The following is a 144,179-nucleotide window of genomic DNA, read 5'->3' as shown; positions in this document are numbered from 1 at the left end:
GTGTGACCGCTGAAACCCGGAAGTAACCTGTTCTGGTACTTCCGGGTTTCAGCGGTCCGTAACCCGAAGAAACACAACCTGAAGCGTCTGTAACCCGAGGTATAATTGTACATACAAATCAAAACTTACAAACTTGAAAAAGAGAAAAGAAATTAAGAAAGAAAAACAGAAACATAAATAAATATCATACACTGATATAGTTACATCGTAATAAAGAAAAAAGAAATCATAAATAAAATGACATTAAGTCATTCATTATTAATCTAATACTTTACAGATCAAACACATATGTTTTAAACAATTACCTCTTCCATGTCCCTAAGGTGGGTGGCAGGAGAGACAGGGCCAGCAGATCCCAAAGTAGATCTTTATCCCCCTTGTTCCTGATACAGATCTTCACTCACCCCTTCTTCCCTGGTGGGGAGGAGGGTACCGTTTTGTGACTCACCTCAGGTGTGGAAATGTCTTGAGCCAGCCCCAGCTTTCAGAGACCTTGGAGAGTCGTGCTTTCTGTCCAGAAACACAGCTTGGAGTTGACAAATTATAAAGGGGAGGGGGAAGAAGGGAAGGTGATGCTGGAAAGCTATATTGTCCCCGCCCAAGATTGGTGGTTTGTTTGCTTGTTTGCTTTGGCCGGTGTATTCTGCAACACCTCACTGATGCATTATTGTTGGCATCTGTCTGTCTCAGGAGACAATGGAAGAGTGCACCTTCAGGAGCAAAGTCAAAATTTTGGAGAGTTACAACGCCTGCTGGGGCTGCAGAGACTGATATGGGAGAGACATGTTTTATTACAGGTGGGGCAGATGAAGACATCCAGTTTTCCTGCTACAGGTGCGCCATGGTGTTTTTTCTCTCTCTGTTCTTCTCCCAGCATTTGTGGATCTGTAGTGGATTTATACTGGACTGTCCACACATCACTCTGCTTTGTCAGTTGTTCTGCAATGGGTACCCAGCGTTATTGCAAGGTTGCTACATGGAGGGGGGGCACTCTTGCACTATAGTGTATCAAAAGCAGGACATTCCCCTTCCCCCCCGCCCCCGGCTGCACATTAGTGGTATGAAAAGTTGCAGGATTTCAGCAATCTACAAGACATGCACTGGTTAGAAACAAAGCCATATGTCTGCCCCGAACATTTTGCAGTCACAAACAGTATTGAAAGTGGCAGCACATCTAATTGCCCTGATACCAAAAGCACAAATAATCCTGAATGCTTCAATTATTATTATTATTATTATTATTATTATTATTATTATTATTATTTCAGGAGGGGTCTCTTGTCTAGTCCCTTTGCCAAAAAAGACACCCCACACCCATGCTTTTGAAGAGCAGGCAGAAGACACCAGCTTGTTGCTAATGTGTTCATGGGGGGCATCAGGTCTTGCATGTTTTCTTCTTGAGAGTGCATTCCCAGTTTAGATGGGCAGAAGATCCATTCTGCTGACTTCCAAGGTCATTCCAAGGCTTCCACATTTGAAGGGCCATCAATCTGTGTTCTTGTTCTTTGAGGGAAAGCAATGCTTGCTAATACAGTGGTACATTGGGTTACAGATGCTTCAGGTTACAGACTCTGCAAACCCAGAAATAGTACCTTGGGTTAAGAACTTTGCTTCAGGATGAGAACAAAAATCGCGCGGTGGCGGCAGCAGGAGGCCCCATTAGCTAAAGTGGTACCTCAGGTTAAGAACAGTTTCAGGTTAAGAACAGACCTCTAGAATGAATTAAGTTCTTAACCCGAGGTACCCCTGTAATACAGCATGACTTTGTTGCTTGAGGGGCAGATTCACAGCATACCTTCAGAGCACATTCAGTGAACGGTGATAGCACGTAATCTCTGGTCTGGGACCATAACAAATCGGTTCATTCATTATAGAACATGACTTCTTCGAAAGAACCATGGGAACTGTAGTTTTCCTCAACACTGTACTACAATTCCCAGCACCTTTAACAAACTACAGTTCCCAGGATTATTTTGCCGGGAAGCCATCTGCTTTGAATGTGAATTAGATATACTTTAAATGTATGGTGTGGATCTGCCCTCATTACATGGAGCATTATATTCTCTGCCACAGATATCCTGTGTTGATTCCCCTGTACTAGCATTTTTCATTCTCAGTTTACACAACCAATCAGTTGTTGATCTGTATTATAGGCACATCAGAACAACGAGCCAAGCTAAACAAGAGTGGGAAATGCCATTTCCTGATTTCTGTTTTTAGCAAAGCTCAGGAGCAGTGTCAGAAGTCTGTGGATTTCACTGGAGCTGTGAATGTGGTGGCAGTGGTGGACATTTTCCATATTTGCTATTTTCAAATCAAGACCCCAGCTACTTTTCTCCCTTCAAAGAAAGCATAAAGGTAAAGGTAAAGGTACCCCTGCCCGTACGGGCCAGTCTTGACAGACTCTAGGGTTGTGCGCCCATCTCACTTAAGAGGCCGGGGGCCAGCGCTGTCCGGAGACACTTCCGGGTCACGTGGCCAGCGTGACAAGCTGCATCTGGCGAGCCAGCGCAGCACACGGAAACGCCGTTTATCTTCCCGCCAGTAAGCGGTCCCTATTTATCTACTTGCACCCGGGGGTGCTTTCGAACTGCTAGGTTGGCAGGCGCTGGGACCGAGCAACAGGAGCGCACCCCGCCACGGGGATTCGAACCGCCGACCTTTCGATCGGCAAGTCCTAGGCACTGAGGCTTTTACCCACAGCGCCTGCCACCCGCGTCCCTAAAGAAAGCATACAGCAACCCATTTTCTTTTCCCCTTCAGGAGAGAAAGCAGCTGGGGCGGGGGCAGATTTTGATCAGGAAGACCTGGGCAAGAAGTCCAAAAAAAAAAAAAAAAAGGAGCCCACCCTTCTTGTAGCTTGAACTTCAACTTACTTGAGCATCATAAGAAAACGTTTTACGAAGACATACTTTGTCTGCTACAGAACTAAGCACTCTAGATAACTCAAGTAGCAGAGTCAGTTTGCATATAGCAAGAACTGATTGCTTTTGTTTTAATCCCAAACACACCAGCAGCAGCCAATGCATTTTGCAACTTAGGTATGTTATTTTCCTGCTCTGCAAAAATGTGTTTTAAGAAACAAAACTAAGCAAAACAAAACACAAAACAATGTAAAACTTGGGGCTGCCCTGCTAATTTCTCTGAGGATTAAACTGTCTCTCCTTTGCCAAGAGCTTTCTTTCAAGCTGTGTTTACTGAAACCCAATCAATCATAGTTGCCCCACTTTGTTTGATGAGTCAAGCAGAATTACAGAGAGGGTTTATTGCTATTACATGCTGTCACTGTACAGTGTATTATTAGGTACTTAATAAAACTGTGACTATTCCCACCAGCCTATGGAATGTCCTGCAGCCTAAGGGGAAGGCAACTAGGCTGGAGGGCTGACAGCAAAACTAGCAGTGTGTGCGTGCGATAGCACATGAGACACTCTCATATAATTTCGGACCAAATTTTGGCCAGTCATTTCAGAACACAAACACACCACTGGAAAAAAAAGGAAAAGAAACAAAATTACAAGTCCCCCTTTTACCCAGCCTGAAGGCATATTTCAGATGGGAGCAATAGCAGCAAAGTTCATTCAGGACGCATTTTGCAAGCTACAATTGTTTCAGCCTTCAGAGATTTTTGAGATCTAGGCGGCCAAAGAGCTCTGCTAGAGCATGGGTAGGCAAACTAAGGCCCGGGGTCCGGATCCGGCCCAATTGCCTTCTAAATCCGACCCGCAAACAGTCCGGGAATCAGCGTGTTTTTACATGAGTAGAATGTATCCTTTTATTTAAAATGCATCTCTGGGTTATTTGTGGGGCCTGCCTGGTGTTTTTACATGAGTAGAATGTGTGCTTTTATTTAAAATGCATCTCTGGGTTATTTGTGGGGCATAGGAATTCGTTCATTTGTTTTTGTCAAAAGATAGTCCGGCCCCCCACAAGGTCTGAGGGACAGTGGACCGGCCCTCTGCTGAAAAAGTTTGTTGGCCCCTGTGCTAGAGGAACACAAGTTGCGGCTTTCCTCCACTCCTATCTTGGGTGCATAGATGGTTATCAGCAGCTTAAGCTTAGGAGGTGAGTTAAATCACCATCACTGCACAGCAACTGAAGGACCTGGAGCAGCTCCTTGTCCTTGTTGCTCCTTGTTGCTCAGCAGCAAATGAGACAAGGTAATTTAAGGTTGCATCCAGATAGTGAGCAGCACCTAGCACGGGCCAATAATAAGCGGGCAGGGTGTCCTCCTCTGCTGCCATCTCAGGACTAAATCAAGCAGCAAAGTTCACACCATGCGTTCTCAAAGAAGCACTGTCCTGTGTGTATATATATATATGTGTGTGTGTGTGTGTGTGTGTGTGTGTGTGTGTTTTGAAACTACAGCTCTGTGCAGTTCAAAAGCTCATACGCACCACTGTCCTAACAATAATAAAAAGTTTGTCTTTTCTCCTTCTCAAGCCACAACAGCTGAGGATCTCCACTTGTGAGTAAGAAAGTTGTCTTTATTCAGGCAAGTAGCGGTAGCAGCTCAGCAGTATACCTGCCCAAATCTTAAGATCCTCTTCAGAGGCCCTGCTCCCTGTGTCCTCTGCCCAGTGAAGTCAGATGGGTGGCTAATGCAGAGAGGGCCTTCTCAGTGTTGGCACCTTGGCTGTGGAGCAGCCTCCTCCCATTACATGGGCCGCTACTGCTTCTCCCTGAGGCCTTTTCCTCAGAGGAATATAGTACAATATAGTGCTAGCATTTTATAGCTATACAGTGGGAACAGGGTTAATTCTAGAAAGTGGGAGAGTTGGGAGGCTTATTTTCTCTCGGAAAGAATCACAAATCCCTGGTTTATAGTGCGGGGGGGGGGGGGTTTAAAAAAATTCACAGCATTCTCCTGCCCTAGCCTATCCCAGGATGCTTATTGTAAGCTGTTAGGGACTTAGAATTGTAGAGCTGGAAGGCACTATGAGGACCATTTAGTCCAACTCCCTGCAGTGCAGGAATGTTTTGCCCAATGTGGGGCTCAAACCCACGACCCTGCAATTAAGAGTCTCATGCTTTACCAACTGAGCTATCCCTCAGGACTTCACAAGGTTGATTCACATTAATTGATACTTCAGCATTTTGTACATCCTGGGTTTTAAGCATTATTATTATTTGTTTAATTTGCAAATACAGTCATATAGTGGTACCTTAGGTTAAGAACGTAATTAGTTCTGGAGGTCCGTTCTTAACCTGAAACTGTTCTTAACCTGAAGCACCATTTTAGCTAATGGGACCTCCAGCTGCCGCCACACTGCCGGAGCACAATTTCTGTTCTCATCCTGAAGCAAAGTTCTTAACCCGAGGTACTATTTCTGGGTTAGCGAAGTCTGTAACCTGAAGCTTCTGTAACCTGAAGTGTATGTAACCCGAGGTACCACTGTACTTCGGCTTACAGATGCTTTAGGTTGCGTTTTTTCAAGTTACAGACGCGCCAAAATCCAGAAGTACTGGAACAGATTACTTCTGGGTTTTGGTAGTTGCGCATGCACAGAAGCCCTAAATCACACTTTGCACATGTGCAGAAGTGCCGAATCGCAACCTGCGCGTGCGCAGACGCAGCGCTGAGGGTTGTGAACACTGCAGGTTGTGAACGTGCCTCCCGCATGGATCACGTTCTCAACCCGAGCGTCCACTGTACTTCTGTGTTACTAAGTAATCCCCTGCTCCTGTTCATTGTTGTGTTGCAGTTGTTGTAGAGTGATCCTTTTTCACCAACAAACTGATAGATACTTGACTCCCCCGAGTTTGCTGTTGGTAGAACTGATAATACAGATTAACATTCAAAGTGCTCAGAAGAACACATATCTCAGTGATCTTTGCAACAACTCAAGGATCATGATTCTTATATCATAGGTAAAGGTAAATGACCCCTGGACGGTTAAGTCCAGTCAAAGGCAACAATGGGGTGTGGCACTCATCTCACTTCAGGCCTCAAATTATAGCTCATATTGTAGAGTGGATGTTGAGAGATGGTTTATAAGCCAAGTGCTACCTAATGCATTCCTGGACAGAAAGGGATTTGGAACCAGGGATGCTCACGCTTTTAGCCACAACAGCAAGACATCTCTTTAGGATTCTAGTTACCTGGTAAGCAGTGCTGCCCAAGCCCACTCTGCACTGCTGGCCACTACTGGTGGCCAAACAAACCATGGAAGAAAGCTATGTTCTCATGTAAGTGAAAACAAACCCAAACTTTGGCTTCAGACTGTGGTTTGTTGGCAGCAAATAAACCATAGTTAAGCTGTGCTGGGCAGATGTTAAGCCATGACTGAATAAACTATAGCTTAATAAATTATGGCTTAGTGTTGTAGAAACTAGGCCAATGCTGTGCTCATTGGGTTGGTGGCTGGACTTAATAAAAAGAAGCATCACATACTCATATGCTTTCTCCGACTGGCTGATTGAGGCTGCAGGTCTCAGACATTTGCCCAAGCCACTCACACCTCTCCCAGGCCCAGATTTAAAACTTATAACCCTGAATTTGCTTACATTCTTCTACGGTAAGTGTTGAGGAGCCATTATTGATATCTCTGATGCTCTTGGATCAATACTAGGTAGGTCATCGTTCCGATTTCAAGTGAGCTCTTCCAGCCAGTGGAGGTGGCTCTGAAGGCCACGTAGTCACAAACCCGAACAACCATCAGGGTATGGGAATGGAGTCACTCACCATTTCCAGAAGATGATAGTGCAGGGGCAAAAGGCCAGACTGTCGCTCAGCTGGTGGGGTTTTGCCCATGATGAAACGCTCGTTACGTAGGAAGGTGATTCATGCCCTTTCCCATCTGCCCCAGCCTGTCTCCACTTCCTCAAAGTAGATGCCATGGAGCCTCAAGAATGAATGACAAGCCCTTCAAAGGGTAATTCCCACTTTGAGGCAGAAGGGATTGCGACACTCTGAAGCCGTGGATTTCTTTCCTTTGCTTTGGGTGACTTTGAAAACGATAAGTAGAATCCCAGCCTGTTTTGCATGGAGGGAGAGGTCCAGAAGAGTCACCGTATTTATCATTTATTTATTAAGATTACGTTTATCTCACCCTTCAACAGACAATGCCAGGGTAGGCTACAATACAGTAAAGTCCACAATTACGCAAGGGTCACATTCCGGGGATCAGACGTAAAGTCAAAATTGTGCATAGTCAAATTGCATTGGGTTCAATGATGGGTGGGATTGCTGAAGCTTTTTTCCTGGATGCCCGCCCCGTTTCCGCTCCCTTTTCTAATTTTTTTAACATTTTTGCCAAGCGCATAAAACACACAAGTTAAATGTGCGTAAGTTGCGGGCTTATTGTCCAATTAAAAGGCAAAAACAGATCCTATACAATTTTAAAACAGTAGATAGAACACAGCACATCATTAAAATTTCAAAAAGCCCATAAACTCAATTGCATCAGCACCCAACACTAATCTTCTCTGAGGAATTGTGCCTGTTTACTCTCCGGGTGCTTTCAGGTGACCTGTTTATTGTGCCTTCGTCCTGATTTGTTTGCAGGGAGGTTAGACGAAGCTGTCTGTTTATGGAGCATGCCTTCTGATCTTGTTCACGAGGAGTTTAGATGACGTTCCCGTCGAGCAAATGCTATTGCACGCTTTCCTGTGTGTTTCCCCAGCCCTTTTCTTATTGCAAAAGGTCCTATCTTTTTGGGAAGTGGCTTTGTTGCGGTGGACCTCCAACTGTAACTGCATAACCTGAAATGGTTGGTGCATGAGGGAATCCTACCTGAAAATAGCAACCGTCTGAAAGCTCCTTCTGTAAAGACCTTTCAAGGCTGTTCCCCTTCAAACTGTGTGAAGCTGATATTTGTGGAGACACCCTTCTATAAACAACTCCCTCCCTGCATATTGTAAACTAGCACATCAGTGGAAAGGGAATGTGAAAAGTAGAGAGAAGTGGAGCAAGAGCCGCCTGTCACTGTTAGCTAAAGTCAGTTGCTTGGCTGGACAGAACTATGCCTAGTTGATCTCGCCTCCCCTTTCTCCCATTTTTCTTCCACAGCAAACAACTGGGTTGTTGTTGTTTTGATAATAACATTCAGTCTGCACATGAAAATGAGCCTGTCTAGGCCACCTCTGCTCCTGCTGAGCATAGCTTGTCTTTCCCCCCTTTTTTGAAATAATTTGTATTTGATTTTAAAAGTATAAAATTATAACAATACAACCATACACATCCACATTTAAAGATTCCACCTTGCCCTCCATGGGTCCTATTATTAATCCTTTTCTACTGCATCTTTTTCAATTGTCCATATTTTACAGAAGTCCATTATCTCCATAGTACTTGTGAGCGTTATTGCAATCCTGCTAATGTTTTCATCTGCTTACAGTGGTCTTCAAGATAAATTATACATTTCCTCCAATCTTTGTTAAAGTTTCAATCTACTTGGTTCCTGAGCTTTCTGGTCAGTTTTGCCTTCTCGGCATAGTCCAACAGTTTAATTTGCCATTCTTCTCTGGTAGGAACTTTATCTTCTTTCCATCTCTGGACTCATAACATCCATGCGGCTGTCATCACATACAGAAAAAGTCTTTTCTGCTCCTTTGGAATGTCAGCAGCTACAATTCCTAATAGGAAAGCTTCTGGGTTGTTGTTTATTAAAGTTACTTTAAACATTTTTTCCAATTCATTATATATCATTTCCCATAATTTTTTAATTACCTTACACATCCACCACATATGATGAAAGGTGCCTTGTTTTTCTTTACATGTTGTTGTTGTTGTTTAGTCGTTTAGTCGTGTCCGACTCTTCGTGACCCCATGGACCAGAGCACGCCAGGCACCTCTGTCCTCCACTACCTCCCGCAGTTTGGTCAAACTCATGCTGGTAACCTCGAAAACACTATCCAACCATCTCGTCCTCTGTCGCCCCCTTCTCCTTGTGCCCTCCATCTTTCCCAGCATCAGTGTCTTCTCCAGGGAGTCTTCTCTTCTCATGAGGTGGCCAAAGTACTGGAGCCTCAGCTTCACGATCAGTCCTTCCAGTGAGCACTCAGGGCTGATTTCCTTAAGAATGGATGCGTTTGATCTTCTTGCAGTCCATGGGACTCTCAAGAGTCTTCTCCAGCACCATAATTCAAAAGCATCAATTCTTCGGCGATCAGCCTTCTTTATGGTCCATTTCTTTACATAGTTTGTCACTTTCCAGATGGAGATCCACAGTGAGCCCAATAAAGTTGCTATTTCTCCCTCCCTGTCTTCCTGGGGCAGGTGGCATGCATGACATCCACAGGTACTCAGGGTTTGACAATGTCCCACTAAGTTCTCACTAACCGAGAGGTAATCATCACATGCACAGTGAAGCCATATGAGTTAGCAACTGCAGGGAAGCGGTCCAGCACCTGCCTGCCTAGGTGGGCCCCTTATAAACATTGATTGGTGGCTGCCTCACTTTTGACACTGTTCACACCTGCAAAAGTTTTTGGGCTTTTTTTATGTCCTGCTTTCATTGTGCTATAGCTCTTGCGGACAGCAATCATGTGGAAGCATTGTGGAAGCATCACAGACCAAACTAAAGCAAAATAAATCCACCACGAACGCTCTGCTATTGTGTTAGGAACAGAGTGCACTCACGATAAGACAGCAGACTGGAGGGGCCCTTTACGCAAATGTAAATTCCTCCTGATTTCAGACAGAAGCCAGTGCATGACCTCTTACTTGGTTGCAAGTATGAATGTTAGGGCATTGTCCTCGAAACACTCCGCTTGGGATCTCCTGCCAACGGCCCTGCTGTTTCGATTCTATGTCTCAGGGGGAAAGCTGCTGTGTACTCAGTGATGGCTCAGAGATAGCCATCATGGTGCTTGCCAGATGATGTGGACTCCCACCAACCCTGACCCTTAGGCCATGCTGCCTGGGGCTGGTGGGAGTTGGCTATCCCTGTTGTAGTGCATCTGACCTAGTTCTCTTGACCTTCAGCATGGCCCTGAGATGCTGAACGTGACAAGGAATGGGGACATCTAAGGGAGTGGTCCAAACCCAAGATCTACCATGATAAGATCCAGTAGATCTCCAGCTCAGCTGGCAGGTTCCTGGCACAGCCAGGCTATGCTGGTATATGTCTTTTCTTACCATTTGAAGCCATTGGTTCAAGTCCTGTCCTCCAGAGCAGGAGAAAACAAGCTTGTTCCATCTCCCATGAGACAGCCCTTGAGATGTTTGATACTTGTCAATAAAGCTTTAACTATCAGAAGTGTGTCTTCCTTATCTGGGATTGGCTGGCACAGTACATTTCATTAGCTTCATATAGTTAGGATTGCTCTGTAAGTAGGATTTCTACGTAGCAATTTTTTTATCTGCCAGGTTGGGTTATTAACAGCCTGAATGGTATTCCTTGTGTCCACGATCTAGGACAAGAGGAGAAGTCTAACCTTCCACTTTTGAGTGCTCAGATCCCGGCAGGTGCACGAAGAACATTCCATAGTAGGTTGCAACAATCTGAAGGCTAACAGACTAACCCAACTACTATATTATCTTTCCTGGTAAGGCTCCTCTGGCTTCAGCTATTGTCTTCCAAACTGCTGGAGCCTATGGATCTTGGCACCAGACATTGCTAAATTAATAAGCTATTGCTTCACAAGTCTCTGATCCCCAGCCAGTTGCTAACACCCTGTTAGGTAGGCCAGGCACATACATTCCATATAACAGGGAACTCTCCTTGTGTCATTGAGAAGAACCAGAATTCTTAGTGGCCTGCCTGAGCTTGAGTTGACCTAGATTGGGAAGTCTGTACCTTCATTCTGGGGACCCAGGCTCTGCACTGCATTCGCCAGGCACACACCAGAACCACCTCAAGGCCGCAGTAGAAAGCACATCTCTGAATAAGCCTCAGGCCATCTCCAGACCGTACATATTTTATGAGAGGGATTTGAACACATACTGGCAATTGAGGCTTGCACAATTTAAGTGGATTGCAGAGCTCAGTTGCACAACAAATCCACTTTTTCAAAATTGACTTTTTGCAGTTAGGAAAGTGAAGGGGAAATGCAATGAAAAGTGTGAGGATGAATGATTAATGGGGAGATTTGTACACCTTTCATAAGCAGATGAAGATGAGTTTGCCTAGAATGCTTGGTTTCTCTGGTGAAAGACAAGTAAGTGCTTATCTGCTTTGTCACAGTGAAGGCTTCTCTAGATAACATATTTATTGAGCGTTCACCCTGCTTTGCTTGCACAAAGCTTATGTGGAGGTTAGTCAATGCCCAGTCTTTCCTGAACATCTGATTTGTTTGCACAGATATAAGACAATGAACATTCCTCCTGATTTCATCCTGATTGGCGTGCACAATGCTTACACACCTTCTCTCTAGTTATTCACCCATGGCACATTTTCTACTGCGTTTCCTCATCACTTTCCTAACTGCAAAAAGTCAGTCTTTCTTAAGATGGATTCGTTGTGGTAGAGGGATTGAGTATTTTTATCCAGTTTAAGCGATCAAACCTAACTTTGTGGCATGCAGTTGAATCCCTCCTGCAAAACTGTGGCCCATGAAGTCCCTTCCCCACCATTTTCCTCCCTTGAAAAGTCCATAGAGCTGAAGGAGGAAGTGGAAAGAGTGGCGCACTTTCCCACTTCCTCTTCCAACTCTGTGTGCTTTTCAAGGCTCAGATTAATTTTACTGGGTCTGACTTTTACCCAGATCCCTCGGGAAAGCAAAGTACGTCTGTGAGCTTTCACTCTTTCTTTCTTTCTTTCTTTCTTTCTTTCTTTCTTTCTAATAATATTTATTACTTTTCCAATAATTTAAACACTACCAAAAAAAAGAACACAATACAGAGACACTACATAACACTAACACATTAAACTAACAAAACAAAACAAAAACAGTTTAAAACACATCAAACAATTTTAATATCTTATCTTTCATTCACTTATTTCCACGACCTCCTCACACCTCCCTTTTTGTATTCCACTTCTGTTAATTGTTTCAGCAATTCCTTTCCATCTTCCTCTGTTTTCTATCCTGTAATTATCTTAAAACATTCTAACCTTATTTTTTCCTTTAATATTCTATTAATCTATTTATACTTAATTCCTTATAACATTTCTACTAAAGCCATATAACTTCATTCCAACATTCTTCTAACATTCATTAATTTTACAGTATTTCTGTAAATAGTCTTTAAACTTTTTCCAGTCTTCTTCCACCGACTCTTCTCCCTGGTCTCGGATTCTGCCAGTCATTTCCGCCAGTTCCATATAGTCCATCAGCTTCAGAGCTTTCACTCTTTCTGTCTCTCGGCGCTGGGAATGATCCAAGGGAGAGACAAGAGAAATGACCAGCTGGGCGGCACCCATAGCACTTTCTCAATAATCTGTAGGAGCCTATGGGCCAAAAGAGCTTACCAACCAACTTTATACTCCGCTTATTATCGCTGTGTCACATATTAATCATGGCCCATTTCTTAAGCTCCCATTAAGCCATCAGTCCTTTGGGAAATATATATTTGACTACATATACTTTAACCAAACTTCGGGAGGCAGTGGAAGACAGGAGTGCCTGGCATGCTCTGGTCCATGGGATCACGAAGAGTCAGACACGACTAAACGACTAAACAACAACACTTTAATCTGATTATACCATTTGCCATCCTGAGCTCCTTTGGGAGAAAAAAGCGGGATATAAATTTAATAAAAGAAATAAAATAAAAGAAACATGATGCATTTATCCAGATGGGTAGTCATCTTAGTTTGTTGTAAGCAAAAAGAGTCTTGTGACACCTTATAGACTAACAAATTTATTGCGACATAAAGTTTCATGAACTAAACAGAACATAGGAAGACAATTGGTCCATGCAGCTCACTGTTGTCTAAACTGACTAGCCCTGGGACATTCCCAGCCTACCTGGAGGCAGCAGGAATTTAACCTGGGATTTTCTTATTGAAAAGCTGGTGCTCTATGGCCTCCCCCCGTGAAAAATCACAAAAACAGTTTTTGCCCTGGTAAACTAAGAAAGACATACAGCAGAGTAAAAACTTGTTGCCTTGATTCAGGCCACAATTGAGATAGCAGCGGCTGTTCTCAATCCCAACATTTGTGCAAACTGGCTCTCCAGTGCCAGGATGCCTGTGTTATCAGAGCACTGCTTTGTGAAAGGTCCTTGGGACTGTTTTATAGATAGAATTGCTTCAAATGCAATTGCCACATTGCATTTTGTTCCTCTTTGGCAGTTTACACACAAACACACACCCTGCTCTCTCTACATCAATATGGAGGTAAATGTGGGTGTGGGTGTGCATGCACACATGTGTCCACACACACACAGTCTTTAATGAATTAGCCTCTAGCCCTCAAAAGTTAATACTGTAATAAATTATTTTTGTCTTTTATTTTTGTATCAAAACAAGACAGGAGCCTTTGGTTAATTTTCATTGATTCCTATGCCTTGTTTGATTTCATTTTACCTTTGAATCCTGTGGGTTAACTCTATAAGAAGAAGTGGGGAGCACTAGAGCACTATGTAATGTTGCATTATCATTATTTTATACAGCCACGCTATCAGGTGAAGAATTGCAGTTATCACTAGAACAACAGGTGCAATTCAGTGTTACCTGGTCTGAAGCAAGAGATCTGGCCTGTGAATGGTTCCATAACTGGGAAAAGAACATTGGCATCTTGGTCGTCAAACACTTTTGCTTGAAACTTAAGCAAGACTCCATTTCTAAAATAAATTTTAAATCTCTGTGACCAGTCTTTGGGGTCTTAGGGTGAAGAGCAGGAGGGTAGGTAAGACAACAAAAATAAATAGGAGGAGGAGGGTGGGAGAAAAGAAGAAAGCCCTATGAATCCAATCGGACTCATTTAGGAGGTCTTGGTTTTTTATTATTGCCGCTGTAAAGCTGGGGGAGCTGCTGGGTGGTTTTCCTGCCTCAGGTGAGTATTTTTTTATTTTATTTGCTGCCTTTGGGAACAATGCACCATGACTGGAGGCAGCGGGGGAGGGGGTAGTTAGGGGTTGTCATTTGTCGTTTTGCCTCAGGTAGCAAAATGTCTTGGGCCTGCCCCAAAAGTGCCAGCTTAACTGTGGGTTCCTGGGGCTGTGGGTGCCATGCAGCGTGCATGGCCCTGGCACCAAAATTTGCTGGTTCCTTCATAGGGAATTTTGTGGGTGCTCAGGGCCCCAGGGAGTTCACCCCTATGGCCTGCCCTGACCACATCCTAAAAAAGAAAAGACGATTTAATGCCAGGGTGGCGCTGTGGGTTAAACCACAGAGCCTAGGACTTGCGGATCAGAAGGTCGGCGGTTCAAATCCCCGCGACGGGGTGAGCTCCCGTTGCTCGGTCCCTGCTCCTGCCAACCGAGCAGTTCAAAAGCACGTCAAAGTGCAAGTAGATAAATAGGTACCACTCCGGAGGGAAGGTAAACGGCATTTCCATGTGCTGCTCTGGTTCGCCAGAAGCAGCTTAGTCATGCTGGCCACATGACCCAGAAGCTGTATGCCGGCTCCCTTGGCCGATAAAGCGAGATGAGCGCCGCAACCCCAGAGTCAATCACGACTGGACCTAATGGTCAGGGGTCCCTTTACCTTTTAGGAATAGGAACAGGAACTGAACAAAAGACTCAGCCAGCCAGCAGATCCTCGCCCCCTCAGTCCCCTGAGAAGGCTTGGGCACCTTTCTTTATCCCTGCAAGCCTCCTTCTGTTTTATTCCAGCCAAGTAACTGTTTCATCATGTTGCAAAGAAACATTTTTTCCCCATTGCAGCACTGCAACGTTAATTTCACCTCACTGACATATGCATAAATCTGGCTTGTAAAACTCCTGTGGACACAGATCGCTGGCAGTCCAGCGTAGGAGGTGGATAAAATTTATAAACTTTAGCATTGGCTTGCGAGAGTCCTGATCGCTGTTACTGTCATTTGGAGGCCGATTTGACAATCTTCCCCTGATACTAATGAATTGCTGTTGCAATCAGATGACAAACCCAAGGTATTTATAGAAAACAAACAAGTCCCCATGTTTGTTTCGAAGGGGAGGACAACTGTAATTTACAATGTGCTGGTCTTGACAACAGCTGTACTTTCTCAATCCCTTTCTTTGAATCTTCACTCTGATTGGCTCACAACTGTATAGGCCTGGGTTAGGGAACCAATCAGAAAGCAGCTTATTAATTATTATTTTTTAAGTCTCTGTGTGAAAAGTGAATGGAATTTAGGTACGTAGTGAATTTGCAGCAACAATTTTCTGTGCACTGATTCCTCAACATATAAAACTGGCAGGGAGATATACTGTATCCTTAACTGAAGGGGGGGGGGGGAGATCTATGTGAAAGCATGCAAGCTTTTGAGGAAGACAGAACTACTCATGCATTCTTCTACTATATACGTAACTTGAAAGTTTGCACTGTTCTCAAATGTTTTGTTAGTTCCATACTGACCAATTTCTGGCCCAGCTTAACTACAACAGCATAAACCCCACATCCCAACTAAACTGATCCCAGTTTGTGTTAACTCCCTGATTTGGGGTTATTCAGGGCTCCTCCAGCTGAGCTGAATCCAGCGGATCTTACACCAATTTAAGTCCTGAAAAATGGGTGTTCCAGGGGAATGGCAAAGGCAGGATTGAGCAGAGGAGATTCATGCTGGACCCTAACTGTGACCTGGTGACCTGGCAGAACTTACACAAGTAAAAGGTAAAGGTACCCCTGACCGTTAGGTCCAGTCGCGGACGATTCTGGGGTTGCACGTTCATCTCGCTCTATAGGCCGAGGGAGCCAGTGTTTGTCCGCAGACAGCTTCCGGGTCATGTGGCCAGCATGACTAAGCCGCTTCTGGTGAGCCAGAGCAACGCACGGAAACACCGTTTACCTTCTCGCCGGAGCGGTAACTATTTATCTACTTGCACTTGATGTGCTTTCGAACTGCTAGGCCAAACTCTGTTTTAAAGGCTTATTAAAGGCTTAGAACAGGGGTAATTTGCACCAGCTTAATTTAAGCTAGTGTAAATCCTGCTGGCTTCTACTCAGACATGTTTTTCTCTGCCAGGCTTCAGGTGCCAAAATAATTTCGACATGCACTTCAGCTGGTACCCTTGCATGAGGGTATTACCTGAAACGCCACCTCAGGCAGATAAATGTCTTGGGCCAACCTTGTCTACCAGAAAAGGTTTGGGAGTACCTTTAAGGTGGAACAAATCTGTATATTCTTTCATTTATTCTCATATTTTAATCACCAGAGAGATTGTGGCATTTGAATTTGCTGCCTCTGACACCAAAATATCTGAGCTCATTTTTGCATCTTTGCAACAGGGAAGAAAGACTAAACAACCAGAGCTGGTTCCTCCCATTTCTGACTTTGGAAAGGGTACAGGAGCATGAAGTCAGTGGAGAGCTGGCAACTGTACACACTCCCAGCACTTTGGTTATCCACCCACAAGGTTCTCATTCAGGAGAATGTGTGTTCTGTGGCCAATCCCTGCGCCATCTTTCTGGGTTCAAATCTGGATCAAAGGGGAGCGCAATTGGGATCTTAGTCTGGCCGCTGTATGACATCCCAGTTTTCCAAGGATGATCTCCCATGGATCTTGGCAACCATGTTGCACCTAGACATTTCCTGGGGAGTTGCAAGTTCCTTTTCTTGCTTGAGGAGTCCTTGCCAGCAAGAGCAGCAACTTCTGCATATACCTTCATTCAATGCTTGTCAACTCTTGTCTTTATGATTTATGTGGTTTCCCCCTGACTTTAGGGCTTGATCACAGATATGCTAAAACGGAGCTGGCTTGCGATCTGACAGATACTGGATTTGTTTGTATTTTTTTGCAGTTGGATTAACATATATTTTTGTTTCAAAGGTATGGCCATCAGCACTCCGTTCAACATGAACATTGGTCCATTGAAGTCTCACACCCTGGTCCTTGGCCTGCTTGCTCAGCCTGCTGAGTCCAGGGGGACTTACTCCTTAGTAAATGTGTATTGCACTGCAAGCATTGGCTGTAGTCCTAAGCACACATACCTGGAAGTGGGTAGTCTCACTGAAATCAGGACTTATCTTGGGATGCTTAGGATCAGATTGTATCTGCTTGTTCTCAATTCTCAGCACAGAAAACGCCCAACATTTATATAACTTCATGGCCTTACCTGTTCTTTTCAAGGATACCTACCTGATCACCTTGTTCACTTCTGCAGTGGTTCGTTGGCATGTTCTTTCGGCTTCTTGCAAAAGCAACTGGCACTTCTCCCTTGTGACACTGATGACACCTGAGAAGCTATCCCATATTCCTCTGTGTATTACTGACAATGGGGCAAAGCTAACCAGCCGAGGCAGGGTAAAGGGCTCTCTGTTGTGAGACTGCCTGAACTGGCTTTCCAAAGGTGGAAGCAGCATTAGCCAAAGGACATATTGGTGTGCCAGCAATGCTTTAGAATTATTTACGTGCCTATTCAGAACGGGACATGTGTGCCAATTTGCCAGGAGTGTTGAGGCGCTGTGCCTTTGTGCGCGTGCATAGGAGAGGGGAGTTTTTCAAAACAGCTCATCTCATAATGGTTAAGAGGAATATGCCTGAAGGCCTTCTGGAAGAATACATGCCTTATCTTATCCAGGCCACACCTGGGGGTTCTAATCTTCTGACCTCTCTCTCCGAAGCCTGCTTATCCCCTTTGTGCTCCATTGTCATCATTTGAATTCTTGGCCCATTCCCACATATCTTATTCTGTCTGGCCTTCTTGGCCCTGAGCAGAAAATGGGCAAGGAGAGAGGACAGGCAGTCTGATTGCTTCAGCGTCCCAGAGGATATATATATATATATATATATATATGAGTGCAAGGCCATCTCCCCCAGGAACCACCCTCTGCAAATTGTTGCTTCCTTTCGTGTGCTAGCTTCAGGATTTCTCAAAGTCCCCCAAAGTTGGCTGGGTCCCAGTGGCTGACAGATTTATTTATTCAGCTCTAGGGTCTTCTTTTTTCCCTCTTCAACGAAGTGTAATATGCAGGAGGATGGAAAGACTGAGTGCTAAAAGAAGAAGCTTTTGGATAGCCGGCCCATTGTACGTCAGATGAAGGAGAATGTTGAAAACTCGTGTCGTAATAAGGACTTTCTCAACCCCATTTATTTGGGAAACTGAGGAAGTCCCACTAAAACCATCCAAGACTTACTCCCTTGCTGTGGGTGCAATGGCAGCACTTGACCACAATCCAAAACGAGGGTAATTTTTGTGTCCATTGATTTTCATTGGGATTACACAAGCCAGCCCTGCATTTGAGGACAGTCTTTTACTTCTTCCGTTCCAAATATGGGTGTGCACACAAACCAGGCACTTTTTCACATGGATGGAAAAACCACAGCTGTGCCTTAGACCTGTGCTACGCAGAGACAATGAAGAGAGAGGCACCTCCTGCAAGGGGTGTCTGTCTGTGCTACAGTCCTTACCAGGTGGGAGATCGGATTCAGCAGGCTGCATCCGAGAGTTGGAAGGAAGGGGGTTGACTAGGCAACATTCAGTAGATCTGGGAGGAATTTATGCAATGTGACTTAAATGGCCCCTTCCACCTCCCTCTCAGTTCCCAAGACATGGACTGGTCCAATATGAGCTGATGTGGCAGGTGATGTCCCTACACAACAGCTCTCCAAACAAGACTAGCTCTGGTCAAACCTTCCCTGTGGTCTGAGCATCAGCATCACTTATGTGAAGCCCAGTTCTGGCCCTAAACATTGCATGCCTTTGTGAGACACAGAATGCCCTCTTCACATAGCACAGGTCTAAGGCTCAGCTGTGGCATGATGTATGTATGTGATCAGTACCATAGCTGTCAACTTTCAGATTTGAAAATAAGGGATCAGCAGCCTCGAAAATAAGGGATCAGCAGCCTCGAAAATAAGGGATCAGCAGCCTCACCTGTCCCGGGGACAGTCTACAGGATATCTAACAATCCTGGATAGCAGCGGGAAACGGCGCTGGAATAAGGGAATTTCCCGCAAAAAAAGGGAAGGTTGACAGCTATGATCAGTGCAGTTTTGTTTTTATTTTTTTTAAGTATGTCCCAAATTTCCTCCAAGTAGTTCATTCAGTAAGCTTCAGGATTGTGTGGTGGGATTTCAGTCTGGGTCGTCCTCCCCCCCAATCCCAAGCAGTCACCTCACCATACACATGGAAATATCTGCACATGGGCTCTAGGAAATGGGACTGTGATACAACTTGGATGACAATGTAAAAGGGGGGCGGGGGGAGGTCCAACAGTTTGCTTTGCTTGTGCCTAACGATAATCCACATATTTCCAAAGAAATGAATGAATGTACAGTGTAGGCTTAAACATAATCCACCTAGGATTACTGTCTTTAAAAAAAGATTCCTATATATAGGTAGATTTCTAACATTCTCTTGAGTTCTTCTTTTCAAAAGTAAAAAAGCGGGGAGATAAGCGGGGAATAACCCCCCACATTCACAATGATGCAAGAAGAATGCACTTGAGAAAATGATGCAAGATAAATGCACTTGGTTTATTTAAATATTGAGGGTGATATGAAACCGCGGTGGCCTGCTTGCACAATGGTTTGGTGCTCATGCAAACAGGACTGTTGCTTCCCCTCATCTGCTCCTGAAAACTGCCACACCCTGGAAAAAGAAACCTGCTCTGGGGTATTGGGGTATCTAATTCAAAATATGTTTTTCTTTTTAAATAATTATGACTAATTAAGCACTGCTTGAAAAACACAAAGAATGACCTAGCTAGCATGTATACTATATCTCTCATTCGCACACTCGTGTGTGTACACATGCAGTCTTTTTTATGAATCTATTTGCAATAGGGGAACCTGCAAATTCACATCCCTGAGACAGGTTAAGTTAACTGATCTGAAAGCACATTATAGGAAGCTAATCAGTTCTGGTTCTGATCAGACCAAAAAGAAGGTCACCTGAGAATCCATTTGTGCCACATTGAGTTGCATGCTGGGTGAAAGTTTGTTTATAAATGCAAAGAAATGAATAAAGAAATTATTGCTTACATTCTGTTTTAGATTTATGAGACTAGTTACATAATCTTCTTAAACCCATTTGCTAGTAAATATATTTCAACGTAGCATATTGGTAAAATCACATACAGTTTATTTTATCAGTGCACAATTGGATTCGGAAGGATTCCTTAAGCCTATTGTAGCAAAAACTTTTGTGAAGAAGTCCGCTTATCCTACAGAAACTCTGTTAATCTTTAAAGTACAGTACCACTTTCGTAATTTTTGTATGATGTAGTCAGCTGCCTTGGGCTTCTTTTTGGAAAGAAAAATGGGCTACAAATAATCAGAATGGGAAAATCCCAGATTTCTAAATTGATTTTGCTGTGGTAACAGACTAACAATTGTTAATACCATGAAATTGTCATCTAAGTTTGTCTGTTTGTTTTTTTATTATTATTTTAAAAAAAAACATTTTAAAGAATGTATGTGCATTCATATTGCTATTTTGGAACATAGGGAAGCCAACCACAAGCCATTGTTAAATGGAGAGAAATAAGGCGTTAAATTTATTTGGATCCACAAACCTCCAAGAACACAACAAATGTTACTACCGAGTTCAAGATAATATATCATACCTAGTGGTGAGATGAAATTTTTAATTGTTTGAATCAAACCATTTTATATTTAATTTTTAAAAAACAGATAAGGTTTAGGGACTAATTTACACTGAACTTTAAATTAACTAGCAAGTACTGAAATATATATAAAACCACTATTTTAAAACTCAGGAATCTAGCAGTCTAGCTCCAGAGGGAGGGCTAAGCACATACTTAAATCTCTCCCACTTAAGTAAATTAATTTTAAAGTGCCTAACCCTGCCTGGATCACACCTGGAACTGTGAACTTTTCAAACATTCTGGAAATTTGTCTTTAGTTCTGAAATAACTTATCACATAAGTGCTAGGCCAGAAGAGGGATATCAGAAAAGGCAATGGATAATTATTCTCTCTGTTAAGAGCCATTAAAAATTGCCTCACAGAAAGACATACAGGAATCAGCAAGAAAATCTGTCAAAGAACTGTGCTGTTAGCGTCATGGAACAAGAGTTGCTTTGGCCTTTTGTATCTTCAGCAGCAGCCTCACATAGTGCACAGCAAACTATTTTCAAGTTTCAAAAGCGAGTTGTGATATTAGAAGGGCAGCTTGCTATTCAAATAACCCTTCCTCAACAAAAAATCAAACGAGCATAGGAAAACCTTTTAAAAATCTAGGCCTTATTGAGTTTGATGAAGCACAATTGCAACCTTAAAACCACAACTCAAAAAACTACTTTAGGAACCTTTATTCCCACTCGCTCCCCGCAACAGATTTTTTTCCATGAGATCATAAACTGCTTCTGCTATGTGGCATAGGGGACTGCTGTACAAGAAATACAGGTCTTAAAGGCCTCCTGGGCACACAGAGCTTCTTCAGTTCTCGGGATTGTGGCCTGCATTTTGCAACTAAGAAGTTAGCGCTTGCCCCAAGAACCTACCCTTTTACAATGCATTGCACCTGAATACACACTTACTCCAGGCTGTTGCTTTTCCCAGACTAAGGCTGAAATTCCCACTTATTTAGGATTAAGTCCCACAGAGCTCCATGAAACCTACTTCCAAGGAGAAATATACAGGGTTGCACTCTAAGAGACTGATCCTGTGCATAGTTACAAAGATGGATTTAGGGGAGCTCGACCGGTTCAGCCACAATGGGGACACCACAACTATTATTTAGAATGGAGCACGAGAGGCAGGAGGCGTGAAATTTTGGTGTAACACAGGGCGCCGCTGAAATTTGAGACCCCAAGGTCCGCCACCGCCTATTTACTCAGCAGACCAGAAAATTCAATGGCATGTTTTTTCCAAGGAAGCACGCACAGAACAGCAATCTGAGGAGGGCAATAATTTGTGTGAAAACAATATGTTAGATACAAGACTCTACTTCGCAGAGAGGTTGATCAGTTCCAGTTGGGGAACCTGCGGCCTTTCAGCTGCTGATGGACTACAACTCCCATCATCCTTGACCATTGATCATGCTTGGATCTGATGGATCGGAGATGGAGTCCAGCAAGATCTGGAGGGCCACAGGTTCCCCACCACCGGATACTGCCTCCTTTCAGCAAGCCTTTGCCCTTGACGAAGGCCAATGAACGGAAATGGCTCACGCCGATTTTCACATTCCCTTACCTACGCACCATCTGCAAAGCAACATAAAGACATTATACCCTTGTTCTTCTTGGTATGCCTTTGCAAGCCTTTGGGGAGGTCATAATACAGTTTGGCAGACCAAACGATTGAAAGCCTGAACGTAACTGGGCTGTGGACCGCTGTAGGTAAAAACCGAGCTCAACTTTTCCATGAAGCTGCATTCGTTGTTAGCGAAAACCTAAGTTTCATCAGCAAGCAGAGAATTAGGAGCTGCGGCTGCTTTTCCCTGAAGGGGATATCGACAAGAGCAATGTTTAGGTCAACAGCCTCCAAGCAAAGTGAATTCTGCATTTCATCAGTGCAAAGGGCATCAGGGAAGTTTTAAAGCTTTTTTCTTGGATATCAGAATTTAGAACCTAGAAGTACTTTAAAAGGGCCTAAATTCATAGTAAATTGCTAAGACCAGTCCTTTACCCAGCTCTCCTCTACACACACACACACACACACACACACACACACACACACAAAAATTTCACATACTGTTAACATTTTACTAGCAGTATAGACACATGAGCAAAGTATGCAAGGCTAGGAACATTCAGCTTCCTGGTCTTGAGAAATCATAGATTCCATAATCGCTAGCGTGAACTTTTGGATATCTGCCTGTCCAGTGCGCTTCCCCTGTGCAAAAACACTGTTTGCTCTCAGTGCACTGGACAGGCAGAAGTTCTACATGAACATCACTGCTTTTGCCACAGGTTGCCTCGCTAAAGTAACTAAATAAAGTTGGACGGAAGATGCTAGGCTAGGCATGCTCTATAAATAAAGAACACTGGAAATCCGCACGCCAGAGGCGGGGGTTAATTGCCTTATTTTTACCTGCAATTAACACACTTTGCATCTAATTCACTTTAATATGGTAGCTGCTAGGCTTGGGGGACATAGATCTCACTTCTTCTGCAATCCCTTCTTTCTGTTGTTGTTAATTGCCTATGCGAGAATGTTGCTCGAGATTTTCACAAACAAGTTAGTTTGACATTTAAAAGTATGACATCCTTTTTTAAAAAAAAAAAAAGCAATGAGATCCGAAAAGGAATTTGAACGCCTTACTTGGCATCTGTGTTTTGACACTGTCTCGTTCTCAAACTAATCTGTGTCATGAGGCTTAGAAACTTTCCCCGCCCTTAAAACTAAAATCTGGGCATTCACAAAAACGGACTGCAGAGAAGTAGGCTGCCCGCAACTCTTTCAGAAATTCTGGAAAAGTTTTGAAATAGATATGCCTAAAGAATTTATTCCAACCTTTCCTGAGGAATGTATTCTCAGCATAACCAGCTCAAATGTATCCCTATGACACACAAATCTATCTTTTTCTTATCCCCCCCCCCATCCTCTGCAGTTACTTAAACAGATTAGAAATATTGGTTTATCACACCAAGATAATAAAAGAACTGAGAAATAAAGGAAACAAGGCCCATTATGTTTTTGTCATCCCCTTATACGTTACCTGCAGTTCCAGGTCTCCCCAATTTGTAGTAATTCACAAGCCGATCGACAGTTTCAGCAACAAGGCAGTGAACTGGAAGAAGTGACTGCTTTGCTTCCAAGCTGGTTCTCTTGGGAATTTCTGCTGAACGAAGAACTGGAAGAAATCTATATTCTATTTCAGCTGCTGGGACACCACTCAGTTATTTTAATGGTTCTAGATTGCCCCCCTCCCCCCCCCATATAGTGGAGGGTTAGCACCCTGAAGAAAACAAAGCTCTCATTTTCCGTCCTGACAATAAAGTTTTATTAAAATTGTTCATTAATGCTTCATGTGTAGCAAGAATGCATAGATCCCAAAATATACATATGTCTTTTTTTCTCCTTATAGAAATAGACCATTCTTTATAATAAAAAACAACTGTAGGAACATCTTTAACAGATTACTCAATCCATGACTGACAGTTACACGAGGTTGCATCATGTGTAGCCAGCTTTTCCAGCCATGTTTTAAAGATTGCATCACTCTGGCCTCTCTTTCTCTCTACTTTATTCTCTCTCTCTTCTTAAATAACACAAGCATTCAACCCAAAAAGAAAAAAAAGGGAAAAAGGGAGGGGGGGACAACCGCTGCAAAGACATCAGATCGGAAATTAAGTGGCTTGTGTCGGGTTTGCCGTCACCTTTTTTTTTCTTAGAAAAAAACCAGTAACAAGAAAAGTTGGAGGGGGTAAAAAAAACAAATCATGATTCCTCCGTGAGGTTTGCAGAGGTAAATGGAAACCGCCAGGAGACTCCCCGCGCCAGCCGAAGGAGTTGGACAGCACGTAGCTTAGAGCGGAAGGCTTCTCCCACCTCGAGCGCGCGAATTAAAGGTGAAATAATAAAAATAAAAATGATACGCATTCATATATGTAAACCCTCTGGGCTCGCTCTCTCCCTCGACTTCTCCCCCCCGATTCTGCCTCGCCTTGTAAGGAGCGGGGAGACGCGCGTGTACAAACCCACCCCAGATCCCACCGCCCCCAACCTCGCCGATCCTTCCCCCAAACTCCATGCGCCGCCTGCGCCCCCTACTCCCCAGCGCAACCCCCTTCCCCCCTCAGCTCTCGTCGGGGGTCGGCTGGGGGTTAGCAGTGTCCGGAGGTGGCCAAGAGCGGCTCGGGCAGCTGTTTGAACAAGTTCCTGAGCGTGCTGAGCTCCCGGGAGAGCTGGTCCACTTTCTTTTGCAGCCTCTCGTTCTCGGCCGTCAGTTCCAAGACTTTGTGCTGCGTCTCCATGTTGCGCAGCTTGGCTTTGTCGCGGCTCTTGCGCACGGCGATGTTGTTCCTCTCGCGCCGCAGCTTGTACTCCTCGCTGTGCTTGTCCACGCACTTCTTCGACTTGTGCTTGCCGCCGCCACCTCCGCCGCCGCCACTACCGGGGCCTGCCGGGTAAACGCCGCCGCCGCCGCCGCCGCCACTTCCTCCTCCGGCCGAGGCGGACTTCGAGGAATCGGACGGGTTCGGGGTGCCCGGCGGGCTGGAAGACGACGACGTGGAGAGGTTGCCGCTGCTGCCGCTCGGCACCGACTGGTAGCCCAAGTAGGAGCGCACGGTGCTGCCGTAAGGAGAGGACATTCCCCCCAGGCCGGGCCCTGCGCCGCCACCGCCGCCGCCCTCGTCCTTGCGGGGCCCTTTGCAAGAGTCCAAGTGCTCGAAGACCGGCTCCACTTTGGTTTCCACCATGGGCGGGTAGCAGCCCAGCAGCGTGCCGGCCTTGTGGCCTGCTTGCCCGACGCCCGGGTGGTGGTGGTGGCCGTGCCTGGCTAGGCTGATGTACGCGTAATCGGGGTGCTTTTTCCCGCCGCCTTTATAGTCCTGCTCCGAGAAGAGGTCGGAGAGAAAATCTTGGCTGCTGTTCCCGCCGCCGCTGCTGCTGCTGCTGCCTCCGCTGCTGCTGCAAACCGGCTCAAAGTTGCCCCCTGCTGCCGCGGAAGGAGGCGGCTGCTGCTGCTGCTGCGCCTGTTGCTGCTGCTGCTGCTGCGATGCTAAAGGGTCCAGGTAAGGGCTGAAGTCGATGGCTCTCTCGTGGTCTCCGACGGTAAGCTCGGTCATGGAGCGGCCCCCTGGAGCCCGGGGGTGCAGCTTGCTCAGAGCAGCCAGACAGTCCGCCTCGTAATAGAAATTAGCCACTTCCATGGATTTAAAGGCCGGCGGCTGGAGCGGGAGGCATGCCTGGTCCCAGGCCACCAGGCGTTGCATGAAAGCAAAAGGAGAGGCGGGGAGCAGACGGGGAAGGGGGCGAGGGAGAAAGGGGGAGTCCCGGCCCCCCGGAGCTGCTGGGGCGGTCGAGTCGCTGGCTTCAGACGGCGAGCACGATCGGTCGCGCAAAGCCCTCGCGTTCCTTGGAGAGGGCTCCTTTCCCCAGCGCGCCCGCTGACCGTCCGCGCCCGCAATGCTTCAGAGACCCCGAAGCTCCAGGCTCTCCTGGACCCCGGTGCTGGCGCTGGTGCTGCGGCCGCTGGCTGCCGGGCTGTGTGGCTGCGGGTGAAGCTCGCTGCGGACCATCTGGTTGCTCCGGGTGCCGCGCCGTCGCTTAAAAGTCTCCGGACTTGGGAAAGTTCCTTTGCGCGCAGTTATTTATAGGGGCGGCGCGTCCCTTGGCAACGGGACGTCACGCCTAGCTGGCTGGCTGCCACGAGCTCGCGCAGCGCACGAAAGCGCCTCGCCCGCTGGCTGCAGCCTCAAAGGAGCGCGCTCCGAGTGCGTGTGGACCTCCCGGAGCCTGGGCCATTCATAATAACAACAACAAGGCGCGGATCGAGGGGAGGGGAGGAGGGGAGGGGAGGGATGGGTGGATTGGGTTTGGCCCGGGGAGGGGCGTTATTCTCCCCAGCCGGGACAAAGTTTTCATTTCAAGTCGATCGATCTGTCTTAACTCTCTCTGTGTGCGTCTTTCCGTCGCTGCTTGGATCTTTCCAAGGCAAGAACAGGCGATGCGACCTTGCTGCCAAATCCACCGGCTCTTTTGCAGCCTGTTCCTGGGAGACGCACAGTCAAAAAGAGGAACCATTTGTCCAGTGTGTTTCATGTTCAAGATGCACACTCAAGATTGTTTCCTTTTGCGTCCTGGTCCGTAGGGGCTGAGCTGGGCTTACTTACTCTGGAGTAAACGTGCTGAGGATTGGGGGCTCAGCAGGGTGAGGAGGAAGTTCCTCTGAACAGAGTGGAGCTTCTGAGGAAGGAAGGGTTAGGATCAGAGGAGGGCAACATAGAGCGTCTTTGCTTTCAGTGCAGCGGGGGTTTAAAATCTGTTTTAGGGTGCAATCCTAAACACACGACTAGGGACTAGACCCACTGAATACAGCAGGTCTTTTTCTTTCTTTAATACCTGAGCCTTGGTTTGTGCACCTCAGGGATTCTGAGCGCAGGAACAGAGCCAGTTGTGTTTCACGTTGAAGCAAATGAGGAAGAAGTGTCCACAAGTGCAAAACTGAGGCCAGTGAGGCAAAGTGATCTTACGCAAGTTTGGGGGTGTGATCCTGCACGTTCCATTTTAGAACCCTGAGCCTTTTCTCTCTCTCATTCTCTTTCATATGCTTCAGAGATGGCCACCTGTTTGAGGAATGGGAAGAAAGCCATGCCCTAGACTGGATTCAAAGGAGGCTAAAAGGAGGGTTTTAACTGGCCTCTGGAAGTGACTGGAAATGGTCATTGTGTGTCTGTCAGCCTTTAAGGCTTGAGCATGTCTGGGCATCGCACCACTTGCCCAGTAGACCTCCTTAATCCTAGATCTGGTTCTGGAATGATGGGAGGTGGAAAGTCACCCTGCCTGCAATCAGAACTACTTCCTTGCTTCACGCATTCCTGAGTTCTGCCTTGGCACTGAATACTTTCCAAGCCTTGGAAAACAATGGACTTCTAATATTTGAATTGCCCCAGAGAGCTGCACAAGAATTCTGAGATTAACCTGGCTGGGCAATTTCTTCTTGCAAAGGCTGTGGGCCAGATACTAAATTGTCACTATTTGGGTCTAGCAACTTCAGACGTGCCCAGGCAGAAAGCGCTCCTCTTTCCAACATGAGATTCTTCTTTTGTTTTGCAACTGCTGCAGGCCTACGTTTGACCTGGTAGTGACAGGTACCACACTTTAAGAAGCCTTGCTTGGTAGGGCAGTGACAGTATATGGCAAAATACAGCCCTGACGGACTCCTGCAGTCTCCTACCGAGACTGGGGAAGCACAACTGAGCTGGAAGAGCTGCAACAAGCTTGGGGGGGGGGGTACCCTGTTTAATTAAAGACACCCACCTTTGGAGCCAAGCATATATTTCACCCTCTTTCACTCCCACATTTACCTGTTTACAAGATAGTGACTCACTCCCAGAATAAAGGACATCAATTTAAAACAAAACATATAATTAAAGAAAGTAGGAGTGTCCTTTGCAAAGACGACCCAGTGCTGAAGAGAACATGGCATTGCATCTCAGAGTGATGTGAAGCAATTCTGCGGTGTGAGAAGCATTGTAACGTTAAGCCAGAGGAACAGGTATTGCATTATGTGATTCAAACAGTCAACAGTTCACGAGGGCTCAAACCTCAGAGAGATTCAAAAAGAGGAAGAATTCGGAAATCGGGTTGTGCAGACCTGCATTCCCTTCCCTTCTCTCTCTCATCTGTTTTGAAAATGATTTTCTTCATTGGAAATGCAGTAATGACAGAACACCTAGAAGCCTTCAGGGCTGTTGTACTCTTTTGGCTTCGTGGCCTTCTGGGTTGCTTGTTGTTGTTTTTTTTAAAAAAAGTTTTTCCTCCTTAAAAGTAGGTTTCTAGTCCTCATGGTTTCTAGCCCTTTGAAGCATTGCATGTTTCATATGCCAAATGCTGAGAAAAGCTGAGGACATAAGGAGGATATGTGCGTGCTGTGCCTTTAAAGCACATTATTTCCCTCAAAGATTTCTGGGCACTCTTGTTTGTTAAGAGTTGCTAAAATGCACTAAAAAGTGTGTTTCCTGGGGAATGTGGCAGGGCAAATGGAAAGCTGCTCAGACCTGTGCTTTCTAGGCACGGGACAAGCAGAAATGTAGGCAAGCACTGAGGCCCAAATCACACATGTGTTTTCAAGTCCCTCACCATTGGCCGGGCTGGCTGGGTCTGATGGGAGTTGAAGTCCAACATCATCTTGAATGGCCACAGGTTCCCCATCCCTGCTCTGTGCCCACCTTCACACCTGACTGTGAAGGCAAGCATCTTCATCTCTGTGGGTACCATGGCATCTTGTGCAGGTTGCAGGTGGTTGATAAGTTGCTCTGGTTCAAAATTATAGGATGGCCTTTTGTTAAAAAAACCAGAAGCCTTTTTACTGGGTATAGTGGGTGAAGGGATCCCAAGGGAAGATAAAAGACTATGTATGCAACAACTGTGGCAAGAATTCTTTCAGCCCCAAAATGGAAACAACAAGAAGTGCCAACGAAAGAAGAGTTGCAGATGAAGATGATGGACTTTGCAGAACTGGCGACGCTGACAGGAAAAATCCGAAATCAGTACGATCAAGTATTCCAAAAGGATTGGAAGAAATTTATACGATATCTGAAAGATTATTGTAAGCAATTAACATCACTAGCAGGGTTGTCTGAAGACTTGTAATGAGAAACTTTCTATCTTTCTGTATTTATTTAAATTTTGAGCCATTTTGTAATAAGTATAATTAGAATTGGAAAACGTGTAAAATGCAATGATATAAAGGTTAATTTCGAAAGCCATGAGGCGGGAGGGAAGGAAGTCGATGTATAATATTAAATGGAAAATAAAAATTATACACACACACACAGAGAGAGAGAGAGAGAGAGTTATAGTGTGGCATTCAACTAACTTTTACTCGGAGTAAACATTGAAATTAATGGATTAATTTAGGCGTGGACTCTCAGAATTGTAGCGGCCCTGAGGGTCATCTGTCAACCCCCTGCAATGCAGGAATCTAAACTAGATAAAACATGGCAGTTGGCCATCTAACCTCTGCTTTACAGCCTCCAAGGAAGGAGAAATCAACACTTCTCATGGAAGTCTGTTCCACTAACAGCTCTTAGTGTCAGAAAGTTCTTCCTGATGTTTAGTTGGGATCACCTTTCTTGTAACCTGAATCCATTGATTGTGGTCCTAGCTTCCGGATCAGGAGAAAACAAGTTTGCTCCATCTTCGATGTACATTATTTTTTAATGGTTAAATTTGGGTGAATACCACCGATAGCTAGTTCTGTATGCAGTTCTCTTCCTGTTCTGAGCCATTATCCTCTTGAAGAGTGGATTACAGCTGCTGCACCTGCATTTCAAGACAGACACTCCTCTCATCAAAGGCTGAGAAGCCCTTTCCAAAGAGCTAAGAATAGCAGTATTTCTATTGCTGTTTTTTTAAGAAACAAAAAAAGCAAAAAAAACCTGAGTGTGTGGATATATTTTTTGTCGTGTTTTGGAAAGGAGAGGTGCTGCTGCCAAAAGAATGTAGTGTGATTAATCTTTTTGAAAAGGCGAAGGGAGAAGCAACTGATCTTCAATCAAGTCTAGGCTCATGATTTCATGGTCTCCCTAGATTTCACTTGCTCTCCCCAAGATCACATAGTGAAACCTACTTGTTTTCCCTCTGGATGTAGAGTTGCTGCTTTAAATCTGGAATGCGTTTTTCTAATGTTGACGTATAAAAGATTGCAATTTCTAAAGAGAAAAAAACCTTTTTTTTAATACATAATATTTATGGTACTATGGTGTTAATTTCTAGTTTACGGGCACTCCAAAATAAAATGAAATGGCACCATTTTTCTGACATTGGTATTCCATAACAAGGTTCCATAAGAGTCTGGAATTAATTAGTTTGTTAGCTTAATGTGGTTTCCTCGTTGTCCCAGTACTTCACTAGTAATGTTTTAGCAGCAAGAAGGAAGGAAGGAAGGAAGGGCAAAGCTTCACAAGGTACTGAATTTTTTTTGAAATTATAGCAGAAATATATTAATGGCTACATGGAATTAAAACCCATTGGGTCCACTGAACTGCCTAGTAATAAAACAGTAAAAAATGCAATACTACATAGGTCTACTCGGAAGTAAGTCCCATTGGGTTCAGTGGGCTTACTCCCAAGTAAGTGGGAGCCTAAAATACACAGCTTGTTTTTGATTAAGGCCTTCTTCAGAATCACTAAAATAACAAGAAGTGTATGGCTCAATAAATAAACCACGATACATGTTATTATTTATTTATATGAATGCCTGAAGACACCATTGGGCTGTTAGCTGCTTATTATCAATTGCCATGTATTCCCCCCCCCCCCGTGCCGTTTTGAGGCTTTCTGTTGTTGCTTTTTCATGGCTCTCTTGCCTGTCAAACCCCCCACCCCCTTCTTTCTCATTCTCAGTAATATTTTGGCACAAGTAAATGGATTCCCAATAAAGTCTATGTGTTCCTTCATCACATTGTGTTTCAAGGATCCAAAGATAGTTACTAGTAGGACTAACTAGAATTTCATAACCAATCATAGCCTTCATCTTCTCCACCAGTCTTTAGTAACCTGTTCACACCGGTTGAAGTTGGGAAAAAGCGAGAGGGCAGACTCCTTCCTGAAGAACAGCAACAGGTTAATTCCTTCGCTATTATTGGCTTGTGTGACCTACAAGGGTGGCCAGGTCAATGTTGCTGGACTACATTGCCCATCATTCCTTACCATTGGCCATCCTGCCTGGGGCTGATGGGAGTTGGAGTCCTATTGCATTTGGCAGGCCACAGGTTCCCTACCCCTTACCTGTAGCTCCAACAAACAACAGGAACCCACCCTCAGCCTTACCTGGAGATCCCAGGGATTGGACCTCAACCTTTCTACATGCAGAGCTTGTGATCATCCACTTTGAAAGACTAGCACATTTATTATGGCACAAGATTACGATCCACTCCATCAGATGCATGGAGTGTTGTCCTGAGTTAGAGGTATATACACAGGATTGGAATGAGGGTTGTAAACAGCGAGGTCAGAAGAGGGGGAAGTGCAGAAAAGTACATAGCATGGTAATTACTAATAGCGGCCATTCTCACACACAAGAAGTTGCTGTTAATCCAAACGTCCGGGCATTGGTAAGACCATCAACACATGTAGTATGAAACGAAAGCTTTCTTCTGATTCTGCAAGGCTATAATCTGAAGAACGTTCGTTTGGATGCAAGGCTCACCCAAAGTCAATGGGGCTTGCATTCAATAAAACCTGTACAGGGTTGAGGTGCTAGCTATAAATGCCAGTGTCCTTCCTTCCTTCTATTGCTTTTTGTGTATAATATTCACATTACAATGACCTCCAGACTCCACACAAAAAATTAAAGTTGTCCCCCAGTTTTCATTGGTAGTCAGTTTCAAGAGATGGGCTCTGAGTTGGCCACAGTCCTGCTTTTGACACTTGTCAGTACAGTCATACCTCTTCTTGCGAACGCTTCATGTTGCGTTTTTTCGGGTTAAGAACGCAGCAAATCTGGAAGTGTTTACTTCCAGGTTTTGCTGCACGCGCAGAAGCGTTCTGCGTTGTTCGCACATGCGCAGAAGCGCCGCTCTGGTTACAGACTTTTTAGGGTGCAAACAGCACCCCGGAACGGATCATGCCCACAACCAGAGGTACCACTGTACTGCCAGATAAAGAGATGTGATGTCAATTTACTACTCCTAGTGCTCAAAAGCAATATTTCAACTCTACCTAGCCAAGTGATAGGCTCCTTGGACAAATTTTCACACAAAGGTGAGGCCAACACCATTTTGTCTTCAAAGTACATTACATTCCAAATTAGCTGTGAATATAAGTTTTCTCTCTTAATATTGCCCAACATCCGTTGGTTTTAAAAAATCAAGATTGGGAATGCATGAGTCCCTATAACTGTTGTTAATGCCTCACCTGCAGAAGACAACAGTTTTGTCAATGCTAATCTTTTCAGTCACTGGTAATCTGTCTTTACAAATGGTCCAACAATACCAGTGTTTTCAGACACCTAAATGTTTAAACGTTTCTTTGATTGTCCTTGAATCTCTTCGCCACGCTTGCTATCCTCTCCTGCAACACCCTTTGAGAGCCACTGGGCTGATGTGAAGCAAGTGGCTTGATGGCACGCTCTCCACTGTTTGGGGGGAAAGTGCCAAAATGAGTTATGGATGAGCCCACTGAAGAGAAAACGATCCCTGGGTCCAATATTCAAAGCATGCCCTAGGAAAGCGAAGAGGAGTTGTAAGAAAAGATGAGCCTATCTTCCTAGCCCCCACTTCTTCTGGTCTCCACCGTGCTTTCAACTGATCCTGTTCCAGGCTCACCTCTGACCCAGCACTCCCAACCTTTGTAGCACGTGAGGTTGCACAACCTTTCGCTTTATCTGCCCAAGTGATGCTCTTTGCCCTACAGGGTACATGAGAGACGTCACCTGGCCATCGGCAGCTCCTGCCTGTTGCCTGTGGGACAGCATGACCAAAATGCTTTCCTCTACCTCTTGGAAAATTTCCAGTGTATCGGAGAGGTCAAAGTAGCAGCTGCGCTTCTCGTCTTTATGGAGGAAACTGCTGGAAGGGCTAACCCACACTGACGGGGCATTTTCAACAAAGGCAAAATGGAATTTTTGCTTCAGACGTTTTGTCTGACTGAAAGGAGGCCTCTTTGCCTTTTACAAGTACTCAAACATGAAATCAGGCCGCGTATACCTTCATATGTAAAGTCTGAGCTGAATAAATGCCCACTTCCCTGAGCATTTTTGCAGCCAGATCCCATATCTATCCCATGATATCTGCGAGTCTTATTTCCAGGTAAGCAGGCTTACTACTATAGCCTTACAACATAATTACTAATCTCTAGGAAGCGAGCATTGCTGCCTTTCATTCATTCATTGGCTAATTCGTTGCTTGGTCTGCTTATGGCTTAATCACTGCACTCCATAGGAAATGGATACTGAATACAAGACATGAGAAAGCCCTTCCTAAGTTGCAAAGTCCCCATTTGCATCTCTGTTTCTAGGGTAATTCATATAAAATGGCTTTCTCATTCAATGTAAACACAAGAAATTGATTTTCAAACAAAACCAAGCATTGTACACTAATTTGTTATATATACACAGGATAGTGTGTATATTAAGATACACTGCTTTTAATAACAGTACAGTCGTACCTGCAGCCAATCAGAAGCCGCGCTTTGGTTTTTGAATGTTTTGGAAGTCAAACGGACTTCCGGAACAGATTCCGTTCAACTTCCAAGATACGACTACTTGGAATCTGTAGTGCATTCCAAATGCAACAATAGTAAGCTGAGCCAGTATTACCACCTTCATACTACAAATTGAGGGACAGTAACTTGACTAAGACAACCTAACATGTTCACATTGGGATTTGAACTAAGCATTTCACAATGTAACTCTGATCGTATACAATGCCAGATACTTTCAAACAATCGAAATGAACAGTGCACCCAGCGAAAACGTTTCTGTCCAACCAAGCCTTTTGTTGATTAATATTCTATGGCCTTTTAAATGTGTTTGTGGGAAGGCGTGTTATTGTTTTGTTTTTATTCTAACTATTTATTTCTCCTTTTATCCTGTATTTTTATCTTGCGAACTGCCCTGAGATCTTCGAATGAAGGACAGAATAATCAATAAGTAAGTCCAACACACCATACACTCAGGCCTTGCATGGCTGTATCTTACCTTCTCCCCTAGCCACTCCCACAAGAGCGGTTCCCATCATAGTGGGATGCAGCAATGGATTTGTCATTGGAATGCATGGATATCCTCTTCCCCTCCCCCTCCACTCAATCACACACTGACTTACTCTCCAAACAACTACCTAGGTGCAAAATGCTCTTGGAACGATCTCTCCACCTTTGTGCAATAGCAGCTCGCATGTTTTTATAGCTGCCAACACAAACCCATTTAAGACAAGCCCATGCAGCCCAAACAATTACTTTATTCTTCTTTTCCCTATGTTTAATTGCTCTGCTCGCTTACTCCCTGAAGCTATTGACATCATTTCAGTTTATTTCCTCGGTCCAGATTTTGACAGATTGCAATGAGTTTTTGAATGCCAAGATAGATGCACGGGTACATAGTCGGAAAGGGGGGGGTGAAATTTTAGACAGAGACAACAACAATATAACATAATAATGAGAACAATAGCAAAAATTGGCTGCTGATTAGCTACTGGGTGCTGGTTGAAGGTGCTGGTTTTGGAATATAAAGTGGTATAAACATCTCTTCACTCTGGCCTTTGACACATAAGAGGTATATTTTTAGGACGCATCCTATTTTTGTGACTGTAAGCTGTTTTAAACTATTTCCAATGTTGCATTTTAAATGGTTGCACCTTAGGGCAAAGGGCAGACAAAACTGATAGTGTTAGTAGTAGGACTAGTAGTAATAACACGGGTTAGGACCAGGATACCTGAAATATTGTTTCACCTCTTATATACCCTAATTGATCACTTCACTCTGCAGGTGAGGTTCATGCATCGCAGGGGGGTTGGGCTAGATGATCCTCGAGGGTCCCTTCCAACTCTCCAATTCTATGATTCTATGCGGTGCCATCTCATTAGGTGATCGGGTACATACGGTACAGGAATTGGGCCAAAGTGCTGTGGAATGAGCTCTTCTTACCGGAAAAATAAGAAATCAAGATAACAAACTTTTTATAAAAGAATGGAAATGGTTTATTGAATATTTACAAATAAACTATTAACAGATAAGAACATTGGCAGGATTGTTGCAATAGCCTGCAGTTCGATAAGAGTATATATTTAAAGTAGATGAATAAATGAGTAAGTTAAGTTAATTTGGAATATGCAGAAAATATAAAAAATAAATTTAAGGAACCGCAGAAAGAGGAGGAAGGAAGTGGAGTTTTGAAATGTTAAAATGATTGTAAAATTATTGAAATGTATAAAATTGAAAATCATAAATAAAATAATAATAATTAAAAAAGGAATGAGCTCTCCTTGAATATTAGATATGTGTCGTCTCTGTTGTTCCAACAAGCTCTTTAAGTAGATAATCTGTATCTGTAACTGGAATTGGTTTTTAGGACGTTTTTATTTTTTCGCTTTCTGCTCTCTGCCCTGGACAGGTGGGGCAGGAGATATAAACAAACAAATAAATGTTTCATTGTTCTTTGAATGTTCCCCCCTCCCCTGGAAGCATGGAAATGAACACTAAACTTGCCCCATGCGCCACTGTATTTCTGGAACTGACTATTATGCTGTGTGGAAGCTCAAACATAACACAGACATTAACAGTTAGGGGGAAGCTGTGGAAACGGAATAAACCGCTGAGTGCAACAAAGGTCCCCATGCTCTCTGGGTGCTGTCAGACTCCAAAACCCATCAGCCTCAGCCAACATGTTTAAGGGATGATAGGAATTGTAGTCCCAAACATCTGGGGAGCCACCACGTTGGGCAAGGCTGATCAAAATATTTACTGGAACTTCCAAGACATGAGTACAGAGTAAAAAGGTAAAGGTACCCCTGACTGTTAGGTCCAGTCACGGACGACTCTGGGGTTGCTGTGCTCATCTCGCTCTATAGGCCGAGGGAGCTGGCGTTTGTCCGTAGACAGCTTCCGGGTCATGTGGCCAGCATGACTAAGTCACTTCTGGCAAACCAGAGCAGCGCATGGAAACGCCGTTTACCTTCCCGCCGGAGTGGTACCTATTTATCTACTTGCACTTTGACGTGCTTTTGAACTGCTAGGTTGGCAGGAGCAGGGACCGAGCAACGGGAGCTTACCCTGTCGCGGGGATTCGAACCACTGACCTTCTGATCAGCAAGCCGTAGGCTCTGTGGTTTAGACCACAGCACCACCCGTGTCCCTTCCAAGACACGAGTACAGAGTAGCTGCAGCTAAAGCCCAAGGGGAAATGTTTGGGTGATGCCTTCCTGCAGCAAGTGTATCTTTGCTTCCATAGGGGCCAATTCTCAGGGACTGAGGTCCTTTCGTCCCCTGCAATAAAATGTTTGAGGGGGCTGGGGCCCCACAAAGTTGTTGGGCATTGTCATTCAAAAGCTTTGCATGTGCCATGTGATTGATTATGCCAGACGGGGCTTGCCAGCCCTCCACTCAATATTTTATTCAAGTTGGCATCCTTGAAGGCCACTAAAGAGGTAGGAAAGTATTTTTCGCTCATCGGGACAGCGCCTACTGATTTGGACAGTCCTTTCTGCACTACTCTAGACTGACAACATTTTGCATGGGGGACGTCTCCCTGCGGTTTTGGGATGCTGTACCTGTGCAGCTCATTCTGCATGCCTGAAGTCTTAACGCTCTCAAATTCCTTGCCCTTGACTTGAGATTTCTCCCTAGGATTTTTAATGACTTCAAAAGAGTTGGCAGCGAGCTCATGCTGCCATCTAGTGACCTAAGAAAAGAAAAAGAAAAGCATTTCCCTCCAAAACGTGAACGCTTCCATACCTGGTGTTTATTATCATTTTGTTATTTATCAGATTTCTATACTGCCCTTCATCCAAGGAACACGGGGGCTGTTTACAATATACAGTGGTACCTCAGGTTAAGTACTTAATTCGTTCCGGAGGTCTGTTCTTAACCTGAAACTGTTCTTAACCTGAAGCACCACTTTAGCTAATGGGGCCTCCTGCTGCCGCCGCGCCACCAGAGCACGATTTCTGTTCTCATCCTGAAGCAAAGTTCTTAACCTGAAGCACTATTTCTGGGTTAGCGGAGTGTGTAACCTGAAGCGTATGTAACCTGAAGCGTATGTAACTTGAGGTTCCACTGTAAAGCACAGTCATGGCTTCCCTGAAAGAACTGCAGTTTGTTAAGGGTGCTCAGCATTCTCGCTCTGGGAATAACTCCCAGCACTCTTTAACAAACTGCAGTTCCCACAGTTCTTTGGGGGAAGAAGAAAGGTTTGTTATGAAGAAAGGCTGCAGCTTTTGCAACTTTTGAGTTTAGAGAAAAGGCAAGTAAGAGGCAACATAATAGAAGTTTGTAGCATGGCATGGAGAAAGCTTTTCTCCCTCTCTCACTAGAACTCAAGGGCATTCAATGTTGGAAGATTCAGGACAGGCAATTGGAAGTACTTCTTCATGCAGTCACACCCTCCAACATTTTCCCAATGAAAATAGGGACATCTCATTCCCTAATGATAATTTTACTATTTTTACCCCACACATCTTACTGGGTTGCCCCAGCCACTCTGGGCAGCTTCCAACATATATAAAAACATAATGAAATATTAAACTTTTTTTTTTAAATCCCTATACAAGATTGCCTTCAAACGGTTCAGGGGTCAGATAACGCCATACCCTCCATCATTTCTCCAATGAAAGTAGGGACATCCTATGGAAAACTGGGACATTCCAGGATCAAATCAGAAACTGGGATGGCTTCTCTAAATCAGGGATGTCCCTAGAAAATAGGGACACTCGGAGGGTCTGCACAGTGCATGGTTAAACTTTGGAACTCACAAGAAGCAGTGGTGGCCAACAACTTTGATAGTGCATTTGCCTTCACAGCTGCAGGGAGTAATGCTTCTGAATACCAGCTGCTGGGGGCCACCAGAAGGGAGTGTCTGGTCAGTCACTGTGGGAACAGGATGATGGACTAGATGGACCATTGCCCTGATCCAGTAGGCTCTTATGTTCATCTCATTGAGCCTGCCTCCCGTCCTCTGCACAGTTTGAATGCCTGGCAAGGGCTTAAAGGTAAAGGTAAAGGGACCCCTGACCATTAGGTCCAGTCGTGACCGACTCTGGGGTTGCGGTGCTCATCTCGCTTTATTGGCCGAGGGAGGCGGCGTACAGCTCATGTGGCCAGTCATGTGGCCAGCATGACTAAGTCACTTCTGGCGAACCAGAGCAGCGCACGGAAATGCTGTTTACTTTCCCACTGGAGTGGTACCTATTTATCTACTTGCACTTTGATGTGCTTTCGAACTGCTAGGTTGACAGGAGCAGGGACCGAGCAACGGGAGCTCACCCCGTTGTGGGGATTCGAACCGCCGACCTTCTGATCGGCAAGTCCTGGGTTCTGTGGTTTAACTCACAGCGCCACCCACGTCCCTGGCAAGGGCTTAGAAATCGGTTAAGTCTTCAGGGCTCCTATGACAGGAGATCTAGGAGCTACTGTGACCGGCTGAAGAGAGAGAAAACTGTAGAAAAGATAGGCTCCTAATAACAAGTAGTTTGAGGACTGTAATGTCTTGGACAAAAAAAGTGCTTGTGTGGTAAATGAACATTCACTAGCACTGATTTCCAGCTTTCAAATTCAGTTTGGTTAGCAAAATTCTAATCAAGTTTAATCTGTCCATGCATTCTCTTCATAAGGTCATTTACATTTTAGCGTAAAAATTAGCAAATGCTTAAACAAGGGAGGGAAGAGCTGACATGCTTATATTGTTGCAAACATAACCGAGGATCTTAGCCACAAGATGGAGCTGTTGCAGATCTTAATTTATTTTTATACCAGCATTCCCTCTTAGGCGGAAAAGACTTGTCTTTTCTCTTGTACCTTTCATTTTAGGGGAAGGGGGGTGAGAATCAATTTTATCTCACCCATCAACACATTCCCAGTGCAGCTATAACTGCCAAATGTCTCCTTTCTTGCACATTAAACCAAAAAGAGCTTCTCAGCGGTTGCATCCGAGTTGTGAAAAACTCTGAAGAGACTCCTCTGTCTTCCTTTTCATGCTTGGTGAAGTGTGTGTGTGTGTGTGTGTGTGTGTGTGTACATACAGTATATATGCATGCCTCTAAAAGGCTGGAATGTGTGTGCTGTGAGGCTGCTATTGTACTGACTGGCTTTATCGGTGTTTGTCTTTATGCTTCATTTATGATGCAATAATATAATAATAATAATAATAATAATAATAATAATAATAATAATAATAATAATAAATTATTTATACCACGCCTATCTGGCTGGGTTTCCCCATCCACTCTGGGCGGCTTCCAATAAACCACTAAAATACTTATTAAACATTAAAAGCTTCCCTAAACAGGGCTGCCTTTGCATCGCATGTTTAATCTTCAAAATGTAAGCCACTCAAATAATCCTGGTTATAAAGCAGCACAGGGGACGCGGGTGGTGCTGTGGGTTAAACCACAGAGCCTAGGGCTTGCCGATCAGAAGGTCGGCGGTTCAAATCCCCACGACGGGGTGAGCTCCCGTTACTCGGTCCCTGCTCCTGCCAACCTAGCAGTTCAAAAGCATACCAGTGCAAGTAGATAAATAGGTACTGCTCCGGCAGGAAGGTAAACGGCGTTTCCGTGTGCTGCTCTGGTTCGGCAGAAGTGACTTAGTCATGCTGGCTCCCTCGGCCAATAAAGCGAGATGAGCACCGCAACCCCAGAGTTGGCCACGACTGGACCTAATGGTCAGGGGTCCCTTTACCTTTATAAAGCAGCACAGAAGTACAGATCCACCCCCCAATAATCTGTAGCCATATATAGTTGGACCAATGTTCCACCTCACCCAATATTCTCTACTCTGGCTGACAGCAGCTTTTCAAGTATTTGGAGAGACCTGCCTGGATCTAGCTCCACTACTGAGACCCTAAAATATGGTGGTGTGGATTTATTAGTATGGAATGAATTTTGTGTGATTGGTTCAACGGCACGAGACACATCATATGGGGACTTCTGGCGAGGCAAAATGGCGGGCGCCATGGCAGTGGGCAGCTCCAGAGCCATCTGCACTACCAGGCTGATTCCAGGTTGCTGAGACTGCCGCTGCCGCCACCACTGCCAAGGGGGAACTGGGGTCGCCCGGTGCATCAACTGGGGGAACCTCTGACCCACGACCCAAATGGAGCCGGAAGCGAGAGCGCCTGGCCACCCGGCTGACTTTCCAGCAGTGCTCCGGGGCCAAGAAAACCCTGGAGCTGATGCAGGGAGAAGGAGGAGAGGAGGAGGAGAAGGAGAAGAAAGTGAGAGAAAGCGGAAGGAGAAAACAGAGGGGAGCCCTGACCTTGCTGCGCCACTGCTGCCACTGCTGCTGAGGAGAAGAGGTAGGAGAGCACTGTCAGCATCGCCCTTGAGCCAGTGCCACCAACAGTGCCACTCATCCACTTCAGCCCGACTGGGCTAGGCGAGCTGGGTAGCACTTCCAGAGACCACCTTCTGCACAGGAACAGGTCAAAGTGCTATGGACTCACAGCTTAGAGTTGTGAGCACCGAATTCACTTCCACAAGAAGACAGTCGTCGCACAGCAGAGTACAGCAGAGTCTAGCAGAGTAAATAAACAACTCAGAGAGCAGCTCTGTAGAATACCTTCTTTATTTTATAACTACAACTATAATACAACTATATACAGAGCTAAATAGGTCTAAGCATAAATGAATGCTGAACCGCACTGAGTGTCTGCAGCTGCTCTTAGCAGCAACCTTATCTAAACACACAATCTCTCTCTAACACTCTCTCTCTCCGACACACTGACTGACTCTTTGATGTGGTGCTGGAGCAGAATAAGTAGAGAGCAGAACACGCCTCCTCCTCTCTGGAGAATCAGCAGACTCCTCAGGAGATTCTTGGATATGGGAGGGGTGAAATCTCCTCAAGCACCAGGAGGGCAAGGACACGTGCCCGAGCCCAGGCCCGACATGAGCTTACTCCACAGCAGCTAGCGCTCCAAGAGAGAAGGCTGGGGCCCACTGGAAGTGTGTGTGACAGAGGAGACCAGAGAAGAGAAGATATTACTTCTTAATTTTTTATTTTTATTTTTTAAAAGAAATTTTAAAAAAAACAACTCCCCCCCCCCCTCTCTCTTTAAAGTGTCCTTGGATTCTTTGGGGGAAATCTGGCAACCTTACCCTAAAAGGCTGAAATGCAGGGAAATGAAACTGAGACCCCCTGGGAAAATATGAAGAACAGAGGATCTGACGAACGGATTATTAAAAACGCGTGAGGTAAACGGTGGAAGTCTTTTTTTAAAACAACAACAACACAACAACACTTTATTTAAGGTAGATAAGGACAAGATGAAGTTATACAATTGAATAGAAATATAGATGGGAAACGGCTATGTATTGTGAGTACTTACCTACTTTTAAAAATTTTCACCTATGATCTTTTTCTTTTACTTTATTTTTTCTTTGTTCTTTTTTCTGACATCTTATCTTTCATTTCACTCCTTTATTGTGAATAGCATTTTAGAGGTATAAATAACTGTAAATATGAAAAGAGACAAAATATTCTCTCTCTTTTTTACTTCGTTATATGTATCTTCTTTTTCTTTTGTCTTTTTTGTTGTTGTAAACATGTATGTTTTCTAATTTGTACTTAATAAAAATATATTTTTTAAAAAAGAAAAGAAACTGAGAGCCCCTGTCTGTGAAGCAGCCGCTGTCTACTGTGTAACCTCTGTAGACACAATATCTTTCTTGGGATCAGAATTTGGCTAACCCAGAAATTTCTGTGGACCTCAACTGAAGCAAGATACAGAATGGCCCCAGGAATAATCCATCCAAGAATACTCTTTAATCGGGAGATTTTTACCTTTCCCGGTCATCCCTGCTGCTGAAAGGGCCATCAATCAGTGGTAGATTGCATGCAGAAGGTTTTAAGTGTAAACCCTCGCGTTTCCTGGTAGGGAAGGGACAGACCTCTGCTTGAAAACCTGGAAGATGCTGCCAGACCACCATTTTATCTAATTATTTAATTAAATCAGCAGCTCAGAGTAATAAGAGCATACTTAGCAAGGCCACTGTGTGCTAGGAGTCAGTGTTCCCCAACCTTGGGCCTCCAGCTGTTTTTGGACTACAACTCCCATCATCCCTCGCTAGCAAGACCAGTGGTCAAGGATCATGGGAATTGTAGTCCAAAAACAGCTGGAGGCCCAAGGTTGGGGAACACTGCTAGGAGTTCAGGCAGAGCTGAAATGAATTTGTACTTCAACATTCACCCTTGCATTTTGTTCCTCTAGATGTTCTCTGGATGTATGAATATTTGGAGAATATTCTCCAAATGTTTTAGTTTTCAGTATCTAGCACCAAGCAGGGCATAAATATTGTTCAGATTAAAAGGCAGACATGAAGTAAGGTACTTAGGTTGAGTAAAACCAGCTTCTGGGCAACTACCGTATTTTTCGCCCTATAGGACGCACTTTCCCCCCTCCAAAAATGAAGGGGAAATGTGTGTGCGTCCTATGGGGCGAATGCAGGCTTTCGCTGAAGCCTGGAGAGCGAGAGGGGTCGGTGCGCACCGACCCCTCTCGCTCTCCAGGCTTCACGCAGCTCTCCGCAAGCCGGGGGGGGGGACTGCGCGAAGTCGCACAGCTCTCCCACGGCTTGTGGAGAGCTGCCTGTTCTGGGGGCTGGGGTCGGGGGAAGCTCGGGCTTCCCCCGCCCCAGCCCCGCGCCTGGAGGGGAAATAGTTTTTTCTTTATTCCCCCCCCCCAAAAAAAAAACTAGGTGCGTCCTATGGGCCGGTGCGCCCTATGGCCAAAAAATACGGTAGCTTGTTGGGTACCACAAAAAAAAAAAAAAAAGATAAAATTTGAAAGCAACTTGAATTATGGAGATTCACACTGTTAGTTGCTATGGGACTTGCTATGGGACTTGATTAAAGAGACTTTGCCCAGTAAATCCAGGAAAAACAGAGAGAATATTAGCCAACCATTTGCTCAATAGACTCACCTTTCTCTAATTATTCAACTTATCTGTTTTCAGAAATAGGTTAATGATTACAGTCAGGTCAGTCTGATATGCACAGCTGCGTTCAGAGTGTCTGGACGTGAAGCAGGTTTCCATGTGCCCAGAGGAATGAAAAGGTCTCTTGGACTGGGTGCACACCATACCTTTAAAACACATGACTTCCCCCTAAGAATCCTGGGAACTGTAGTTTCTTAAGGGTGCTGGGAATTGTAGTTCTGTGGGAGGTAAACACACACCTCTCAGGGTTCTGTGGGGTAAACAATGTGCTTTAAACGTATGGTGTGTACACAGCCTAGTGTTTTAAGACTACATAAGCAGCAAGATTTCACGTTAATAAAGCAGGCTTTGGAAATGAAGATCCACCCAACTGTTTTCTGCATGTTCAAATATTTGGCAAATACTCCACAGTTGTTTTTAAATTTGTATTTGACACCCAGTGGTCTTTGGTTTCTGCATTTGTTATGCAGCCATTCATTCATTCATTCATTCCTCCGGGTATAGGGCGGTATATAAATTCAAATAATAATAATAATAATAATAATAATAATAATTCATTTAACCATTTTTTAAAAATGAATGCTGCAAAAACGGTATATAGGACTACAGAATTCTCTTTGTAGGGCTGACTAACGGTCCCTTTATAAGTCCCTGACCACACAGCCTGCACCCTAGCTCCCCTCAGAGAGCACAGGCCTTTCTCAAGCAGAAGCAAGTGAAGTGGGGGAGACCTCCTTAGGGTCCCTTCCGGAAACTAGGGTTATGTGCTCCCACTCCTTTTCTACATTCCCAAGCCTAGCACGCTGCAACTTGGAAATTACTCCAGATTGGCTTTTACCTTCTCTATTTAATAATGCATCCCGGCAGAGCTGCTTCTTCAGACGCACTGTTCCGTGGCCTGCACAAAAGAAAGCAACAAGGCAGCCAAAAGAAATTGCTTTGGATGTGCTGCTGTTCTTTTCTGTCTTTTTATTGGGGTCCAGGTACTTTTACTGTCTCATCACAATCTAAAACAACCAAAGATTCTTGCGGCGCTTAAAAAAAAATAGGTACAATATTAATTGGGGCATGTTTTGTTGACTTTGACAGATTGTTCTACCCGGACACTGAGGTCCAGCACCAAGGGCCTTCTGGCGGTTCCCTCACTGCGAGAAGCCAAGTTACAGGGAACCAGGCAGAGGGCCTTCTCGGTAGTGGCACCCGCCCTGTGGATCGCCCTCCCACCAGATGTCAAAGAGAACAACAACTACCAGACTTTTAGAAGACACCTGAAGGCAGCCCTGTTTAGGGAAGCTTTTAATGTTTGATGTATTATAGTATTTTAATATTTTTTTGGAAGCCGCCCAGAGTGGCTGGGGAAGCCCAGCCACATGGGCGGGGTACAAATAATAAATTATTATTATTTTTATTATTATTTGGTAAATTTTGCTGCTAGAGACTAACATGGCTAGCCCTCTAGAAATCACTACAGTCTATGCCAGGGGTGGGGAACCTGTGGCTCTAGAGTTGTTGTTGTTGGACAACAACTCCCATCACCCCCAGCTCTTGTGGCTGATGATCAGGGATTATGGGAGTTGTAGTCCAACAACAGCTGGTCCTCACTCCTGGTCTAGGTGATCATTTTTGTCCAGTTGTCACAAAAGCAGTGCCATTGGCCATACATTCTGATATCACACTGAGGTTGGCTGAGCAACTCTTTTTCACATGCTGTGCTAAAGTTGGCTATTGGGCAAAGAATCCAAAATCCACAGCAGGGTAATAGCAACCAAAATAGTACAAAATCTGGCTCATACTTTTAATTAATATTTTATGCAGTTTCATGTAAGCTGCTTAAAGACTTTTGTCAATTAAGAGGTATATAAATCTTGACAAATAAAAGGAAGATGAAGTTCCCACCAAAGAATGGATAAGCAAGGCGATGGACGATGCAGAATTGGCAAAGTTAGCAGCCAAAACAGAAGAATCTAACAATGAGAGCTTTGTGGAAGAAGCCTTTTTTGGACTATTTAAAGAAATATTATGGTTTGATGAACTCACAAGCAGTGTTTGAAATATAAGCAACAGAAGGAATTAGAGCATACAGTATTGTTGTGTTGATATATGAAATAGAGGGTATTGTGCAGCAAAGGGGGGGGGGGCGGAATTAAAACACCCTGAAAAATGGGACGGGAAGTTGAGAAAATATAAATTTAATATAAAGAAATTATTACCCAAAAATTGTCAAATAAATAAACCAGTAAGATTTCGACTTCTCTGGCACCCACTGGTTATCCAAATCACATTCACATTTGTATGTTCCATCGCTTCCCTCTGGTTGCTTGTGACCTAATGAATGAGCAGTGAGTCATTTGGGCCTAGTCTTGTAAGATACAAATATTGGCAAATAAAGCAAGGCTCTAGGACAGTTGCATCAATGCAACGTCATGCCTATAATACTATGCTAGTGTTGCTAACCAATCCATGACATGGTCATGGCATAACATTATGAGTCGATGCTACTATGGTTACAATGGTTATCATCACTAGATGTGCCATAATAGCGATAGACAAAGGCATTCTTTACGTCCCATGTACACTTATGCTTAGGATCAAACTCAAGTAAGGCACGTTTCCAAGTAAATATGCATAGGACCAGGGTATAAAAAGCAGAGGAACGAATGGATAATAGGGGACATTGTCAAAATAGAATGACGTCAACCCAGCTTTCTTCTCTTTCCAGAACTGGTCTACCAGATGCCTCCAGAAAGACCAGAAGAAGGGCATGAAGACAACAATATTCCTCAATTATTATTATTTTGTCCCCAAAAGTATATTGTGGCTCAGTGGTAGAGCACCTGCTTTTTGTGCAGAAGGCTCTGGGTTCAATCCTCAGCATCTGAAGTCCTGGACAGCTGCTGCCAGTTATTGTTGAAAATACTGAGCTACATCATAGATCAATGGTCCAGCTCCCTATAAGGCAGCTTCCTATGTTCCCATGTCTCTGAACTTGAAGGTTTTCTAACAGCTTTGCTCTCCTAGCACACTTATTTGGGAATCAGTCCAGCTCCCAGGAGCTCAAGAGACCCTGCTTCTTGAGACCATCGCCAGACCTTGCCTCATGGGTGGGCCGGCGCTGCCATTACTTCTGAATGAGGCAACCCAGTCTTCATTTATCTATACATTTTATTTTGTTTTTAAAGACTGCCATTTGAGGGCAAAAGCTGCCTTGATTTATATGTCGCTTTCCCACGGCTGGTGCCAAAGCAACTTCTACAACAGCCATTCAACGATTATTTAAATGCAACCTCACATTTGAAACGCGATGTTCTGGATTTTTCTGACCCATTTGCAATCTCCCTTTCTTTGCAGCAAGTTGTGTGTGTGTTTGAATGTTTGTGCACACCTGTAAGAACGCTTCACGCATCTGGGGAAGTGATCTGTAGCCTACAAAAGCTGACGCCCTAATAAGCTTCCATTACCCTTTTATGATGCCACCAACAAACATTCTGTTTTTGCTGCAACAATCGACACAACACACCCTTCTGAAAAATACCTGAACATTTAATATAAACACCCTATGTTGTTGTTTAGTCGTTTAGTCGTGTCCGACATGTTGTGACCCCATGGACCAGAGCACGCCAGGCACTCCTATCTTCCACTGCCTCCCACAGTTTGGTCAAACTCATGCTGGTAGCTTCAAGAACACTGTCCAACCATCTCATCCTCTGTCGTCCCCTTCTCCTTGTGTCCTCCATCTTTCCCAACATCAGGGTCTTTTCCAGGGAGTCTTCTCTTCTCATGAGGTGGCCCAAATATTGGAGCCTCAGCTTCAGGATCTGTCCTTCCAGTGAGCACTCAGGGCTGATTTCCTTCAGAATGGATAGGTTGGATCTTCTTGCAGTCCATGGGACTCTCAAGCGTCTCTTCCAGCACCATAATTCAAAAGCATCAATTCTTTGGTGATCAGCCTTCTTTATGGTCCAGCTCTCGCTTCCATACATCAAACACCCTATACAGTGGTACCTCGGGTTAAGTACTTAATTCGTTCCGGAGGTCCGTACTTAACCTGAAACTGTTCTTAACCTGAAGCACGACTTTAGTTAATGGGGCCTGCTGCTGCACCGCCGCCAGAGCACGATTTCTGTTCTCATCCTGAAGCAAAGTTCTTAACCTGACGTACTATTTCTGGGTTAGCGGAATCTGTAACCTGAAGCGTATGTAACCTGAAGCGTATGTAACCCGAGGTAGTACCACTGTACTAGCCGCCTATCTGGATTTGATGCTACAGAGGCAGCCGCCGCCCTCCTCCCCCCCCGAAATTTTTTTGCATTGCTCCGTCCTAAAGTCCAAGGCGCAGTTCGGAATTTGCAGGGGGGGCGAGCCCCTTTTCCTTTAGCGCGCGCGCGGCGCCGAGGCTGCCACATGGGTTGCCCCGCCCCCTCCCCCTCCGTAACGCCGCCTGCGGGCGAGGCAGAAAAGAGAGCGAGCGGCGAGGAAAAAGGGGCGTTCCCTCCAGCGTATCCCTCAAGAGGAGTGGGCGGGGACCTGAACCCGCCAGCTCGGGCGCCATTGGCCGGCTGTGGCGCGCGGAGCTCCTCTGATTGGTCGGGCCATCCTCCTCGGAGGGGCGTGGCCCGGGCCTGTGGGCCCGCCCCGTCCCTCCGTGCCCCCTCCCTCCTGCAGGGCAAGAAAGAGGCGGCGAGTCGCGCGCGGCGGCTGGCCTTTGGGCGGGTTGCCTCGCGATGCTGCTGCCGCCGCCGCCCTCGTCGCTTCTGCCGGGAGGCGCCCCGGGCGCTGGAGCGCGAGCCATGGCGGGGCCGGAGCTCCAGGACGAGGCCGGCCTCCGCGAGCAGCAGGACGAAGGCGGGGAGCGAGGCCGCGGCGGGGCCACGGCCGAGTGCGCCCGGGGCCGGGCGGCCGGGGCCAGCAGGGCGGTGTCCGAGGCGGAGGCCGCTGCGTCAGCTGCCCAAGGGGACCCCGACGGCGCCTGTCCCCGCTGGGGAGCCCAGCACGCCGGAGCCCGCGAGCTGGCCGAGCTCTACTCCCCCGGTGAGGCCGGCGTGAGCGGGGGGAGAGGTGTTCTTTCTCTCGCCTCTGGGTTAAAACGTGGCGCGGGTGGGACTCCGGGTCTGACGCAGGTCAAGGGTTCTGTTCACACGTGACGCCCGATATCTGCCTTCGGGCGCGCGCCTGGAACCTCTGAAGCCTTCCCCGCACACGCACGCACACACCTCGCCCCTAGTGGAAAGCGTGGCCTGGTTCGCACCTGCAAGGAACATCTCCTTTACTCGTCTACTCGGGATTGTTGCGCACTTGAGGAATGGCAGCCGGGCGTGTGAAGTGACTCCCCTGGAAAGGGAGATCGTGGGAATATTCTGCTGCTAGAGAAGGGAAATCGGCACCATGCTCTAACCAACTTTTCTTTCTGCAAGTTGTGACTAGATTTTATTGCTTAGCTAATTGGGTAGGTTAGTTGGTTGAAAATAATAATAATTATAATCGGCCTAATCAGTTAATCTCTAATATATTCTACTTGATGACTCCTTGGCTCCCTTTATTAACTAAACAAAAGGATTTATTGAATCAGTCCAACAAATATTGTTCTGGTTGGTCCTTTGACATATGCAGTATGCATGCATACTTGAAATTCAGATTTAGTCGGCAGAATATTGTTAATTAACTATTTCTTTCAATAGATGATTTTTTCAGTGTAGTGATTTTGCAGTAAAAGTAATGGGACTGTGAACTTGTCCTGTAAAGTCAACAAACACGTATGATGCAAGTATCCTTGCCAGCTGTGATTAGCTGCAAATCTCTGTTGAGTGGCAAATGTGTGGTTGTTGCCATGTAATGTGTGAGATGACTTTCTGGAGGCATAGAGCCAGGTATGTTGCAAAAGCTCACACTGGCAAACCTGACCATTTTTTACAGTTGAATAACTACTACAAAGTAGCCATGTCCTTAACATTCTCCACTGGGAGATTATTTCCCAGGAGGTTTGCTAAAAGCCTGAGGCTGTGTATCTTAACAGAAGTGATGTTGGATGTGTTTATTCATAGTGGCTTTGGGTGGTTGGGGCAGGTAATATATTTTGTGGCAAGTTTAGGCTACAAGGCCAAAAAACTATTCTTATCTATCGTTTTACAGTGAGGACAGTGGTGTGATCTTACATATTCACATGTGCTTTAGTATTCCCACTGCATATGAATTTTAAGAAAAATCTGCATTTCATCCTAATAGTTATGATTATTCGTTTTATGAAATAGTGTGTTTGAGTAGTTGCCCATTTTCTGTTTTGGGGATAGGGTGCTATGCTCATATTAGAGTGCTGTCTTCAGGTGGTCTTTTTCTCTCCGTTCTGGCTGCCTCCTTACTTTTTTCCTGATGCTTTTCAAACTTCTTTCTTCTCCAAAAGTAGTGTTACAAAGGCCCCATGGTCATTTCAGTTTTTTCCTGAAATTAGTTACTATGTTGGTGGTAGTATATACTGTATCATATGAAGGAGCTCTTTGAACCCTTTCTGCAGTCCTGTAATGGGGGGGACATGTGGCCCTCCAGATTTCGGACTACAATTCCCATTATCCTGGCAGTTAGACTTGCTGGTAGGGGCTGATGGGAGTGGAAGTCTGGCTGAAGGGTGCCCCTTTCAGCTCTAGCATTAGTTTACTATTTTAGGTGGTGTGAGGGTAAGCTAGCAGGTAATTCTTGTGTTTCCAGCTTTGGGTGTGGTGGGCAGAAAAATGGGCATGCAATAAAGTTTCATTTTTTTATAGTTTCTAAGTTCAGTTTCCCTACCGGGCATCTGGCTGAAACCCTACTTAAAATAATTTACCCAGCCGTGAGGGCAGGCCCTGACTGGTTGGCCTTTCCCTTGAAACCCAGAGACTGATTATTTTGGGCAGACCATTCTGTTGGCCCAGCCAGTGTGATTTGATCAGATACAGTGGTACCTTGGGTTATGTACTTAATTCGTTCCGGAGGTCCATTCTTAACCTGAAACTGTTCTTAACCTGAAGCACCACTTTAGCTAATGGGGCCTCCCACTGCCGCCGCCGTGCGATTTCTGTTCTCATCCTGAAGCAAAGTTCTTAACCCGAGGTACTATTTCTGGGTTAGCGGAGTCTGTAACCTGAAGCATATGTAACCTGAAGCGTATGTAACCTGAGGTACCACTGTATTTGTTATCTCAGCCTCATAGGTAGCTGCTACATGGCTTATAGAACATTTTGAGCTGGGGTGGGCAGCCCTCAGCCCCATTTTGTGAGAGGAGAAAGATGTAGTGAAATAGATGTAGTGACTGAAACCCACTGCAAGTGATTGGTTCAGGACTCTGTCAAGAATGATCTGCCCTTTCCCCAGTTGCCACCTGGGTGGGGAGGGTGAAAGGTCTCTGAAACAGAAATGGGAGTGACAGGGAGAGAGGGTTGGGTGGCCCTGCTTGCTGTTGGTATGCAGCCCTAACAGAGGGCATTAAGGTCAGAGGTCTTGCCAGAAATCCAGTGCATGTTAGTCATTTGAAATCCTTTTTGTGACCCATCATAAATATTGTTTCCTTCTTTAGTAAGTGCCATATGATAAGTGCCAGCTGGCAGTTGGAACAGGAATCTGGAGAAAAGTCAGCGACCTTTGCAGGATTTCCTACTTCCCTTGCCCTTCATAGAACACCATTTAAGAAATAGTAAGCAGCAAGCTTGGAGAACATAAAAGAAAGAGCAAGGCTTACGGATCCTGTAGTCCCAAACATTTGTATATACTTGGGAGTCTTTCGGACATCTCTAGGGCTGGTATCTTTAAAACTCGCTGGTAACTTAGATATCCATGGCGTTCAGAAACTTGGGTCCTCCTCCTTCAGTTCAGCACAAGACATTTTGTCTTGGCCAGCCGAACACTGTGAGAATCTAAGTCCCGCCTTCGTTCAGGAAACAGCACGTACTTCCTTCGGTAACTTTCCTGCCTCATGTGACTAAGGCTTATAAGTGTGTTTTTTAGGTCACTTTCTTGCTGTACTGAAAGACAAAACCCCACCCATCCCAGGCTCCAGTGAATGAAGCCTGCAGATGCCAGACCTTAGTGGATGCAGTTGCAGTGCAAACTGATCTCCTTGATTTAATTCTGTTTTGTCAGCCTGTCATCTTGCCACTGCTGATAGGAGCTGGCATCTCTTCAGTGTATAAGAAAGTGTTTAAGGTTTTTTTTAAAACTATTTGCAGTCTTAATTGCATTTGGAAAGGCTTAGGATTCTGTGTTGGGCTTTTTGAGACAAGCATGCAAATAAGCCTGTGAGTTACTAGTCCACCCCACTTAACCTGTCTGTGTTATTCATGGCACATCAGTGTGCCACAGAAGATCCAACTACTGAAATTTACAAAAGCTTCACTGTCTTAGTCACCAGCAGGTGACTTGGTACTCTGCTTGAGTGAGTGGCTATTTACAAGTCTGCTTTAGAGCAAGCTCCTGTTCGTAGCAGAAACAACTGATTAACCCCACATTTAAGTCTCCTTCATGGGCTATTTCAAACATTTTTAAAGATGTTTGGGGAGTCTGAAATCCAGTTGTCTGAGGACGTGTCTGGCTATATTGATTTTGTTCCAGAAATCTAGCACACGCAAGAGTTGGCAGTGTCCCTATTTTGCAGTTGTTGTAGGAACAGCAAATATGTCTTGTTCAAGGTTACAGCACAAATAGGAACCCTTTGTGTTCCTAAAGGAACACAGAACTTTTTAAGGTTTGGAAGAGGCTTAAAATAGGAATTGGCAGCTTAAAAGCTCTCCACTTTAATCAGGTCCTCCGAGGGGGTACTGCCTGACCCACGTTTTGCCAACCCAGAGGAAAGACGTGTGTATTATGAAGGGGATGGCATCAGTGGTAATAGGACTTACCAGTCCTTCATGCCTTAACCCATTCACAGAACAGATGTCTAAGAAATCTAGTTACTGAACAAGCTTAAAGGGAAGCTGTTGGAAAAGCTTTTCTTATGTTTCTAGATCTGAAGCCCTGCACTTCCATTGTTTCTAACTACCGTTGTTGCCTAAAAAATAAAATGTTGGACTTGGCTCAACGGATTCTCGCTTCAGATTTCTTCTTAGCCATGTGTGACCCAGCACACATCCCAATCTGATATCTGAAACTGGAAGAGTAGCAACCTATTAAAGTGCTTGGATATTAAATACCGCACTACTCATAATGTGCAAATGAAAATAGGCAACTTGTGTGAGTAATGCTGGAAATAGGTTTCTATTCAGAATCTAAGCTGCAATTATGATTTAGTCCATGTGCTTATTAGGGTGTGGTGGAGGGAACTTGAGTCAGTTCATTGTACTCTGGCAGTGGACTGTCTCATTGATACACATTGGATTTCCAGTGGCATTTCTTTTCTTTTTAAGGTGATTTCTGAAGAAGTTAAGAAAAGGCAGGTTCTTTGTTATGTTTGTACATGTGTGGCTTTAAAAGGGTGCAGGGTATCCTATTTTTTTCTAGGAGTCTAATGATTGCTACCCAAGTTCTTGCCAAAATTGAATGCAGTACAAAAAGTTCACTGAATGTAAATCTGTGGATCACTGGTGCTCACCAGAGGATGGTGCAGAAAGTAGCCTAAATTGAGAAAAGAAACCAGAGTTTTTAAAGTTTGATGCAAGCCAAACTGGGTTAACTCTGTTGGTAGAGGATGGACTCTACCCTCTATCTCAGGGTTGTGGATTTGAGTACCACATTGGGCAAAATATTCCTATATTGCAGAGGGTTGGACTAGATGATCCTTGTGGTCCCCTTCCACCTCTCCAGTTCTATGATACTATGATTCTATGAAACAGGAAGCTTACATTCTCCAAGAGGGTGACTTAACTTGTCCCAAGAGCCATGATCACAAGCATGGCTTTGCAGGGGCTGTAAACCACATGTAAAGTGGACTGTATGGACATTATCTCTCTCATAACAATTAAGTTAGATCTATATGTGCTGTCATGGCACTGAGCATTCCACTCCTGCTTCACTCCACTGACAGTTGCTTTGAAAGAAAAATAACTGGGTACAGTGACATTGAATTACACCTGGCTTGAGAGCAGTACATGTGAAAAGGATCTAGGAGTCTTGGTTGACCACAAACTTGACATGAGCCAACAGTGTGACACGGCAGCTAAAAAAGCCAATGCAATTCTGGGCTGCATCAATAGGAGTATAGCATCTAGATCAAGGGAAGTAATAGTGCCACTGTATTCTGCTCTGGTCAGACCTCACCTGGAGTACTGTGTCCAGTTCTGGGCACCACAGTTCAAGAAGGACACTGACAAACTGGAACGTGTCCAGAGGAGGGCAACCAAAATGGTCAAAGGCCTGGAAACGATGCCTTATGAGGAACGGCTAAGGGAGCTGGGCATGTTTAGCCTGGAGAAGAGGAGGTTAAGGGGTGATACGATAGCCATGTTCAAATATATAAAAGGATGTCACATAGAGGAGGGAGAAAGGTTGTTTTCTGCTGCTCCAGAGAAGCGGACACGGAGCAATGGATCCAAACTACAAGAAAGAAGATTCCACCTAAACATTAGGAAGAACTTCCTGACAGTAAGAGCTGTTCGACAGTGGAATTTGCTGTCAAGGAGTGTGGTGGAGTCTCCGTCTTTGGAGGTCTTTAAGCAGAGGCTTGACAACCATATGTCAGGAGTGCTCTGATGGTGTTTCCTGCTTGGCAGGGGGTTGGACTCGATGCCCCTTGTGGTCTATTCCAACTCTATGATTCTATGAATTACATCTGTTTTAAATGTCGCTGGGATTATGTAGGTTGGCAGCAGACATGATTCCGTGTTTCCTTTGTGCAACTTGCAGTTTTACTGTGAGTATATCATTCACTTTGCTCTGACTTACTTCTGTGTGGCTATGTATCAGTGTAAATGACGGCATGGAGAACTTCAGTACATGTATTAGACCATGGCATTTGGATTTAATAGACATTTCTTCTTAGCTACTCTGGGTCTCTTCCACACTTTTTTAGCAACATAGATTTTCATGCTTGGTTTTTAATTTGCAGATGATTTCAAAATGCTCTTAGTGCACCTGCCTGTTCAGAAACTTTGGGTCGTATAAGTTATTCCTACATCTCTGATGAAAGGCACATGTCAGTTTCAGCAATTTTCCCTACATCTCCCTAAAATTTGTTCTATAGGTTTCAAGGACACTTGAAGGTTTGGGAGGGGTGTGTGTGTGTGGATAAGGTGGTATCATTGGAAATTTGCCTCTCTACACATTCTGCTGAGAGATGCCTTCCATCAGAAAAGGGAGACCAGGATACCACCCCTTATGGATGTGGAGTGACAGTTCATTTGCAGTTACACTGTTACAGTAATGGGTAAAATAACTTCTAAATTTCACATGATGGAAAATTTTCTACCGCTGTTGCAGGATAATTGCAGGTGTCTTTGGCACATTGCCAGCAGACTTTTCCCTTCGCTCAACCTAAATCATTGAAGTGAATAAAATGTATTGCAGCATTTAGTAGCTGTGACCATTTTTGCTGCTTTCAACAGAAAAACCCTAAACTGCTTTTGGGCTAAAACACCTTAGCAGGCAGGTTTAAATATAAGAGTGTGCACTATATGTGGATTGTGGATTTTCAGCTCTCCAGTTTCCTGTGCTATTTAGCATTTGTCAGGTGGCCTATGCCAGCTGAACAGTTTACCTGTTTGCCGCTGAGGTTGAAACAGTGAGCAGCTTGTCAACACTTCAAATCTGCCTGTTCCAGTATCTGAGTGTTTATTGTCATCATCATTTTTTAAATCTGTATTTTGTATTTATTAAATTTGTTCAGAGAAGATGCTGTAACGTGGCTATTTGTGGGAAGTGTTTCAGTCCTCAAAGCAGGCACCACTGTCTCTTGTGTGTGAAAATTGGTGAGCAATTTAAGCCCTGTACTTTAAGGGAATCTGCTAATCTTGGTGGATGCAATGTGTGTTCACCAGACTTGCACACTGTATGACCCGCCAAGCAGCCATGAATTGTGGTTTGCCAGGTGCTTGACAAGCCTTTTCTCAGGCAGTTGGCAAAAAAGGGAGTTTTCTCAAGCTGCTGGTGGACTGTAGTTAACTTTGTGGATCCAAAAGCCTGGCATAAATCATGAATGCACTAAATGGATTAAATTCGTTTGCACAGTTAAAAAATCCTGAAGCTCCCCTTCAGGAGTCACAAAGCTGGCAGCTGTACAAATACAAATGATAATCATTGTTATTAAGGCTTGCTACCTGCCCTTCACTCTAAATTCCCAGGATGGGTTACAGTGGCTCAAATAACAGAATTTAAAACCACATAGAACCCAATCACAATTACAACAACAGTCATACATTTATTAGCAATTTCCAGGTAAATCACCAAAATACTTTACAGCTGTCAAAGGCCAGGGTGTGTCTTCAGCATGTGACAAAAGGCAAATAATTATGCTGGATGCACCTCTATAAAGGAGGGATTTGCAGTTTTCAGGCTGCCACAGAGAAAGCTGTCTCCTGGGCCACCAGTTCTTGAAACCTTTACAGTGTGTTGCTATAGATGGTGATTCACTTTAAAATTCGTTGCTGCAATCTAAGTGGCGTTTTGCTATTTGTCACTGAAGGCTCCACAGCGCTATCAACACTTGCTGTCTACCTTAATCTAGGCCCTTTACAGTTAAGTTCATTTTTGGCCATACCGTATGGACAGATTTGGATTCCACGTGGATACATGCATATGGGGTGACTTCTCGGTCCACCAATTCTGCAAAATCCTCAGCTTTGACTTGAAATGGCAGGTTGTCTTCACAAGCAGCTTGCGCATGGTTTCCCTTGGGCGATGCATGAAAGCGCCATGAAGTTTCCCACGTGTTAATTGTTCCTTGTGGATTTGGGCATTTAGCTCTTCTATTTAGGGTGCAGTTGCTCCTCTTCAGAATGTGGGTATTAATTAACTTGGATGCCATAGAGGCTGACTTAGAATAATACCCATGTTGTGATCATACCCATGTCTGAAAACATGCTGTCGGTTTTGTATTCTGTCTTGTTCTACCTGTGACATCTATGGGTTTGTGCAAACTGCACTGACTTCATGCAGTTTCTCTTGTATCACGTAAAGCAGGCATAGGCAAACTTGGCCCTCCAGATGTTTTAGGACTACAACTCCCATCATCCCTAGCTAACAGAACCAGTGGTCAGGGATGATGAGAGTTGTAGTCCCAAAACATCTAGAGGGCTGAGTTTGCCTATGCCTGACCTAAAGCTACATTTCTGGGTTTGCTTGTTTCATTTGAGACACGGCCAATCTTTGTGTGGGTGTGGGCATGCTATGCATACTTCACTTAGGTACATTTCATCCTTCCCTGGTTCATGTGTTTGCTTTGCATAGTGAAGGAGGGAGCTTATCCTCAACATGGCATTGTGAACTGTGTGCTCTATGCAAATTTATGTTCATCCATATCTTTCCCACTGCCTTATAGGTGGACCTTGGTATGTCTGAGCACTGATACAGATCACCTGGTTAATGCTAGATGTCTGATAATAGAAGCATGCCAGTTCCATACCACAATTCAGGGTGTAGATGATGAACTGCAGTTAATTTTTCAATGGGAGTGGAAGCTTCTAATCATATATTTGTGGCCATGCTGGTTGGGGAACATTTTAGCTTGGAGGGAGGGCTAGGCTTGTTCTTGTAATTCTGAGCCATAGTTCGCTTTATATCTGACTGCAGCCTCTAAATCGTGGGCTGTAATGGTTACATTTCAAATGATCTAGATAACCTTTTAGTTTCATTCAGATGACAACACACCCTACGGGATGTAATAGCTTTGCTTCTCAAACTTAGCACAGTATGTATAGTAAGCCAACAGAGACCTCAGAGAATCATTTCTTGTGTTTGTGTTGGGGAGGGGAATAATGCAAGATTGTTGTTTAGTCGTGTCAGACTCTTTGTGACCCCATGGACCAGAGCACGCCAGGCACTCCTGTCTTCCACTGCCTCCTGCAGTTTGGTCAAACTCATATTAGTAGCCTTGAGAACACTGCCCAACCATCTTGTCCTCTGTCGTCCCCTTCTCCTTTCCCAACATCAGGGTCTTTTCCAGGGAGTCTTCTCTTCAATTTGGCACATGAGTCTCTTAATCTCAGGGTCGTGGGTTCGAGCCCCACATTGGGCAAAAGATTCCTGCATTTCAGGGGGTTTCACCACATGGCCCTCGTGGTCCCTCCCAATTCTACAATTCTATGATTTCATGTGTGTCTCTGATGAGATGCAATATTTACTTGTACAAGAAATATTGGGTGGGATTCACCTAATGAGTCTTGTCGTCAGAAGCCCTGTGCAAGGACTTCTGCTTGCACAATGGGGCTTCCCTCCCTCGCCTCTCCCTGTGGCCTCCAAGAATTGGTGGGGAGGGGAGTCAGAAGAGCTACTAGAACAGTGGAGGTGGGGGAAGAGAGGGGGCAATCATTCGATCTGGCAACCTGCAATTATTGGGTAGATGTAACATTTGTAATAGCACAATGTTGAATTGCACCCATTAATTTCTAAGCAATACACTTGCAGCGCTGCCCAGTCCTATACGCAAGGGTAATGCTACCACAAGTAAGACCCTTTGGCAGAGCCATAGCTATGGGGTAGGGGGGCTTGCTGGGGTTTTTTTTGCCCTAGGTGAAGCCTCCAGAGGCACCATTGAGGCTCCCAGCCTGTCTCTGTGTGTGTGTGTGTGTGTGTGTGTGTGTGCGCGCAAATGTGCATGGGATGTGTGTGCCAAACTGGGTCTTTGACCCAGGCGAAATAAAGCCTGGTTTCGCCCCTGCCTTGGAATAATCTAGTGACATTAATTTGTGCAATCTCTTTGCAACTTTCACAAGTGTGCAAAAGCTGATTGCAGCTGAGGAGCACAATTCAGCAATGCAAAATAATGGAGAGAGTATGCTGCGAAAGGAATGTTGCTTATACCATTTTGCTCCTGGTAGTAGCCTATAGCGGATAAGTTTGCTATTTTGCTACTGCCAGTAGCTTCCTCTTACTACTCATAGACTACAATGAACCAGTGTTAGAAACTGAGATATGAAAACTAGGAGCTAAACCTAGACTGTGGGCATAACAACGGAATGTCTAGGCACACTTTTTTTTATAACAAGAATACAAAGCTGAAAATGAAGGAACCGCAGCTAAAATTTTACGTTCAATTTTCACGTGGTCTGTTCCTTCCCCTGTCCACCCCACCCCCCATAATATTCTTAAGAGGGTCTCTGCTCCGGTCTTCAGGGAGTAGCTGGAAGTGCAGAGGCAGAAAAAGGTCTTCCTTCCACTCTGCAGTTTTAATCTGAAATCGTAGGCACAGTACTGCGCCCAGAGCTGAGAAATTGCTTGCACTAATGAACTCCCCTGCCACAAAATGCGCCTAGAACAATGGGAGTTTCGAACACTGCTAGGAACTTGCCCATCCACCTGTCACTGCTTGTGCTAGGCCATTGTGGGAAATGGGATGCTGGACCAGATAGACCTTTGAACTGATCCAGCAGTGTTTTTCTTATGTTCACTATTGTAGAATTTAAAAAATAAGCTGTGTGTGTGTTCACTGTTCAATCTACCTGTTAAATAAAAAAATGCTTTTTTTTTGTTAAACAGGGAAGAGACTGCAGGAATGGATTAGTGTCATCTTATGTTTTTCTCTGATGTCTTTCAACTTCTACCATCTTCTCTTCTGCTTGAGACTGGAACATGCCTTCTCAATTATTTTTGGGATATGTAAGTATGAACTGGTTATATAATACAGTAGGCAAATTGCAGAAGTGCACAGTGGAAACAAAGATGTCATCATAAATGCTTATAGCTTAACCCTTAGCACCCTAATTAAGGGAAGCATGTTATTATCTGCAGCATCTATTCCATTCAGGTGTGCTGTAGAATAGGTGAGGGCTTAAACTGAGTAGAGCAACACACACAAGCCGATGCCTGTTGCCTTCACTTATGATCCTCACACACTGAACACAAAGTCTGAAGTAGGATTCTAAGTGTGTTCAGCTGAGCATGCTTAGAATATTCCCTGTGACTGAGAACCTTGATAATGCAATGTTCCCATTCACACGGAGGTTTCTAAGCTTGTTCAGTCAGGTAAATATAGAATTTTCATCAGAATTTCATGCCAAGTGAGCAGAGGCTCGAAGTTTCTTCCTGTGGGGATGGGAATGTTGGGGACAAGGATAATATGTGTGTTCCTGCCTCCTCTCTATACTCATAAATCTTGGGCTCTTGAAGGTGGCTTATAAGTTGAGAGCAATAATATATGGTGTGGTGGATTTGGCGAAGTAAAATCTGCAAAAGAATTGGTTTTTGTAAACGTCCTCAAGTTTAGTACCCATATCCTTTAGGCTGTCTGGTAGAAGTGCTACCAGTCGGATGCCGTGAGGGCATATATTTTCATTGTATTACCAAACCACATTTGGCTTCTCAGAAACGATGAACCAAGTAGTCATCTGGTATATAGCTGAGCTTCCTGCTTCCTGCATTTTTGCACTTGTTGCTCCTGCTTGCACAAGTCAGCTTGGCAAATAGGAGCTGTGTAATACGCAGCCTACCTTCGGGTTAACTGAGAAATCCGAAACAGAAAATGTTCCCTTAGCCATATTAATGCCACTTCAGTCATTTGGAATGCTGGTTTCATTGGAACCTTCCATTGTGAGAGTGGCTGCTGTGTGCTGACCCCAGCAAAAGAGGATTCAAAGTGACTTCACTGACTTCTATTGAAGATGCTGTGTTTTTTGGGCTAGCAGCATTTAAATTTCTGCCCTGACTTATGCTGTCCAGTAACTTGCTACCATACCAGCACCTGGCCCAAGAAACCCTGAGGTTTGGCTAGCCCTTCCCGAGCATAGGCCTACCCTGTGGAATGCGTTGCCTATAAGCAGTTCAGTAGGAGCCACTATCACTTGCTTTTAGATGTCTTCTAAGAGCTAGGGACACAGGTGGCGCTGTGGGTTAAACCACAGAGCCTAGGGCTTGCCGATAAGAAGGTCGGCGGTTTGAATCTCCGCGATGGGGTGAGCTCCCGTTGCTCGGTCCCTGCTCCTGCCCACCTAGCAGTTCGAAAGCACATCAAAGTGTAAGTAGATAAATAGGTGCCACTCCAGCAGGAAGGTAAACGGCCTTTCCGTGCACTGCTCTGGTTCGCCAGAAGCGGCTTAGTCATGCTGGCCACATGACCTGGAAGCTGTATGCCGGCTCCCTCGGCCAGTAAAGCAAGATGAGCGCCGCAACCCCAGAGTTGGCCACGACTGGACCTAATGGTCAGTGTTCCTTTACCTTTACGAGCTAATACTCACAGGCCTTTCAAACCTGAGATGCTTTGCCAACCAGCTTTACTGATGTGTTCGACGTGTTTACAGCTGTTTTTATTGTAATACTGTGCTGTTAGGTTTTATACTGCCTTGTGATATTTTACATGAAAGTGTGGTTTATAAATACTTAAATGAATACAAAGATATCATTCTGACACCTGATACATTTGCAATAACTTTATTTGACTGGCTCCTCGGCACTTGAGTGTAAATTGTCAATATTTCCTGTTCAGGGAAATGGTTAATGAGTGGTACTTAAGGGCTCCTGTGTAGAGAGATTGAACTGTGGTTCTTAGAAGTTCTGTATCCGAGCTCTGCGTTGCAGGCCAGACAGTTCTTCCACTTTGGCTTAGTTTGGAATATCAGGGATGTATACTTTGGTGTTGTCATTCATAAAATGTATTTATTGACTTTCAGAGAAATATTGCTGCAATTAATGCTGCGTATGGTGGTGTGCTTTATGAGAGTGCTTATGTGAAACCCATTCATCTTAATACAGGTCACCCGGGAGCAGCATTTTGTGGCTTGTTCTCTCTGGCTTTGGGATCTGGTTCTGGTTTGGGATTCTGTTAATGTCCTGTGTCTAAATGCAAATAGCAGCTGTGGGGGAAACTGGAGCAGCCTCAAATGTGGGGAAGCTTCACAAAAACAACCTCTCTGGGGCTCCTACTTGCATCTCAAGGGACGCTTTCACAGAGCAGCTTTAGAGAGTTAAATTTGACAGGGACTATGACAGAGAGAAACTTCTGCTCCATCCACCCACCATCGAGGCTGCTTAAATTTCCTTGCAGCTGCTGTTGCATTCATTTTTTAAAAAATACGTTTATTGCCTTCACATATAAATTGTTCTTTTTTGCATTTTATTACAATTTAACCCAATCATTTGCAATTTTCCCTTCTGGTCATTGTATCTGCTGAAGATAATTTTTTAAAATTCTAATTCATTGGATTTCTTACCTGTCCAGGACAGGTTACAATAATAAAATAGACAATTATAAAACAAATAAAATGATTGCATAAAACAAGAAACTGCTATGACTTTATGCAGCTCATGAAGTGTCCACTGGTCGATGAAAACTCAAGTGATAATAAATTCGTTCTGCTGAAATATATTAAGCAAGGATGGTATTAAATGAAGTTATACTCAGAGTAGATCCATAAAAATTACAGTATTTGCGCGAAGCTAATGCACCATTGAATGTAATGTGCACCTCACTTCCAGGGGTGTCCAAGCTTTTTTCAAAGAGGGCCAGATTTTATGAAGTGAACTTTTTTTTTTTTTTAGATTGAAGTTGTTGAGCTTTTTATTGGATTTTACACCAGGAAATAAACTGCCACAGGGGCTGGATTAAACCAACCAGCGGACCAGATTAGGCCCCCGAAACAGACTTTGGACATGCATGCCTTAAAACCATTTGCTGGCACCATCAAATCTAATACGCACCCTAATTTTTGTGACACGATTTGGCCCCTAAAGGTGTGCATTACATTTGAGTAAATGCGGTAATAAGCACGACCAAGATAGGTCCACTAATTTCAGTGAGTCTTCTCTGAATATAACTTTCTTCAATATCATCCTTGGTTTCAGCAATGCCACTCATGGCTGTTCTTGAGTGGAAGGGTTTTTATAGCTTGTTTGGGGATGAATATGTATCAATGCATTCAGTGGGCATCGAGCTGCTGAGCAAGTGCCACCACCACCACCTCTTTCTTTTCAGGGGAATTCCTCTTTTTTAAAAAAACAAAAAAACTTGGCTCAGTCTTGCTTGTAGAAATATAAATGGAAGATTCACCTGCTGCTTTTAGTTCTCATTCATGTTAATTGATAGCAGGTACTTCTCACATCTATGGTGATAAGATCCCTAATCTGTTGTCAGTTCAGCTACTAATTGATAAGGTTGACAACTTAACTGATAATATTATTTAGATAGTAGTAAATTATTAAAATAGTGGAATTGTGATTCAGTGTAAGCAGAGCTTCTTGGCAGCCACTGGCACTCCTTTTTTTTTTTTTTTAAACGTTATCTGTAGTCTAGATCCAAAAAAGCAGCCAGTTGCTTACACTTGAGGAATTCCTCCAATGTCATGTGACAAGCTGAATTTCTATTTGCCAGGAGCTCTTAAACAGGGCGACTAAACAGTATAGCTGTGTGTTCTGTAGGCTTACATTCATTTACTCAGAGGGCGCTCCATAAACTGTTGAGCGAATTAAAACTGTTTGGCATTACGAGGTTAGTAATTGTTCAGGACTTTAGGCACCCGTTGTTAACTTAAACAGCAATAAAGGGTTTGCTGCTGCTGTTATACTGTGCTGTTGATGGAAGCCCAAGAATACTGGATTCTTGTATGAATCAAACAGGCGTCCTGACTTGTAGGTTCTAGTCCTTAGGACTTGTTCATTCCCTTTCTAGCAACTGATATCTAACCTGCACATCTCAAAACCTCTTCCACTGAGTAGCTGTGATATTGCCACAGAGCTTTGTTGTCTTGCATTAACGAGCTGCAAAGAACTAGATGTGGAATTCTAGCCTGGAGCAGAGAGGCTCGTTGACAAGATTGTGTGCAAGAGCAACGTAATGTTTCTTCCAGTTCTTATTTTGGTATCAAATGGGGAGCGCTTTTAATGCCTGTTTTAAAACTCTGTGGCTTTGACTGGAAAAGAGGAACTTAGTGCAAATGTGTGCACGCTAGATTACACTTAAGTCTTATGATCTAAGGTACTGTATGTACCTTAGCAAGGCAGCTACCCTCCCCCCCTTAGCAAAGATCAAGAACTGGACCCTTGATCCGCGGGTTGTTTTGCAATAACATGCCGGCAATTTTCCAACAAGGCTGAATATGATGGGGTGAAATTTCATGCACTTTAAACTAACATTTGTCCTAATGTCAGAAATGAATTTACAGGAGGATAATAAGCAAGCTGTTCGCTTTTTAGTGAAACATGATTTAGATTTTGAAACAGATGCTTCACAGTGGTGTTGCTCCTATCACAGTTTTGCAGGGGTAGAGCTGTCTTGCTCCTCAGATAAGCTCAGGCACTAGGAATCCTAACATGTACAGGTAGGAGAATGCAAGTGTTCGATTCTCCCCATTTCACTACACTTTGTATCTGGATGAGATGTGGGCGCTGAGAGGCTGTGCACTTGCTCCCCCTTTCTCTTTTAAAAAAGCAGATAGTTTCTTGTCTGTATTTTGCTCATTGGCTAGAGAAACACTTCAGATTCTAGAACTGATTTCACCAAGCTGGCAACCTCCAGATATTTTGAACTAGAACTCCCATCAGCCCCAATTAGCAGAAATGAGTGATTAACTGCAGCTGTTTGTTTATTTTGTAAAATTTATATACCGCTTGATTGTAAAGAAAACCTATTAAGCAGTTTCCAAAAAGAAACGGGGAACTGTAGTTCAAAACATCTGGTGGGCGTCAGGTTTAAAATATAAAACAAAGCCAGTAATTTAAAAGCACATACAGTACACTTGGCTAAAATCACGTGTCAGAATTGCAGTCCCGAAACATCTGCAGGGCACCAGGTTGGCTAACGTTGCCCTAAAACATACAATAAAACTGTAACATTGACAATATTAAGAGGCAGAAGCTAAAAGCATAACACCAACCTATGTCATTATGGAACTTAAGGTGTCTGGGGGAAATGGTAATGTAGGTGCCATGTGTTGGGTTTTCTGTAACCAAGAATCGCCACCACTGAAATAGCTGCCTTTATTGTTGCGTAGTGTGCTTCTGAAGGCACTTGGAGATCTGCTGAAGCTCTTCTCCAAAGACAGGCAGGCTGGTACTCAAGTGGTTCTGTCAATTTGAAAATGCTTTCTTGGGAACTTCAGTGCCAAGCAATGGATGTCAAGTGTTGCGAGTTTCAACTACTTTGAAACACCTGACCCTTGGGCATCTCCCCTCTTCTCAAGCAAGATGTCTTTTGAATTGTTTAATCAAGCATTTTAGAAGAGGACGTACTCCACTCAATATAGCTACCTGGTTTTACCTTTGGTTGAAGCAAATGGTATTAATTCCAACCTGTTACCTCCAACCTGTTACCTCCGAGGATGTGGACAGGCTGCTTGGACGAGTGAAACCAACCACCTGTCTCCTGGATCCTTGCCCATCCTGGCTTATAAAAGCTAGCCGGGAAGGACTGGGCAATGGGCTTCGTGGGGTGGTGAATGCTTCCCTCCGTGAGGGAGCCTTCCCAGACCCGCTGAAAGAGGCGGTTATTAAACCGCTTCTTAAAAAACCATCTTTAGATGCGGCCACGATGGCCAACTATCGCCCAGTCTCAAATCTTCCATTCCTGGGCAAGGTGATTGAGCGAGCGGTTGCCGAACAACTCCAGGCACGCCTGGAAGAAGCGGACCATTTGGATCCCTTCCAGTCGGGATTCAGGCCTCATCATGGGACTGAAACTGCCTTGGTCGCACTGGTTGATGATCTCCGGCGGGCTAGGGACAAAGGTGAGAGCTGTTTCCTAGTTCTGCTGGATCTCTCAGCGGCGTTTGATACCATCGACCATAGCATCCTTCTGGACCGTCTTGAGGGGCTGGGAGCTGGGGGCACTGTTATACAGTGGTTCCGCTCCTTCCTCCTGGGCCATGTTCAGAAAGTGGTGGTGGGGGATGAGTGTTCAGACCCCTGGGCTCTCACTTGTGGGGTGCCTCAGGGTTCTGTCCTCTCCCCCATGCTTTTCAACATTTACATGCAGCCGCTGGGAGAGATCATCAGGAGGTTTGGGCTGGGTGTTCATCAGTATGCGGATGATACCCAGCTCTACCTCTCTTTTAAATCAGAACCAGTGAAGGCGGTGAAGGTCCTGTGTGAGTGTCTGGAGGCGGTTGGAGGATGGATGGCGGCTAACAGATTGAGGTTGAATCCTGACAAGACAGAAGTACTGTTTTTGGGGGACAGGAGGCGGGCAGGTGTGGAGGATTCCCTGGTCCTGAATGGGGTAACTGTGCCCCTGAAGGACCAGGTGCGCAGCCTGGGAGTCATTTTGGACTCACAGCTGTCCATGGAGGCACAGGTCAAATCCGTGTCCAGGGCAGCTGTTTACCAGCTCCATCTGGTACGTAGGCTGAGACCCTATCTGCCTGCGGACTGTCTCGCCAGAGTGGTACATGCTCTGGTTATCTCCCGCTTGGACTACTGCAATGCACTCTACGTGGGGCTACCTTTGAAGGTGACTCGGAAACTACAACTAATCCAGAATGCGGCAGCTAGACTGGTGACTGGGAGCGGCCGCCGAGACCATATAACACCGGTCTTGAAAGACTTGCATTGGCTCCCAGTACGTTTCCGAGCACAATTCAAAGTGTTGGTGCTGACCTTTAAAGCCCTAAACGGCCTCGGTCCAGTATACCTGAAGGAGCGTCTCCACCCCCATCATTCTGCCCGGACGCTGAGGTCCAGCGCCGAGGGCCTTCTGGCGGTTCCCTCATTGCGAGAAGCAAAGCTACAGGGAACCAGGCAGAGGGCCTTCTCGGTAGTGGCGCCCACCCTGTGGAACGCCCTTCCAGCAGATGTCAAAGTGATAAATAACTACCTGACATTCAAGAGACATCTTAAGGCAGCCCTGTTCAGGGAAGTTTTTAACATGTGATATTTTATTGTATTTTTGGTTTTTATGGAAGCCGCCCAGAGTGGCTGGGGAGGCCCAGCCAGATGGGCGGGGTATAAATAATAAATTATTATTATTATTATTATTATTATTATTATTATTATTATTATTATTAATTCTGTCCCCCCCCCCTTTGTGCATTTGATGAAGCAGCTTCCTAGCCCAAAAAAGCCTTTGTCACAATATCATCATTGATTTTTAATGAATGTGCCTCAAGACTATTTCACTGCTTAACACAGCTGCCTCTGCAATATAACTCTGGACCAATACTCTTGGATAGGGGTAGGCAACCTAAGGCTCGGGGGCCGGATGCGGCCTAATTGCCTTCGCAATCCGGCACATGGACAGTCCGGGAATCAGCGTGTTTTTACATGAGTGGAATGTGTCCTTTTATTTAAAATGCATCTCTGGGTTATTTGTGGGGCATAGGAATTCGTTCATATTTCCCCCCAAAATATAGTCCGGCCCGGCAAGCAGATTTAAAAAGGTACTTAATGAAGTAATTCATAAAGACCAAGCAGGCTTTCTCCCTGGTAGACATATGTGTGATAACACCAGGAATGTTATCGACATTTTGGAGCTTTTGCAAATTAAGAGGAATACAAGGGCGGTGTTGATTTTCATTGATGCAGAGAAAGCATTTGACAACATTTCTTGGATGTTTATGAAGAAAAATTTGGAAGGGATGGGAGTGGGACGGGGGTTTGAAAATGGAATAGAAGCAATTTACTCAGAGCAAAAAGCTAAACTGATAGTGAACAATGTGGTGACGGAGGAATTTAAAATTGAAAAAGGGACACGACAGGGGTGCCCTCTATCTCCTCTTTTATTTATTTCGGTCCTGGAGGTGTTGCTGAACATGATTAGGGAGGACCGGCAGGTACAAGGAGTAGAGGTCGGAGTGAAACAATACAAACTGAAAGCTTTTGCAGATGACCTAGTTTTAACATTACAGGAGCCAGAATCTAGCACAAAAAGAGTTTTAGAACTTATTTCTGAGTTTGGCCGGGTGGCGGGATTTAAACTGAACAAGCAGAAAACTAAGGTTTTGGCTAAAAATTTGACACCTACAGAAACAGATGGGTACCAGAAAGAAACAGAATTAAGTGTGGTTAAAAGAGTGAAATACTTAGGGGTATATTTGTCTTCTAAAAATTTGAATTTATTTAAAGACAATTATGAAAAATGTTGGACGGAAATCAAAAAGGATTTGGAAATTTGGTCAAGATTGAAACTCACCTTGTCGGGTCGAATCGCAGCTATAAAGATGAATGTATTGCCGAAAATGTTATTTTTGTTCCAAACCCTACAGATCGTGGACAGAGTGGAATGTTTTGGAAAATGGCAGAGGGATATATCCAGGTTTGTCTGGCAGGGCAAAAAGCCCCGAATAAAATTTAAAATATTAACTGACTCAAAAGAAAGAGGGGGGTTTGCCCTGCCGGACTTGAGGTTGTACTATGAAGCTGCAGCCTTCTGCTGGCTGAAAGATTGGTTCCTGCTGGAAAACACTGATGTCTTGGATCTGGAAGGGTTTGACAATATCTTTGGTTGGCATGCATATTTGTGGTACGACAAGGTGAAAGCGCACAAATTGTTTAAAAACCATATTGTCAGAAAAGCAATTTTTGCCGTCTGGATGAAATACAAAGACCTATTAGAAAGTAAGACCCCGAGGTGGCTATCACCGATGGAGGCCAAGGCTCGAAAAAGACCCAATATGGAGGCCTATTGGCCAAAATATTGGGAAAGAATTGAAAGAATTGGAGATAATTGGAAGTTGCAGAGCCAGGAAAAGTTAAAAAGTAAGGTGCGAGATTGGTTACATTATGCTCAAATTCAAGAGGTTTTTAAAATGGACAAAAAAGTTGGTTTCCAGGTGGAAAAATCAAAATTGGAGACGGAACTGTTAGAACCAAAGACTAAGATACTTTCAAGAATGTATAACTTGTTGCTTAAATGGAACACACAGGATGAGATAGTTAAATCTGCCATGATAAAATGGGCACAGGATGTTGGTCACAACATTATGTTTGAAGACTGGGAAAGGTTATGGAACACCGGAATGAAGTTCACGGCATGTAGTGCCTTGAAAGAAAACATTATGAAAATGGTATACCGGTGGTACATGACCCCAGTCAAGTTAGCTAAGATATATCATCTGTCTGATAATAAATGCTGGAAATGTCAAGAGGCAGAAGGGACATTCTTTCACCTCTGGTGGACCTGCCCAAAAGTGAAGGCCTTCTGGGAAATGATTTATAATGAACTTAAAAAGGTATTTAGATATACCTTTCCCAAGAAACCGGAGGCCTTCCTTCTGGGCATGGTGGACCGGAAGGTGTTAAAAAAAGATAGAACCTTGTTTATGTATGCAACTACAGCAGCAAGAATTCTTATCGCAAAGTACTGGAAGACACAAGATTTACCCACACTGGAGGAATGGCAGACGCAGTTGATGGACTATATGGAACTGGCTGAAATGACTGGCAGAATCCGAGATCTGGACGAGGAAATAATAGAGGAGGACTGGAAAAAATTTAAAGACTATTTGCAAAAACATTATAAACTGTATGAATGTTAAGAATGTGCACGATTAGGAAATGTTATGCTTTCGCAATTTGATTAAGTAAATGGTAAAGTAAGTGATAACAAAGAAAAAAAAGAGGAGACAAATGTGAAACAAATATATTATGTTTATTTTAAAGGAACTAAAATTGGGTTATAACACTCTGAATTTGGAAACATAATAATTGAAAGTTACAGTAAGTTGCGAAATAAGGTAACAAATTGCTGACACTGTTATTGCATAGAACGCAAGGCCTGGAAGATGTGAGGAGGTCCAACTGACAGTGATAAATTATGGAAAGAGGATTTGACATATATCTATTCTTTTTTATTTTCTTATATCTTCATAATCTGTTTCTTGTTTTTTACTCTTGTATTCTTGAACTTGTGAACCTATGGAAAGAAACGCAATAAAAAATATTTATAAAAAAAAAACAAAACAAAATATAGTCCGGCCCCCCACAAGGTCTGAGGGACAGTGGACCGGCCCACGGCTGGAAAAGGTTGCTGCCCCCTGCTCTTGGAATATGTCTCCTGTATTTGGCTCCTATAACAGAAAAACCAAAAGGAGCCGTTGCTTGAGAAGGCTGTGGCACTCTGATACTGTTATCATGGTTGCTTTGGTAGGAAAACAAATTCTCATGAGTCCTGTTATCACTATTTTTAAAGAATAGGACCTGTTACTCTGTATTAGATGCATTTCTCCATTCCTGTACCTTTTTTCAGCCCTGGTCCTTTCTGACATTTCCTTGATATTTCAAACAAAAAGCACTGGGTGCTCACATGGATCCTTTTCGGATCTGATACTTGAGTATTACTTGCGTTCCTACACTTGGAAGTGTTTCTTGCATTGCAGCTTGGCTTGCCTTTTTAACATTGTCCCCTGTGCTCCTTGAACAAGATGGTGAGGGTTTATTTGTTTATTTTTGTCAGCAGATACATTGGAATAATAATAATAATAATAATAATAATAATAATAATAATAATAATAATAATAATAATAATAATAAAACCAGGGGTGGTATCCAACAAATTAGTTCTGTTAATGCAAGAATTACCATATGCACAACATAACTTCTTCACCCTTCTTTGTGTACCATCCCCAAATCTGCTCCAGAGGGTTGGCAGAACCCTCCGAATTAGGTGGATGTGAGGTGGGAGGAGGGGCAAGTTCTGTCGCTCAGCAAGAAATCCTTGCGCCAACAGAATAATAATAATAAATAATAATTATATCCGCCCATCTGGCTGGGTTTCCCCAGCCACTCTGGGTGGCTTACAACCTATCTAAAAACATAAATCCTTAATAACCTCCCTAAACAATTTGGTTTAAGTGTAAACAATGAAATACTTCCTTTCTGGAACATAGAATTGTAGAGTTGGAAGGGACCCTGAGGATCATCTATTCCACCCACTACGATGCAGGAATATGCAGCTGTCCCATATGAAGATTGTTGCTGTTGGCTGTTTCCTGTAGGCGTCCATGCTTTGAGTTCTATCTAACAAGATGGGTCTATTTTTATTTAATTTATTTGCATTATTCATATCCTACTCTTCTTGTTCCTGTAACCTCAGACTAATAATCAACATTAAACTTCCAATTCTACAGTTCTATGATTCTATTAAAACAATATTTCTTTTGCATACAAACAATATAAAAAGACAATCTGCTAACAACACCAGCGGTCAAGCAAGGGACATCGCTTGAGTCAAATGCTGAGATAGCCATGTTTTTGCCTGGTGTTGAAAGAGGAGTTGCTTTCTTCCTACCCATGGCCCACGGCATGAAAATTTAGGGCAGCTTTCCCCAACCTGGCGCCCTCCAGATGTTTCGGATTGCAACATGCATCAGCATAAGGCAGCAAAGCTATGCTGGCAGGGGCTGGTGGAAGTTGTAGCCCAGAACATCTGGAGAGCCCTAGGTTGCGGGAGGCTAGATTTAGGGTGTTTGAACAGTCATAAGGCCTTTGAGAGGAGAGCCTCTAATGGCAACAGTTCGAATGCAGACAGTCCTTCCAGCTGTGCATCACAGCCTGGCCAGAAACCGGTAGCAGGAAGGAGAAGTTAGCAATTGCATCATCCTGGAAATGGGCAGCAACTAAAATTAAAGCTGTGCTGAAACTAGTTTTGGAGAGGAGTGGACAGTGATAATAAGGGAAGGGAGGGGGAGAGTATTTGTTGTGTTAGGAGTGGTAGGATTGCAACAGCAGTTGGAAGGGACTGAAGTCATGTGTGCACAGGCATAAGGGGAGAATGACACAGTGACTCTGGGGAACGGAAAGCACTTGCACAGGCATAAGGGGAGAATGACACAGTGACTCTGGGGAACGGAAAGCACTTGTTGGGTACACGCGTGGGCATGGTGTACTTCAGAAGAGGCCCTGGATTTTCCACGAGGCTGTGCCAGTCCTGTTAATTTTGCTCATGAGGTGACATTGGGAAGTTCAACTCTGAATACTCCATTGTTTGTAGGCAACAGTGAATCTATTACTGAGCTTGAAGGCAGAGCATGGACGCGTTGACAAAGAATATTCTGTCTCATTATAAAAAGACTTTTTCATTCACAAAAGGGGCAGAATGAATTCTGTGGAGGTCTCAGTAGGAACTTTCAGTTCCAAATGTGAAAGCAGGGGTCCACAAATGCCCACAACAAAGGAAGTTGCCTTGGGCAGAGTGAGGCCAGTGGTCCATCCAGCCCAGTGTTGCTTGCACTGATTGGCAGTGACTCTCAGGGAAACCTTCCCAGTCCTGCCTGGAGATTCCAGGGATTGAACTCAGAACCTTCTGCATGCAAAGCATATGCTCTTCCACTGAGCTGTGGCCCGTTCCCTAGGTCATCTTGACATACCAGCAAGCTTATATTTCTCCTTGCTCCCAATTTATTGAGCCCTCTAGCAACCAGAGAGGGCTGGAGGGGAGGCAGCCTTGCCCTCCCTTATGCAGACACTCGGATAGGAGAAGAATCAGCAGAACGAATTCCTGCTGTTTCTTATTTGGACTAAAGCATACCTGAGAACCTGTTTGCGGTTCCTTAGGAGCAGTCTTAGAAATAAAACAGGCGCCAGGCACGTTTTGCAACTGGCCCGGGTCCAACTGAGATGACATAAGAGATCTCTGGATCCCAGGTTGGCAACTGGGGAAAGCAAAATGTCACTTAGAGAGGGATCTGATATATATCTGAGTTTCTAACACTGCTTGGGAGTCTTCCTCACCAGTGGTAAAGGATCACTTCTATTAGGTCAAATGAAATGGCAATTTCTAAGTAAAAATATGGCAAAAAAGATTGTGGATTGGGAAGGTTTGATGCATGAAGAAGTAAAGGTAGAAACTAATACAGCGGTACCTCGGGTTACAAACACTTCAGGTTACATGTTTTCAGGTTGCGGACCATGGGAAACCCGGAAGTACCGGAAAAGATTACTTCTAGGTTTCACCTCTCACGCATGCACAGAAGCACCAAATTGCATCACGCGTGTGTGCAGACGCGGTGCTGCAGGTTACGAATGCTGCGGGTTGCGGACGTGCCTCCGTCACGGATTACATCTGCAACCCGAGGTTCCACTGTATGTAGCCTTGTGGCTTTGTTACCAGATCTCTTCCTAGACAGAATCTGCTAGCAAACTTATGAAGCTAACACTAAAGTAGGGCCAACGCATTGTCAAATTTAAAGCATGCATTTCTGAAGAGCAGCATTGAACTCAAGAGTCTGCTCTTTCCCAGAATCTTTGCACCATATCATGCCAGACCATGACTGTGAGACTGTCTTCCTCCACAGCAAATCTGATGAAAATATGCATCTCCTGGGAAGTTACAGCTTCTTGTCACTGTGGTGACAGCTTGTGTGTCGGCTTCTGTAAGCCTCATTCCATCCCCAGCCATGCCCCTCTCACAAGCACATATTTCAAGCCCTCTCACCTCTGCAATCACACACAACTCCTGGCGTTACAAAAATCACAGTGCAGGCAAGTAGCAGGAACCAGGCACTAATAGTATTGTCAGCACACCAACCCAGTTAACTAAATTGCTCAGACGTTCACCCAGCTCTCACCCGGCAGGGTAACTCGAAGATTTATAGGGGCTGGGGAATGCTGGCAACCAGCCAGCCCCATCACATGCTCCCACTTTGGGGACTAGTTGTTACAACCTTCCTGAGGGGCCTCACCCAGCGATCACTACTTCATGACACAATGGACACAGCTCATGGCAATCAAGTAGGGTGGTACCCTTGTCCCAACTCATGACAACCTCAAAGGAACAGCTTCTCTTAGTGGCTGCTCTTATAACATGCCATACATAGCTCCTACATAGCTCATGAAGCTGTCTTCCCCCAAGATACAGGTGTTAAGAGCCAGTTGCTCAGCAGCAAGGAGCAGAAAATAGCTGCCCAGCTATTCTGCTAGCAGCTATGCCTCCTAAGGCTAAATGGTCAGGGCTCACAGAAACACAGGGGTAGGGGAAGGCATACAAAAAAATTATGAAAGCTTCTTGATTAAATGTTTGATCAGTCACTTGGCCAGCATTCCAGCCTGACTTTAAAGGGCACACTTCACTTTCTCTTTACAGTGTTTCCAACTTTTAACTCCTTCATATTCCTATTATAGGTGATCCATGCATATACCGTATTTTTTGCACCATGACACTCACTTTTTTCCTCCTAGAAAGTAAGGGGAAATGTCTGTGCGTGTTATGGAGGAAATGCCTACGGGTGGCATGCCTACGGATTTTCCTCCTCTAAAAACTACGTGCGTGTTATGGTCGGGTGCGTGTTATAGAGCGAAAAATATGTTATTTCCTGCCAGATCACTTATGAAACCCCAAATGTAATTTCTGTGTTGCTGAATTTATGTTCTGATATTCTACTCATTGAATATTTCACATCAAAGCTCAGCATATAAGGGTCAGCTACACACCCTGCTGAGAACACTAGGAAACCTGTTGAGGCTCTTTGCCTGAGTAGTTTCAGAATACCGTACATAAATTCTGTTAAGAGCTGCTGCTAAATTGCATTAGACTTCCTCATACTTGGCCTGTGAATCATGAATCTCTGTGTGCTTATTGCTGTACTGCAGAATAAGTGCCCAATTCAGATGAGAGTGGCTCTCATCCTTCCCTATCCAGGAGCCGGCAGCTTTTTCTTGCTTTGTAAGTGGTTAACAAGTCACATTAGTGTCCTGTTTCTTTTCCTGAAGAGAGATGAGAGATTATTGGACAAAGCGAACATAATTTGGAGCCACATTCATATTTACTCTTGCATCTTATGAGTATCAGAGACCTTTTGAGCTTCTGTGATTAGAAATTAGGGATAAATAATAATTAAGCATGTACTCCCAAATGTATTGCTCTGCTTTCCATTGGACCACATCAGCGAGGCCAAGGGGGAGGGTCTTGTCAACCTGGGCAACTCAGGACCTCCATATACACTGCCCAGTCTTGTGCCCCAGGTAGGTCACTTTTGTGCTGCTAACACAGCAGATTGACTCCTCCCCCCAACCCAATGCACTCCATCGGCTCTTGAGACAGACGGATGCCAATAACTCCTATTAATATTAATGTGACTTAAGAGTGACTGATTTGGGTTGGACTATGGCCTTTATACCAATACATAATACAACTAGATGCAAAATGATAGCGAAGGTAGCATGAACTGGTAATGTGAAGGATTTATATTCTTCTGCTAGTGTTCCGCATATCTTATGGTGCCTTAGTGTTGCTAGTGCCTTAGTGTTGCCAGGTGCATTAGAGATGGAATGCATTCTTGACAGCCTCTCCTGAAACGTTTTGTGTAGCTTATCAGGAATCGCAAACCACAAGCCACAAATTCAATCACTAGTACAAGTGATTGCTTACCACAAATTCCCCCCTAATGGCCAGTGCTTCCAGGCAGCAGGCCGCAAGAAAAGATTCTTCAGGTGAAGTTCACTAGGCAAAGTTTGGAGACCTGTGCTGCTCCAGATGTTATGTGACCTCAGCTCTCATCATCCCATGACCATTGGCTATGTGGGTTGGGATCTGTTGGTGTAGAGTCCAACATCATCTGAAGGTAGAGCATGAGACTCTTAATCTCAGGGTTGTGGGTTCGAGACCCATGTTGGCCAAAAGATTCCTGCATTGCAGGGGGTTGGGTTAGATGACCCTTAACGTTTCTTCCAACTCTACAATTCTATGAGTCTTTGAAGAATCATAGCTCCTCGCCCTTGCCGACTTTGGACATGCCTGCTCTTGGCTGATTTGTGAGACTGGGTAGAGTTGGGGCAATTAGCCCTGCCCAAGGGCTTCCATAGACTGATCTGGTGTTGGATGTCCATTATTTTTAGAATCTGATGTGCTATTTGCTACTTATCTGCTTTAAATGGCCTTTGCCAACCTGATGCCCTCTCGCTGTTTTGGACTGCTTGGCAAAGGCTGTCTTAAAAGCCCTGGGCTGTAACATATATTTTCAAGGGTTCTATAGCTGCAAGGTCTTTGATGTATGGCATCATTTATCAGGGTTGACTTCAGGGTCCCCCCCCCTTACTTCCATTTCCATCCTCCATTTCCACAATGATGTGTACAAGGCAGCTCTCAAAGCCACCAGTCATAAAATGCAAGCTTAATAAATGGTCCAGCAATGAAGGTAGCAGTGAAAAGCATCAGAGGCCAAATTAAGAAAATGCCTGGGGTAATAAAATACTCGGTGCCTGTAGGTCTTGTGCAAGCTGGCCTGCTGCAGCACTGCTCTTCCTTGTTTACCATGCCCTTTTAACTCTCAGGAGAGTTCTCTGTTCCGCATTTGGTGGGAATAGAGTGTTTAGGCATCTCATGCTTGCATTTCTGCCTGGGAGGATTTCACAAGAGTATTATATGCGCTCAGTTGAAATCATGCACGCTTATATTGTGATGGAGGTGAAGAGACCGATAGCCTTTATGAGTGTAAATGGTTGCTTTAGAGATGTAGTACACTCTGTGTTGAGCAAAGTGAACCCCTGCCCGGCTATGCATTAATGTAGAAAATAATTCCTTTCTGCAAATAGATGAGAAAAATGCGGCATGCTGCTAAAAGTGAATGACCTGTCTTCCAGATTGTTACACTTATCTGCTGTCTGGAATCCTGCTAATTCTGAACCAAATCCTGTTAACTGGGATCTAAGAGAGCTGATCTAAGTGGCCTGATTGGAAGATGAAGTTTGGCTCGCCAGCCATGATTTGAATGAGCCACGTGCTTAGATTTGCTCATGGCTCAGGGCAAATGATACGAGTTCCCTTGTTAAGAGGGTAAGATATATTGGGACCCAGTGCCTCCCTCAACACCACCTTCTTGGCCTATTGAATTGGGACCCAGGCTACACCTAATGTTAAGTGAATTAAAGGAATATGTTTAAGAGTGTAAATAGCTGCCGAGCAACACCCTAAGCAGGATAGTGGCTGCTGCATTGGGAGGATAGACTTAAGTCTTACTGGTGAAAATCCATCCACTCTCCTGCCTCCTATAGCTGGTTCTGATGGGAGCTTCCCACCTAGGACAGATAGCAGCTTTGGGAAAGGGGATTTTCACCAGGAGCATGTCAGGGGCCAAAGGGCTAATCCACACACAGTCCTGGCCAAGGGAAGCTTTCATGGCATATATATATATATATACACACACACACTCTGCACCTCATGTGTAGTCGAGCCCTTTGTCCCAACTAATCAAAATGTGCAAAATCTATGCCTGCAAGATGAGCCTCTTTTTGGTTTCTAGGCTGATTGTTTGCAACATGCTATTGAACGCAGTAGCTTGCGAGCTCTTTATGACATGATTAAACAAGCCACACCTTGCTAGTCAAATCAAAGTGCCTTGTTCGTAATCTGATTGCAATGCAGCTCTCCTTACTGCTCCTCTGCTTTGTTGCAGTCTCACTCAAGTACCCAAATCACTCTTGCATTGTCATTATTTGTGAATGAAAACTGTGCAGCCTGGTTTACTAGTACTTTATATAGGCCTCAAGCAAATGTTACTGGAAGCTAAACTTCGGAACCTTGTGGGGATTCCTTTTACTTCGTGTCAGGTTGCTAACGTTGGGATCAAGAGGTGGACTTAATTTAATCTTTCTCTCTTGCCCCTGCCCTACCCTGTTAGATGAGTCACTGGTGTAGAAATGCCATTAACACTTCAGCAGTGTGTGTTGTAAAGTTGTAGTGCAGTGAGCTAGTTTAGCACAGTTAAAACTGAACTGTGAATTGGGAAGCTCCTACTTCAGACCTTGTTGTTGCTATAAAGTTTCTATCAGACCCTATACTCCCTTGGCTTTCATTCTGCCCCTGCAATGTAGTGGTAGTACAGTGGTACCTCAGGTTACACACGCTTCAGGTTACAGACTCCGCTAACCCAGAAATAGTGCTTCAGGATGAGAACAGAAATCGTGCCCCGGCAGCGCAGTGGCAGAGGGAGGCCCCATTAGCTAAAGTGGTGCTTCAGGTTAAGAACAGTTTCAGGTTAAGTACGGACCTCCAGAACGAATTAAGTACTTAACCTGAGGTACCACTGTACAGACCCAGCTTACAGGATACCATAAGGATTACTGAGAAAGTATGCATGAAGCTTTTTGAACTTTTAGAAGTGCTTTATTATGAGCAAATGGCTCCTATGTCAACCTAGAGGGGAGGGCTTGGGTGGAATGCCACTTTGTCTTAGGTCATGTGCTTCTCAACATCTTTAGAAATGGCTCCAATGAAGGAGGAGAGGGGATGCTTAACAGATTTGCAGATCACGGGAAGCTGTTGGAAGGGGTGGCTAAACACCATAAGACAGAGTCAAGATTGAGTTGGATGGGTTAGAATGCTGGGCCACAACCAACAACATGAAATTCAACAGAAATAAATGTGAAGTCTTGCATTTCACTACCAAATTTCAGTGGTGGAAATGCAGTGTGGAGAGAGACCCAACTCAGCAGCAATACATGTGAAAAGGATCTAGGTGTCTTAGCTGATCTCAAGCAGGACATGAGCCAGCAGTGCAGCTGCTAGGAAGGCTGCATTAATAGGAGCATACTACTTCACAAGAAGTAGTAGTCCCACTCTATTCTGTGTCAGTCAGGCTGCATTTGGAATGTGCTGTTGGTTCTGGGTGTTGCATTTTAAGGAGGATACTGTCCAACTATGGTATGTCCAGAGAGAGAGTGGCTGGGATGGTGAAGAATCTGGAAACCAAGTCATATGAGCAACAGCTGAAAGAATGAACCTCATTTAGCTTGGAGAGGAGAAGATTGGAGGGAGGGAGCGTGATGGCAAACTTGGATTTACCTGAAGGGCTGGCATGCAGAAGATGGAGCAGATCTGTGTTTTCTCGCTTCAGAGGGCGGGAACTAGGCTGGAAATAGGAGGGAAGCTTAGCATCAAGAGAAGCTTCCCAATGGTAAGAGTTGTTTGACAGTAGAAGAGGCTGCTTGGGGAGGTGGTCTGCCATCTTTGGTTGGATGGATTGAAGCAGAGACTTGGTGGTCATCTGCTAGGGATGCTGCCACTGCATGTGCACTACAGATCCTGAGCTGAACAGGGAGTTGGACTAATGACCTCAGATTCCATGGATGCTTGTGGGCAGTGGCATGCCATAGCTTACCTTTGGTACTTGCAAAAGCATAGGTGTTTTTGTGTACAAGTTGCATATGATAGAGGTGGTAGTGAATAGATGCAGCAGTGGCAGGTAAGTAGTTTTGTTGTGTTTTGGGAGTTGGTCACAGAAGTGATTTATTGTCTCGAGAGGGGGAAGTCACTATGTCAGCCTTTATGTATCTGTCAAAATAGCATTTACACATACTTAAAATTGATCTGAATGTCTCACGAATCTCTTTTCTTCTCTCTCCCCTCCTCCCTTTCTCTTTTAAAGTTGCAGGAATCATTACTGCTGATTTTGCCTCTGGTCTAGTGCACTGGGGAGCAGATACCTGGGGATCTGTCGATCTGCCAGTAGTTGGAAAGGTTTGTCTTTTTATTATTGGGAAATAATAAACTTCAATAATCTTCAGGCAGTAATAGAACAAAACACTATCACTTAAGTAGGCAGAATTTGAGTGCAGAGCTTGAGAATCCTGAGCTTCACCTTTTCAGAATTATCCACTGCAGTCATTGTATCTAAACTATTATTTGGCTGTTGGGAATATGCTTTGGGCTTGCACACTCCCTCCAACTCTCTCTCTCTCACTTCTCAGTTTGCGGTAACCACGGTTGGCCAGATTCAGATTTCATGGCAAACTTTAGTTAACTGCAAACCAGGGAAGAAGGGAATCCAGTCACGCAAAGGGAGGAGGAACCCCGTGAGCCCAAAACACATTCCTAAAGTCTGGGTTTGGAATCTGTATCTGGCCAAAGTTGCAGGACCTCATGCTTTCAGACGTCTTAAAGCGTAATGGCAAAGAGTTCAAATTGTCATGTGCCAACGTAAATCAAAACAACTTACTCAGATGTGCATTCTTTTGGAATAAGATTACAGGAGCACATGCAGAATGTCTTCTGACCGGTTTGGGACAACAAGCAAATGTTGCTACTGAGATCTGCAGTACACAGCTTGTGCTTTCTCCCCCACCCCTAAGCTACCAATCTGCTTTTGGTACTAACAGTTCATCCTCACTTCACTCTTTGCTGTCGTAATGCTGACTAATGCAAGTGTCTTCTCTGTTGATCAGACTAATGAAAGACGGCATTTGCTTTCTCCTTCCCTGCTCCCCACTTTATCCCATCTTAATAAGCTTGGTGTACTTAACAGCAAAAAGGACGTGTAACCCTAGGTTAAACTGGTCCTAGGTTGAGTGAGCCAGGATATATTGAATAGCCATCCCTGTGACATGCCCTGTTGCTAACTTTGAGATTACAGTGTGTGTGGTGCTAAGCCAGCTCCCACTTTATCTCCTAGTCACTTGCTTGCATGGTGATCACACTGTACCTATAAATACAGACACTAACATTTGAATTCAGGCCAGTAACGGTTCTTAAGAGTTATCTGTAACCTGTGAGTCCCTGCATTCAAATCTCACCTCTGCCATGAGTTCACAGCGCGTTTGGGGTTAAAACAGCCAGCAGAAATTGCACCTTAACACTGTACTGTATCCCTGCCAGAAGAGCACACTCTACCCTGGATTTAATCTGGGATTCAAAGTTTGGGAAAGTAAGAAAGCTCTATTACAGGAAATGCATTCTTGACAGGAAAGATGCTAGTTCTGTCTATCTCAGGTGGAGAGGCCTCGAGCCATTCTTGCTGTTGTATCGCAACAAGCGAAACACAAAAGAGGTCTCCTCTACCAAGGTGAGGGTGAAGAAGCAAGTAGGAAATGAGATCAGCAACCTATGAATATGAGAAGCACTTGGGGGAAGGTCAGCACAAGCTAGGTCAGAAAGGACAGTCTAGGAAACTGGGAGGTTCCTCTCTATTCTTTCCTATGCAGACACATCAGCCTCTAGTTCAGTGTTCCCCAACCTTGGGCCTCCAGCTGTTTTTGGACTACAACTCCCATCATCCCTCGCTAGCAAGACCAGTGGTCAAGGATGATGGGAATTGTAGTCCCAAAACAGTTGGAGGCCCAAGGTTGGGGAACACTGCTCTAGTTCAAGGTGTGTTGCATCCCAGCACTTCCAACGTAGCCTCAGGCAAGCCCACCAAGTCACTGTGGCCTAGAATTTGAAAATAAGCTAGTTGTCTGCTTGTGGCAAGAGAGAATTCTCTCCAGGTGACAGGCCAGGTTGGTAGGTCTCTTTTTGAGACCTAAATTAACTACGTAGGTAATTTGTGGGCAGGGGTATCTAGTAAAAATTTGTGCAGGCTATGGACTTCAAAGACTGACAGACATCTCCCCCACCCTCTGTATTTACTTTTTAAGGCTTTTATCAGACCTTTCAGAGAACATCACATTGACCCAACAGCAATTACAAGACATGACTTCATAGAGACCAATGGAGATAACTGCATGTTGACGGTAGTTCCATTGGCAAACATGGCCTACAAACTGGTTTCTTTATCACCAGGTAAGTGACTGTAAATCCATGAGTAAACTGGACTTGCAGCTTCCACGGTGTACAGTGAATAGGCCTTTGACCTCCGAAGAGACAGGCAGAATGAAGCTGTTTATATGGGAACAGCTGAGAAGGCTGAATGTGTTTGTGAGACAGACTGTCTTTCAGCCTCTGCAAGGAGCCCGAAAGTGGTTTAATATTTGTGGGTGGAGCTGTATAGTGTCTGAGCAAGAAATAATAGTTGCAGGTTAGTAAAGGAGTAGAGTGGCATGAGAACTAACTTGCCACCATTTCAAATATTTTTCTAGAATATTTAAACCATAAATTGCAAGGTTTATATCAACCTAGTCTTAACCTGATATTTGAAGATAGGAACCACTTCACCTAGTGTGTACTGTGGCAGAAGCAAAGGTAATCTGTAAGGTACATCCATGTTAAGAGATGCATCTGGTGAGTGAATCAAGCCAGATACTAAAAGTGGTGGCCCAAAGCATCGCTCTAGTTGCTAGCAAGTCTTACACTAGTAAAGGGAGAATGGGAAAGATAACTACCTTGAGATATTGTGATCGTTTTCGCTTTGGAAGCGAAACAAAGCCTATTTGGAGCCACCCTGAGGATGTAGCTTGTAATTAAACATCCAACACAATTCTTTTATTTTATGAGTAGCTTAACATGGATGGAGAAAGGGTGCTTCCAGAATGGGGCTTGATATTGTTAACGGGTTGATCAGTTAGCACAAATGGGTTGTGGGCAATAGTGTTTTGCTTTTGTTTTTAGTTTATTGGGGTTTCCCTGGGAAGCTTAACCCCAGATTAAATGGGGGTTGGAATATGGGCCGATACTCTGACACCAGAGATGTTGTGCAGACCCTGAAAAAATTGCATGCATTGGGAGCACCCATCCCACCATGAACCGCCCATCTGGAAGAACCCCAAGAGAATGTTTCTGGCGTAGTTAAGTAGAACTTAAGTGCCTATCAGTTTGAACTTGAAGGTCAGTTCACGCTTGGCATGGCAAATGTACCCCGATGTTCACAGTGCCGAATGCCTCAAAGTGGGATGGAAAAACAATATAGTCTTGAGCGGTAAACAACACATGTCTTCATCAATAATTGGCGTGTTGAATCAGACAGAGTTCCCTCTGATGAAGCATTCTGGTGTTGTACAATGAACTGCTTAAATGTAACCATCGTTTAGAAACAGTTCTGGGTTTTTTTTTGGGGGGGGGGAGGAGGGAGACCTATGTGTCTAGGCACCTTCTGTTGCCAGCTTATTTCAGTGAGAGTCATGTAGCTCCTACTCCCTCTTTTCTCCCCCCTTTCTAGAAGCATTACACCAATCGTGCCCTTGGGAGTGTTACGTCTTTGCCCTGGCTATATTTGGAACCTTGACAAACCAGATTCACAAGTGGTCTCACACCTACTTTGGTCTTCCTCGCTGGGTTATCTTCCTGCAAGACTGGCACGTTATCCTGCCACGCAAACACCACCGGATCCATCACGTGTCTCCTCATGAAACTTATTTCTGTATTACTACAGGTAAATAGAAGTGAAGCTTCTCTTTCATTGATGAGCAGACTTCAGGCTTATGGGTTCTATTTTTTTCTGCTTTTTTTTTTTTAAAAAAAATTAAAACTGAAAGCCACCAGCTGGAGCCAGGTGCAACATGTGGGAAAATGTTAAGAGTCAAGGAACAGGGCGAATGTGCTCAGCCCCCAGGTATTGGTGACCATTACTGGAATCAAGTGCATAGGCTTGTCAGCACAGTTACTCCTGCTCCCCCCCCCCACATGGTGCACTGTGCCTTCCACCAGCTAAGGCTGGTGCACCTGCTATGACTCCTTTTGGACAGGTATAGCTTGCAATGCAGTTACCCAACCTCTTGGCGGTCGCCTGTAATGCATCGCCTGTGCAGCTGCCATCTGAAACTTCAGCTACGCCAGCAACCAGAGCTGCTGACTGGGACCAATAAGTGGGGATATATCCTACACGTGCATTAGCAACTTGCTATTCCAACACGAGCCTGCTTGTACATTTAGATCTTTTTCGAGTCTCCTCTTCTGGGTGTCGACACCATTTTGGAATGAGGCAGGCAGCGACTGCGGAGAGAACTGTCATTGCTGTGAGCACCCCTTCTTAAGGGATGTTCACCTGCCATGGTGAGGAGGCGCTTTTGCCCACTGGAAGTGCATATGCTCTCTGCATTCAAAAACTCCCGGAGCCCAGCAAGAGCCACTGTAATGTAAACAGTGCTAAGCTAGATGGACCCAGTGGTTTGACTCAGTATATACATCAGCTTCCCGTTGCACCAAATGGGGACCCTTTTCCCCCCAGGCTCTTCATTTCTGGTTGTTTTAACACTGCAGTTCTATCCCATTTTTAAAAAATTGTTATGTATGATCTGGTAAGCAACCCTGGAATATATTATATTGAAGTAAATACAGTGGTACCTCGGGATGCGAACGGGATCCGTTCCAGAGCCCCATTCGCATCCTGAACATAACATAAGACATGATAGCGCGTCTGCACGGGTCGCGTTTCGCCGCTTCCGCGCATGCGTGTGACATCATTTTGACCGTCTGTGCATGCACGAGCGGCGAAACCCGGAAGTAACGTGCTCCGTTACTTCTGGGTCACTGCGGAGCGCAACCCGAATGCGCTCAACCTGAAGCGTATTTATCCCGAGGTATGACTGTACAGTGGTACCTCAGGTTACATATGCTTCAGGTTACATACACTTCAGGTTACAGACTCCGCTAACCCAGAAATAGTGCTTCAGGTTAAGAACTTTGCTTCAGGATAAGAACAGAAATCAGGCTCCGGTGGCGCGGCAGCAGCAGGAGGCCCCATTAGCTAAAGTGGTGCTTCAGGTTAAGAACAGTTTCAGGCTAAGAACAGACCTCCGGAACGAATTAAATACTTAACCTGAGGTAAAGGTACCCCTACCCGTACGGGCCAGTCGTGTCCGACTCTAGGGTTGTGCACCCATCTCACTTAAGAGGCCAGGGGCCAGCGCTGTCCGGAGACACTTCCGGGTCACGTGGCCAGCGTGACGAAGCTGCTCTGGCGAGCCAGCAGCAGCGCAGCACACGGAAACGCCGTTTACCTTCCCGCTACGCCGTTTACCTTCCCGCTCAGTGATAACCTGAGGTATCACTGTATATAAAAATGTTTGTGAGCAGAAAGTGCTTCTTTGAGTACACACAACTGTGGGGCTAATGTTTTCATCCAGCGGTAGCTCTCTAGCGCTTTGCCTGGGTCTGGAGGGTCAACTTTTTAATGTGTGCAGGGAGCTGGTGCTGGAATGAGGGAGGTTGCACAGAGCAGAGCGCTACCGATGAAAGTTTGGAATCCCTACATTTATTAAATTACATCTGTGTTACAGTCCTAATTACTGTTTACAGCAAATACTTTTACACTTAAGACATTCATAATCTGGGACTTGCAAATCAAACCACAATGGTTTACCATTGGAGCCAACATTCCGCCCCCCCCCCCGCCCATTCCTTTGAAAATTTTGACATGAAATGAATGGTATTGGGTATCATTGTTTCGACACTTGATCTTCCTATGTTTGACAACAACACATGATTCCAGGGTTTATATCTGATAGCTAGCATTCAGTGATATTCAACACCTGATGTTCAATGGACTGTTATATTTGATGGCTTGTGGCATTTGGTATTTTGACAGCTAACACTCATTCCAGCCCAGTCTAAATTACTCTTAATTTTGTCCTACTAAAATTTGTTTTGTGGCCAGGTTCCGATTTGAGATGTTGAGCGACTCCAGAGCTCTGTCCCCTCAACTAACTGCAAAGTTTATCTTTCCACATTTCCTGTCCTTCACTTTCCCTGCAAGGGGAGAGCAGCAGAGTGTATCAGTAACACCTCTTTCCCCTTGACACAGCTACCGCAATATGTTCCCAATTTTAAAGGGGATCAGTTGCTGCTTTGGCATCACCTCTTCAAAATTGGTCTTGGCATTCCAGTTTTCATTGGCGTGTAGCAACTAATTACAAATGCATGCTAGTTGAACAGGAGCTGTGTGTAAAAGTTGAATAAGCTGGTTGGCGTATGGAAAACCTGTACTAAATCAAACTTGGTTGACAGTTTGCATGGTTTGAAAGTAGCCCTTAAAAATGCGGTTAATGAGACTTGTGCTGTGTTGAACACTTTTAGTTTCAAAAATAAAGCTCCCATATAGGTGGGAAGCTTTAGAGTGCAATTGTTTATACACTTACCTGAAGCCAATCCTATTGAAGTTAATGGGATTGACATCAGGTGACCTGCTTCTACCTGAACCTCCATAAGATGGGGGTACACACTACTACTCTTGAATGACCCAAATAATCATTTGCCTTGCATTTTACTTTTTTATTAGGCTATCTTAAAACAAATTAATTCAATTATCTACAACTGTACTTCTTCATTTACAACTGTATTCTCCCTTTCTATCGTTTTCCAGGCTGGCTCAACTACCCGCTGGAGAAAATCAGATTTTGGAGGTTTCTCGAGATTATCATTCAAGGACTGACTGGAGAAAAACCGAGAGCAGATGACATGAAATGGGCCCAGAAAATAAAATAAACTCTTGCCAGGCTTCTGCAGTCCTTATACTTGTTGCCAATATTTTTAAAAGAAAAAAGCCATCAGCCAAATTAAAGACTTGTAAAGAAATAATGGACTAAAGCACAATGCTTTTAAAAAGTGCTAACAGACTGCAGTTAAAGGACTCACTCTTCAAAATAATACTTGAAAATGCAAATGGCTAATTCCCATTTGTACGGAGCACCTTCTGTTAGCCACACCTGCTGATGTTGACCATTTTCGTCCTTGAGTCTCAAAAGCCATTAGTTGGAGAAGACAATGCACCATTTTCTAGTAAGATATGTCATTGGCACAGTAAAATGTGTTGTATCAACATGAATTACCACTTTGAAAACAGGGTTAAGACCAATGTGGAATAATGAAGATAAGCAGGCGCGCACTGCGTTTTTAAGGAGCAGGTTCAAACTGCATGGAAAAAAAACAACAGCCAGAGGGGAAGGGAAGTTTATGAAATTGTCACCACTTCAATACATTTAATGTTTGGTACACCTTCCAGTTGCTTCATCTTGCTATCATGTCCAGTCTTAGTCTATGTGGTGTGCAACAGAACATTTGGGAGTCTCGTTCTGCTAGTGGATAAGGATCCTTATTGTCGTCTGTCTCCTGAAATAAACAAGTGTTTTTACTTCCTTGATATCTGAGCAGACTGTTGCTGTATAAGCCTGCAACTGACTTGGTAGCAACCTGGAAAGAAGAGCAGAACGTGTTCTGCGCAAGTGTCCAAACATAAAAGACGCTTGTGTTAGGTCGTTTAGCGTTCAGCAGTTGGGATTCCTTTCAGTATGATTCCTCTTCCAATAATCATTGTTCAAAGTAGCTCTAGGAAATTGGGCACATGATTTATATGTTAGAAAGGGATAGGTTAATGGTGTGCATTTTTTAAAGGTGCTTGCTCATTCATGTAAATATTATAAAGCCTTAATCTTTTTGGTGTAACATGGATTAATATTTTAATGTGGTCTGAATGTATATAATATATTTATAACAAAGCAGTTCGATTATACTAATTGCATTTGTTCCGTCTCCTTGCAATTTTTATTTTTATTGTGGTTTGAGGGTGTAACCTCATCTCTAGCAGGCAAATACAAATCACGGAGCAATTTAATATATCATGCTGATCCTGACAAAACCCACGAAGCTGTGAGTGGATTTCTTGATTTGTACAGAATACTGTTGAAAAGTCAGTCTTCTAGAAAATAAATCCATCAGGGTAGATCTGTGGAACTCTGTGCCTCTACAGAACAATTAGAAATGTAGTTATTTGTGCTGCAGTGGGTTGATTTAACTCAAGTTTTCCATTGAATACTTATGTCTTAATATAAATCTGATGACCAAACACGGTTAACTTACAGATAAAATAGAGGTATTGCTTATGGTTTCATTCTTGTAACCAAGCCTTTCCATCCCTTTGTGGCACTGTGTACATTTTTTGTGCTTTATTTTTATTTTACCTATATCACCCTTTGGCCTTCAGGACTTCCCAGTTCTCATCAACCTCAACCAACATGACAGATTGTCATGGCCATTGGGAGTTGTAGGCCAGTATCATCTGGAGGGCTTGGGACAGTTTACCACTTCTGAACCATCTTGCTGTTATTAACAGGTTCCACGATACCTTTCGCTCTCTTTTTAGAAATGGTGTGACCTTCTAAATATTTGTCTATTGGGCTCCTTTATGAACCACACTTTTAAGTTAGAAAATCCCAAATCAGTTCACAAAGCAAACTCCCTTCAACCTTAAAACAGTGAGTTCATAGAATCATAGAGCTGCAAGGGGCCACGAGGGTCATCTAGTCCAACCCCCTACATTGCCCATTGTGGGACTCGAATCCACAACCCTGAGATTAAGAATCTCAGGCTCTACCAACTGAGCTAAGTTAAAACAATACCATGGACTTTTACATTTACAAAAACTTGTCACAATAATCAACACATCTTCCAGGCAAATAAAATAACCCAACGAAAGGGAAGGCATTATTTACCATTGCCATCAGCTGATAATGCCAGATGGGTCTCTAAGATGACTGATTCAACAGCCCGGATTGGAATGATCTAACAACTTGGGAGTCACTGCGTCATTAAACTTCAGAAAAAATATATATACACAAATAAAGCTGTATTTGACGGACGAAAGGATATATGATTTTTGACATGACAGAATCTTTTTTAAAAAAAAATAATTTTTATTAACCGACCAATCAAATCAAATCACATCACATAAATTCCGAATTACAAAGCCAAATTTTAAATTTTTGTTGAGGGGACCCATATTTCAAGTTCCGAAGGGGGATTCCGATCATCATCTTGCTGCTGCGTTAATATCCAGAAATCTGTCCAAATAATGTTCATAATTCTATCCAGTCTTATCTTGCTGTTTCCAAGGGACGGAGAAATTTAAAGTGTTAAGATCGGGATGTGGAAAATATGAAAACAACGAGAGGAGGTAGGATTGAAGATTTGGAGATATGCTTCAGAGGTCCAGACTACGGGGAGCCCGGAAAAATTAATAATTACAATTTGGTCTTTTCTTTTTAGGTTTTTTTTTAAAAAATCAGATATTGATTGGCTATCTTTATTGGAAAATCAATAAAAATTATTTAATAATAAAAAAGATGGCTGATGGCTGTCAACACTTGTCCTGCATGTTCTGGACAGCTCAGGGATTGAAGTATCTGCTTCGCATGCGGAAGCAGGTAGGGCTGGGAGACCTCAACCTAAAAGTGAGGAGAACCACTGTCAGTGACGGTGTAGACAGTACTGAGTTAAATGCACCAGTGGTCTGATTCAGTATAAAGCAGCTGTTGATGTTCAATTCCTGAATGGGTGTGTGACCATTATGGAATTGTAGAATTAGGTTTCCCGAGGCTCATCTGGTCCAACTCCCTGCAATGGAGGAATCTCAACTAAAGGGTCCATGGCAGATGGCCATCCAACCTCTGCTTGGAAACCTCCAAGGAAGGAGAGTCCACAACCTCCCGTGGGAGATAGTTCCACTGTCGAGCAGTTCTTGCTGTCAGAAAGTTCTTTGTGATGTTAAGTCGGAATCTCCATTCTGGTAACTTAGAAGCCGTTGAATGTTTGGGTCCTACCCTCCAGGGCAAGAGAAAAGAAACTTGCTCCATCTCCTAGGTGATTGCTCTTTAGATATTTGAAGATGGCAATCGTATCTCCTCTCAATCTCTGCTTATTCAGGCTAAATATACCCGCCTGGGGATAAGCTCTGCCCTGCAGTCCATTAAAAGATAATAAACTGAGCTACCTGTTTATAAGTCTGCCCATTTGCATTTTTTTGTAGGAATCATTTTTATTTATTAAATCCATAAACCACTTTCCCCCACGAGGTGTAAGTCCCAAGGTGATTGTTAACAACAAAAACAGGACAACAACAGAAAGGGAATACAGATAATATCAGGAAGCAGTAAAAATATGGAAAACCGAATGCAGATGTAACTAGAGATTCAAAAAGCCTGTGAGAACAAAAATGTTTTAATTAAGCAACAGAAACACATTGAAAATATAACCATCCATGCCTCCAGGGTGAGGGAATTCCAGAGTAGGGCAACTACTAAGTCTGGAGGACCAAAAGGTGATAAGGTTTCCCCCCCTTTTTTTAAACATGCAAATGAATATGGTGCCACAAAGAGTTGTAAGGTCACATTATAAGAATTTCACATCCCCACACAGAGTGGTACCTGCCAGTAAGAAAAGGAGGGTCCCCTCTGCCAATCTCAGGACCTTGGCTGGCTGATACAAGGAAAGGCACCTTTTAGGTCCCAAGTTGATGAGGCTTTTCGTATGTCAAACACCTTAAATCGAGCCCTGTAGCATAGAAGCAGCCAGTGATCCTACAAAGTGAGTGCAATGTGGCACAGCATCAAAAGTCCCAGACATGGACCCTGACAACAGCATTCTGCACCAGCTGCAGTTTCTGGGCTGTCTTCCAGGGTAGCCCCATGTGGACTGCATTTCAGTACTCAAGACAGGAGGTTCCTGTTGCATGCAAAAGTGGACAAGCTATCATGATTAAAGACAGCCATAACTTGGGAACCAGTTATGGACCTGAAAATAGGTTCTCCTTGCTGCTGAAGCCATGTGGACTTAAAGTGACAAGGATGGATCTGGGAGCAGCCCCCCCAAAAGACCCTATTCCTCTAACTCTGTAAAAGGAATAAAATACCTTACCACCATAATGAGAACATTCATTATAAATGTGGAGGTAGGCACTCTATTTTGTTAAAAGGAGAGTAGGAATGGTATTTGCAGTATCCCTTTTAGAAATCGTTTAATGAAAATCAGCTTGATTTATATCAGACTTGCTGTCTAGTTTTCATCCTCTGGGATAAATGGCTTTTAAAGTGGATCGCTTTTCTTGTTGGTCGTTTAACACAATCTCGTCGTTCTTAACATCGGAGATCTGGGACTGCGGGCAGTACAACTGCAACTTTGGCATCAGTCATGCTATAGATACATTTTGCCATTGTCTCTTACCGTTCCTTAGGTGAACAGGGACTCCTGCCGGCCACAGTTGGATATTGCAACGACTACATTAAAGGTTAAGTATCCAACTAGGTGCAAAAGGGTTTGGAAAGGGTAGGGTTTTCTCTTTCTCTCTGAATTCTTCTTTTTTCTTTCTCCTCCTGCACACACTATATCATAAATGGCCTCATAAAGTCTCCTTAGTTTCATTGTTTTTTTTATTTTTGTTTATGCATTTTTACAATTTATATATACATCATACAGTATCCATCATTTATCCCTTTTGCTCAGACTTGCCAATCCATCTCTTCATGGCATTCTAGGTAGTCTCTTGTCTGCTGCATATGCTATTATTCCAATCTTTTTCGTCTCAATTATTCCTTTATTTAGTGCTATCTGCTGCTCAGAAGGTTATATTGACAGTTGTACACTCTAATATACTATTCAAAACACTTCCACTCATCTCTTATATGTGACTCATCCTTATTTCTTAATTTCACAGTCATAGTTACTAATTCTGTGTATTCTATCATTTTATTCTGCCAATTTTTTTTCCTGGGTACCTCTTTTTTTCTTCCCATTTCTTCGCAGATACAATTCTAGCTGTGGCGGTCACGTATAAAAAGAGATTGAGTGCCTTTTTCGGCTCCTTAGTTCCAAAAGTGGTTTGCAGTGCAAATAATATTTGAGAAATAGAAGCCCGATCGTATCCAACTAAGTCACGCTCAGAATGGAACCTCCCCCCACCAAAAAAAGGGAGGAGGCGGGGGGGGGGGGCGGCGGAACAGAGCAGGTTCTTAAAAAAAAAAATTGTTGTACCTAAGACATTTTGAATGGGACGCGGGTGGCACTGTGGGTAAAAGCCTCAGCGCCTAGGGCTTGCCGTTCGAAAGGTTGGCAGTTCGAATCCCCGCAGCGGGGTGCGCTCCCGTTGTTCGGTCCCAGCGCCTGCCAACCTAGCAGTTCGAAAGCACTCCCGGGTGCAAGTAGATAAATAGGGACCGCTTACTAGCGGGAAGGTAAACGGCGTTTCCGTGTGTGGCTCTGGCTCGCCAGAGCAGCGATGTCACGCTGGCCACGTGACCCGGAAGTGTCTCCGGACAGCGCTGGCCCCCGGCCTCTTGAGTGAGATGGGCGCACAACCCTAGAGTCTGTCAAGACTGGCCCGTATGGGCAGGGGTACCTTTACCTTTAAGACATTTTGGTATTAAATTCCTTCATCAGGGCAAGACATCTTAGCAGCAGCTCACAAGGATAAAACTGCTGCAGTGTGCTCCTTTGCTGATATTTGCTGACTAATATGGCTAAAATTAAGTAATGGCTCTGATCCAAGTATAATTTTGTCAGGTACTAACCAGAGTCTCTTTTGCTGCATGTAAGTAGCTGTGCAGCTTTTGGGATCATGCCCATGATGTGAAAAAAACATTTAATATGTAGTGGGGGAGAAATAATTTCTGTGTGAAGTGTTTCTAAACTAACACTGCCTTCAACACTTCCCACATTTGGGTATTTTAAACCGTTCACCTTCACTTTGGTCTGTCAATATTTTCATATACACCAACCATTTTAGATACAGATCTTCCAGATGAAGATCTTCATGCATATGTTTTCAAGGTGGAAATCATCAAGACGCTCTTACCTTACAGGTGCTTGGCCCTACTATATGCATATCAAGGTGTGTGTTTAGGGTCAGGGTGTCACTGTGTGTAGGCCATGGAATCCTATTGCCTCTGGATTAGAGTTTAGGAAAACAAGGCAGAAAGAACTAGACTCTGAGCCCAGTGCATTGGAAAGTTTGCTTGTCCAAAGCCCCATTGGAATCAGCAGAGCAGTGCAACAGCATGCTTGTTTAAAGATGTTTGGCAGGGGAGCTTCTCCTGGGATTGTACCCTCCATCATCTTAGTTTACCGTCAGCGAAGTTGGAAAGAAAGGCCTGGGACCTTCTGTCCTTAACTGCATACCTTTCCATGGGCCACATGCTAGTGCATGGGCAGAACACATGACTGTATAGCAGGGTGCATTCCAGCCATGGAGAAGTCAGAGGTTTCTACACATTCATGTCTCCATTCAGGCAAGAAGCATTATCGCAGTCCAAGAACACATTCCAACTAGGCGAAAGCAGTTGAAGAGGCCATGGAGTAGTGGCAGTGACAGGTGAGGCTTGGAGCAAGTCCTGAGGTCTGGATACAGAGGCCTGAATAATGCATACATCAAGTTTTTAAAATGAACTGGAACGGTGTGTTTCAAATTCAAGGAAATTGGCTCCTTTGACAAATACAGAAACCTGAACAGTACATGCTTTATGACAGGTGAGGTTTAACTCTGAAGCAGTCACATTTTTCTCACTGTCTCACCATCACATCAAGCTTGACAGGCAATGGGGTTTAGCGGTTAGAGTAAATGTTGAATATAGACCAGGAAGACCCAAGTCTTTTTCCTGAATAGCACAGTTGCTTGTTTGTTGAGCACTTAAATAACCAACAAACAAGATATATTTGCATAGGTACAATCTATATCACTGGAGTAAATGGAAAGCCCTCTACAAAGTTTTAATTTGATTATATTACCTGACTTGCACCTTTGATTTATTCTTAGGCAGCGGCTTGAGAGTGCAACCCAGTGCATACTGAACCTGGGAGTAAGTCTAATAATTGAATACAGTGAATCCTATTTCTGAGTAAATATGCGTAGAATTCCACTATTAAACTCTCAATTTATCCAGGACTTGAGAAAGTTTGAGGCTGACTGTTTGGGGCCCTGACTGACTCTGCTAAAGTCTGACTGAAGCTGCTAAACAGACCCCTAGGCTGGGGTGTTATTTAGGTGCATATATGTTGTTGCTCTTATTCATTTTTTGCATCAATTTTAGAGCTTCTTATGTTTTCATTGGAAATTGTTTAGCTAGGATATGGGTACTTTTTGCTGTTTTATTGTGTACGACAACTTTTGTTATGTTTGTAATTATGTAAGCCTCCTTGAGCATGGCTTGAACTATGGAAAGGTGGCATATAAATAAAATGTATGTGTGTGGATAAAGGTAAAGGGACCCCTGACCATTAGGTCCAGTCGTGACTGACTCTAGGGTTGCGGCGCTCATCTCGCTTTATTGGCCGAGGGAGCCGGCATACAGCTTCTGGGTCATGTGGCCAGCATGACTAAGCCACTTCTGGCGAACCAGAGCAGTGCACGGAAATGTCGTTTACCTTACCGGCGGAGCGGTACCTATTTATCTACTTGCACTTGACGTGCTTTCGAACTGCTAGGTTGGCAGGAGCAGGGACCAAGTAACGGGAGCTCACCCCGTCGCAGGGATTTGAACCGCCGACCTTCTGATCGGCAAGTCCTAGGCTCTGTGGTTTAACCCACAGCGCCACCCGCGTCCCACCGCCACCTGTGTCCCGTGTGTGGATAGAGAAAAGCTTTCCTCTCTCTCTCAGAAGACTAGAAATGAAGCTCAATGAAGATTCAGGAGAGAAACACAGCGCATAGCGAAAACTATGAATTTTGCTTACACATTTGTTTTTTAAAGGACAGCATGAGCGGTTTTGTGTTACAGCAGGAGACCCTGAGGATCTGGGCCTGACATATCTCAGGAAGTCTTTCTTCTCCATAGGAATCTATCTGCCTACCTTTAACCCAGAGGTGGAAAGGATGTGGCCTTGTAGATATTGCTGGGCTACAACACATATCAGCCCTAGACAGCAGAAGCAGGGTTTCCCAATTCAAGTCCCTTCACACAAGGATGAGGAATCTGGCCCTCCAGGTTATGTTGGACTCCAGGTATCATTGGCTTCAGTCCAAATGGTCAGTGACAGTGTTCAGGAATGATGTGGGCCACAGATTATACAGCCCTGGCTCAGAGTCCTCCCTGTACAGCAGATCAGGTGGGATGGGCAGAACAACATGCTCCCAGACCAACCTGAGTTTGAAATTAGCAGCCTTACAGCATTTTTCTAAGTGTAATCAGTAATGAAAAGTGCAGCTGAACACCCTAGTTAGTTAAAGATCTGGATTTTCACCACAAAACTCACAAACTGGCCCATGGACCCAAAATTATATTTTCCCCCCTTCCTACTTATGAATTGTGGCCAGGGATTCATTAGGATTCATTCAGGCTGGGGACTCAGGCAGCTGGCTTTAAGATAGCAAATGCTTAACTTATTGTTATTTTATTTTTTTAACTGCCAGGGAGGGCAAGACTGGCGCAAGAAACAAAACAAAACAAAACCTTCGATGGCCTTGGGCTCCTAAACTTGTTGGTTGGTGGGGGTGCCATCTGCCTTGAAGAAGTAAATGGTCTTGGGCTGACCTTGTCCTGTAAATTAATGCTATTATTTTGCAAGAGAGCTAATATGTCATCTGCAGACCTGCGCCAAAGTTTTTTTTGCAGTTGTTTTGCAGCGAAAACCCAGTGCTTTGCAGCGCCCCACACAAACCGAGTTATTGATCCTTCAAACATGGGGCTTGTACCTAACATGAACTACCCTCTGATGGCTTTAAAAGAAGATTTGGCATGGAGAATATGCTTTTGAACACCAGTGGCTGTAAACCAACGGGAGGTGGAAATGCCCTTGTGGTCCAGTCCTAATCCGTGGCTCCCCCGCACCCGGTTGGCCCCTGTGAGAACAGGATGCTGGCCTAGTCGGGCCGCACGGGCTCTTTTGTTATGTTCTGACGTCCCGCCCTCCCGAGCGCCTCCTTTTCCCCGGCGAAATACGTGTACCGCAAAGACGTTTCAAAGCAAAACGAAAACCCGCGCGCTGCGGGCAGGCCAGCTGCGGCGAGACGCTGTTGGTCCCGCCCGGACCTCCCTCGGAAGGCGTGTGCGTCTGCGTGCGCTTTTGTTCTTTTGGTTCGCCGGGCCCCGCGCCCTCCCGCCCCCGGAGCCACTTACCGCCGCCGCAGCTCACTTCCCGCGTTGAGGTGACGTGGGCGGCAGGGAGGCCGGGCTCGCAGCGACAAGCGGCGCAAGATGGCGGCCACCACGGGCTCGGGTGAGCGGGGGACCCGGCAGCCGAGGCCGGCCTGGCCTGCGGGAGGACGGCACGGGGCCTCCTACCAGCGAGGGGTCGGGGGGTCCTCGGGGGCGGGAGGAGGGAGGGACCCGCTTCATCCTCCCCCCTCAACCAGGCGGGAGCCACCCGGGGCTCGGCGGCTGGGTGTGTCTGGGGCCCGAGGGGCGGTGGCCGGGGAGGCCGGTGTGCTGTGGGGCCGGAGCGGGGCTGAGGCACGGGGAGGCCAGGGGCCTGGGCCGGGGTGGCGCTGGAAGGCTGGCGGGGGCGGGAGGGGGCCGGTGGGCTCCGCAGGAAACGTGTCAGAGAGGCTGATGGACGGGACCGCATGCGGGCAGCCAAGTAGAGCCTCCATGTTCAGAAGCACTGCACCTCCGAAGACTGCGGCGGCCCTCGCGCCCTCCCTCCCAATTTCTAACTGCCCATATCCGATTCCCTGGCAGGCTGCGACTAAGAAAGCAGGACCTGACGGGTTGCTCTTTTTGCTCTTATTTATTACAATTATATGCCGCCTTTGTTTTCCAAGGAGCTCAAGGTGGCCTGCGTGGTTCTCCTCCTCCTCTTTCATCCTCTCAACAACCCTGCGAGGTAGCATCCCCCGCCATGGATGCTGTCAGACTGCAACTCCCATCACTCCTAGCTAGCAGAACCATTGCTCAGGGATGATGGGAGTTGGGTCCCCAGCTGTTGTTGGGATACAAGTTTGAGAAACACTGGAAAAGACAGTGACTGGTCCAAGGTCACCCAGTGAGCTTCGTGGCGGAGTCAGGATTGGAACCCTGGTCTCCCAGGGTCAAGCACTCTTAAAAGCATCATGCCACACTGGCTCTTGCGGTTTTATTTGGGGTGGTCACTGAGGAATCCGGACCTGGAATGATAAGCAGCGGTTTTATTTTCTTGCTGGATTATATCCTGCCTGCCTTCTACGTTGGAACTTAAGGCAACATGCATGGGACTCCCAGGTGGGCTCCATTCCAGATGCTGATCAGCCCCGGCACTGATTAGGTTCAGCAAGGTGGCTGCATCCTGTGCCATCAGACTGTGCCCTGTGTTCAAGGTTGTTGGGGTTTTTTGGAGCACAGTGTATTTTTCAGTCACTACTGCTGCCTTAAAAAAAGAATTATGTATGTTGGTTTGCCAGCATGGAGGCCTCCAGGTATTTTGGACAATGACTCCCATCAGTCCCAGCTAAAATTGCCAGTGTTCACAGGTGATGGAACTTGTAGTCCTGGAGTGCACCACGTAGGCCACCCCTGCTGTACATTGATCTTCATTTATTGTAAAATGCATGGAAGTCCTTCTAGGAAGAAAAATGGATATAAATATGTTAATCTATTTGTTTAGCACAGGATGGGGTGTGACTTCTAGGACACTACTTAGAGAAGAGGCAGGCTAGACAGGAAGACAGATAGATGTCTTGCAAGGAAGCTGCTCTCTAATTATTACTGTCTCATTCATCCTCCAGAATGCTTCTCTTGCTACACAATAGCCCCAAGAGGTTGACTAGTGTAGCATAGTAACAGCTAGTAGCCCCAGTTAGCATGACAAATGGTTGAGACTTATGGGAGTTGTACTTCAAAATATCTGGAGGGCAGCATAGTTCAGGAAACCATGAACCAGGAAGTCTCTGATTCAAATCATGCCTCTGCTATAAGCTCACTAGTAAGGAATTGTTAGGTAAGCTGGAGGTTTTTCCATCCCTGAGCCCAGTCCCCACACCTATCATGGCAATACATTATATGCATAATAAGTATTTACCAGGTTAGTCTACAAATGATGATCAGAAAGCATCATAGCTGAACAGGGTTTTGAACCTCACTCTTCATGTTCAAGCTCAGCATTGTAACTGCTACTGTCCATAAAACTGAGATCAGTTTTCAGGAGGTAGTAGAGTCAATGATAGTAACCTTTGGTGTTGGTAACAAGAGGATGAGGCATAAGTCAGAATGGTTGTATACTACTACTTGTAGTATACAATTTTTCTAGATTTCTTACCTGTAAAGAAATGGATGGGCTTCTAGGAAAATCAGTGCAGTATATAGTGAGAAAGCTACCGTAGTTAGATCTGGGAAAAATGAGTTCAAGCTCCACCTTTGCTGTGGACAAACTGCATGGCTTTTAGCAAACCATGAAGTTCCGTGGCCACATCCTTGTCCTGTAAAATGGGAGCAATTGTGATGCACCTGCCATGATTGCTGCAGTGTGGACAAAGTAATTAGAGGGGAGTTACTCTCTTAATACCAGAATTCATAAGAAGAGCCTTCTGGATCAGGCCAGTGTCCAGCACCACTGTTCTCACAGTGGCCAACGAGATGTCTGCGGAAAGACTAAAAGAAGGATCTGAGTGCAACTGTATTCTCCCAATTGTGATTCTCAGCAGCTGGCATTCAGAGGCACACTCGGAAGTAGTTCAATGAAACTGATTGGTAAGAGATTCAGGATAGACAAAGTCAGGGCAGAATTACAGGAATGCTCTTTCACGTGTGAATTGTATCCATCTCTTGAGTGAGAGTGATCTTTTATTTTTGTTGTTTAGTCGTTTAGTAGTGTCCAACTCTTTGTGACCCCATGGACCAGAGCACGGCAGACACTCTTGTCTTCCACTGCGTCCCACAGTTTGGTCAAACTCATGTTGGTGATCTTGTATTTTTAACCTCTATTTAAAAGCAACTTGGTTTGGTAGCTAATAAAATGCCAATTGGGTGATCACCTTTAAAGCCCCAAATGGATTTGGCCCTGTGTACACGAAGGAGTCTCTCCACCCCCAACGTTCAGCCCAGATACTGAGGATTAGCTCCAAGGGTCTTCTGGCAGTTCCCGCAATGCAAGACCAGGCAGAGGACCTTCTTGGTAGTGCCGCCCAGTCTATGGAACACCCTCCCATCAGATGTCAAAGAGTTAAACAATTATGTGACATTTCAGACACCTGAAGGCAGTCCTGTTTCAGGAAGCTTTTAATGTTTGGTGTTTTGTTTTGTCGCTTTATATTTTGTTGGAAGCAGCCCAGAGTGCCTTGGGTAACCCAGTCAGATGGGTGAAGTATGAACTATTATTATTATTATTATTATTAATTTTACTGATGAAGAAATTTTATTCTCAGGGTTTACCATTGATCTTCTCAAATTCTTTTCTGGCTGTTGCTTCAAATTTGGCTCTGATCAAGATGTTTTAAGGCAAAAATTGGCAAAAGAAATAGCATACTAGGCTTCTATGGTCAGGTGATTATTTAATACTCAAAATCCTTCTTTCCAGAGCTTAGGATAGAATATATATCTAGGGGCTATAACTCTATATAGGGGCTTTGCTACTCTATCCTCACAGCAGCTTTGTGAGGTGGGTGAGCCTGAATCAGTGTGACTGGCCAAAAATGGCCTAGTAGGCTTCACATCTCCCTAGTCTGATGCTGTAAGCAATATACCACTCTGTTATCACTCCTACTTCCGGGCAAAGTTCTGTTGAGCAAATATATGTTTCCTGAACTTGTTGGACAAAAACGCCTACTCTCAGTTTTAAAGTTTTTTTTTGTTTTTTTTCCCCAATAACAACAACAATGTTGGAAAAAGTAAAAATACAAAATCGTAAAAACACAAAAATTGTGAACCAGAGAAATGATTAAAGTTTGCTTCACTCCTCATAACGGATACTTTCTGCCTTGCCTGTGCAGAATAGAGCTATAACATTGGTTTTGTTTTCCTGTTCTGCCTTGAAACTTTAGCATAGAGACCTATTTAAATACATTACCACACAGGAAACAATTCTTGAATGAGGAATTGAGAAGCTACCTCTGCTGCTTTTAGAACCAGTTTTCATTTTAGAAGTTTGAGGCGGAAGTATGGTTAACAGTATTTTGCAAAATGTCAGTTAATTACTTAAACTTGCTTGAGGCTCACATTTTTACAGAGATGTTTTTCATTCCTCCTATAAATGAGTTCTGTTTCAGCTACCAGATTTGAAGTGCTGGCACCCCAGTTCTCAGCACTTGCACTAGCTTGGTGTACTATCACTGCAGTGCCAGCCTAATGCCATGTTTTGTGCCATTGCACTACAACAGTGGATGGTACATTCTCTGTTTGCTCTTGCAGGAAGTTCTAGCACTGGGCTGTTTGTATAAAATGTGATGCTGACATGGGGACCTCATGTCCTTTCATCCTGTCAAGCCTGCAGTCTCTTAATCCTTTGCAGCTGCTGACTTTGCAGTTTAGACTTGGTTGGAAGAAGAACAAGGCAAATGACTTTTATTTTCCTGGATGGCTTTGAGAGCATTCACTGAGAGATGCCACTCTCCTATTTCTCAAAGAAACAGACTTACAGTTTGGGTGAGTGGCTTCCACATAACATTAGGCAGGCACCTTCATTGTACAGTTTTAGGCAACTGCCAAAAGCTTTTACTTATTTATTTCAGCAAGCCTTTCTGGCCACATAATTCAGTCATGTGTATTTGTTTTTAAATTCTGTCAATACTGTCTGTGTTTTACTGAGAATTAATTTAACTGTGTTATGTACACTGCGAGGTTCATTGAGTAAGTGGTTTATAAAATGCCTTAAATAGCAGGATAGCTGGCCCATGCACATTCAGATAATATTGCTAGACAGCTGATGGCTGGCTCTTGTGCCTGCCTGTCAGTCTCTACCGCAAGATTGACCTTGTACAGTTAAAAGTAATGAGATGTATCTTCCAATTTTGATCATGGAAGGACACACATGTGTATTGGCAGTTTTTGCTTAAATTTGAAAAATAAATAATGGGGTTTGGTCATATCTTGAAGGTAGAAGGTGTGGCCTACAGATGTTGAACTCCAACTCCCACCAGCCCTTGCCAGCATGTTTGAAAAAATTCTTCTGATGTATGTTGAATTTAGCATTGTGTGTGTGTGAGAGAGAGAGATAGATAGATAGATAGATAGATTTGTGTGTCTGTCTGTCTGTCTGTGTGTGTGTGTGTGTGTGTGAGAGAGAGAGAGATTGATTTTGAGACAATCTTTTTTGAAGTAAGCAACTAATAAATAATAATAATAACAGCAACATATTGAGGGTACCATCTTGGCTACCCCTGGCCTGCAGCGTGGGTTTGGGCAGTTCTTAATACAGTGGTACCCCGCAAGACGAACGCCTCGCAAGACAGAAAACCCGCTAGACGAAAGGGTTTTCCGTTTTGAAGGCGCTTCGCAAAACGAATTTCCCTATGGGCTTGCTTCGCAAGACGAAAGCCCATAGGGAAATCTCCGGGACAGCGGGGAAGCGCAGCGCGTCTTCCCCACTGTCCTCGGACCTCCTCCCGCCGCCTGGCTTCGGAACGAAGCTCCAATGCCGGGCGGCGGGGCGGGAACGCCTCCTCCCGCCGCCCGGCATCGGAACCAAGCTCCAATGCCGGGCGGCGGGGCCGCGAAGCCTGGGCGCGCTGATCTCAGCGCGCGCAGGCTTCGGCATGCTGGCAACTCTCCGCAAGCAGCGGGAGCGCTCCCGCTGCTTGCGGAGAGGTCCGCGAAGCCTGTCCAGGACAGCTTTTGAAGGGGGGGGGGAAGCAAAGACTTTCACCCCCCGCCCGCCTTCAGAAGAGGTCCAGGACCTCTTCTGAAGGCGGGCGGGGGGCGAAAGTCTTTGCTCCCCCCTGCCTGCCTTCAAAAGCCATCCGGGACAGCGGAGAAACGCGCTGCCTTTCTCCGCTCTCCCGGGAAGGCAGGCAGGGGGGAGCAAAGACTTTCACCCCCCGCCCGCCTTCAGAAGAGGTCAAGGACCTCTTCTGAAGGCGGGCGGGGGGCGAAAATCTTTGTCCCCCCTGCCTGCCTTCCCAGGGGCTTTTAAATCGCCCCGGACAGCGGAGAAGTCCTCCCCTGTCCCGGGGTTTTTTAAAATGCTGGGGGTGGGAAGAAAAGCCCTTTCCCCCCCCCCCCCAGCCTTCAGAAGAGGTCGGGGGACAGACTGTCCCCGGACCTGGTCTGAAGGCGGTTTCCCTAGGTACGCATTAATTGATTTTCAATGCATTCCTATGGGAAACCGTGCATCGCAAGACGAAGAGACTTGCGGAACGAATTAATTTCGTCTTGCGAGGCACCACTGTACATTTGGGGGCAGAGTGTCACTCTACAAACTTCTGACAGTGATTCAGGTTAGGGTGGGACTGTGCTTTTGTCCTTTGTCATGCTTAATTTCTTCTTGCGCTTTCCTCTCATTACTTTTGTATTGCATGAAGATTCAGCACAGGTGTAACAACGTGTAAAGAAATGCAACCGCCTTGTGACTGCTTTTGCGGCTGGCAAACATGTGCTCCTCTAGTAGCAGTGAGCAATATGGTATATGGACAAATGAGGCTGTTAGGCAAATGGCCCACCACACCACTGGCTGTTCTGACTGGCAGAAACTCTCCAGGGTTCTAAACAGAGTGGGAAGGGGGGCTTTTCTAGTCTTACTACTTGAAATCAACCGGAAATGCCTATATCTTGGGCACCTGTGATGATGAGTTGGCAGCCTTACTTTCTATCTATGAAGCTGTAGTGGTGTCTACTGATTGTCTACCAATAATCCTTGCTAACTGCCCAGTGCCAAAGTTTGGAGGAAGGCTAGGGATTGTTTGACGGCTGTGTAGCCAGGGTGCTCAAAGAACCTTGGCTGTGCAGGGCCAAAATAACAATACGCCCCACCTGTAGGCTTTTCACACTCCAGAGCAGGAAGGGTGGGCAGGGAGAGCATTGTCCAGTGGTGTATTCAGGCTCTGGTAGCCAACAGTCTACTCTTTCCACCTAGAGATACCAGGAGGGCTTGATGGGAGCAGAGGGTCCTGTAGCTGCTGAGTACATTATTTGGCTTTCCTAAGAAGGTGAGCAAAAAAAGATAGATCCCTGGTTAAACGTGGGTTCCTAAGCTTGGAAAGGCTAAATGCCTAAAAGCTCTAGAGAATTGTGTGGAAAATCTTGGTCTACTTGTTTGGAAAAAAATGAACACGTAATATCCAGAAACCCATGCTGTGGTCCAGAAAGGGAGATATTTCTTACAGTTTAATAGAAAGGTTAGTAATTTATAGCCTATTTGAACAGTGGGTGAAAGGAAAGTCGATGCTGTATTCTATGTTTATGTGAGTTTGAGCAAAGGCTGTAGAGGCGATGTTTCTTTGGGTGAAAAGTAAGTCCCATTTCAAATGCATACATCAGGGATTTCTTTTTGTTTTCAAACTGACAGGGAGCATCTTTTCTAGCAGGTAAATTAGAAGTTAGCATTATGTGTTCAAAGAAAATCAAAATGCATTGTCCAAAATGTCAAATAGATTTATGTTTTAGGTTCATTCAGAATAGGCTGTGAAAAGTAGAAACAACAGGATTCATTGAGAATTCAGCATACGAAAAATCTTGAAAGGGTTGTTTAAAACTTAGGACAGTTCCAAACCAATTCTCTTCTTTGTGAGTAGGATGAAACCATAATAAGGGCAAAATGTCTGTGGGTCACCTTTCTGCCAGATGTTTAACATTCCCTTCTCTTCCTGCTTCCGATTCAGATGGAGTTGGCTCTTGATCAGTAGCAAGGGGTAGCATTGGGTGCACCCCAGGATCTATCAACTATCAAAATTATGAAAACTTAAGATTTGTGACTATATGGAATTATAGATAAAAGTAGGTTAATTTAAAATAGATTAGCTGTAACATATGTTCCAAAATGTTATTTTTACAAAGCTGTGTAATATCCATAGAAACCTGTTTTTTTTTTAAAAAAAAAATGAGTTCTGATCTCTTTAGAAATAATGAATTTTATTACGAAATCACAAGAATCAGCACTGTGATCTCGTGGATGTTATTTTGTTTGTGGTAATGCTGCCTGGCCGTTTCTATTAACGGCATGGAATGGTATTCATAGATTACAGTGAGTAATATCTACCCATGAACTCTGAATAACCTCTGACATAAGATTGTAAGAACTGACTTTCTAGTTTAGACCAAAGGCCCAGCTGGGTAACGAATTGTGGCCAGTGAGCTGCCCTGGGAAGTTTTTGAGCAGTGCAGGGTGGAAATAGGTAAAAGGTAAAGGTACCCCTGCCCGTACGGGCCAGTCTTGACAGACTCTAGGGTTGTGCGCCCGTCTCACTCTATAGGTCGGGGGCCAGCGCTGTTCGAAGACACTTCCGGGTCACGTGGCCAGCGTGACAAGCTGCATCTGGCGAGCCAGCGCAGCACACGGAACGCTGTTTACCTTCCCGCCAGTAAGCGGTCCCTATTTATCTACTTGCACCCGGGGGTGCTTTCGAACTGCTAGGTTGGCAGGCGCTGGGACCGAGCAGCGGGAGCGCACCCCGCCGCGGGGATTCGAACCGCCGACCTTTCGATCGGCAAGCCCTAGGCGCTGAGGCTTTTACCCACAGCGCCACCCGCGTCCTAATTAAGGGTGGAAATAGCTGCCCCTTATTGAGCCCTAGCAGAAGTGCAAGGCCTTTGAATATAACGCTATTATGGCAAATGTCTTCTGATAAGTGTACCTTACATGAATTTGTCTGATCTATTTTATGGCTTCTGTTAAGACAAAATATCCTCTTAAATATTTTTTGTTGTTGCATGTGCTGTTATTCCCCCAGTGGGGAAGGAAAGTTGCAGCTCAGAGACAGTTGCATTATGTACTAAGAACAGGAGAATGAGACATGGATTGCAGAATCTCTGTGTCTCTTACAATGCCTAGGTGTTTCCTTAGGTGCATAAAAGAGTATAGATGTTTTAAGTGACAAGGAGAGATTGGTAGCAAAAGCAGGTGATAATTCTCGGAAAGTATTGTAACAATGAACGGTAGAAGATGCTGTGAATCAAAGGACCTGATAAATGTTAATTTTGACAAAGGGGTGGGAAATCATTTGAGTTTAAAACCCCAGTTTAAAGCATAATGAGACCCCAATAGGATGGAGCAGTTTACATTTCATTGCCACATTAAATTCTGTCTGGTTAATATGACAGATTAATATTTTAATTAAGCTTTGGACAGGAAGCAATAGAATGTGAAACACTTAAGTGCTTTTCTGGGTTAATATTGAATCTAATCCTGTATCTCAGACTGGCATGAGGCCACAGAGATGCAAGGTGCAAGCTTGAGAGCTTGTTTTCTCTTCCAGTAAAACAATTGTGTAAACCTGATAAATCTGCCATCAGTCAAAATAGGATGGGCAAACTAGTTCAGCCCTTAGGCCGTTTAGGTGGCTACCTTCCGGTGCAGAGGCAGACAGTTTGCTCTGCCATGTTCATGTCTGTGCCCTTCCCATTACATGTTTGGTCATGTTCATGGCAAAAAAATTGTGTGTTGCTTGTTGCCATGCTTTGGGTGAAGTGGCAGCGTTCTTGTGCTTGGGCTCTCCGAAATATAGTTGGGAGGAATCTCCCAGAATTTCCCACAGAGCCCCAGAGTGCCTTGGAAAACAGCAAGAGGGTTTGCCACTTTCTGAGACTCAGCGCAACAGGGAAGAATGCCGACCTCCGCCCCATCTTGAAGGTGGGGAAAGAAACGGGAACCCGGCCCAGCCAGACTGCAGGGGCTCGAAGAAATTTGGAATGCCTCCAAAACATAGCATGACATCTTGGGAGGTGGGCATGGTTGATGTCACAAACAAATATTTGCTGGTTACCTTGCCAGGTGCCTCCTCAAATAAACTAATTTCAGTGCCGAGCTGCAGGGGAGAAAGAGGACATCTTAAAATTTTGAGGTTTTTAGTGATGTTTCCATAGAAATGTGTTCATTTGATAATTGTTTTTAATATTCGGTTGGAAGCCGCCCAGAGTAGCTAGGGAAACCCAGCCAGATGGGCGGGGTATAAATAATAAATAATTATTATATATTGTTGTTATTGTACAGCAGTGATCTGGAATGCCCCTTCTAGAATCTAGATCATCAATTCAGATTTGGCAGACAGATCATAAGGTAATATTGTAGAATTTATATCATAGAAATCTGAATTTTTACTAAGGGTGGCTTTTTGAACAGTGAAATTATTATTGCCTGATTTGAGTTAATGTATATCTTGAAGCTGCTATCAACCTCTCTGGTTTTTTTTTGGTTTTTTTTACTACTGTAGGTGTCATTGTTCCCCTTAGGATGTAAAGTAACAACTGAGTAAGTGATCAGTTCTGCTGCTTGGCGCAAAAGTGATAATAGGAGAGAGCAGGATATTCAAGAAACCTGTCACTGTGTCAATTATCTTATCAAGCATTCATTTTATGCCTTGACTTTTGAAATCTCTAGGATGGCTGTAGCAGAAAAGCTTTGCCAAAGTAAAATCTATTGCGGGTGATAGTTATTCCTAAACAGTGCACCTTAACTTCTTTCCAAAGGTAGAAGTCTGTGCAGCTAACTAAATCCATAAAATAATACAAATGCAAGATTAAAACAATCATAACATACTATTGTGTCATATCATCATAAGCATATGAAGGGGTAACATAATATGTGCTTAATAATAGGTGATGGACACCCATAATATCGACAGGTTTGTGCAGTTATCTAAAATGTCCCTTGAGTTGCCACTCATATTAATGATTGATTAATACTGCTTTTAAATATTTTTTCGTTATACACTGTCCTGATACTCTACAACAAATGGTATACAAATACTTAAATAAATGAATAATTTTTCTAGTGTTTTCTTCTACTACCTAAAAGGTCAACTCTGGCAGGTCTTCCCTATAGACTAGAGGCCTATCCACATTTGATCATTATTTAGCAGTTAATCCACACACACCCCAATTCAGATGAGACCAAAGTTGCCAACCCCTACACATAATTTGAATTTGTATTTGAGGAGCAACTTGGGTCTTTCCTGTTCATATCAGTAGGCATTCCCTTTTGTGTTTGTCCTTGTTTCCTAATTTGTTGATCATATTATGCCAATTAAATACAGACAAAGTATGCATGCAGATAGCTGTGTGCAAGAGGAGCACATTTCTTGGAAGAAGGTGTCTTCTCAACTGGGGTATATTCTCATGCAAGCATTATTAGTCATTGAACCTATTTTAAATTGTACCTAGAAGTGACTAAGTGGGCACTTGCTCTCAGGAAGTGCCTTTATTTTATTTTTACTAACTAGAGTATTCAAAAAGTCTTCTGTATAACGCATGTTGCACAGTAATAGACACTAGAGTTACAAGAGGTAGAGAAGATGTTTCTTGCTCTTACAGAAAATAGAGCAGTTGGCATATCAGATGTAATTAAAGGTATAAGGAAAATAACATGTATAGGAATCAGTTCAGTCAAACGCTTTGACTTTGCCCGAAACTGTGAAACTGGAGAGTTAATATTTGTCATGGTTTCACTGAAGAAAAAAATGTAGTAGGTTCACTCAGATGGTTTATAGTATCTGCTAAACAGATCTGAATTGTTTTCTGCTTAGTTCATGTTGCTTATAAACAGTTTATATGGCATTTTCCCTCTGCATCAGACTTATTAAATAATATAAGCTAAATATTTGTTTCTTAGCTTTCTCATCCTTCATGGAATGTAACTGAAATGTGTTCCAGTGAGTTTTTCCATCACTGTTGGATAGCTATTGTTCTCTTGAGAAAAACCTTTTGGCTGCTAATTTGGAATATACTAGTATACTTAATTTATTGTATTTTGAGTTGTTGGGTGAGGGGGTTTGCCTCTGTAAGGTTCTGTTGTACTTCTATTATATTTTTACTTGGATCAGACCCTTAGTGGAAAAGCAACTCATGCATTGAACTGGGAAACCCAGCCAGATGGGTGGGATACAAATAAATTATTATTATTAGTAGTAGTAGTATTACCGTATTTTTTGCTCTATTAGACGCACCAGTCCATAAGACGCGCCTAGTTTTTGGAGGAGGAAAACAAGAAGAAAAAAAATTCTGAATCCCAGAAGCCAGAGCAGCAAGAGGGATGTGGCTTCTGGGATAGCCTCTTGCTGTTCTGGCTTCTGGGATAGCCGCGTGAAGCCTCTTCAGGGCAGCAGGATGAAGGCTCCCCCTGCCCTCAAGAGGCTTAGCCGTGCGAAGCCTCTCCCGGGCAGCGGGAGGAAGGCTCCCCCAAGAGCCGTGCTCCCTTTAAAGAGTGTGCGGAGCGTGTGTGCGGCTCTTGGGGGCTTTTCCCCGAGGAGCGAGAAGGGCAGCCCTTCTCCTTCCTTGGGGAAAAGCCCCCAAGAGCCGCACACATGCTCCACACGGCTCTTTAAAGGGAGCGTTGAGCAGAGTCTCCCGCCTGCATTTGCTTGATAAGACACACACACATTTCCTCTTACTTTTTAGGAGGGGAAAAGTGCGTCTTATAGAGCGAAAAATACAGTATATTAACTAGTAGTAATCTGCTGGAGTAGCATGCATCCCCCCAAGCCTTGCATTAAAAATAAATGTTTGTTAGACACATGCTAAGACACTGGTGCAGACAGTAAAGCAGCTGGTACTGTTGATTATGTGAAGCAAGACGGTGAACCAAATGGGTAATTGGCCTGATGGAGAGAGGCTGCTTGTTCCTTTGACATGTGTGCAGGATGGGTGAAAATTGGGATTTCTGCATAGTTCTTTTCTTTCCTTCTTATGTTTAGTTTCCCACAACTTTAGTTAGTCAATGGGTACTGTTCTTTGAACTTGGGTCCTGTTTCACAGGGGTGCTGCAGCACAGCTTAGATCACCAAGAACTACTACTTCATTTCTATAAAGTTGAGAGGGCTGCATCACTACATTACCCGTAGAACAGAATTTTTGTTGCAGTTTTAACTTGGTGGGTTTTTAAACCCATTCCTCCATCACTGTTGTCCCCCCAGCCTTCCTTCTGATTGTCTCTGCCACCTGTTGTTGAACTCATAAAAACCAGCACACAAGACTTTTTCTGATCATAATTGACACAGTAAGGATGCAGGTAAACCATGCAGTGTGGCTGGCTGCCACTTTCTGCAGAAACTTGCCAACTCCACAGTGCGTATTTGCATTCAGGGAAAGGCAAATCAAAGCAGATATTCTGATGGGCATTCTCTCTGTCACACCCCTTCAGCTCTACTCTCTTCCCAAAGAAATGAGAAAGGGCCACAGATAATTGTTAGCTGTGATTTTTCTCAGGGACCTGAAGTTGGCTAGCAGATTTGCTTGCATTGTGCCGGCCCAGAGTAGTATATAACTCTTGGGCATGCCATAATAGCCTCTTAAGTCTGGTAGCATAATGTGGTGGTTCTGCCACTTCATTGCGGATTCTCTTTCCTCCAGGCTCCTCTTCGGTATTGTTCTAAGATTTTGTAATTTCTCCGTAAAGCCCAAACGGGATACCTTCTGCAGAAACTAACCTTAGATGCATGTTGTTGTTTTCTTAAAATGTTGTATATTGTTGAAATTGGTGTGCATTGTTGCTCACATTAGTATTATCTTACTTGTAATTTTACTAACTGCACCATTTCTCACTTTTGGGGCTGCAGTCCTGTACCCATATCCTTGGGAGAAGCCCCATTGAATTCAGCAGGACTTACTTCTGAGTCAACATTCATAAGATTGCATTGTTTATTAATACAGTGTTCAGCATACTGGTGAAAAGCATCAGCTACCTTATTTTATTACCGTAAGTTCTCATCTCAAAACTGCATCCTGATTTGTTTTTAGGTGTAAAAGTTCCTCGTAATTTTCGACTGTTGGAAGAACTCGAAGAAGGTCAGAAAGGAGTTGGAGATGGGACAGTTAGCTGGGGTCTTGAAGATGATGAAGATATGACACTTACAAGATGGACAGGCATGATTATTGGGCCTCCAAGAGTAAGCATAAATTTAAGCACAATATCCTATAAATCCCTGCTTTTCTATGTCTGTTTCTGCCAGTGTGTGACAGGGTTCGCTGGTTTTTCTGCTTGAGGCTTTTGTCATATAGGTAGTGGACAGTATGGACCACGTCATGCTAAATACTTGGAGTAAGATTTTTTTGTGTGTCCAAAATTGGGAATAAATCAATTAACCTAGGTTCAGTATTTCTGTCTTTATCTGTGCTAAATGTTGGAAGATTATCTGAACCATTCTTATATTGCAGCAGCAGCAAAACACAGTTTGGCTTTTTAAAAACATTATGGGATGTTGCTGTGATTTTCTGTGCCTGGTAGACAATTTGTATTCATCCCCTGGAGTCCAACATAACCCTTGAGTGACAGTTTGCAGACCAGTAAAATACCAAACTTTTCTTACACCATTTCTAGAAAATAGCATGTTTATCTAAATGGGAAAATGTCATACAGTGCCCCCCCCCAATGTTCAATAACAGCCATCAATGGGAAGTTTCTTGTGTAGGTGGTGTTAACCATGTTCTGTGATGCCTCTCTTTCTTTCCTTTAAAAAAACACTTTATTCTGACATACCCTCACTCATGGGAACATTAACTTGCTGTCATGTAGATGCATGCATACAGACACATCTCTGAGCTGTACTTTGGTGTACTTAGTCATACCATGTACACAAGCACACGCAACCACCCACAGGACACAAGTTTTAAAATGCAGTACATGCAATGGGGACGCTTGCTCTTTTCACCTCCATTCTCAGGCAGGTAAAATAATGCACCCTGAAGTCTCCTCTTCTGCCTGCTTTCTTCTCTTCTTCCTTTCCTTACTTTGGTTGGATAGTTGCAAGTCTTTCCCCCTCTCAGTTATTTCTTTTCTTTTTTGACATTCTCTGCTTTTCTTTTAGCTACAAACAGTGTAGCTAGGAGAACGAGAAAGTGTGAAGATAGTATGAATTGTTCTGATAAAATACCTTGGGCCAAATTCAGCTAACAAGTCCTACTAGCAGATGCCCACATAAGGACTTCTGCTAGCAGGCTTTCTTCATGTGCCTCCCATGCCCCCAGTTAGCGGGGGGGGGGGCATTGTCAGGAGAGTCCCCAGAACACACAGCGGGAGAAAAGATAAGGGGGATTGTTCCATATGGCAAGCTGAACTATAGTCCATAGCACTGTGTTGAATTCCTCCCCTTATTTATTCTTACCAAAGCAGTTGCAAACTAATAAATATTGTGCGTTAGCAAGTTGGTAAGTTATAGATTGCTATTACAGAATCCATATGTAAACCCTTTTGAGCTCCTAGAAGGAAGGTCAGGATATGCATCTAACAAATTTAGGTCATATCCAATGCTGCGCACGCGATGTTCCACTCAACGCAATGCAAGTTCCCTTCCCTGCATGCCCTCAAATCTGTTTCAGAGGGTGCTCTGCTCCAACCTTCTGGAGGAGATTTGGTGGATGGGGGGGGGGTGTTTGCTGCTGCAGACAAAAGCAAAGGAAAATTCCATTCCATAAGCAGAAGTCTGCTGCTCTAGCACATGGGCAAGCATTGGATAGGATCCTGAATTTGCAAGTCACTGGGTCACATTGAACAGTGTGCATCTAATGCCAGCTGTTCTTTACTTGTCAATCTTTTTTTATTATTTTTGGTTCCTGGGAAAGCTAAGTCAGAATATGGCCCCAGGTCCATTATTCTTTTACTGGATCCAAAGGTTCCACTGAGCAAGCTGTGCCACCTATCTAAAACCTTTCATTCCCCATCCCATAACTGGTTCTGAATTATGGGAATGCTGCCCATAGTAGACTGGGGAGGTGATAAGGGACTGGTGACCCCTCTCAGGCATCCATATATAGAAGCAAAGGTCCTTCTCATGCTGGAGGATCCTTGCAAGCAAGCCATGATTTAGTGCAGGGTTCCTATCATCCCTGATGACAGGTCCTGCTAGCTAAGGATGGTGGGAGTTGTAATCCAACAACAGCTGGAGACCAAAGTTTGGGAAATCCTAATTTAGTGGAGTGCAAGCTTACAGCTCCTTCCTCCCCCACCACCTATTTGCAGACCCTGACAACCAGTCATCACAAAATGGGCAAAGTTTGTTCAGAAGAGGGTGACGTTTTGAGTGATAGATACATTGATTTGTCAAAAAGAAGAGAGAGTGTGATCAGTTAAATCTTGGAGATGCAAAGACACGTTTGACGCTTCCATTAGACATGAATGTCCATCCATATTGAAAAGTCGTTTCCTATTGTATCATGAAATCAGTTCATGCAAACAATGAGGGCACAGCAAAGTGGGAATGTTATCTATGCTAATGTGAAACTTATCTCTCTGTATATCACCTGAATGTGGTCTTGCTTCAGTGATGGATCATCTGACACACTTTTTTTCCTCCCTCAGACAATTTATGAAAACAGAATATACAGCCTTAAAATAGAATGTGGGCCTAAATATCCAGAATCACCTCCATTTGTAAGATTTGTAACAAAAATTAATATGAATGGAGTAAATAGTTCTAACGGAGTGGTAAGTGTTACATCCTTTGTGTCCCAGTATTTCATGTACTGTTTTGTTTGCCAGTTTTCAGATGGGAACAGTTTAATGCATCTATCTAAGCATATAGCTGTTTCTTTGTTAAATCTCCCTTCAAAGTTAGTGTCTGCATTACAGCTGTATGCGTTTGGAAGAATTTCAGTTCTTCCATCATCCAGCTTTTAACTGGTTCACTTTAAACAAGTTTGCGTAATAACCAAAACTGCAGTATAGATAGATGCCTTTTCCAGATACTGAAGGGAGTACGATAACTTATCAGTTCATAAACAAAACTTGCTGATTGACCGAAAAGAGGTCTTTAGTTTTTTTCTCTGTAAATTTCCTATGGCAGTAACCAGAACCGAAATAGCCTAAAAATAAGCAAATGCGCCTTTCACCTTCCAGCCCTACTAATTTAAATTGGGTTTTGCTGATTGATTTGCTAAATCTTTGACTGATTAATTTACAGCCTTAGGCCAGAATCCGAAGTACTTTAGATGTGTTTAACTTTGTGTGAATATGATTGGGTTTTTTGTATTAAAAAAAAAAACTTATTCTGCAAACTCTCCACCACCAATGGGGGTTTTGAAAATCCAGTTTGGTAAAAGTGATGAACTGCGTACATTGGGGGTATTCTTCTTTTAAAAAGTAGAACTCAAAAGTCACCTTGAGCGTGTGATAGCACTTGTGTGAGTCTTTAGATCCTGGCAATGGCCATTTTCAGTGTTACAGGTGCAGTGGGAATGCGAAGCAATTTAAAGCTCATGGCTGTGGTTCTTTTATTTGTTTTTAGGTGGATCCAAGAGCCATATCAGTCCTAGCAAAATGGCAGAATTCTTATAGTATCAAAGTTGTTCTGCAAGAGCTCCGGCGTCTAATGATGTCTAAAGAAAATATGAAACTCCCTCAACCACCTGAAGGACAATGTTACAGTAATTAATGAAAAAACAACAACAACAACAACAGAAAAATCATGCCCCTTCATCAATTTAAGCTCTCTCCATTTTCCACAGTAGTAAATTTTCTAGATGCATCTTGTAGACCTCCAAAGTACTGGAAAGGAAGTTCCCTTGCAAAGGAAAGTCTATCTTGAGATACTGTAAATGATACTAATTTTTTTTTCCCCATTTGAAAATAAGTTGTGCTATAACAAATAATGCTGTCATGTGTAACCACTGTCCATAGTTGAACTTCTGGTATCAAGAAAAAGTCTATTTAAATTTATTACTGTCAAGACCAGTGTGGCACATTGAACTCGACTGTGAAAAAAGCATAAAAAGCAAACGTCACACAATCACATTGCTGTGTGTTTGGCCTGGGTTTATCTCTCTCCACCCCCCTTTTTCTTTCCCTTTCCGTCTGACTTGTCTGTCCGCAATAGGGTTGACGCTCAGGGCTATTTATTAGGGTAGACACGAAGGGCACAATCCGCGGGGAAGTTCTCCTTGACCTTTGAGAAGAAGCGAGGCTGCGCAAGAGTGTCATCCCAGGCCGTTGCTCAGATCTCATTCATTCCAGTAAGGCTTGCTGAGGACCATGTCTCAAAAGGACTGTGCCCAAAGGTTTTAATCCCCAGTCCTAGGCTGGGGTTATCTGGACTACTAATGGGATGTGTTGGTATCCTCAGTCATCCCTCCCTTTGTGCAGGCTCTAGTAAAATGCTGAGTGTGTCTCGGGGTTCTTCTTTATTTTCTGTTTTTTTAAAAAAATAATACTATAGTATTTTTTTTTATTTTGCAAGGGGCTGTGAGAGGAGGCTCTTCTTTCTCCCCATAACCTTTGGCTAAGGCATAGATTGTATTTCTGCACCATCACCTTCCCCCATAATGTGGGCCTTGGGGCAATAGATCCAGGGCGGAGGGGCGTCTTTCAGTCTTTTTCCCTTTTCTCATAGTTGGGGTGCTGCTTTCTATTTGCCCCTTCTGTGACGCTGTCTTTTACACCTGGCCAAAAAAAGAGGTAAGTGGCTGGCAAACTGCCTGATTTTATTATTATAATTATAATTATTATTATTTTTGCCTCGTGCTTTCGACTTCTTCTGGGCTATCGGTTTTAGTCTTCGCCAGCTGGGAAAACAAGAGTGTCTGGTTTTGTTTTGGTTTTTTTGCCCGCAAGTATCCCCTTCCCTTCCTGCCCTGTGGCGCTGCTTCCACACCGCCAAGCTGGCCATGGCTGATGCTATTAGATAGGCTTTTGGTATGGTGAAAAGAGCAGTAATTTACCAGGATTGCTGAAGCCTGTTCAGAATGGCCAGATATCGTGGAATGATCTTTTATGTAGGAAATTCGAAACAAAACACTCCAGCTCCCTGAGCTGAAGGTCACTACCTCCGCTTGAGTGACACATCTTAGGGACAGGTCTGCTCTGTGCAGGGCAGATTTGCTCCTGGCACACTGCAGAGAGGAGGACTCCTTCCTAAATAAAAAGTACGGGATGGCAATGCTATGCAGAGTGGGTTAGGGAGACTGTGATCGACAAGGCTTCCTGGCAAATCACTTCCTTTTCGGACTTCTTGTTTTGGACCACTGACTGCTGAAACATGGATGCAAGCTTAAATGCAAACAATCTAGTGTGTCCTCTCTCTTTGAGTTTTACAGAATAAAAATGCCGTGTTTGTGTAAAAAGAAAAAAGAAAGAAAACGACAAAAAGTCACGTTTAAAAGCAGAAGCTTATCAAGTCAACGAATAATTGATGTTTCCATTAATTCTTTTTGAGGAAAATATTAGTTGTAAGGATTTAACATCCTCTGTAATTAAAAATTTAACATAACAGTATTCCATAAGCAGCCTTTTTATTGTATCAGACCATTGCCTGATTTTAATATAATAAAAAGTGTGCATTAATATTACTGTGCTGTAATTGTATTTATGTTTAGAATGGAGATCCTTGCTGAGGGTTTGGCGCAGGGGACGCTCACCATGCATGGCCCATCGAAGTAATAAGAGCTGAGGAATTGCTTAAGCAGCTTCCGTGGATTGCGTTGGGGCTAGCAGCAAGGCATTTCCCGTCTCATCCATGTCTGCTGCTGTTTAATCTTGCTTAGATTTCGGAAAATGTTTTTAATAGGAAGATCCATTGTTTAGGCACAACCTGAAGGCATACAGTGGTACCTCAGGTTAAGTACTTAATTCATTCCAGAGGTCCGTACTTAACCTGAAACTGTTCTTAACCTGAAGCACCACTTTAGCTAAAGGGGTCTCCTGCTGCTGCTGCGCTGCCGGAGCACAATTTCTGTTCTCATCCTGAAGCAAAGTTCTTAACCTGAAGCAACATTTCTGGGTTAGCGGAGTCTGTAACCTGAAGCGTATGTAACCTGAAGCGTATGTAACCCGAGGTACCACTGTACTTGATTTCTTGGACGAGTGTAAGAAAATAGCAGCTGGAGAGGCATTCTCATTTAGCAGCTTTCCCTTCTTGTTTACTTTTTTTGCTCCATGCCTATTCCACCTTTCCCTCAGATTACCTTGGGATGTGAACCCAAACAAACTTCCTTGGGAGTAAGTCCCATTGCACTCAGTGGGGTTTCCTTCACAGTAAGTTTGCAAAGGATTTGCACTGTTAGCAGAGGTTCCTTGGTAGCCAGGCACTGGTGAGCCCAGTGCAGATTGGAGTTTGAACTGCATGAAGCATCTTCAGGCCATTTTCTTGAAATGAATGCCTTGAGTTAGGAGGGAAACTGACAAAAACTTAGGCCTCCTAGTGGTGTAGCTAGCCCATTTGTTGCTAAGCTAAGCAGGGTGCAGAATGGTTTTGAATTAGATGGCGGGCCCCAGTTGAGATTCCTGCATTGGACTAGATAACCGTTGGGGTCCCTTCCAACTCTACAGTTCTTTAAACTAGTACAGCCTTCCAAAACCTGGTGCCCTCCAGGTATATTGGACTACAGCTCCCATCATCCTTGGCTATTGGCTGTGCTGGCTGAGGATGATGGGAGTTGAACTCTAGCAACATCCAAACAAGGCTGAATTTGTTAACTGCACCAGAGATGGGGAGCCTGTGCCCTTCCAGATGTTGAACTCCAGTTCCCATCAGCCCCAGCCAGGCGTGGCCAGTGGACAGGGATGATGGGAGTCATAGCTCAACAGCATTGGGCCGAGGGGGAGGCTCAGGTTCCCATCCCTGAACAAAGCAAGATGATCCTGCTAGTCATTCCTTCATGGATGGTGAGGGGGTAGACAGCATTTTTCCTATTCTACAGTCAGTTAAATTTCTCTAGACCAAACCTTATTCTGTGCATTTATATAACAGAGGCTGGGTAGATGGGATGATAGAAATGAACAGCTAGCAGGATGTCCGCTTTACTCGTTGATGCAATATTGTTCCAGATGCTTGCTGTTCTGCATTTAAGACCTCATTTGTGGGCCTGAGGTTAGATTCCCAGGGATTATTTGTCTGAAGGTGAGTGGTCTGATAAACTATACAGTGGTACCTCTGGATGGGAATGGGATCCATTCCGGAGCCCCGTTCGCATCCTGAAGCGAACGCAACCCACGTCTGCGCGTGCGCAGTTTGCCGCTTCTGCGCATGCGTGTGATGTCATTTTGAGCGCGAGTGGCGAAACCCGGAAGAAACATGCTCCGTTACTTCTGGGTCGCCATGGAGCGCAACCCAAAAATGCTTAACCTCAAGCTACTTCAACCCGAGGTATGACTGTAGATCTATTAGACAGCCTTTCAGTTAGAGTACCTTGTCTACCACCTACGCTAGAAACCCAGTCTTCCTAAACTGCAACGCCATATAATACAATGCAGGGACATCCAACTCCCAATGGACTGCAATCTACTCACAGTATAAAAGAAACTGGCAGTGATCTACCCATTGCCATTGGATGGACCAAAGTTGTTGAGCTTTTTTTAGGAAGGCAAAGTTGTTGGGGGGGGGGGGGGAGATCGCTGAGGGGCCTTCCCAGGATCTACTGGGAAGACCCCGCAATCTACAATCGCCTTGCAAGACGAAATTAATCCGTTCCGCGAGTCTCTTCGTCTTGCGGTTTTTTCGTCTTGCGAAGCACGGCTCTTAGCGGCTATTAACGGCTTAGCTGATATTAACGGCTTAGCGGCTTTAAGAAAAAGGAAACAAACTCGCAAGAACTCGCAAGACGTTTCGTCTTGCGAAGCAAGCCCATAGGGAAATTCGTCTTGCGGAACGACTCAAAAAACGGAAAACCCTTTCGTCTAGCGAGTTTTTTGTCTTGCGAGGCATTCGTCTTGCGGGGCACCACTGTACCAGTAGATTGTGATCTACCTCTTGGACATGCCTGATATAATGCAATATTTTGAGATGGAAGCATTGTCCAGGAACAGCCCTCTTAACCTGAGCCGCTGTTTTCAAAAGCTGCCTGATTGCATTCTCCTGAAGACTTTACAGCTTGTTCAGATGCAGAAGAATTTTACCGGAGCGTTCTGCAAAATATTGGAACTGCGATGGTGAGGTGCTGTTCCCTCTGACACGTTTCCAAACAGTCAGAAGCACGAAGGCAGCGAATGTTCCACGAATGTTCTAAAAACGCACAATGCCCGAGTTTGAACAAGCAGCACGCAAAGCACTTTGCAATCTGAAATGCTTTCATTTGTGCCGTGTGTTATCCTAACCTATTCTAAAAACGTACCCTGCCTTTCAGATATAAATGCTCAAGGGTTGATGTGCATAGGCAATTCATCAAACTAAGGATGCTAGCCTGGCTTTTCAGGGGAGTACTCCAGTACAAACCTGCTTGATAAGTCCTTTGCAATTGTAATCAACCTCGCAACGAATCCTGTTGATATTCATGTTTGGTGTTTTATGTGCAAGGACCTTAAATGGGAAGAGAGAGATGCAGCTGAAGTCTGCAAAAACATACTGAAGCAGCATTTCGTGCAGAGATTTAACAGTGTCTTAGACCAACTTACCTGTCTTGGCTTTGCTGTTAATGGGGAGTGGCGTAGAGCACTGGAAATCATATTCAGTGATCCTTCCTGCTTTTGATATCTCAGTAGGCGCTGCTGTTCCAAAAATGCCTTTACAACCTTCAAGACCCAAGTGACTCTTGAGTGCAGATTCTATAGAGGAAAGCAAGGTTATCAGTATCTCAAAGGAACAAATCCCAAGGGCTTGCAACTTGTGCAGATGCGGCATATTTTGATACAAACCAAACCCTACTGGCGGTGGTAGAATGCCAGTAGCAATCAGCAGGCAAAGTTCATCTTGGCAGCGAAGTGCAAAATGGTTATGACAATTCTTTCCCAGGTACCACGGTCACTATGAGTAGAGGAAACTGCAGTAATGCTTGGTTGGATATACATTTCCAACATGAATGCATATGTTGAAATAGCTCAGTTGGTTAGAGCATGGTGCCTATAATGCCAAGGTTGCAGGTTTGATCCCTGTAAGGGACAGCTGCATATTCCTGCATTTCAGGGGGTTAGACTAGAAAACCCTCAGGGTCCATCTCTACAATTCTGCGCTATGTATGGTTGAAACTACAGTAGTCATGTAAGCGAAGCAGAGCTGTGTCGTCCTACAAACTTTCAGGCACCTAAGCTCTTCGCCAGCAGAGGGTGCAAGTGAGCTGTACAGCAATTGAACACAAGGGCTGCCAATGTTCTGTCACTGCAATAATATGTAAGGTTTTCTGATTTAATAAGAAGTTCAGCGATTTGAACACCGCCTTCAAGCTGAAAAGTTCGGATCTCTTGCACTGCTCCCTGCCGCCCTTTCCTTGTTTAAATGAAACCAGTGCTGTGGGAAGAGCTCAAAACGTTCATTTGTGAAATTATGCAAACTTTCTTGTGTTATTTTGGAAGGGGATTCTGCATTTATTTGTTTGCAGGTCTTGGCATTGTTTCCCATCCTCGCCAGGTGTTGCATAAGCCCTTCATCCTGTGCCCAGTCCCTGATGCTGGCCGGCCACGAAAGGGCAAGAGCAGCCTCTTCTGCCAGACGCTGAGCAGATCTGGGATTTTCTGAGGAACGTCAGGTAAAGGAGTAGCAGGGCTGTGACCTCTAGGAGTACAACTGCGGGAAGATTTAAAGGGTATCCATGGGTACTATGTTCCACTTACTGTCTGAGACAGTAATGCTGGACTGATCCAGCAGAGTTCTTAATCTGGCAAAACCACAACTTGGAGGCTTTCCTTGCGGTGGTCACAGCAAAGAGATCCTGCACTGCAGAGGGTTGGACTAGAGGACCCTTGTGGGTCCCTTTCAACTCTATGAATCTGTTATCGTGCTTTGCTGCTGGCGTTGCATTAGCCCAGAGCCTTTTTCTAGGTGAGTGTGGGGTTGTCGTTTTTAAAGCCCAGTCCCCAAATTGAAGTAGAACGATCTGTAGGCTGCTGGGATTTGCTTGTAAAGCAAATCACATATTGCTTGCATTTGCTGTTCTGGGCCCAGGGTTCTCCGGCAAGAGGAAATAACTATTAAACCAGTTTGAGTTTGTCTTTTCCCATCCCCACCACCCCTGACACTGAATAATGTAGCATGATCCCTGAAATGAGCTGTCATAAAAGATCCAGGTGTTGGGAGATGGTGCCGTGCAATGATTTTCTCACTTTCCCAAAGACAATTTCAAGGGAGAGAGTGCCTAAATCCCATCTGAAATTCTGAGCAGGAAATGCTGCCTGCCGCTAAGTTTAAAGGGGGGTGGGGCGGGGAATCAAAAGAAGAAACATGTTGGATCTTCTCTCTTCCTCCTCTGCCCGCTACCCCCCTCCTTTAACTTTGGAAAACTTGCTTATTCAGCAGACATGTCAAGTGCTGCTGGCCTTAGTAATGAGTCTGGCTCCTATATACTGCACCATTGCTTTTTATATTCTTAATGTTCACTTCTTTAATCTGCATAATCTCTGGGGTGGGGGCTTGGTGCATTTTGCACTTACGCTTGATTTATGCCAGTACACGGGAGAAAAAGAGGGAGGGGGGAAGAGGTCTTTCTCTAGTGCACAGACTGAATAAAAGATCTCTCTCCCTCCCTCTGTCGTGTGTGCTTGTGTGTGCATGTGTGCGTGCACATGCATGCATGTATGTTATTTTTCCACCCTAAGTAGAAAAGACGACTTCTCCTTTTCTGGCTTTTTTTCTGTCCCACTTCTTCCAAATCGAATTTACCCATAGGCCTAAAGCTGTCCTTTTGGTTATCAAATTCAGTGTAGCACTTGTAAGGACACAGCTGTCTTCTACTGAGTCAGACCCATTGGTCCATCTAGCTCAGGATTTTAAACACTGACTGTCTCCATGGTTTCAGAAGTGTTTCCCAGTCTCATTTGGATATAACTGCGGATTGATCCTAGGACCCTCTTGTAAGATGCATGCTGTGTGTGTGTGTGTGTGTGTGTGTGTGTGTGTGTGTGTGAGAGAGAGAGAGAGAGAGAGAGAGAGAGAGAGAGATTTGACTGTCATGTACTAATGAGAGGATTCCAGTAGTGATGGGAGTTGTAACAAATTGTGCACACACATCTATTAGGTTCTTCGGTGCTCCAAGATTTTGTCTTGAGTCATTTAGTTCAATCTTCAGCACCGAGCGTGCTAACTGGAACTGTTTTAATAGATTATAAAACGAATAGGTTAAGAACGAGGTGACGGATTGCTCTCAACCAATTCATCACCGAAGCTACTGAGAAGCTTACAGTTAACATAACTTTAATCTGCTGACAGTTCTTGTAGCACTTTAATTTTCATTAAGTCTACTGGCTCCCAGCCAGGGAACTTGTTTCATTACACCTGAGGGCTTATATATTAGTTGGCCTTCTTTTGTTTGTCCCTCATGGTTCATCACAAGCTGCTTTCTGAAAGTTTTAAAAGTAGTTTCCCATGCATAAGGTTAGAGCAGAGAGCGAAAATGCCAAAAACAATGCCCTGCTTTTTATTTGGTCAGAACTAATAATGATGCAGAATCATATCTGCTTCCAGAAACAACTACCATGCACCTCCTTCATAGAATCATAGAACTGCAGAGTTGGAAGGGACCACGAGGATCATCTAGTCCAACCCTCTGCAATGAAGGAATACTTCCCCCCAACATGGGACTCGAACCCACAACCTAGAGATTAAGAGTCTCATGCTCTACCAACCGAGCTATCCTTACCCTCCCCATAACATTGCAGGTGGAGATCTTTTCATTGTTTGTCTGTTTGACATCTCATGGGAGGGCCTTCCACAGGGCAGGTGCCACCACCAAAAAGGCCCTCTGCCTTGTTCCCTGTAACCTCACATCTCACAGTGAGGGAATTGCCAGAAGGATCTCAGAGCTGGACCTCAGTTTCTGGGCTGAACAATGGGTATAGAGACGCTCCTTCAGGTATACTGGGCCGAGGCCGTTTAGGGCTTTAAAGGCCAGCACCAACACTTTGAATTGTGCTCAGAAACGTACTGGGAGCCCATGTAGATCCTTTAGGACCAGCGTGATGTTGTCCCGGCAGCCGGGAAGTTGCCAAACTTCATTCCCTCCGGAGAGCCCTCCGATCCTGGGCTACCAGATTAGATGTTGTCTAAGGTTAATGGCCAGATGCATCTCAGCTGTTTGGCAGAATTCCAGCTGAGAGCCAAATGAGTGGCGACCCAGGCAAGCAAGTATTAATATAAACATCGCAGAGGCCTAGCCTTCAGCAAGCCATTAAAAACTTCCCACGATGCTGCGGAGGGATGCCGCCTTCCTTAGAGACCCGTCCAGAATTGTACGTACGCAGCTCGAATATCTTGTGCGGTTCGATTCTGAGCTGCCACCTGCTAATTCAGTGCTGGGGCCAAGCCTCCCCCCCCCCCACACCCCTTGCTCTAGTGGCGCCAGAGCCGTGTGGTCCCTGGAATTTGATTATTTGTGTTAGCAGATAATTTAGGCCAGAAGGCTTAGAGCGCTCTCTCAGTCCGTTAGATGTCGTCATGCTTCCCAGCAAACGAGGCCTTCCCCACCAACCCACCGCAAAATATCCCCCCCCCCTATTTTTTTTAAAGCCTTTTAAAAAGAAAAGCTGCACCTAGGCTCCTTTCAACCAGTTAAAGCCAATTTTGCACAAAGTTCAACTTTAATTTTAATTTAATTTTTTTTTAACAAAAGGAGGATATGATCAAACTTAATGCGGTGTGGGGCTTTACTCTCCCCCCCCCCTTTCCTGTTTTTGTTGCTTAAGCAGATTTTATGGGCTTCAGCAAAAAGTTGTAAAAACGAGATCTGTGCTGGCGGTGTTGCGTGTGATGGAAAAGAGCAGGCAAGGAACACATGGTGGGTGTCTGGGAATAGCATATTTTTTCTCTCTTCAGATAATGATGTCAAATCAAAGTGTAATTAAGATGAAAAGATAACGAGAAAGAAGCAGCAGAAGCAAGTGTCAGTTTGGACTTTGTTGTTGTTGTTCGGGTTCCTGTTTTCCATATCACAGATTCAGTCATTCAGGGTCAAAATTTATTTAGCTTGATATGTGTCTGTTTATGTGAGGGACTTTCCTAATCGATGGACTCCTCACTTTCCTTTGCCTTAATCCTGAACCAATTTACTTTTGGGCATGGTTGGATAGTTGCAGGGTCTATCCCCGGAGGTGACAGCCGCATATTCCTTCATTTCAGGGGGCTGGATGTTCCTCAGGGTCCCTTCCAATTCTACAATTCTATGACTCTTATGTCCCACTGGGTTATAGCCAACTATGTAGTACTCAGAGTAGATCCATTGAAATAAAGGAACATGAGTTCTTGCTGTTGTGTGTCCTATCTTATCTCCTGAAGCAGCCCAGGGTGGGAAAAAGGTAAAGGTAAAGGTACCCCTGCCCGTACGGGCCAGTCTTGCCAGACTCTAGGGTTGTGCGCTCATCTCACTCTATAGGCTGGGAGCCAGCGCTGTCCGCAGACACTTCCAGGTCACGTGGCCAGCGTGACAAGCTGCATCTGGCGAGCCAGCGCAGCACACGGAACGCCGTTTACCTTCCCGCTGGTAAGCGGTCCCTATTTATCTACTTGCACCCGAAGGTGCTTTCGAACTGCTAGGTTGACAGGCACTGGGACCGAACGACAGGAGCGCACCCCGCCGCGGGGATTCAAACCGCCGACCTTTCGATCGGCAAGTCCTAGGCGCTGAGGCTTTAACCCAGGGGGCGCCAATCCACGGGTTAGGGGGCGCAAATTACTTGCCTTGCCCCAGGTGCTGACAACCCACGCTACGCCGCTGCTGTCAACTGACAGCCCCTAATGGAGATGACACTAACAAGGCCTCACTTAACAAGGGTCCAAGATGAGGCACTTTAAAAAAGTGAGCCGTGCCCATTAACTTCTGTGGGTCTACTCTGAGTAGGACTGGCATTTATCTCATTGACATCTGATGGGAGGGAGTTCCCATTGTTTACCTCAAAAGTAAACTACTGGCACATTCATCTCCATCTGAATGTTGCCGCCCCATAGGAACCAGGGATGGGGCACCTCAGGCCTGGGGGCCAAACAAACCCTTCAGGCACCTCTATTTGGCCCCTGGAACTCTCTACAGGCCACCCCCCTCTGCACCCTCCCCAAGTGTTTTTACCAGGCCGGAATGTGTCCCCAAATTGTCCCTGCCGGTCAGGGTGAAGGTTAGAGACATTTGTACATTTGTAGCTCCGCCTAGTTTTGCCTCTGGCCCCGCCCACCTGGGAGGTGGCCCTCAGAAGGTTGCATATAAAGGAATGTGGCCCCTGGGCTGACAAAGGCTCCCTACCCCAATGCAAACTCTGCAGAGAGCAGCAACACCAAGGACCCACAATAGGCTGTTCTTCCCAAACACCCTTTTGTAAAAGCTTCACCTGACTGTTGCTACTATTACTCTGTGTGTGGTGGGGTACTGAATGGGTGATTTTAATTAATGAAATCTGCTTCCCTTAGGTAGGCGTCCCTTCAATTAGTTTTGCTATTAAGTGGTCTCCGTTTTTATGATTCCCTTCTTGGGAATAGGATATAATTTTGCAATGTTGCTATGGGATTTTTTTTTTTTTTTTTAGCTTGTTTACATAGTCTGCGCTTGATCTGCAGATTGAATCCATCAGGTTGATAGCCCTGTGACATTTTTACACGGGTGAACATTTCCTGTTAAACCATAAATACTTGAAGGGGGGAGGAGAGGGGGGGGTCTAGAGAAAAGGGAATTCTTAAGACGCATTACTACTAAGGTTGTAGTTCACTCCGTTGAAATACCAACATTGGAACAATGATCTCTGTTTACAGAGCCAAAAAAACAAAACTACCATCAAAACGCTATTTGAAAAATGTGCGCTCCAGTGCTCTTTCTGAAATGAAGTAAATAATATAAAATTCCTTCCTGTCTGTTGCGGGATTATAAAGTGGAGCCATACTTTATGAACTGAAGTGCTAGCAAATGAAGGCTTTACTTAAATCTTTTTTGTATACAGAAAGGGTTGTGTTTGTATGCTAGGCTTTCATTAGCTCATTTTGCTCTCCGCCGTGTTCATCATTTGCCCTTACAAATATTTTCTTTCTTTTCCTTTAATGTTATGGTTGCGATACTGCAATAAAAGCGAATGGAGTCACTGGGTTCATGGATCTGTGTGTTTGCACATCCAACATGACCGAATAATGAAATGTGATTTCTCTTGAATATGTTACGAGAGAACCAGGGGTGGATGATGTTCTAAGCTTGTCATGTGCAAATAACTATTTTGTTCTTTCTGGAAAAGTTGCGTTTTCCGCAGCCTAACAAAAGGTGGAAGAAGCGGGTGGGAAACGCTCAGAGGGCAATGATTTGTCAATGATGTCAGGTAGAGATGCCCCATTTAAAGTCAGTGAATAAAGTACAAGTATGAGAGGAGGGAACTACCATATTTTTCGCTCTATAAGACACACCAGACCACAAGACGCACCTAGTTTTTGGGGGAGGAAAACAAGAAAAAAAATATTCTGAATCTCAGAAGCCAGAACAGCAAGAGGGATCGCTGCGCAGTGAAAGCATCAATCCCTCTTGTTCTGGCTTCTGTGATAGCTGCGCAGCCTGCATTTGCTCCATAAGACGCACACACATTTCCCTTTACTTTTTAGGAGGGAAAAAGTGAGTCTTATAGAGCAAAAAATACGGTATATGTTTGTGTGTGTCAAAGAGAGAGAGAGAGAGAAAGCGCTTTGTGGAGCATAGAGAAGAAAGATGAAGGATTGTCATAGCAGGGTTCAGAGAGTCCTGTGGCAGTGCAGAGAGGGGGAGATTTTTTTTTAATGGGTTGATTCTGCAACATTTGTGGTAGATTTATACTAGATCAGCCACACGTCTATTTGCATTATTAGTTGTTCTGCAATGTGTTCCCCAGTGTTCCCCAATGCGCAGCCTGGGAGTCATTTTGGACTCACAGCTGTCCATGGAGGCGCAGGTCAATTCTGTATCCAGGGTAGCTATCTACCAGCTCCACCTGGTACGCAGGCTGAGACCCTACCTGCCCGCGGACTGTCTCGCCAGAGTGGTGCATGCTCTAGTTATCTCCTTGCTTGGACTACTGCAATGCGCTCTATGTGGGGCTACCTTTGAAGGTGACCCAGAATGCGGCAACTAGACTGGTGACTGGGGGCGGCCGCCAAGACGATATAACACCGGTTTTCAAAGAGCTACACTGGCTCCCAGTACGTTTCCGAGCACAATTCAAAGCGTTGGTGCTGACCTTTAAAGCCCTAAATGGCCTCAGTCCAGTATACCTGAAGGAGCGTCTCCACCCCCATCGTTCTGCCCGGATGCTGAAGTCCAGCACCGAGGGCCTTCTGGCGGTTCCCTCACTGCGAGAAGCAAAGCTACAGGGAACCAGGCAGAGGGCCTTCTTGGTAGTGGCACCCACCCTGTAGAACGCCCTTCCTTCAGGTGTCAAAGAGATAAACAACTACCTGACATTTAGAAGACATCTGAAGGCAGCCCTGTTCAGGGAAGTTTTTAATGTGTGACATGTTAATGTATTTTTAATCTTTGTTGGAAGCCGCCCAGAGTGGCTGGGAAGACTCAGCCAGATGGGCCGGGTTCAAATAATAAATTATCATCATCATCACCACATTATGGCTCTCTGGATGGGCATTCTTGCACTGTAGTGCAATAAAGTAAGGCATTCCTTCCCCTACCCCCCAGAACATTTGTATTATAAGAAGTTGCAGGATTTAACCTTTGGCGATCACTTATAGCTGAGGAAGATTGTCTTCCATTAATATGGTCTTAACGGTGAGTCCGTAAGTGACTGCAGAGACCAGTTCTGGATCCACACAACCTTCAGCAGTGGGGCCATAGGTTTCCGAGCAGAAGTTGATCACGGTGAGGGTTTGCCAAACGTGCCTTCCTCTTAGCACGTTTCTCCCTTTCGTCCTGAGTTTGTGCTTCTTCAAAGTCCACAACACCTTTGGTAAAAGCTATTTTCCAGTTGGAGCGCTTGCAGGCCAGTGTTTCCCAATTTTCCGTGCTTATACTGCATTTTTAAAGATTTGCCTTCAGAGCGTCATTAAATCTCTTTTGTCATCCATTGGCATGTTGCTTTCCATTCTTAAGCTGGGAATAGAGTAGTTGCTTTGGAAGACAGTAGTCAGGCATCCGAACAACATGACCAGTCCAACAGGATTTCACCAGGAAGTTATGGGCTGCACCCTGATTGAAACCAAAGGAGCATGCCTGCCTTGAAACCTTTGCCGGTGCAAACGGTGTTGAAAGTGATTGCATCTAACTGCCCTGATACCATCCTGTGTGCGAATCATCATGAATGTGCAACAAACAAGTGAGCACACAGAGGGGGTGTGTGGGAAGGGGGGGGGTATTAACAGTATGGGTTAAAAAAATATGAGAATGGAACCAAAGTGCTTTCCCCCAGTTGACAGAGCAATGTGGCCCTCTTGAGGTAATACAAATATTGAAGTGAAGGATAACTGATATCAGGATCTGGTGTGCGTATATATCAACCCAATATCCGCCCTGCTCATTTTCAGAAAAATCTCCCACCCTTTTTTTTTTCATTTACCACATGGAACACTCCTAGCCATTTTCATACCAGGACCAGCATGTGGCTCTGTGTGTTTGCCAAGGCTCCATTTCTGGAGCTCCTGTGGTTATATTAGTGTTAATTGATTGCAGTTGCATAGAGGAATTCTGCGCTTCATTCTTTCACTGTTCCTTCCCCCTCCCCCAACATTCTCTGTAATCTTACACACAAACCTCTTGTCTTGATTAGCCACCCTCTATCTCAGAGCTGTGGCCCTCCTGCAGTGATAGAATGCAAAAATGAAGGGGGGGGGGGTAAAAAATAAGAAAAACAGAAAGCCTTGGAAAGTTATTTCTGGTGTTCCTTGAAATCCCACGGGGCATTCGGAGAGGAATAAGGCTGCATCGACAGTCCCTGACTGGGAAGAAGACACGTGGCATGTCGTTGGGGGAAATCCTAACACTTGGCTGTAGTTAAACTCGTTGAGCATTTGTCTTCGGCCTGCCTGAATTGGGGGAAACCACAAGCATATTTGCCCAGATGCTGCAGTACAACAGCAAGGAAATCTCAATGGAACCACTAAGGCTGCCAAGTCCAGAAGGAGGTTGCAGGATAGCAGTCCTTAAAGCCTTGAAATTACAGCACTCCCTTGGTTCTCAAACTTAACCTGTTCCGGGAGTCCGTTCGACTCCCGAAACCATTTGAAAACAAAGGTGCGGCTTCCGATTGGCTGCAGGAGCTTCCTGCGCTCAAGTGGAAGCCGCGTCGGACGTTCAGCTTCTGAAAAACGTTTGCAAACCGGAACACTTACCGTATTTTTTGCTCTATAAGACTCACTTTTCCCCTCCTAAAAAGTAAGGGGAAATGTGTGTGCGTCTTATGGAGTGAATACAGGCTGCTCAGCTGTCCCAGAAGCCAGAACAGCAAGAGGGATCGCTGCTTTCACTGTGCAGCGATCCCTCTTGCTGTAGTGGCTTCTGAGATTCAGAATATTTTTTTTCTTGTTTTCCTCCTCCAAAAACTAGGTGTGTCTTGTGTCTGGTGCGTCTTATAGAGCGAAAAATACGGTATTTCTGGGTTTGCAGCATTTGGGAGCCGATTTGTTCGGGAGCCAAGGTGTTTTGAGTACCAAGGTACCAGCATTATCCAAAGGTAAAGGGAGGATCAACTGCAAAAGGCACGAGAGAAGAGTAAAAGCCCTGCTCTAGTCAAAGGTTTTAAAGTGTCCCAACACATGATGCACACATTTTATATCATTCATTCCCTACCAAAGCCCAGTAAGGCAGGTCAAGAGAAGGCGGATGTTTGCAAGATCTAAAATACAAAGCCGCTGCATAATAGTGGTTAGAGCAGCAGTTCTCAGACTCTTTTCTTTGGCCCACGCACAAAAAATTCGCTTGGGCCACACCGGTTTTTTTAATTGATAAGAAATACATTGGAAAACAAAAAGAAGCAGTGTCTGATTTATAACAAAGAACACGACTATTTTGGAAAATGACCGTGGGACGTCCAGAAAATATAAAGCTATTCAGCTATATGAGAACAGGAATCATTCCCAAAATAGAATTATAAACGAGCCTGAAATGTTCAAATGCTTATTTGATTCCCCTTTCCTCTTTCTGCCACACCCTTTGAGAACCATTGGGTTAGAGTGCTGGGCTAGGACTTGGGAGATCAGGGTCCCAATCCCTGCTCAGCCATGATGTTCGCTGGGTGACCTTGGGCCACTCCTTGCCTCTCAGCCTAACCTACTTCACAGGGTTGTTGGGATTAATTGAGGGGTGTGTGTGTTGGAGAACCATGTCCACCTTGAGCTCTGTGGACCAAACGGTGGGATAAAAATGAAATGGAATGAAATAAATGAAACAATAAAATAAAATCAATCTGATGAAGCATCAGAGCAAAGGTCTATCTAATCTAAGTGCTTTGGAGACCTAACCGAGCATGAAGAGCAGGGGTCAGCAGCCTAAGGCCCATGGGCCGGAAGTGGCCCGTGGAGGTCAATTGACTCGCCCCCGAGCCACCCCTGAACTGAGTTGCCAGCTCACACACTGTGCTAAACTGGCACAGCGTTGGGACTCCACGGGGTCGGAAATCGCGTCTGCGCAGACGCTGAAAATCGCGGGTGGGTGCGATCCGGCCCACGGAGGGATCTCTGTGGGACCGATCTGGCCCAAGCAAGATAAACCTTGCTGATGAAGAGCATGCAGCTACCTGTGCCTGACCCAACAAGGCCTCCTTCAAAAGCCACTTGTAGCAGCTGTTTTGACAAGGCTTGGCGATAGGAGTGGTCCCAAGTGATACCCCTCCATCCAAATCAATGGGAGTTTTGCCAGTAACTTCTTTGCACCAGCAAATATTTCAACCACCCCCCCACCTCCCACTCTTTTCCTGACTTTCACCACGGACCACGGATTCCACACCTGAGATCTCTGCAGCGGATGCTCAGCCGCATGTTTTCAATCAGCCTCTCTCCTCATACCCCCCTGGTTGGCTTTCCAATTTATTTTTAATGGTCCTGACACCCTTGTTTGTAATAATAAATAGCAAACCCTGGGACATGATGAAATCATTTCATGTTTTTTTTTGGGGGGGGGTTTAAAGCTTCGCAGCAAAGAAGAAAAGAAGAAGAAATCCCCCCCAAATCAGGGGAAAACACAACGAAGACTATCTCCTGCTCCAGAGAAATAGGATTTTGATATTGCCTCTGTGAAAACACGGGTCCAGATAGCTAGTGTTTCATTGCCTTGACTCTCTGCCAACTTCTTGAGACAAGACTCCCCTTTGTACAGTGCCTGACTCCCGTTTTCAGGGGCCAGAACTGCTCTTTTCTTGTCTTCCAGCCCCAACGTGAGTGAAGGCAAACAAGAACCAAGGTGGTAGTCTGAAGGCATAATATTATTGGTTTAGCTAAGTGAAACACTTAAAAGAGCCTGTGTGGGGAAGAGAAGACGAAGTGTTAAGGGACTAATCTCATATGGATTTCAAAATGGAGAGACCATAAATAAATGGGAAAGGGATGTCAACCAGAACCATCAGTGTTGGAGATAGACTCTGGCTGTTTCATGTTAACTTTCAGTAAGAGGCACAAGCGGATGTCTCAATTTTCATCGGAGAAAGGTTGGAGGATATGAAGTGGTCACAATTCCCAGTGCGTCCTGGTTGGGATCTCGGGGCACGTCCAAGACTCTTGCAATTTAGAGGAGGGGTCCAATCCCATAACAAACTCAGGCTGTGCAGCTGATATGGCGCTTTTATTCGTGATTATCATGATTATCTATTTACTAACAAAATGAACCAAAGATAAATAGCAATACTGTTAAGGCAGGTTGAAAGCAGCAGAAAGTTGGGCATTATCATTGAACCTGTTGTTCAAAAGACATTACAAATACTACCAATTTTTCCACAAGGCTGCTTTAGATGTATTCTTTTGTAATGTTAGCTTAATCATAGTTACTATGGACCAAATGTTTTCAACTGTTACAGTATAGTAGGAGAAATGCTTTCCCCCATTATTATTTTTTTTAGCCATTTGGGGATTTTGTGCAATAATCCCCCTCCCCCTCCCCAATCAGACTTTTTGCAATGAAGAAAGTCATGGGGAATTGCACAGGAAAAGTGTGGAATAACGTTTGCTTCCTAAAACACAGAGTGAAAGAAAGATTTGTAGGTTGCTTAATCAGACAACTCTCTGAGCACTGTTCGTAACGCCTCCTAGGGCTTGTTCACCCTTCCATGAGTCCCATGCCTAGAAAACATGGGTCCGAGTAGTTCCCCCCCGAAAACCCACTCTTTATCACTAAGTCAGAACAAACAGCAACCCACAAAAAACCCTATTGCTCTTTGTTCCAATTCAGCGCTAAAGATTGGGCTTCCTTGAGGGAAAGGAGTAGGTCAAATGGCGGGGGAAAGCCCTCTCTCGCTGTAACTTTTCCCCCTTCCTCCTAGCCCATTCCTCAATCCTCTGACACCAACAAACCTTCAGCCGCACTTCCAAACTTCCTCTTGCACTCGTGTCATAGCGGGTATTGTCCTGTTGTCATTTCCTATAGGGTGTTTCTGAGTTATATTGGTTTCTCAGGCAAGAATGGAGAACCAGTGAGCCTCTGGTGTTCTTGGGATCCCACTCTTATCAGCCCCAACCAACATGGATAATATTCAGGGGTGACGGGAATTGGAGTCCAGTAATATTGATGGCCACTGGTTCCATGCCCCTGAATTAGAGGGGAGAGGCTGACAGCTTTGTTGTTGTTTAGTCGTTTAGTCATGTCCGACTCTTCGTGACCCCATGGACCAGAGCACGCCAGGCACCTCTGTCCTCCACTACCTCCCGCAGTTTGGTCAAACTCATGCTGGTAACCTCGAAAACACTATCCAACCATCTCGTCCTCTGTCGCCCCCTTCTCCTTGTGCCCTCCATCTTTCCCAGCATCAGTGTCTTCTCCAGGGAGTCTTCTCTTCTCATGAGGTGGCCAAAGTACTGGAGCCTCAGCTTCACGATCTGTCCTTCCAGTGAGCACTCAGGGCTGATTTCCTTCAGAATGGATGCGTTTGATCTTCTTGCAGTCCATGGGACTCTCAAGAGTCTTCTCCAGCACCATAATTCAAAAGCATCAATTCTTTGGCGATCAGCCTTCTTTATGGTCCAGCTCTCACTTCCATACATCACTACTGGGAAAACCATGGCTTTAACTATACGGACCTTTGTTGGCAAGGTGACGTCTCTACTAGAAAAGGTCTCTAGAAAAGGTCTTTTTTAGCCTTAGGTTTGGTGGTTCATCTGGCATGTCTGAAGCAATGCAACTCTTTGAACTAAGGGTTAGGATTACTTGAACTGGAGAATCAGAATTACTTGAACAAGAGGCTTTAATTTAGCAATTAAGTAAGTAATTAAGTAAGAATGTTAGCAAGTACTCTCAGCAAGCTGGAAAGAGCTCGCTCATTTGCCAAGGCAAACAACCACTTGGATTTCCCTCAGCAGATCCTAGGCAGGCTAGTTCCTTGAGTAGAAGAGACATTTTGCTCCCCAGGGTAGATTCACAGAAATGTGAGGCCTGCTTCTCCTCACGGGAATGTTACTTTTGCATAGGGATCCTGGAAACCAATAACTCCAAAGTGAGATATTCTGTCCAAACCAGCGAATATCATTCAGTTTGAAAGCAATAAGCAATATTTGATTAATAAAAGGCACCAATATATTTCAGAGGTCAGGCTGCCTCAGTCATTTTACAGTGGGTTTGAGCGGGTTTGCTGCCTTTGCTTAATCATATACTGGCCATCAATCCTGAGAAGTTAAGCAGATTCAACTGCCCTGTGTTAATTGTCAAGGGTTCAAAGGGTGTGGCTCAAAACAAATTTGAATATTTTTTCTGACATCTTTTCTGACTTGACTGTTCAGAGTGTGTGTATGTTGGCATCTCCCCCAAGTCTGAGATCTTTGGTTTAAAGCCTCCTTACTGCAGTTGCTGTCAGACTTCAGCAAACCCTTTCTAGTTTGCGGGAGCAGAGGGCCTTCTTGGTACTGGCACCTGCCCTGTGGAACGCCCTCCCATCAGATGTCAGGGAAATAAATAATTGTTTGGGGTTTTTTTGTTTTGTTTTTATAAATTTTTATTGGTTTTCCAAACACAAAAAATAAGAACAAACAATACACAATACACAGACATACAAACATATAAACATATATAACTTCATAATCTTATTTTCATACACCTTACTTCCCGGACTTCCCCATACCTCCCCTTTTCTGCATCCTTGTTTTACATTTCTTCAGCAACTCCTCCAATTAAATAATTATTCAATTCAATTTCTTTTAAATTCTTCCTTAACTTATTGATTACAGCTGCAATTCTCTATTTCCCAATTCCTTGACATCTTAAGGAAATAAATAATTGTTTGACTTTTAGAAGACACCTGAAGGCAGCCCTGTACTGGGAAGCTTTTTAAATGTTTAATGTTTTATGATGTTTTTATATTTTTGCTGGAAGCCATCCAGAGTGGCTGGGGCAACCCAGTCAGATGGGCAACAAAGAACAATAATAACTATTATTATTATTATTATTATTATTATTAGGCACACTTGGTTCAAGATGGGTGCTGCCAGCTGGCCAGGCTGATTGAGCAGACGCAGTTGCCCAGCACACAGCGAGACAATTCACCACCTTGCAGGAGGCAGAGGTAGCTAGAGGGCAGTGTATTTCAAAGAAAATTGGCCACCGCTGCTGATCTCATTTAGGAATCCCCTTGAGGGAGTTCCTTGGAACACTGCCCTTTGGAAAGGAAATGTGCAACTGCGTTTGAGGGCTTTCTTCTCCTCGTCCTTGCCTCTCCTCTCTCTGCCCTCTCCTCTATCAATGTTTACATTGTGAGATCATTGGAACAGAGATCTGTCCTTTTGTTACACGGCATTACATTGGATACAAGCCACAGGAAACTGCCTTACACCACTGGTCCAAGTAGCTCAGTATTGTCCACATAGACACACAGCAGTTCTTAGGGGATTCAGTCTGGGGAAATCCCTAGCTTTACCTGGAAATGCTGAGGATCCAACGAGGACCTTTTGTATGCAAAGCAGATGTTCTATCACAGATCTGTGGCCTTTCTGTCATGAGACAGTTGGGTGTAAATCATGTGAAAGTGAAGAGGTGCAAGAATACTTTCTGTATTGCTAGGGGGTCTGTCTGTTTATCTATGGCAGTGCTTTTCAGGCCAGTGTCGTGGCACCCTGGGGTGCCTTGAATGATGGTCAGAGGTGCTGCAGGCAACACTGTCCCTCTTTCCTTCCCTCCCTCGTCTGATACCCTCTTGCGTCTCTGACTCCCAAAGGCTTGCACAGCTGTTTGTCGCAGCAGCCCTGGCTACAAGCTCCCCAGGTGAAGGGTGCCTCTGGGGCTGGCCAGGGGGTGTTTCCCAGGCCCCTGTGGGGCAGCGTGAGGAGGCACCTCTCTTTGGGGCAGTGGGGGCAGCTCAGAGACCAGAGGCAGCAGCTACCGCTGCCCAGAGGACTCCCAAGGAGAGGGGAGAAGAGAGGAGGCTGAGGGAACACTCCACAAGGTGTTCGAAAAGGGGTGAGGTGCTGCCAGCTCCACAGGCAAGGGGTGACATAACTGGGCTCCTCAGCCCCACAGGGGTGCCATAGAAAGACTGTACAGTGGTACCTCGGGTTACAGACACTTTAGGTTACAGACTCTGCTAACCCAGAAATAGTACCTCAGGTTAAGAACTTTGCTTCAGGATGAGAACAGAAATTGCACGGTGGTGGTGCAGCGGCAGCAGGAGGCCCCATTAGCTAAAGTGGTACCTCAGGTTAAGAACAGTTTCAGGTTAAGAACGGACCCCCCTTGCCAATGGCAGAGGCCAGAACACGCTGCCTCTCAGCTCCACAGTGCCAGGTTGTTTCTGATGTTTTTGATCTGTTTTATATTTGTTTTGTGCAGGCTATCTTGAAAATCTAGATTAATAAAATTTGAAAAAAAAGATGACCTTTTTATAGAATCACAGAACTGTAGACAAGGAAGTCACTCCAAGGGCCATCAAGTCCACCCCCTGGAATTCAGGGATCACAGTTAAGGAATCCCTGGCCATCCAACCTCTTTTTTAAAACCTCCAATGAGTCCACCACCTTCCAAGGTAGTTCATTCCACTGTTGAACAGCATTTGCTGCCAGAAACTTCTATGCTTAGCCAGAACCTCCTTGATCACCTTGGTTGCCTTCCTCTGTACACGTTCCAGCTTGTCAACACCCTTCTTAAATTGTGGCGCCCAGAACTGGACACAGTACTCCAGGTGTGGCCTGACCAAGGCATAATTATTTTGCTGCTGCTGTTGTTGTTGTTGTTTAGTCATTCAGTCGTGTCCGACTCTTCGTGACCCCATGGACCAGAGCACGCCAGGCACTCCTGTCTTCCACTGCCTCCCGCAGTTTGGTCAAACTCATGTTAGTAGCTTCGAGAACACTGTCCAACCATCTCGTCCTCTGTCATCCCCTTCTCCTTGTGCCCTCCATCTTTCCCAGCATCAGGGTCTTTTCCAGGGAGTCTTCTCTTCTCATGAGGTGGCCAAAGTATTGCAGCCTCAGCTTCAGGATGTGTCCTTCCAGTGAGCACTCAGGGCTGATTTCCTTCAGAATGGAGAAGTTTGATCTTGCAGTCCATGGGACTCTCAAGAGTCTCCTCCAGCACCATAATTCAAAATAGAGTGGGACTATTGCTTCCCTTTATCATACTTCGGTTGATGCAGCCTAGGACTGAATCAGACTTTAAAGCCTCTTTCAATTATGTGGTTCTTTGCAATGCTGATAGTCCTGGCTACCATCGTGGTCTTGAAAGAGACCCCCAAAGTTCAGCTGTCTGTGGCAGGAGGTGACATTTGGTTGACGACTTGTGACACCTTGTTTCCACTGTCCTTTGTCCTTACATTTGCTACTGTTTTAGGTACATAGGCATTCGAGAGAGCTGGTATCGGAGCTGACTTTTTAAACTCCAACTGGAGGGGTGGGCTATTATTATTATTGCAAAAAAGCATTGAGCCTCCCGAAAGGTAAGCATTGCAAGACCCCACCTCCCACCCTCATGAATGAATTAGCTCCTTGCTGTGGGACCGATTTTGCAAGCAGGTTTTAAACAGTGCGAAAGGTCTGGTCCGCAGGAGCCAGTCTCCTGGCTTCCCACTGTGCGGGTGTAAGGGTCAGAGACCTTCCAGCAAATTAAAGGACAAAGTGTCTTTCATCCAGATCCCAAGATTAGCAGCAGCTCCTTGGAAGGAGGAGAAAAAGAAGCACAAGGAAGAATGTTTTTTTCCTTTTCTTTAAGTCCCTTTGTGAACGTAGCCTGGAAATCAACAACCACCCAAAACAGAAATGCTCCATTTGAATCAATGGGTGTCATGAGCCTGTTTAAAAGAATCTTTGTATTCATTTTGAAATTGCATAGATAGATGCCCCCAGGCAGCAGTTCTGACCCACAGCTTCAGATGCAGCATGAACCATCAATTGCATAAGTACCAGAGGGGTTGCAGTTGCTTTAATCCAAACCGCCTGTCTGCAGACCATGCTTTCCCATTTTGGCCAAGCCACGTCCACCTGCCCAACATCTGGTGCCATATATGATGTCAGGTGTGGGGCAGGTAACAGCTGGGCTAGAAAGGGGTTTGCATGCACGGCCCATCAGCTGATCTGCTGCACCTGCAAATGCACTTTGGGGCTTGGACCATCAGACAAACAAGACTTTGGGGTGGTGGTTTTTGCAGCAATGAAGAGTCATGCTTATGGCACCTCAAAGGTTTCCAAATGTATTGCAGCAAGAAGAGGCTCCATGGACTGGAGTCCGCGTTATCTGATGCAGTGAAGATTATCAGTGCAGCTTGGCTAGGCTATATTTGTGAGGAACCAGAAAGTCTATGTCTTTGCTCACTTTTCCCTTGGGGCACAAATGACTATGATTGTTTAATCTATACATAATGCTATCAGAGCACAGGACGCATAGTCATCCACAGTGTAAGCAAAGAGAGAGGGGGGGAGATAGGTCTCTGCCCCAAGGAGAATCCAATCTAATCACTAACAGAAGATAAGATAATAGAAGGCAGGGGAGGAAACGAATCTCATAGATAACAAAAGGATGGATGTGAACGAATTTGATTAGGTGATTTATTTTGGTGGGATATGTGGTTTGAGGGTTTAAGACAAAGGCGTTACATGATTTCAGGGGATCCATTTTGGCCTCGTAACTTTTCCTTTTTAATTAGAGGGTATCTTTACCCACGACAGTCTGATCATCTAGTTTTGTATACCAGTTTTATTCCCTTAGTGGTCCTTTCCAACTCTACAGTCCTATGATTCTATGATCCTTTGTGGCTTTTCACAAAGGTTTTCGGATACTGTTTTAGGGTGCTGCGGTGATTACTTTCCTTGATCTGGACACTATGGTTCTTTTGATGCAGCCTAGGATAGCACTAGGGACGCGGGTGGCACTGTGGGTAAAAGCCTCAGCACCTAGGGCTTGCCGATCGAAAGGTCGGCGGTTCGAATCCCCGCGGCGGGGTGCGCTCCCGTTGTTCGGTCCCAGCGCCTGCCAACCTAGCAGTTCGAAAGCACTCCCGGGTGCAAGTAGATAAATAGGGACCGCTTACTAGCGGGAAGGTAAACGGCATTTCCGTGTGCGGCTCTGCCTCGCCAGAGCAGCAATGTCACGCTGGCCACGTGACCCGGAAGTGTCTCCGGACAGCGCTGGCCCCCGGCCTCTTGAGTGAGATGGGCGCACAACCCTAGAGTCTGTCAAGACTGGCCCGTACGGGCAGGGGTACCTTTACCTAGGATAGCACTAGCACTTAAAAAAAAAAAATCTCTGCATCACACATGTTGACTCATGTTAAGCTTGTGGTCTATGCATAAGTAGGCTTGGATCAGGAAAAACTTCATGAATGGAGAAGGCCCATCTCTCTTAATGCTGATAATGGCAGTGTCTCAGGTATATCCCACCTTTATGGAGATACAATGCTGTACCCAAGGAAATAACTGCACTCATAACTTTCACTTGTGCAACTGAACTTTCCCTCCTCCTCCTCCTCCTCTTCCTCTTGTGCCCCCCAAATCAGATCTGGAGGAAAACCCAGAGGAGTTTTTTTTTGGGGGGGGGGGTGAGTCATGCAATGGGAAGAGAAGGAGGGGAAGTTCGGTTGCATGAGCTAAAGTCATTCCATGAACACAGTGACTTGGTTGGACGCAGCTTATAGATACCCATTCCTACTATTTCCTTCCTCTGGTGCACACATGTCAGATGCTTTCCCATTTTAAACAATCTGGTGACGTTCGGTGTAATCACGGAATGGGCCAAAAAGGAGGCATCTCCAAAAGAGGCTCAAGGTACTGCAAGTCGTCTTGAAGCACGTTGGCTGCTTAATTATGAGCCTTCTGCAGTTTGCTACTTTTGAAAGGGACTTTCCCTTTACTGCCATCATCTGGGAACTAAATTTGATGTGCTGAGGGCTGCCTATATGAACAGAGCAACTGGGCATTCCAAAAGCTTCTTGTTTCTGCTTTTAGAAGAATGCAAAGTTTCTAGTGCATAGGCTTGCAGAGGGGAAAAAAATGTCTCCTGGCCAAAGCATCAAACCATGTGGATTTCCTGGGTTCTTTCCTGACTCAGGAGAGTGGCTGCAGGGTGCTTCACTTCCCAAGAGGAAGAGGAGGCAGCAGTAGCAGCAAAACCAAGTAGCTATAGCATAGCAGAACAGCAAGCTAGTCTAGGGTGTGTGCCCCATAGAAGTCTGATCTCCAACCAAGGGGAATGGCAGAGGTTTGATAGGAACAGCAGGCGGGGCTGTCTGTGCTGCTTTCCAGTGGCCGCCACCCAAGGCCATTGCCTCACCCTGCCTAATGATAGGGCCGGCCCTGCTACAGTCACAAATGTGTGAAAAAGTGATATCAGAGCATGTTCACAGAGCTTTGAGGAAGGCGTCTGCTTACGTATCACTTGATCCTTCTTAATCTCATGCCAACAGATTCCATGATAGAAAGCCAATGGTGAGAGAACGGCAATCTACTTTTCCAGCTGCATTACCAAAAAAGGGAGAGCACAAATTAGCATAAAAATGTGCAAACACTTTTAGAAATATTAAGCACGATCCGCTCACCATAACAGGGAAGTGTAAGCTTTGTCAGGATGGCAAATCAGGACGAACGCCCAATAAACAGGTCATTTGCAGGAGCCCTAGGCCTTTGCCAGCAAACATATGGACTAGAAACCTTGAAAAGTGGAAACGGAGACTTTCCGAAGGCCAGGCTGAACATCAGTGTTAAAGCAGCTCACCACTTATTACATGTAGCTCCCATATTGCTGCAATAAAAGCGAAGCCCTCTCCCAAAACGGGGAAACCTGTTTAACAGGCGCCACTCTTCAAAGCCATTTGAAATGTAGACAGCCTCAAGTGAGCTGGAGCGGCAAACACTTAATTGCTGTCTTGTCTGTCATCATGGCTAGCACTGAGGGTTAACAGGCAAGCGTGCTGGCATGGGAGATGAATGAGGTTTCAGGATGGAACAGCAGTCCGAGGTCACTGCTCCAGCAGCCAAGTCCCGATGTGACCTTGGGGCAAGATAAGTGTTCTCAGCCCGTCCTCATCGCTGTCTCTCTCAAGCGATCCCCTTCCTGCTATACAATCTCATCCTCTCACCTTCAAAATAATCTGGCAAGGTTACAGCTCTGCATGGGAAGAAGAAAACATCTCTCCCCCCCCCCCCCGCACCAATTTTGCAAAAACTATGCATTTGGAGGCAACTCAAGTCTGTCTGTCAGGCAGAGTGGCACCTTTCCTAGCCATGGGTCCTACATTACAGAAGATAGTCCTCTACTTGAAGGTTCTGTTTTGGTTTTCTTCAACCCTGGGCCCTCATATATTATTGGACTTCAACTCTGGTAGTTCCTGGGTTTTCAGATGACTAGAGATGATGGGAGGTTTGTGGAGCCAGAGTTGAAGAGCCCTGCTTTGTCTGAAAGGCTGTCTGGTGGTCCATGACCACATTAAAGAGAAAGAGCCATAACAAGGAAGGGGCAGTTCCTTGAAGGAAGGACAGCAGGAGCCTCGAAGCTGCCCATCGGCAGACAGAGCTAGAACACAAATCACCCAGTCACAGCTTTCCCCACTAGGGTAAAATGTATTATAGTACAGTAATTGTTTCTAAATTCCCCCCTATACATTTACATTAACACATGCAGATGTCGTGGAAATAAAGGGAGGGTAAAGGGACCCCTGACCATGAGGTCCAGTCGTGACCGACTTTGGGGTTGCGGCGCTCATCTCGCTTTATTGGCCGAGGGAGCCGGCGTACAGCTTCCGGGTCATGTGGCCAGCATGACTAAGCCGCTTCTGGAGAACCAGAGCAGCACACGGAAATGCCGTTTACCTTCCCGCCGGAGTGGTACCTATTTATCTACTTGCACTTTGACGTGCTTTCGAACTGCTAGGACTTGCCGATCAGAAGGTCGGTGGTTCGAATCCCCGCGACGGGGTGAGCTCCCGTTGCTCGGTCCCTGCTCCTGCCAACCTAGCAGTTCGAAAGCACGTCAAAGTGCAAGTAGATAAATAGGTACCGCTCCGGCGGGAAGGTAAACGGCATTTCCGTGCGCTGCTCTGGTTCGCCAGAAGTGGCATAGTCATGCTGGCCACATGACCCGGAAGCTGTACACCGGCTCCCTCGGCCAATAAAGCGAGATGAGCACCGCAACCCCAGAGTCGTCCGCAACTGGACCTAACGGTCAGGGGTCCCTTTCCCTTTACCACTGGAGGTGGGGCTTTCCTCATCACTGGAAGAGGAACTGCTTTGCAAGATTTTCAGAGGCTCTCTGTAACACAACTGCCACTCTGCTTCCCGCCCCTGTTCTGATGGCAGTTCCCTGACACCGTTGATGGAAACCACAGGAGGGGAGAGTATTCTCGTGGTTTAATCCTGCTTGCTGGCCTCCCACTAACATCAGGTTGGCTCCTATGGGAACAGGATGCTGAACTATATGGGCCATTGGCTTGATGTCATTTCTTACGTCAGTTTGTTTATTTGTTATAGTGGTTCCGTGTATGTTTGTTTGCTGAGTGAGGAAGTATGATGATGTCATGCAATTGTATTGCTTGTATTCGCTTACTCTTGAAAAACCAATGCAAATTCCTTTTTTCTTTTTTTTTCCAAAACAACATTTTTAAACCACAGTTGTTTTTTTAAAAAATCTTTATTACATTTTCAAAATTTACAAAGAAAGAATAAAAATAATAAATAAATTGATCCTCAATTACATATTCTCAGATAAAAATAAATGTCACAAAGTACATAATAGAAATGTTGAAAGATCTAGATAAACATTGAAAGATCTAGATTATCACTGAAAAAAGAAATAAAAAGGAAAAAAAACCCAAAACAAAACAAAAAAGCCAAAAAATACAAAAAAAAAAAAACCCCATACTTTTCAAAGACAAGCATTATTTAGGAAGCTCAAACCCATATTTAAATATTCTGTACACCAAGTCCTTCATACTGGTTTGAGTCCCTTATAGATTTGTTGACTTCCGACTATCTCTTTGTGGTTTTGACTCAACTATTATAATTAAATAATCTGTGTTTGATTGTTTGTCCAAACAATAGGAATTATCTTTTTACCTTTGCTGTGAAATTAATCTAAACACAACCGAGTGTTATTATTGAAACAGTATTTATTCAGGTAATTTTTGAAGCAATCCCATTCTTTTTTAACCTTATCTACTGCGTGGCTCAAACCGCAGTTTGGAATAACTTGCAACATGCAGTGCAATATAACAACCAAAGACAAAGAATCTGCTTGGCCTTGTTTTAGAATAGCATACCACCCAACATTCCTCAGATGGAAATAGGGACGTTTCTCACTCCCAACCAACTGACCCTCCTTGAAACCCCCCCCCCCATTTTTTGTCCCCTCCTGCCCTCTGCAGAGCATTTCCACCACCCAGCTCTCTGCCTGCACCTCAGAACCGGTGTACCAAACAAGGCTGGGCCTCGCCATCAGCAGCCTCTCCTCCTCCTCGCCTGCTCTCCAGCAACTGCTATGAGCTGCCCAGGGCCAGCAGCAGTGGCCATGGAGAGGCAATGGGGTGCTCCCTCATGCCTGCCACTGCTGCCACCACCATCACTCAGGGCAAGCACCGGTTCATCCCCAAGCTCAACGGCGATGGTACTGACGGGGGAAATAGGGACATTCCGGGATCAAATCAGAAGCCAGGATGGCTTTCGTAATTCCAGGACTGTCTCTGGAAAATAGGGATACTTGGAGGGTATGAAATAGCTTAAACAACAATTTAGAAACAGGTACAGTAGTACCTTGGGTTACATACGCTTCAGGTTACAGAGGCTTCAGGTCACAGACTCCGCTAACCCAGAAATAGGACCTCGGGTTAAGAACTTTGCTTCAGGGTGAGAACAGAAATCGTGCTCTGGCGGCACAGCGGCAGCAGAAGGCCCCATTAGCTAAAGTGGTACCTCAGGTTAAGAACAGTTTCAGGTTAAGAACAGACCTCCAGAACGAATTAAGTTCTTAACCCGAGGTACCACTGTACTCTCTTTGACAGATGACTGGTTATGGAGTTGTGCTAGATGGGAAAGAAGAACGCAATGCTGTCTCTCTCTCTCCCTCCCTCCTTCTATCTGCAGAAGCAAATCTATCTGTGGTTCCAGCTGCCATCTTTTAAAATTCAGCCCTGTAAACTGTCCCCTTAAAGAGCTGCTTGATCCGACAATGATCACGAACACAGCGGGGAGTATTCAGAGTAGACCCACTGAAATTAATGAACACGACCAAGTTGGTTCCATTCATTTCAACAGGTCTATTCTGAGTTAACTACCACCCAATGATTTCTTCCAGAGGCTGAGCTACTGTTAAGAGGCACATAAGTAAGCCCGCCCTAGACAATGTGTTTCCGGTCTGCTGGCAAACCTCTGCAGAAGAGGAAAGGTAAATATTTGGTCATAAAGCCATGAAAGACCTTTCGGTACAGACGCAAATGCAAGCCCTCCTCTTTAATAATTCCTGCTTGCCTTTTTCAATGGTTGAGTTGGTCTCACCCCTATATCTGAGATGCCTGTAGATCTTACTGGGATTGTGAGAAGTGAGAAAAGGCAACAGGTCCCTTTCCCACAATGTAATATTTGGATAGTATGAGGTCTACTTCCTCCTTCCAGATCCTGAGGTTTACCCTTCATGCCGTTAGATGGATCATCCGTGTCAAATTCAATAAGCAGTTCTTGTCCTCAAGAAGTATATTGAGTCAAGCAAAAAGCCATTCAAGTAAAAAAAAACAATAATGTATCTTTCTCTCTATATATATATAAATACAGGAAGAAAATTCCCTATATCCCAGGGAATCCCAGACAAATTAATAACACCAGAAGAAATTGAATTTCTGAGCACTTCGGTGTATTAGCCAAGATGTACGGTAATAGTTGGTGGATCAGACTTACAAAAACAATAATAAATAAGCCTGTATCTCAGTGCTTTCCCACTAAGAGAGAGAGAGAGAGAGAGAATGGAAAAATATGTAGGTCCAGGAAGTTCAAACTTGTGCCCCCTCCAGATTTTATGGTGCATTCATGATTATTTGTGCTCACTGTGGTTTGGGGGTGGTTATATTTTTTATTTTTGGGGGACCATTTATATACCACTCGTAGTTAAACAAAACTCTTAAGCAGTTTACAGCATAGGTTAAAACTTCTTAAACAAACAGCAAACACCAAAACAAAAAGGAGAGAATTTATGCATTCTATAAAACTTAACTAAATAGAGCATCCTTGTCAGTATCAAAATAAATATTGCCACATAAAAATCAGCTGCAAAAAAATGCAAGGAAAATCCATAGTAAAGCACCCTCTAAAGATCAGGAAGCAAAATAATTAAAAATGAAAATGAGCTAAAAAGTATAAATTCCACCTTTAAAAAACCCAACTGATTTGCAATGAAGCAATCCTGCTTTTAACACTGTCTGTGCCTGCAAAAGTTTGGGGGCAATAAAGGCAACTGCAGCTAGGCTACCTGTGCCCAGATAGGGCTACAGCTGGACCACCAGCCAAAGTTGATGGAAGGCACTCCACACCAACAAAGCCTCTTGCACCTTCAGTAACAGAAGTCGGTCCAGAAGTACCAAGCTGCATACCTGCTCCTTTATGAGGAGCAAAAAACCTTCCACAACAGGTAGAACCCTGCCCATCCATTCTAAGGAACCAGGGCCAGATTTAGGCTAGATGAGGCCCTCAGCTACTGAAGGTAATGGGGCCCTTTATATGTCCAGCTGTCCTTTGTCAACAACAAATTGTCACTGTTTTTTGTGTTGAATATATGCTATATGGTAATTTATGGACCTAATAGGTATCTAAAGCCATTTGCCAATGTTGCCATGCAACCAGTCCATGCAGAATGTAGGCACCCTATATATAGAAATGAGCAAAACAGTGATATTTTAGGAAGAAGGCTAGGAGGCAGGGCCCATTACTTACATCATAGGAGCCTACACAGCACACAACACTGTTGCTGTATGTAGGTTTCAATTTATTTGTTTTTTTATCTTATATTTTGGAAATGTACATCCAGTTTTTTTTTCCTTTAAATTTTTCAGGGGCCCCCAAGAGAGTGGGGCCCAAAGCTATAGCTTGTTTAGCTTATATGTAAATCCGGCCTTAAAGGAACCCCTCAGTAACAAGAGCCTCACTCTTACCGGGGTTGAGTTTCAGTTCCTTGGCTCTCATCCAGTCCATTACCGAAGCTAGACACCAACCCAGCACATACGGGGTGTAAAGGAGAAGCAGAGTTGTGTGTCATCAGCATGTTGATGACAATGCACCCCAAATCTCCAGGTAACCCCGTTCAGTGGTTTCATATAGATGCTAAAGAAGGGTGAGGGGTTTGTGATTGACCACTGTGGAACCTTATGTTGAAGGGACCACAGATGCAAAGAGGCCCACTCTCTGAAAGCACCCATGCCCAGTCACTGTTCAGACAGCTTGGTCCAGGAGAAAAACATGGCTGATGGCATCCAAAGTCAAGGAGAATCAACAGGGTCACACTCTCAGCGCCTTGTCACATCAATGCTGGGACTAAGGGCTCTCAACTCACATTCACTATCTACAACCCAATCGATGGGCACACAAAAGTCAGGTTGGGGTGAACGATGAAACACGTATCTGCCAACAACACACAGTCACATCCACACGACACATTTAAAGCACATGGCTTCAGCCTGGGAATTGTAGTTTGTTAAGGGTGCTCAGAATTGTAGCTCTGTTAGGATTCAGTTGCCAGGATACTTTGGGGGAAGTTTTAAATGTGTCGTGTGGATGTGACCTTTTGGCGGTCCTGTTGCACACCTGCCATCGTGGGTTTACATAAATATGACAGAAATTATCATCTATCATGGTACAGTGGGAGAGAAAAGGAAGTAGCAAGGATATAAAACAACCGCTAAAAGGGATTTGCTGCTATGCAATACAAAATGCTAACTGTTTGAAGGAAGCACATTTATTGGCTTGTGATGCGTCAGAAATGCTTTCGTCTCTTCACATTCATATTTTTAACAGTGATTAATATATGTGGTTGGGATTAATTTAGGTACCATAAAATAAAAAATATAGACCTATTAGTTAACTACTTCATGAGCTTCTGTGTTTGTCTGTATTCTTTTTTTATATAATCTTTTTTATTGATTTTCCAAAATATAAACATACAACATAAAACAATTCAAAATACTGAGATTGCTCTGAATCTCCTTACTCCCCCCCCCCCATCCCTTCCATGGGTCCTTTTGATTCTGCTTTCAACTGCATATC

At 44.6% G+C, this 144,179-nt stretch overlaps 3 protein-coding genes across 5 annotated transcripts; 2 read left to right on the top strand and 1 right to left on the bottom strand.

The window, feature by feature from the left end:
- Nucleotides 1-23,860: 23,860 nt before the first annotated feature.
- On the bottom strand, nt 23,861-26,268 carry CEBPB (CCAAT enhancer binding protein beta). The gene has a single exon (XM_028735191.2). It carries the CDS (start codon nt 25,818-25,820, stop codon nt 24,708-24,710), a length of 1,113 nt encoding a protein of 370 aa, XP_028591024.2. The 5' UTR covers nt 25,821-26,268; the 3' UTR covers nt 23,861-24,707.
- Nucleotides 26,269-47,865: 21,597 nt separating this feature from the next.
- PEDS1 (plasmanylethanolamine desaturase 1) lies at nt 47,866-86,262 on the top strand. The gene is made up of 6 exons (XM_028735186.2): nt 47,866-48,228; nt 58,783-58,902; nt 78,522-78,613; nt 80,506-80,650; nt 81,963-82,175; nt 85,104-86,262. Exons 1-6 carry the CDS (start codon nt 47,922-47,924, stop codon nt 85,223-85,225), a joined length of 999 nt encoding a protein of 332 aa, XP_028591019.2. The 5' UTR covers nt 47,866-47,921; the 3' UTR covers nt 85,226-86,262.
- Nucleotides 86,263-94,562: 8,300 nt separating this feature from the next.
- UBE2V1 (ubiquitin conjugating enzyme E2 V1) lies at nt 94,563-113,826 on the top strand. 3 transcript variants are annotated; one of them, XM_077929277.1, is made up of 5 exons: nt 94,574-94,717; nt 98,787-99,051; nt 108,289-108,437; nt 110,846-110,971; nt 111,771-113,826. In XM_077929277.1, exons 2-5 carry the CDS (start codon nt 99,009-99,011, stop codon nt 111,915-111,917), a joined length of 465 nt encoding a protein of 154 aa, XP_077785403.1. In that variant the 5' UTR covers nt 94,574-94,717; nt 98,787-99,008; the 3' UTR covers nt 111,918-113,826. The 3 variants fall into 3 exon arrangements, with proteins under 3 accessions (XP_028591022.1, XP_077785403.1, XP_028591023.1); XM_028735190.2 differs by lacking the exon at nt 98,787-99,051 and adding an exon at nt 102,222-102,336 and having other exon boundaries at nt 94,613-94,717; XM_028735189.2 differs by lacking the exon at nt 98,787-99,051 and having other exon boundaries at nt 94,563-94,717.
- Nucleotides 113,827-144,179: the final 30,353 nt, after the last annotated feature.

The sequence above is a fragment of the Podarcis muralis genome, chromosome 5, assembly GCF_964188315.1.
Source record: "Podarcis muralis chromosome 5, rPodMur119.hap1.1, whole genome shotgun sequence".
Classification (NCBI taxonomy): domain Eukaryota; kingdom Metazoa; phylum Chordata; class Lepidosauria; order Squamata; family Lacertidae; genus Podarcis; species Podarcis muralis.
The sequence above is the reverse complement of the archived record's forward strand: the minus strand, read 5'-3'. Positions and strand labels throughout refer to the sequence as shown.

Excerpts from the sequence above, each read along its gene's own strand:
- UBE2V1 (XM_077929277.1), top strand. The coding sequence starts at position 99,009 with ATGCCACTCTCCTATTTCTCAAAGAAACAGACTTACAGTTTGG. Across the intron at positions 108,438-110,845 it reads TGATTATTGGGCCTCCAAGA|ACAATTTATGAAAACAGAAT; the intron begins GTAAGCATAAAT and ends TTCCTCCCTCAG. Across the intron at positions 110,972-111,770 it reads TAAATAGTTCTAACGGAGTG|GTGGATCCAAGAGCCATATC; the intron begins GTAAGTGTTACA and ends ATTTGTTTTTAG.
- CEBPB (XM_028735191.2), bottom strand. The coding sequence starts at position 25,820 with ATGCAACGCCTGGTGGCCTGGGACCAGGCATGCCTCCCGCTCCAGCCG.
- PEDS1 (XM_028735186.2), top strand. The coding sequence starts at position 47,922 with ATGCTGCTGCCGCCGCCGCCCTCGTCGCTTCTGCCGGGAGGCGCCCCG. Across the intron at positions 80,651-81,962 it reads ACTGGTTTCTTTATCACCAG|AAGCATTACACCAATCGTGC; the intron begins GTAAGTGACTGT and ends CCCCCTTTCTAG. Across the intron at positions 82,176-85,103 it reads TTATTTCTGTATTACTACAG|GCTGGCTCAACTACCCGCTG; the intron begins GTAAATAGAAGT and ends ATCGTTTTCCAG.